The sequence below is a fragment of the Rhipicephalus microplus genome, chromosome 8 (genome assembly GCF_043290135.1).
Source record: "Rhipicephalus microplus isolate Deutch F79 chromosome 8, USDA_Rmic, whole genome shotgun sequence".
Taxonomy (NCBI): Eukaryota; Metazoa; Arthropoda; class Arachnida; order Ixodida; family Ixodidae; genus Rhipicephalus; species Rhipicephalus microplus.
This window is the reverse complement of record NC_134707.1, coordinates 96,194,643-96,338,821: the sequence shown is the minus strand read 5'-3', so window position 1 is coordinate 96,338,821 and position 144,179 is coordinate 96,194,643. Positions and strand designations below refer to the sequence as shown.

Genomic DNA, 144,179 nt, shown 5'->3' with positions numbered 1-144,179 from the left:
AAGAACAATCAAGCTTGAAGTCATAATTATTTATATGGCTACTATGACAATAACCAAGAAATCGACCTCAACATGACTATTGTTAGTTTTAAGGCCTATGTTCACTAGACAATGAACTATACCACAAAAAGCACAGCATTCAGGCAAAGCACCACACAAAAAAAGAAAGCAGTCCTTTTTGTTATTACCTACAATGCCTTTAAAATGGTATTTTTACCTCTACTTTCCGCTTTTTATCTAAGTAACTGGTGTGAAACAAGTTAGCTGAAAATGCACTGTGCCTCCAAAACCTGTTGGTTGAATCTGAATTTTTAAAAAATGGTGAAGCTTGCACTAAATTAGGCTCCACAAGCCTTGGAACAGTGAGACTACATGACTGTTAGGACTACTTTAGTTACTTGTGTTTTGTTTCTGGGCCTAAGCATAAAGACAAGGGCTTAACTGAATTGCTGCTATCAAACAAATGCTTTCGAAATTGCCCGAGCGTCAAAGGATGCTCAGCCATTTGTTGTTTTTCGCACTGGGCTATTCTATACCAAACATACAAACCATACTGCCTGGCGACCATCACAGATGTATAGTTTAAAAAATGATGGTAATTTATTCTTCTGAAAATAGGTATTTGCAGAAATGTTTTGAAGAGAAAAGAGTAGTGGTCACGTGGGTACCTTTAGAATTTCGCAGAATGTCGTGCGGGTGTTATTTGTGAGAAAAATTTCAAAGTACCGCTTTTTCTTGCCATATCAAATTTGATATACATATTAGGTAAAGATGCTTCTTAAAGTATTTGAAGTCAAGTAACATTAGTGCAATTTTTCTGCTACATAGGCTTTGAAGAATTGAGCCAAACTGTTTATTGTTTGCATTTCTTGTATGGCAATACTGCATTTTGTATGAATATTTGAGCCACAAATACTCACTGCACAGAAGTTATAATTTACGAAAAAAAATAATGTTAGGTCCAGATTACAAATATCACTATATAATAGTTTTTGTCCACATTGAGATGCAATTTGAGCTGTGTGTTTATCTAATTGAAAATTACTTTTATATGTAAGTTGAAAGCAAATAAACAGTTCTGGTTACATGGCAAGTGTTATCATTACAATTTTTATTTAAATGAGGAAAATGATTTTTGAAGTCTCCTATTGAGGGCCATGGGGAACTTCGGAACGGAAGCTGTCGTACATCAAATGCAGAAAACAGCCATCATAAGAAAACTTCAAAATTCATTTCTACTTTAAGACAAAGTGTAATCATATAACCTGCCATATAAAGAGAACTGCTTCCTTGCTTTTGATGTGGCGAAAAAATTGCACTAATATTACTGAGCTTCATGCACTATACACAATCACCTTTACTTAATACCAAGACCGAATTTGGTGTAGAAGAGGCAGCATTTTTGAAACACTTTACTTTTTACAAACAACACCCAGACGACATCCTGGGAAGTCCAGAAGGCACCAACGTGGCCTAATATTTTGTTCTCTGCGATATACTTTAGCATTTTGCTGTTTTCAGAAAAATACAGTAAACGAGCACAATATTTTTTTTCAAAACACATTTAGGACGGTTGGCAAAATGGCTGGGATGTTTGATGCGTAATTGCCTCACTGCCAGCATTTATTCTTCCGAAGCTCAAGCTATCACCTCTCTGTTACTGCCTCCCTCACATACAATGGCTGCATAGGAAAGAAAAAGAAAGGCAGGTCCGACAAAGTTCACAAGGCAAGATATTTTCATGTTGGATAAATTCATTACCATAAACAGCAGCAAAATACCATTCATTTTGAGTAGTCCAAGACACAAGCTATATACCAGCATACTAAGAGCTAAGCACAAACTTTTCAATTGAACATGTGTGGTGATAGACAGGAAGCACTTATTGCAAGACTGATCAGTCTGTAATTAACTAAATGAAGTACAATGCACTGTTCAATCCAACACCACATAGGCATCTTTGCTATAGCAAAGCCATGTGTCATTGATTCATGCACTAGATGGGACAATGCGAATGTAACAAAAAAGGTGAAAAAAGAAAACAAGAGAAAAAAAAGAAAAGGGGGATGCAAAGTAGGAGCAGTGTAGCACTACTTTTACTTTGCATTCCCCTTTTCTTTCTTATTTTTTCTTCTTTTCTATCATTTATCTTTTTTTTTGCTTCCCTTACCCCCAACCTCTGACAGGAGAACACTTTGTATCAGCGCAACCTAACTTGAAAAGAAGCAAGGGCTGCACTCTTCTGCGTTATAGGTTTTTTTTTCAGACAAACATTTCCAACAGGCACACACGCCTATACCAAAAGATGATGTCATTACTGACCCCATTTAAACTAGCACGCCAAGGATGACAAAGTGACTTCTAAAAAATAGGTCCTCCTATCGCAACATTGGCCAGCCTGTCTGAAGCACTTCTACTGTTCACCCTGATTACCCCACTAGATGTTTCCATCTGTCGACTCACATCTTCATTTTGGATAACACTAAGACGAGCTTACATTGATGAATACGCACGAAAGTTTAGTGATGTATCATGTATCAGATTAAGCAACTCTGTTAAAAAATTATTGATAGCTTATTTCTAGGCTTTTTATACTGTAGCCTGAAACTTCGTAATGTCTTCTATGCACATGAACCAGATTGACAACGTAATGCACAACATGCTTAAGAATACTGCGAGGAACAAGATAACGACAAAACGACCAGCCACCCAAAATTTTCGCTGTACATGTTTATAAAATGTTCATGTACCCCAAACGAGGTGCTTATGATACAAGCCGAAAAAACCTACAAGTAGGGCCTTGGAGTCTTCTGGAAGTAGACGTGTTGCATTTTTTCTGTAGACGGCTTTACACCCATAAGTGAGGAACAAAACTCCTGTATAATGAAGAATGTTGGCAGCTATCAGTTATAGAAAAACCTAATGCAGCAAATCTTCCCCGACACATCTGTACATTTAGAGAGATGACGTAGCTTCTGTGATTGTGGCAGTGACTCCAACAGGACCAGTGCGAAAATTGGCACTACTTGGCTAGACAAATGTCCAAACATGCCTGCCCGACTCCCTCTAGCCATCCTGGCTAAATCTGACACATGATTTCTTAACTGCTGGCTGGACAAAAACAAAACCACTGAAGCACTCACAATACACAGCGTGAAGTTCCTCTGGAGTGGTCAACTTCGTCTTCTGCGATGAAAGAGCAGCACCGTGTACTGATAAGGCACTCCTTGCAATGGTTTTCAATGCCACACAGTGACCTTGCTGTTCCTGTCGAAGAGAGCTTCGGGAACTTGGAGGGTGCTTGCTCTTTTCTGGGGGCTGCTGCCGCTCCTCGTTTTCTGCTCAAGGTCAACCTGCGTAAAGTTGTAGACGAGGCTTTAAGAGTTGTATATAATGATATACAAATTTTCGCTGAACACACATTTCCTCGTGGCACACTGAGGAATTTCTTATAAAACTTAAGGCCTCGCCTATGCAAACATTTACAATCGATCCGAAGATGCACTCGACACTAAAGAAGCAAGTTTGTTATGTTGTGTATATAAAGAAAGGTCATTCAGCACAACCACAACTACAGTTGCACACGAAAACGACATTTTACACAATCCTGTTTATTTACATGGTCCACTTTATTTTATTTACACGGTCCACTTTACACGGTCCTGTTTTACACGATCTGGTCAGCATGAACTCTTCAACCGGGAACCATATAGGTTGAAAGACACACACAGACTTTGAGACAAACCTAGTTTCCCGTGGAGCATCCTCTTGCACTATAACAACACATCTCAATCTAGTTAGTGGGTCAGAACGAGGTGAAAACAGCTCGCTTTGAAAAGCACGGGCAGAAGGAATGACGCCTGCGCCCTGTGCTTTCTGTACATTTTCGTTGAGGGTGCAGTTTTCACCTTATCCTTATGCAATTTCGCATTTATAACATTGTTCGCTGCATAATCTTTGTGGCATCAAAGTGTGTGATACCGTCATGTGTATCCCATGTAATTTATAAAAATAGAATACAAGATAGCTTGATTCGAAAATAACAAAGTGCATCCAGCCCCATGTCCTGTAGCCATTCTTTAGGCAAGTGGCAGAATGATTTATTCTTCAAAACATACCTTACTTGTAACCACTACAAGAGCTAACTCGTACACTGGCACATTCTGTTTGCCTCTTCAGATTATAAGGTACCTTTTTTACACCAGAAAATCTTCAAGAAGAATAGAAGTGTTGTAATTGTGAACAAAGAAAAGTAGAAGGAAAAAAAGATATTGATTGATTTGTGGGGTTTAACGTTCCAAAACCACCATATGATTATGAGAGACGCCGTAGTGGAGGGCTCCGGAAATTTTGACCACCTGGGGTTCTTTAACGTGCACCCAAATCTGAGTACACGGGCCTACAACATTTCCGCCTCCATCGGAAATGCAGCCGCCACAGCCGAGATTCGAACCCGCGACCTGCGGGTCAGCAGCCGAGTACCTTAGCCACTAGACCACCGTGGCGGGGCAGAAAAAAAAACAACCTGCCCTGTACCGGGACCAAGCCTGCGAACTTAGAATAACATGTCCGATGCTCTATCAACTGAGCTACCATGGCGGCTATCCCTCTTCCATTTTGTACGGTATATATGTGCATTTATACATGGAAGAGTCAGTAAGCGCTGCCTGTTACCATTATGGCGAGTGTGGGACACCTTTTTTTTGCCTACTGGCAATTACATTACGATTGCAATTACGTTATGATTACTTCCAATATCCCTATACTTCTTTGGCAGCATTATGCATCTGTCCGTTCTCAGAAAATCTGCTAGTCACAGGAGGAGGCAATAGTTCGCCCTTCCACCTAAATGCATGTACTTGAACACATGAACAACTGATCAAAAAAAAAACAAGTCACACACCGCTAAGATTACTGAGATTCACTGTTTCAGATTCAAGGGTAAAGGAAAGAACTATAAATTTAAGGGTTTGTTGTCTTTGTTGAACACATTATAATGAGAACTAGCAGAAAATGATGCCAAAAAAAACTATAGGGGATGTTATCAAAAGTAACTTTAACAAAATCGTGAAAAGTAAAGTGAACAAAAACGTAACTTGGCAACGTTTTTTGACAATTGAATTGACATTACTTTTTATAACATCCCTTTATTTTACTGGGTAATGTTGTCGGGTAATTCTCATTATTAGAGTGGTGAGTAGGCTGACAAAGAAAGTATATGGCATTGATATTTCTTTTGAACAACTAAAAGTTTGAGGAACTTAAAAGAGTGGAAGCTACTTTGAGTAGACCAGAATATTTAGTTGGAGCGAAAAAAAAAACATACACACATTTTTACCAGGCTTTTTAACCTACTGTATTTACTCGATTCTACCGCGCCCTCGATTGTAACGCGCACCTGATTTCCACCGCGAAAAAAAAAAAAACTTAAGACATCAATTGCAACGCGCACCCATTTCTGTCGCTGGCCCGCACGATCACACCACTCGAAAAAACGACTCCTTTCGGGAGCGTCTTCCATTTAAATATAATGTACGGGCGAAGCTTGTGCCCATCTGACGTGTAACAGACCATTGCCGTCACTGTAGTTTTACCGTGGACCGATGTCAGCACGCGAACTTGCTTCACCCCCTTCTTCTCGACGGTTGTGGTGCCAGGCATGTTGAAGTAAAGAGGCGTCTGATCGGCATTCCCGATTTGCCCAAGCAGGTAGCCGTTGTTGCGCCGCAAGTTTCGGACGAACCTCTGAAAACTGTGAAGCTTTTCATCGTACTCCTCCGCAAAACTTTTCGCATATGCATGTTCCCCTTCGGAGGAAAACGCCTTTCCTCTTCATAAAGTTAGTTAGCCAGCACATGCTCGCTTTAAACTGGCTCCGCATTAGACCTTTTTCTAAGACTAATTGCATAGCCCGCACTTGGAGCAGTTCTGTCGTCACGGGCCGCTGTGCGACTCGCTGCTCAAGCACATACTCGCCGAGCAGCTCTTTAATTTGCGGAAATCGACCCCGGTGTGGTCCATAGAAGCCTTTGCGTGAAGTTTTGCTGTCGACAATCTTCTGCTTTTGTTTCCGCCGGTCCCGCACGCACGTTTCGGGAACTCCGAACGACCGCGATGCGACCCGATTTCCGTCCGTTTCTGCACACGCGATGACTTTTCTTTTAAAAGCGGCATCGTGGTGCACTCGAGTTTTGGTAGTCGGCCCATCCACGCCGTCGATTCAAATGCACTACTAGATGACGAACTCCTCAGCACACGTACAAAGTGCCGCACATGGGAAACACATAGGCAAAAATGGCCGACGCGCTATGCCGTTCCTCCGTGCCGATGCACGTAGGGGGCGGCCATTTTAGATTTGCCGATGGCAATAGATTGACCGTAATTTTTTTGTTCGTACTCGATTCTAACGCGCATGCGATTTATGAACTCGCTTAACCGGAAAAAGGTGCGCGTTAGATTCGAGTAATTACGGTATTTTGAGACATAAAAGTGTATGCTGCCAGTAATGTTAAGTACCATTACTTTTGTCACACTATGCACTGTAGCAGGTGTAGTTAGAGTGGTGATAGTGAAGGATTAATCAAGCACGCCACCAACTGCGTTCACATCATTGGTCGCGTATTTTAAAAATAAACCTGCTGTATAGTAAAAAAATTTTAGAGCATTTATGATTTTATCCAAATCAAGTTAAACCGACTGGGTAAGCAAACCATTTGCATAAAATCAAAAGGCATAAAGTGATTAATGTATTATAACTATGTGAACAATTTCAGCAATGCAGGGCAAAGTGACAACAGTTCTATAAAAAACTCCTCTCATTATAACATGCATGAAAAGCACCACACCAGAATATTTTATAGTGCATGTAATATCGAGACTACTAGACTGTCTATTGACCTTTTAGAAGAAGGGTATCTCCTTCACATTCAAGGGGCAACCACTTAGCCTTTTCCTGAGCTTTTCTGTGAATATTTCCTGAATTTCAGATATCATTAGGATTGATTTAGAGTAAACAGATTTTGCTTACGCATTGAAACTTAGTTCTGTATGTAACTGCAATTATGGGTGCCAAACCATCTCCAATTAATTTTTAACATTTACCTTTTTTTTTAACTGCAGCAGCACAACTAGCTATGGGTGCCCAAAAAGTAGCTAGAAACAATACCTTTACCTCTTTGAGCCTTTTGGAAGTGCTCAGCTTCTCAAGGCTCACCTTACAACATTTTTTTAAATACGTGTTTGTATGCCCACTGCTCTTGCTCCTTGTACAGTGAGGAGGAGCCCATGGCAAGAAGAGACAAGAAAGAAGCATAGCGAAAAAAAGCGAAATAAGCGAGGACCTCTTTTGTATCGTACAATGTGTGTAACATTACTATTGCGACAACATATAGACAAATTATCACGGCTATGTATTTATTGTAGAGTCATACACAGCTGCAACACCACGACTAAATTTCAACCTTGTGTTGGTTTAGGATCCCTTTATAGTGGCAAGCTAATGATATCTGCACTTGTTTGGCACATACTAAGATGCAGCGAAATGTGATATGGTAATCTCATTTAGAATGCACGTCATGTGGCTTCATTGTATATGTGGCCACAATTAACTCTGGTTGCAAAACAATATGGCAGAGCCTAAACAGACGTCACCGACCACTCCAATCTGAACTTGCCTTTGCTACTTGCCCATTATCATCCCAGCAAAAAATGAATAATTGAATCTGCTACAGATAAGTGCTAGCTTATGCTAAGGACTAAGTATGAAGGGTGTTTTGTCATTATTGAGATCAGTTATTTGTTCAAGAACACTTGCTGTCAAACACAAATACATTGCTGTCGAAGCATCAAGACTCAAATATAAAGCAAAAAGAAGTGTCTCTTTAAAAATTACAGGCCACAAGGCAAGATAAATATTTGATATACTTGGGATGTAAGGCACGCACAAGAGGTGCTGCCATACTACACTTTTCCTTGTGTTGAAACCTGCTTGCTTTACTCACCCAACACATCTGTAAAGATGCCGTGAAAACACCAAGGAGATGATGCAGCAAGGTTGAACACATGTCCAGGGATTCCACCATTCCTAAGCAGCCCTACAGCCTCCACAAACCTGCAACCATTTGTAAGATAAATACAGTTCTACCCAAAGTTCTTGGTTTACAGACACACATGCAATATGCATAACCACTAGGAAGTTTGCTTGATAATGCGCTGGGTAGCAAAACGGATGCCAATATCAAGTATCCCGGCCTGCCGCTTCTTTCTTTCCGTTCTTAATTAATCAATCCATGGTTATTAAATGTTCCCCCAGTGTGAAAAGTACTGGCAGTCCGGTGAAGAATTGCAATGTATTTAGAACACAGTCCAATTCATGGCAAGTAAGCATGCAATAGCGTTTTGTCAGCTCTTCGAGAAAGGAGCATGAAGTTTAGCTAAAACCCATGTTTTTTATAAACACCATTCAATTTGATATAAAAGTTGTGAGCATTATGTAAAGGAACACGGATTCATGTTTAATCAATGATTTTTTATAATGTACAGATATGAATGCAACTAACTGAATATGAAACGATAAATTTTGCTCGAGAATTTAGAGTTATGAACACTATCGCACTTGCCTGCTGCATCTTGTCCAAAACAGCGGCAAGATAGGCTAGTTTGTGTAGGTGAGTAGTAATGAGCAGTGCAAAGTAACAACAAGAAACACCAGTAACAACAGTATGGGGCAAGCACAGACTGCCAACTGTATAATTTATTACACAAAAGTTTGCCTGAATATCAGTCAGATAACTTGTTCAAATGAAGGTCCAGTTGGGCATTAACAAGTTACGAAATCAACAATGCCTGCTTTCACTAACAGGACCCTCATTCACATAAAGTATGTAGCGATAGGCCCCTACCGAGGTACGTCACAGCATGATGTCACTGGCACATGTAAAAGGTGTGGCTGGAAAAACACTCCCGCTGGTGGCTCAGCCCGGTACAGTCGTGCGGTGTTTGGGGCAAGTTTTAATTTTTCAAAGCTTACACTTCACGTTACAATGTCGACATTAGCTGTAGTATGTGTCAGTAAACATCCAGCTGTGTGGTAAACTGTGTAGTAAAATATTTGCCACGCTGTCTGTTTATCTTGAAGAAGTGAACACACGTGGTGGCCTGTGCGAGCAACAGCGGCATAGTCTTCAAAAATGTGCACTGTTGATTGCGGCATGTAGTGTGCATTGAAAGGTATTGAGAATATCGGTTCAACTGAGAATACTAAGTGTGGTGTGTGCAGTGTCAATAATAATGTGTCTTGTTTGCGAAGACTAGCACTCATGGCAGGGACCGGTCAATGAAAAAACTTGATTCGACATTTTAGTCAAGGTAAATATGCACTTGACGGGACCATCTGCGAGTGGGTACATCTTGGTGTTTGCGCTGTGTGCAGAAAAAAATTGCAAGGTCACCGGGCTGGAAGATACCATTTGCTGAAGCTGCATGTATGAATCGCCCCGACGAGTACGCAAGCTCAATAAAGGTATAACTCGTTCTATCGAAGGCCTCACATTTCTTCATGTAATAAGCAGAGATTCTTGTTTCACATATACTCAGTACCTTTACCGCTCGATATTCATGAAGTGACAATGCAAACAACAAGTTTGTGTGTTAGGTCCTAAGGGAGCAAATAAATATGCAAATAAGTTGTAGGTGCCAGATGCAGCGATGTAACTGCACAAAAGATTACGTATATATTAGGCTACAGGTTCAGAATCGCATACATCTCAGTGGTCTTCTCAGGAACGTCACAAACAACTTCCTTGCCAACCAGCCCTTGTACAGAGGGAGGGAATGGCTGGCACGGTGTTCGAAGTGACGTCACACTATTTGCAAACATAGAGAGGTTTCTTACTTAGGCAACATTTTGCACAATATATTTTTTAGATGCAAGACTGTACTCATCCACATTGATCATACTGATGTCTTTTGTTGTTACTTTGTGCGGTGAGTTACTAGGCATTTAGTCACCATGATCTTTAGAAGCTAATTTCAGTGTTCTCTCTCATATTGCTGACAACTGTGTTGTTGCATAAATTGGGCAAAAAAGCAACACAGAAAGGCTGTCACAATAAATACACCAACATGGGCATTCTCCTGCAAACAAAAGTCGGCGCTGGTCCTGTCATTACCCGTCTTCCTTCTCTCTTTGCCTTGTTTGTGCTTAAACAGCCAAACACCTGATGAGTTAGATGAGAAATATTAACGCATCAAAACTATAAGTGCTTGCATCAGCAACTACACAACAGCGTGATAACCGCACCCCTGCCACACAGCAGCGAAACATATTTTGAACATGCTGGCAGTGTATTATTTTATAAAAAGCAACTCTGGCAGATTACAAAATCTCACATTGTGCATGCAAGTTTTCTTCAAATTCAGGCGTACAATGTAGGTGCTGGCCGGTACATTATTAGTTACAAGCAAAGGCGTCTTGCAGGTACACATGCAGATTGCACGAACACCTCTCTCTCTCTCTACACTAGGCACACACATTATATCTTTCAACAAGCACACGCCACTGTTTAGGGGCATAATAACGCTCTACCGTGAACGTATGCTAATCAACCCACTTAGGCGGTTGGCTAGGTGAATCGAGCCAAGTTACAAATTGTATCGCCCACAAACGTAAACAAAATGCTGCTTTGCATCAAATGGCACTGCGGGCTTCGTTTAATCAACAACGTAGCAAGCGCCGTGTGCGCCTTCCTCAATACATCGCACATATGAAAAAATCGATCACCATACACATGCATGTTGCCGCAGTTGTCTCGAATTAGCTCCAGTAAGGCCGCGCCGATGCGCCATGGCTCTGCTGGCGTTAGCGTTGTCAAAGCGAATCGGCAACCGCACTCGCAAAGGCGCGTAAGGTTGCCGTTTCACGACGCCTCGTTCGAGTGCAGCAACACACACTTGCACTGAGTGGCATACTTGGTCTACATAAAAAAGTGTCCCCATTACCTTTAGTTTCTTTCACACTGTCCTGAAGGAAGCGACCACAGGCGTCAGCCGTCACCTCGGAGTCCTTCGAGCGCCCGCCCAACCCGCCGATTCCTTGGACGACTCGCACTTGATCCGCACTCGGACAACCGCGGGAATAGGGCGCAATCTTAGCACATCACACGAACGAGGAACGGCACTTCCTTGCGTAAATTTAACATTTCGTGCTCTCAAGTGTAGCAGCGCGAACACATGAGAGACGCACCCACACGGTATGCCCACAGAAACAAAGAAGACAAACAACATGTGGCTTTAGCTGTGAATGGATTTGACTTGGATATCTGTGTGAGAAAAAATTAAAAAAACATCTGTCGCTGCTATAAACTGAAAAAAAATGTATGTTATCTGGCAAACTAACTTTAAAAGTGATAAACGGTTATTCAAAAAACAAGTTACAACTTATGAATATTTTCGCAGGTCTTTGTTTTGTTTTTGTTCTAGCAGACGACAGCCTCCTACTGCTTCTACGACAGACGTAGTGCGGTTTCACGTACGGTGCGTGTCGCCGACGCAAAGCTCTACAGTAGTGATATCAGAGTTATCAATTCTCAATTAATCATAGGATGGCTACTAAGCAGTAACATTTTGACATAGTGCAGTACGCAATCTTTCAAGGTATGACATTTCTTTGCTCTGAAGCAAATCGAAGCAAGCCGGCCGGCGCAATCAGCTGATGTCGCCGCTACGCGAGGCATGGTCGTGCGCAATAGCGTCGCGCCCCGCGCTCGATTTGTCATCAAGCGATGGAGCTGCTAAGTGGAATACAGCTAGATGCAGGGATTAATGGCGTATCACTCTAATTCCCTGTGGTGGCCGACTCAATCGCAAGAGAGCCCCGGGAAACAACCTTCAACTGCTCAAGCTTGTGTGTGGGTGTAAAAGTACTTGTTTTCATCCGCGGCGGTGCAGCAATCTATAGTTGAAAGACATGCGAAAAGCATGTGACGTATATACAATTCCAAAACATATGCACACAACAATTGATACGACCGCATATCGTACATAAATATGCCAACACATAGCGTGTAAAAAGCAAATTTATATACATAACTTAAACTCACGTGCCACCTTCAGCGCGAATAGCTTAGCAAGCTAACGCACTCAGTTCACGTACGCGAGCACAACTAAGTGGCGCAGGTTTGAGTCCCGCCAAGTTTAATTTTTTTTGTTTTTTTTTCAACGTTTTTAATGTACTGCTATCTTTTCTAATGCCTTAGGTTCTAAAACAAAATAAAAGCAATATTGCGTTCAAGTACGTATGTGGGACTGTGTTTTTTGCGCAAGAGTTATTAGTATTTTTATTTTCATTATTAATTTTTTTATTTATTTCATAATATAACAAAATTAAGGACTAAGGGGAACAATGGGTCTGCTTGATTGTGAAGGGACTCGAGAAGTGAGAAAACTCAAACCAAAAAATTTATTTGAGAAAAAACTGAGCATTTCACAGCCGGACCAGTTTCTTCAAGGGTAGGCCCTAGGCATGCGCGAGACTTGCTATATGACTCATCTCAAGCTGTGGCAGTTGAGGGAAGGCAATATCACCGAGAAGCAGTTCCAAAATATATTTTGGTTGATGTTTTTTGATTCCTCCAAAATAAGGGCTGCACAATTGTGATCGAGCCAAACCAAGAATTGCGGGCATGAAGTCATCAGACAGAAAATGAATAATGTTGATTGTTTGAAAAATTGCCCTTATTAAAAGGAAGAGTTATGGAGTGCTACGTAGCTTAACTCGCAGTAGGGATTTTATATATACATATAGATAGTTTAAAATGGACAATGTTGCACACACAGACATTGGTTAAATTTCTTTGCAGCACAGTTGAAGCATCTATGTAGAACTGAAGCATCAAGAGAAGGTCATGCGTCCTTACTTTATTGCGCTTTACATAGCTTGTATGCGTCCATGCAGCCATGATATGATATATTTTAAAGCATTTCTTTAACCTATAATCTTCCTATTTATTAAAGCTGGCCCATAAGTTGTGTCTTATGTAGCACTACAATTGAAGCGTAATCTGCATGGTGGTCTGAAAAAATGCTTTTGAAAATCTCAAAACGACCCAGCTCTATACACGACCATCCGTGCATAAGTGATAAGCACCATTATGTGTTTGTACATATCAGTTGTGCTCTCATACTTAATTATTTTTCTGACCACTCCCTCTGCCCCTACCTCGTTTCCGTCGTGAAGCTGTGGCAAGTTGTGTATAGCTGTATTTATATTGTAGGAGCACATACTATCAATAAAAAATTATATTTAGGCTACATGCAATTAGTTTTCATAGATTTTCATTTCTTTTGTCGGTGCTCAGGAGAGCTAAGCTCATGGTCGATATTTTAAAATGAGATTTCTCTTTGCCAATGTTAATGAGAACAGTTTCATTAATATTGACAAGTTCATTCACATTGAATTTAGTTCTCGGTATTATTGTTTCTACCAAAAAACGAGCCCTTGAAGTTATGCTTTTTTTGCTTGATTTGTTTTCGTGTGACAGCATGCAAGTAAAATGGCAGTTATTGTCATTCCTTGTGAATGACACAATTTCCGTGTGACAGACTTTAGCACCTGGTCATCTGCAGAACTTGTATTCATTCTGGAAAAGGGCGAACAGCGGTGACTGACAACACAGACTAGCCTGCGTTATTGTTTTGTACTATATATGTCACTGTGCATTCATTTATAACTTTATAGAGCTCGGATTTCCTGCTTAAAATGTGACAACAACTGTAGAGTTTCCACATTTTTGCAACAATCCACATGCCTTTCATACACTATTGCACATTTTCGTAAGCACCTTACAAAATCTGTATATTTCCGTAAGACCTTACATTCTGCATTTTCCTTATGAAAGCTTCTGTACACTCCATACACTTTCCTTATCCTTCCATATCTTCCATCATGAACTCTCCGTATGCTCCATAAGTTTCCTTAACTTTCCTTATCCTTCCATATACTACATAACACTTTCCATATATGCCATACATTTTCCTTATCTTTCCGTATACTCCATAAAATGCTTTCCGTATACGCCATACAATTTCCTTATCGTTCCTTATACTCCATAAGAAGCTTTCCGTAAATGCCATACAACTTCCGTATATTTCCATAAAACTCCATATATTTTCTGTATGTAGCATAAGGAAATGTTACGGAGTCCATATATTTTCCGTAAGAATTCATACGGAACGTTTCAGTAGGGACCAGCGGATGCTGAATAAGGCAGCGTGATTTTCAAAGCTAAAACCAGAAGCAATTTAATATTCCTTAGCCTGTTTGTTTAAAATAAACACAAGCTCTCCTATAAAAGTTGATCTTAATACGGATGGCTTCAAAGACACAGTGTGCTGTATAAAATAAAAATTTTAGCAGAATTGCAGGTGTAACATAGAATGTTTATTCTAACTACCTCATATTCTGAGTACCACGCAAAAAACTACGCGCAAGGCAACCACATTTACAAGGACAACTGAGAAGACACTGACATGTCGGTGTACTGGTAAGTAGACCTAATGGTTTAAAAATGCACATTGAAGGTTAAAATTTACAGTCAATGTTCAGTTACAGGATCCACACCTATTTATTTATTTATTTATTCACAATACTGTAAGCGCTGTCGGGATGTTACAGAGTGGGAACTACATCATACAATCCCAATTCTTATTTACCAACAAAAGATTCAACTGTGTCTACATTCTCAAAGAAATCGGCGGCAAGGCAGTTCCAGTCGACAATCGTTCTGACAAGAAAAGTGTTTTTAAATGTGTCAATTCTCGGTGTGTAGGGCATAATTACGTGTGGGTGATTGGTTCTTGATGAGACTCTTTTTGGGGGACTCAAATAGAGAGAAGGGTTTAAATTGAGCCTATTGTTGTAAAGCTGATATAAAAACTTTAGTCGAGTGATTTTTCGGCAAATGGCAAGTTGAGGAAGTTTAACCTCAGTGAGCAGGGTTGTTATTGATTGCCTCCTCTCATAAACGGAAAAAATAAATCGCGCTGCTAGCCTCTGAACACGCTCCAGTTTATCTATTTGATATTGGTGATGCGGGTCTCAGATCATACTAGCGTATTCTAAGGTAGGCCGAACAATAGTTTTGTACGCCTGAAGTTTAACCTCAGAAGGAGCACCTCTTAATTTACGTCTCAGTAGTCCAAGTTTCCGCTGCGCTGATCCGCAGATATTGTCAATATGTGCATTCCAATTTAGTGTATCTGTAATTGTCATACCAAGATATTTAATTTGGGTGGATCTTTTTATTTGGTTAGTATTCACTGTATAGTCAAACATTAAAGGCGTTTTCTTGTTTGAGACTGTCATGCAGGCAGACTTCTTAGGGTTGATTTCCATATCCAATTTTGCACACCAATTGTGAATAATGTTTAAGGCATCATTTAAACAAGTTTGGTCAGAGACAGTCTTGACGCGTGTAAACAAAAGACAATCGTCGGCAAACAATCGCACTTCAATGTTGGGATGTACACCACTTGCAATGTCATTAATGTACAGCAGAAACAAAATTTGGCCTAAAACTGACCCTTGCGGCACACCAGAAGGAATGGGCAAAAAAGATGAATGTTCGCCGGCTATTTCCACATAATGTTGACGATTCGTCAGGTAAGCGTGAATCCACCTAATTATTTGTAAATTAACACCGTAACCATGTAATTTATTTAGAAGTTTCGCATGACATACCCTGTCGAAAGCCTTTGATAAATCTAATGAAATAACATCTATTTGTTCTTTCGAATTCATAGCTGCAGCAAAGTGATGAATGGTTTCAAATAACTGTGTCACAGTTGAAAGGCGTCGGCGAAAACCATGTTGTTTGTTGTAAAAGAGGTTGTTATTTTCAAAGTACGCAACAAGATGTTTACCAATTATATGCTCTAAAAGTTTACACACTGTACATGTAATGGAAATGGGGCAATAGTTTTCAACCATCAGCTTGTCTCCAACTTTGGGCACAGGCACAACCCTTGCTAGCAGCCAATCACTCGGTACAACACCAGTTTCCAATGAGGAGGCAAAAATTGTGACTAAAAATAATGCAACCCATTCGCAATAGCGCTTTAAAAACTCGTTCGGTACTTTATCAGGCCCTGAAGACTTCTTGACATCTAGTTTTAAAAGCAATTCAATTATACCTTCCTTAGAGATAACAATGTCATCTTCACAATGGCTACCATGTTCTTGACTTATCGAGGCCATGTCCGTCGGATATATGTACTGTTAAAGAAATTGTTAAAAGCTTCAGCAACTGAAACTGGATCACTACAAATGTTTCCATTTAAAATTACACTGGTTGTAGCCGGCTTTGACCCAACCAAGTATCTCCAGAACTTCTGAGGTGAATTTTTCAAATAATCAGCCAACGTTGTTGAAACAAAATGCTTTTTAGCAGTTTTTAACTCCTTCCGTACGTCGGTACTAAGCGTAGCGATGGCAACGGGGTTTCTCGGTCTTTTTTGTCGTGCCCGGCGCAGTCTTCGTTTCATATGAATTATATGTCGATTAGCCCACGGGTTTGTTTTTTGTAAGCATTTCTTTCTTTTCGGCACAAAACGAGATAAGCATTCACTCACAGTAAGTGTAAAGTATTCCCAAAGTTCATGAACGTTATTTCCTTTGGGCATCTTATCAAGAGCAGTTTCTAGTAGATCAAGAATGGATGTGTCATCAGCGCGTTTGAAATTGTAAACCTTCACGATCGGATTCTTTACTACGCCCTTATTCGCAATTTGAACCGTGGCCACGACAATCTTATGGTCAGAGATCCCTTCCTCAATTTCGACTGTGTAATGAAACGTTTCCTCTGACAAAAATACGAGGTCCAGCAAACTCTGGCACTGTCCTTGTATTCGCGTGGGGCTGTCAAATACCTGAATAAGACTGTGTGTTGCCATAGTTTCCAATATGCATTCCGCGTGAAGCTTCTCTAAGGGCCCAGGAATGCGCGCCTCCCAATCTATTCCAGCCAAGTTGAAATCCCCAACCATAATTATCCGGCTTTTGGTACTAGTTAGGGCTGTTAAGTGATCATCTATTTTTTGAATGAATTCGACCGGGCTTCCCGGGGGTCTATAAATAACGCCAATTAATACAGCTATTTCGTCAAGAAATATCTTGCACCAAACACTTTCTTGGTCATCTAAAAGGGGTAACTGCTCATACTTGATAGAACCTTTATTCAGCAATGCCACACCACCCCCTCTCGTTGCCCTATCTTTACGGATTACGCTGTATGAACTGGGAAATACTTCGTCATTCATAATGTCTTCGTACAACCATGTCTCAGTTATGGCAAATAAATGTGGATCATGCTGTAACGATACGCACTCCAATTCTTCAAGCTTGTTTACGACACTTTGGGCGTTTATGTTTAGTAGCTTAATTCCATTGCTCGCCTGCTGTCAGTCCCAATCCCGCGAAGCAGTTCCATTATTACTGCGAATTCTGGCCCGAGCATTCGACTGCTTGTTCCACGTGTACATTGTACCATTATTATTGAGCTTGTCGTGCACAAGCTTCACTTTCGCTCCCTCTTTCTTGTCTTTTTGGGCTTATTGCCAAAGTAACCTCCGTTTTTCAAGAGTTTCCTGTGAGTAATCATGGGATATACTGATCTCTGATCCTTTCAATTTTTTACACTGGTTTAATATCGCAATTTTTTCGTTGCAGTCATATAGCCTCATAATAATAGGTCTGTCTTTATTGGCCTTTTTTTCGCCCAAGTCTATGGATTCGCTCTACGGACGACACAGTGACACCAAGACATTTAGTGAATACGCTTTTTAGCACCTTATCCTGTATATCTTTTCGGGTTTCGTTCTCAGCTTCCAGAATACCGAATACAATCAAATTGTTCTGTCGGGCTTTATCTTCCATTGTAGTTATTCTTTGCTGTTGGTACTGGATAGTTCGCTCTAGGTTGCGGACGGTTTCTTCGAGGCCAAGGAGCCTCCCACACTGGTCCACCAGAGATTGAATTTTGCCCTCAATATTAGCAAGCCTGGCCTCCATTTGATTTTGGTTGTCTAAAATTTTTTGAAGGAGTTACTGAGTGGTTGGGCCCGGATCTGTTACAACATCACCAGAAAATAACACTTCTAGATACGACCACAAAGAGCACAGAATTTCACAACACCTCAGTGGGAGCGGCAGCACAACAAGAAAAATGCAGTTAGAACGATAACTTGTTTTTGAGTAATAACTAACCTGCAAAGAGAGCCATACGTGCGTGAGCGACATGGTCGCGAGCGTACTGCCGCCCCCACTGAAGTCCGGCGGGCTCGGTGACGGCTTTATATCCACGCTGCGGCTGGCTTCCGACGTTGTCCCACTAGGCTGGTCCCACTGGGTGTTCCAAGTGACGTCATATGCTTGCAGACACGGCAGATCCGGAAAAGTTGGTAGTTCCAAGCTTGATAACGTTTGGTCGACGATAAGTGGCATCAACTGCAAAGAGAGCCATGCGTGCGTGAGCGACATGGTCGCGAGCGTACTGCCGCCCCCACTGAAGTCCGGCGGGCTTGGTGACGGCTTTATATCCACGCTGCGGCTGGCTTCCGACGTTGTCCCACTAGGCTGGTCCCACTGGGTGTTCCAAGTGACGTCATATGCTTGCAGACACGGCAGATCCGGAAAAGCTGGTAGTTCCAAGCTTGCTAACGTTAGGTAGACGATAAGCGGCATCAACTGCAAAGAGAGCCATGCGTGCGTGAGCGACATGGTCGCGAGCGTACTGCCGCCCCCACTGAAGTCCGGCGGGCTCGGTGTCTAAACTCTGAAACAAAAAAAAGCTTGTAGTAAATATTGCATAATGATGAAAAATGAGCCTGACACCAGTCGAAGAAGTTTTGTTTATTTGAGTGTATCATAACCATCGCAGCTACGCAGGTGAACATGACGCTGAGGAGGCTCGTTTTGGCTTATACACTTGCAGCTGCTCCTGTCATCTTAGAAGCTGCAGTGCAGACAGAGGGTGGTGCTTCTTCACAGGAAAGAACAGTAGCAGCTGCAGTCGTTGTTGCTTCAGCGCAGCAGCTCCCAGCAGGTTTCAGGTCTGTCGGTGGCTGAACACCTGTCCCATCGGGTGATTCATTTTCCACTGAGATAAAAATCCAGATGCTGAAAAGTCTGTCCGAATGGGTAAATCTTTCCCTGCCGAAGGAGGAGACCCAACTCCTGAAATGGACATTGCGTTCTTGCCCTCATTCAACGAGAGTTTCCGCAGGTATTACAAGCATTAGCTTTTGGTGGACGAACAACAAAGTTTACCTCGGTGAAAATATCAGATACTTTGCAATTCAGTGATCTTTTTACATGTTTTGGCCCCGGGCATGTAGTCACAAATTAGTTAACGTAATGAAAGCATCACTTCAGACAGTTATTCTGTGGGGTTGTGCTTGTCTTTTCATGTCTTTACCAAAGAAAGTTAAGCCCCATACTTCCCTGAAATATTTTACCTCAGAGTAGAAGTTTATGACAGTTTACTTATTTCTGCCTAAACACAAATGGTTCATTCTGCAGCGCATGCTCATTTTTACTACCTCTGTGTTCGAAAACTAAGTGAATGTTAATAAACAGTTACATTCCTCTGAGAAGCCTCCCGAGACACTTCAATGTATTACAGTAAAACCTGCGGATTTTACGGAAGTAGTACATAAGAGCTTGTACAATTGAATGCAGGCCTGTAGCCAGGATTTGTTTCTGGGGTGGTCCATCTGTTGATCACCAAGGAAAACCCATATTTTGATTATTCATTTTTGGTAGAAAGCATCCCTCCATTGAAATTTCAAGGAAGGTGGGAAAGGCTCCTAGGGCACTCTTCTGGTAATGGGCCTCGTTGAATACCTGCGTAAGACACATGCACTAAGTAGCAATTGCAGAACCATGCGAGTTCTCTTATCACCACTATTTCAAAGTAGCGAAAGTGGCTTCGATTATGCCACTTTGTCTTTTATATGTAAGAATCTTATAAAGGAGTTCATCTCTTTAAGCAGCATTTACAAAACCTCTTCATTGACCTCAGCTAAAGAAGAGATTTTTTATGACAAAAGCAGCAAAGAATGTTGGTGCTCGTTTGCAATCACGATGCTCTATATACAGCACCGTTTTTAGATGTTGCCACAACCTCTACCTAGATAATCACGAGCATAAGATGCCGTGATCTCTGAAGTGAGTACGCTTAGGCCCAGCTCCAAGACTAGCACAGCAATTATGCTGAATCCTATGCGTGACTAGAATGCAGCCCTGCCGAAAGGCTTGGCCAAAACCACTAAGACTTTCTGAAGTAGCAAAGTTAGGTACTCTCTGCTAGTGTTAAGTGTTCTCTAAAAAAACATCACCGCTTGAATAAAATGCATGTGAACAGTCCATCGAGTTGTGCCCTGCTTTTCTTTCTTTTGCATGGCTAGAACAGAATTTCTAAAAGAAATGCTAATGAGGGGACGTTCTCAATGCATTTTTATACATGTTGTGGTTTTCCAGAATTCTAAAAGGTTGGTATAAAACGCAATGTCTCTTTAGGAAAGCAAATGATCTTCTATAAAAAGCAGTTGTCAAGAAATGAAGTTCGCTGGCACTAAATTGTCCATTTACACACCATATGTCATTAGCCGCGCCTAAAACATTTCGACTGCTTAAATCTCAATGGCAGTAGTCCTCACAACGGACGAATCATGCTTTGTGTGAATCTCCATTGGCAAACATACCGTGTCAAGATGCCTTCACTGGTGTGAAGAGTTTCCACTACTTCCTGTTTTTTTAAGTGCCAAGCATTTGTTAGCAAACTTCGGCAACCTTGAGCGTATCTATCTATCTATCTATCTATCTATCTATCTATCTATCTATCTATCTATCTATCTATCTAGCCGCCTATGACTTTTAGCTCTCCTGGCCGTTTCGATAATGGTATCTATACCAAACTTGGTATGGTATAACATGACTGTGTGAAGCACATATATGACTCGTCATAACATGAAAATCATGATATAGATGCCATGAATGTAATGATTTACATTTCATGGCCCTGCAGTTCTTGCGGTGGTTTCGTTCACATGGCATGTTGCTAAACTAGTATGGTATGACAGGACTGTATAGCAAACACAAGTGACACACCCTAACATTAAAATCGTTACCTGCGTGTCATGTAACAACATAACTACATGCCTAGCTCATGATGCGCTCGCCGCTGTTTTGGTAGCCTCATATCTTCGCAATTTGGTAATAAGGTACGTGAATGATTGACGAAGGTATGTGACCAGTGCAAACATGATAGTCATAAGATGCGTGTCATGTAACATGACTACATTCCACGCTAATGATGCGCTGGCGCCGTTTCGCTAGCTTCACTTATACCACATTTGGTATTACGGGACATGAATGAACGACGAAGGTATGATACTGGTGCAAACATGATAAACTGCGGTGCCTGTCATGTAACAATGTGACTACATGATGCGCTCAGGATGCGCTCGCGGCCGTTTCGCTAGCTTCACATCTACCAAATTCGGTAGTACGTGACGCTAACGGACGACATAGTTACTGACAAATAAAATCTAGATAATCATGACATGGGTGTTATATACCAACATGACTACAGGCCACACTCATGATGCGCTCGTGGCCGTTCCGCTGGCTTTCCACATGCAAAATTTGGTTTGACGTTACATCAATGGATGACGAAGGTATGTGTTTGTGCAAACATGATCATCATGAGTTGTGTGTCATGTAAGAACATAACTACATGCCACAGTAAAGGCACCATTATATTATGACGTGACGTGCGGCGTGTGCTCGCAAGCGTTGCGACGCCAGGTGCTGGTCCTGCCTTATACTGGCAGGTGCGCACTGCGCTGCGTTGCTTTGACGCATGCGTGTTTCAGCATGTCCCTCCATCACGAAAATAGGGAAAGGCAGTGTTGTCTGGGTAACGCATCGGCGTTTAATGCAGCATGTCGCATTTCGCACCGGTTGCCGTCAGGGCGCGCCGACGGGTGCTGGTTACACTGGTCGCACCTGGCGTCAGACGATAGAGTGCTCGGGTTTTGCTAACGTAGCGTTGCTGTGTCCAGCGCGCGCACGCGTCAACGCTGCATTGCAGTATATTGGACCCGTTATGATGCGCTCTCGGCTACTTTGCTAGCTCCACATATACCAAATTTAGTATTTACTGACGTCGATGGATGACGAAACTATATGACTGATGCAACCATGATAATCCCGACACGCGTGTCATGTAAAAACATAGCAGCATACTACGCTCATAGCGTGCCCATGGTCTTTTCGCTAGCTCCACCAACGCCTCCTAAAAAATTGTGCCTGGAACTTGAGCCGCGAACGTGCTGCCGTACCCTCTGATTTTACCCTTCTCTTTCGGTACGAATGCTAGCATCTCCGACGGCCGTCCACAACAATGCTCTAACAGTTGCCTTCGAGCAGCCGTAATGTCACGCGACAGAGTGGTACGGTTATGTCACGTGACCGAGCGGTATAGAGGCAAGCGGTCTCATGCGGCGGCCGGTCGCATTACAAGGCAGGAGGCAAGGCCTCCGAGATTGCGTGCTGGCAGGAGGCTCCCACTTGAAAGGGCAGCGACGTTTCATGCATAGTTTTTCTAGGAGGTGTTGGCTCCACATATACTAACTTTGGTATCACGTGACGTGATTACATGACGAAGGTAAACAACACATTCAAACATGATAATCATGACATGAAAGTCACTTACACCGTCATTTACCTTTACCTTCTAACGTTGTGCTGATTTTAAAGCGACATATCAACATTTCTCATTCGTGCTTCGCAAATCATCGATTCGCACTCTACGTGAGATCTGCCATTTTTTTTTAGCTGCAATGATCAAAATGATCCATAAGGCACGAAACATTCAGTACTCAGTTGAAGAAGGCTTTTTTAGATTTTTTATTTCATTTGAGAAGGCTCTGGAATCTGCAGCACAAGTAAATGATATAATTGGCCGAATTATTGACGAATCCAGCTAGAAGGCGATTCTACAACTTTTTTGTATGTAACGTGATGCCGTTCGCGTCACTTGAAGGAAGGAAACCCAGTTGCTTACATGTTTTCAAGGAGATAAAATCTACATCGTAGGCAGCCAGAGCAAAGTTTAGAATAAAGTTAGCCTGCTTTGCAGAATATGCCTGCAAAACTAAGAAACGCAATCCACGTGTCAAAAGGTAGTCCAATAAATTTTGAAAAAAATGGTCTCAAAAAGCAATTAAGAGAACATTGAAATGATCGAAGATTGCGTTGAGCGCACCTCCGAAGCCTTCACCCGTTTGCACCGTAGCCGAAACCAAGTGAAACAGCGTAATTTATAATGGGTGTATTCAAAATATCCTTGACTTGTGATTTACTCAAGCGTTTTACGCCTATACTCGCGGTATTTCTTTATGACAGACGCCGTGCAAGAATATTCACAAGAATATATTGTAGTGGGGAATTACCGTACAACGTACCACCCGAAGTTCACGAAGGCGATGCGCAAACTGCTTCCGGCGCCCGAACATTCGCTCCTAGACGTTCTGCTTCCCGCTTGCCTTCACCTTCAACAAGTCGTCGTTCTGTATCGCCTATGCGTCGACGACCCACCTCCATTGAGACGGAAAACTAACTGCCGCAGCTGCGGATGCACGAGCTGCGTCATCGTCTAATTTTTCAAGTCCTCGCCTGTCTCCCGCCAATCTTATCGATGTAATCGTCGAAGGTGTACGAACACTCGCACTCATCAATACAGGTGCCGCGATATCTGTGATTAGTCGAAGACTCTGCCGCTCTCTTTGTAAAGTGACGATGCTTTCTCCCGTGGTTTCTCTTAGTACTGCGAGCGCCCAACAAATTGAGCCCGTCGTGGCATGTACAGCAAAAGTGGTTATTCGAGACGTGTTGTATATCGTTGAATTTCACGTGTTGGCTTCATGTTCCCACGATGTCATCCTAGGCTGGGATTTCTTATCACGTCATCACGACGTCGTGGACTGCGCTCGGGGCCGAAGTGGAGCTGTTACCGTTTCGTGACGCGCCTTCTGTTGATGCGGCCGTAACTAGTGTGGCTAACCTTTTCGTCACGACGGACATAGACCTTCCTCCTTTCAGCGCCCAGTTTGTCCCGGCCTGCTGGTGCTTCACTTTCTGACGCTACCGTCATATTCACGCCATCTGACATCTACAGTAGCCGCCACCACACATCGCTGCCATTCGCTGTTCTTGAGCTTTGTAAAGACACTACCGGGATATTTATTTCCAATACCAACTCGTGCCCCCTCAATTTGTGCCGCAACGAGACGCTCGGCCACATTCAGCTTATCGATGAAGGTACTATCGTGCCTGCCGATTTCTTCGACACCAACTTGAATATGGAACTGAACGCAGTGGTTCCTCACTTTGCCTCGAACAGCGTGTCTACCGATGAATTTCACCGTTCTATTGAGAGCCATCTCGCCCCGGCTCAACGAGAGTAGCTTGTTACCCTGTTGCACGAATTCAAGCGTTCGTTTGACTTTCCCCAAGCGGTGCTAGGAAGAACGAACACCGTTGTGCACACAATTGACACAGGAAAGAGTACTCCTTTGCGCCAGCGCCCTTATTGTGTGTCACCGGCAGAGCGTCGGGTAATTGCAGAACAAGTAGACGACATGCTACAGCGTGGAGTCATCAAGCCTTCTTGTAGTCCTTGGTCTTTTCAGTTGTACTCGTCAAAAAGTAAAGGATGGTTCAATCCGGTTCTGCGTAGACTGCAGGAGCCTAAACAACATTACGAGGAAAGATGTTTACCCTCTTCCCCGCATAGACGACGCTCTCGATTGTCTCCAAGGTGCAGAATTCTTTTCCTCACTTGACCTTCGCTCGGGTTATTGGCAGGTCCCAATGGCTGAGTCTGATCATCCAAAAACGGCGTTTCTCACACCGGATGGCCTCAATGAATTTACCGTAATGCCATTCGGACTCTGCGATGCGCCTGCTACATTTGACCGAATGATGAACAGCATATAACGCGGTCTCAAACGGAACATATGCTTGTGCTATCTTGATGACGTTGTGGATTTTTCACCCGATTTCACTTCGCATCTCACTCATCTGCGTAAGATTCTACACTGCCTTACAAACGCCAGGCTTCAGCTTAACCTGAAGAAGTGTCACTTCGGGGCTAAACAACTCATCATATTTGGTCATGTCGTCTCGAAAGCCGGCATCCTTCCCGACCCTGACAAGCTTCGCGCTGTTGCTGAATTTCCTAAGCCGACTACAGTTGAACAACTACGGCGCCTTGTGGGCCTGTACTCCTATTTTCGTCTGTTTGTCCGAAACTTTGCCTCCATCAACGCTCCACTCACCAAACTCCTTGCTGGTCCTGCAGATCTTTCGAATTGGACAGCAGCCTGTGACGAATCCTTCGCAACACTGCGCGAAATCCTTACCTCACCACCCGTACTGCGCCATTACGACCCTACTGCGCCAACCGAAGTACACACGAATGAAATTGGCGTCGGCCTTGGTGCAGTACTCGCGCAACGCAAACCAGGTTTTACGGAGTTTGTGGTCGCCCATGCCAGCTGCGCCCTCACTAAGGCAGATGCCAACTATTTTGTTGCGGAAAAAGAGTGCCTCGCGATTGTGTGGGCGTTAAACAAGTTTCGCCCCTATTTGTACGGCCAAACTTTTGATGTGGTAACTGACCATCACGCACTCTGTTGGTTGGCTTCACTGAAAAATCCTTTCGGCCGCCTCGGACGTTGGGCACTACGCCTCCAGGAATTCGACATACGCGTCGTCTACCGATCGGGGCGAAAGTGCTCTGACGCAGATGCGCTTTCACGATCACCCGTGAAATCTGATGATACGGATGTATCAGCCCTGGACCTTCCCCTCTCTGCCGTCGGCGTCACAGACATGCCATCCGAACAGCAGAAGGACCCTTGGATTGCCTCGCTCTTGATTATGCTTTCTGACGCATCAACTTCCGGTTACCCGCGTGCTCTTCGCCGCCAAGCAACGCATTTCGCCATACGGGATGGCCTGTTATACCGTCGCAATTATCAAGTGGCGGGTCGTAAATGGCTCCTAGTCATACCCAGCCATATGCGGTCTGATATCTGCAAATATTTTTATGCTGAACCGCAACACGCACACGCCGGTGCGCTAAAGACGTATGAGTGGATCCGCCAACGTTACTAGTGGCGGGGTATGTACACGTTTGTACGCAAACACATTCGCTCATGTTCCCAGTATCAGCAGCGCAAGACATTCCCTCAATCACCTTGTCCACTGCAGCCTTCGCCATTCTTGCACGCCCATTTGACCGTGTTGGGATTGACCTATACGGCCCGCTACCGTGCTCTGTTGGTGGTAATCGATGGGTGATTGTGGCTGCCGACCATTTGACAAGATACGCCAAAGCGGCAGCGCTACCTACCTTCGGCTGGCGCTCGTGACGTTGCAACCTTCCTCTTGCACCGGTTTGTTCTTCGTCATGGTGCACCACGAGAGCTCCTGAGTGACAGAGGTCGCGTATTTTAGTCCGAAGTTCTGCTGCAGCTCCTACATTCATGCCGTACGGTACACCGCACATACAGCCTACCACCCTCAGACAAACAGCCTAACGGAACGTTTCAACAGAACCCTCGGAGACATGCTCGCTATGTATATGAATTCCGACCACTCCAACTGGGACGTTGTTCTTCCTTTCGTGACGTACGCCTACAATACGGCGATTCAATCAACAAGCTTTTCTTCATTTTTTCTTCTATATGGTCGTGACCCATGCAACACACTCGACACAATTCTGCCATACAATCCTGATGCCGAGTTCAGCCCAGTTTCTGAAATGGCCGAACATGCCAAAGAATGTCGTCAGCTTGCACGGTCCTTCACAGCCGATAACTGAGCCCTACGAAAAGATCGCCACGACCATAATCTTGTTCAGAATACCTTCGCCTCCGGTTCTCTCGTGTTGCTCCGACTGCCTTTCCACTCTCCTGGACTGACTCCCAAGTTTGCACCGAAGTATACAGGCCCTTACCGCGTCTTACAGCAACCTTCTTCTGTCACCTATGTGATTGAACCGCTCAAGCCGTCCACGGACAAGCGCTGCCTTGGTTGTAAGACGGTCCACGTCAGTCGCCTCAAGCCCTGTTACAACCCTCCTGTTCTCTCGTCCCCTTGAGTCGCCAGGATGGCTCGTCTTCGTCGCCGGGGCATTGTAGTGGGGAATTCGCAAGGCAATGACTAGTGGAACCATCACAGAGTGCGAAGCACGTGCGGGTGCACGAGCCGTAGACGCTGGGCTGCCCGAGCATTTGTTTCCGGACCGGCTGTCTGCCTATTACCTGGCGTCGCTATTAAACCCCCTTGCAATATTTTGAACCTACATAGCCCTAAAATCACCACTTTGGTCATGTTTTTTTTTATTCTTCTGCATGATGCCGTGCTAAAAGTGCATGCTTTGTTCGGCTGTCAAGCTGCTTACATGTAGCCCTTGTAGTCCCAGTGGAGATACACGCAGAGAGTTAAGACGGTGCACCTGTCAGAGCGCTGGACCTGTTGCGCTTGTTTTACAACTCGGGGAGAGCGCCCTTAAACTGCGCATTCCCGGAGGTAATTGACGAGACAACGGCTCCGGCGAATGTGCTCGCGTTCACGTTGTGTGCGAGTGCTGCTCTAATAGGACGCATAGGAGAGCTGCTACTGCAGACAGCGAGAAACCAATGTGGCGTAGCGAGTTTATGCTGGTGAAATATCGAAGTTGAAGGCAGGCGCATACAACCAAAACGCAAGTAAAGGCAGCCAAAGTGGAACCCTGAAAAGGTGAAAGGTCTGCTGAAATACTCCCTTCAGTTAGTGGGCCGCAATGACGCGGTTTCTTTTCCGCGAGTTACAGGAAAACGTAAACGCGGGAGGGGGTGGGGGGTAGGTAGCTGCTCTGCCAATAGGGCATCTGACTCAGAGAAGCCCACAACTAGGTTGAGGCAGCTTCGAGCATTTACGTGGTGACCCGACTGGGCTGGGACTCACATCAGTTGAATTTGGTGTGGCTCGTCTCGCAGGAAAACCATGTGAAGGAGCCGCAGGTTGGTAAGCGAGACAATGCCTCAGGCGAAGTTAGAGATCGCTGGATAGGAATCGCCGAGCACTACAGAGGCTTCGGTAGTCATGGCAATTAAGGCGATGGCAACCTCCTCCACCCCAATGTGGCTGGTTGTGTGGACGGTGATGGCTGTGACACAAGATTTCGCGGGCACGCACAAGGAGGGCGAGATGGCGACGATGGCGAATGCCTCGTTGGGTGCGGTGGAACCTGCGATTCACAGAAACGAAGAATGTATGGGTGTTGTATTTGTTACAAACCACGGCCACGAGCTTTAATGGGGGGCGTATGCTGACGATAAAGCATGCACCTGGGTAGCGGATAGACGTAAATGATCACCAGAGGGGCATGCAGTAGTGGGAAATGGTTATGTGAACAACAGAAAAATTAGTGCTGACGAGAGTATACCTTCCTTCTAGTTCCACTTCTAGTTCACATTACACCAATTCAAAACAACTATTCTACAGCTACAACATCCTTACAGTGCGCGATATGGTTAAGTATAATCTAGTCAGATGTTTATCCAAGCATATCAATGAGCTATTTCCCATTTCCATCATTCCATCCTCCTCACTTCTCAATACCAACAACACTAGATTTGCTTACCACAAAAACTTCATCTTACCGAAAGCCCGGACTAACTATGGCAAACAAACCGCTCATTTTAGCTCACTTTCCATAATGAATTCACTTCCATCCATCCTAAAAGTAATGAATCCACACTCGTTTGTAAAAGAATTAAAAAAGCTCTTTGTCAACCAATACAACACGTAGCACTTCATTCTCATAGCCCCTAAAGCATGCTCTCACACATGTATGTATGTGTGTATATATATGTGTGTATATATATATGTTTATATATATGTGTGTATATATGTATGTGTGTATATATGTGTGTGTATAAATATATATATTTTTTTCTTTTTTCTTTTTACATTTCGTGTTTACATGGTTTCTTTATATTATGAAATGTGCTTGATCACCCATATCATTATGATTATTGGAATTTTTTCCTTCCTGTCGAAGCTATGTTTTATTTGTTTTTATGTTCATCATGCACAGGATGTCCCAATTCAGTCTCCGACTACGGGACCTCCTTCTGTATACTGTCTGTAATGACTTTACTTCATAGTAACAATAAAATTTGATTCTGATTCTGATTCTGATTCCAAGACATCTGCACAACCTAGAATTTTTTTTGGAGGCGTGATTGCACTAATTGTTGGTCATAGCACGAAGCTCTAGTGTACAGCGGTAGAAAAATTTGTTTATTTCGAAGCAACGCTAGCGTGCGGTAGTGAAAAAGGGATGTGTGGATAACAAACATATGTGTGCTGACAAGAGCAGGTTACTTTCAAGACATCTGCACAACGCCATTTTTTTTTTTTTGGGGGGGGGGGTCGGAATTGCACTATTGGTTAGTCATAGCACGAAGCTCTTCTAGTTCACAGCGGTGGAGAAATTTGTATATTTTGATGTAATGCTGTCTGTGGGGCAGCCTGTTTGAGCGGTTATTGTTACAAAGGTGCAATCAGGACAAAACCTATCTTACAACAACACACGGTGTCAAATACAATAAATGGGTATATCTTCTGAATTAACTGCTATTTTTTGGATATTCCTGCGATAGGAAGAAATCATGTGTCTTAATGTCCTGGCGCACCGAATATTACGCTGTAGTTAAAATGTATGTTTGGAATATGAGCATCTGCATAGCTGAAAAAAAAGTAATTCAGTTTGAATGAATGAAACAACTTCATTTCGAGATCCAGCTTGTTGCTGGCACAAGCTACACCGCTCACATGGAGTATAGAAGAGCCTGTCTCCCAACAAACTTCCTGGCCTGCTGGATGGCGCAGGTTTGGTCTTCTAAACTTCAACTGAGCAGCATTGTACGCCATCACTCTCGGAGAGGTTCTGCGGAGTCTGTTTGCGTCTTGCGACCGCTCCAAATAAAGCGGCGTAGGGAGGCCACTTCTACTTTACTGGATTTACATATAGGCTTTGGGTAAATTGCTGGAAGCGTTTTGTGTAGCTGAGTAGATCTGGGAAAAGAATAAGTTTGTAATTTGCACCAGTCTGTCGCCGTTTTTGATTTAATTTTGCGTGAGGGGGAGGACGGAGGGAAAATTCGCCTCAAGTTACGATGATACTTGGTGTGTTCTGCATAGCTGTACATTCTGTATATTAATATCCGATCAATTTCCGCAGCACTCTCCCGATGAGGGTACTCCTTGGGCTGGGTAGTAGGTTAAATTTTTCGACAGCGCATGGAGTGTTTCGTTTGAGTTGTATAGGTGATGGTGTTCGTCTGTGCCGGGAACCATATTAGATGTATATCGCCCCGCCGCGGTGGTCTAGTGGCTAAGGTACTCGGCTGCTGACCCGCAGGTCGCGGGTTCAAATCCCGGCTGCGGCGGCTGCATTTCCGATGGAGGCGGAAATGTCGAGGCCCGTGTGCTCAGATTTGGGTGCACGTTAAAGAACCCCAGGTGGTCAAAATTTCCGGAGCCCTCCACTACGGCGTCTTTCATAATCATATGGTGGTTTTGGGACGTTAAACCCCACAAATCAATCAATCATATTAGATGTATACGTTCCTCCGAACTAATGAGTTTCTTGCTTTTCGCTAGAATATATAGGACATTTAGTGATATGCGTCCTCACGTAAAATTCCTAATCGTAGCCTGTGAGTCACTCAGAATTAAGCTAGATTTGTGGAAGTGAGCGCAATGGCAATGGCCACCTCTTAAGCTTCCTCAATTTGTGTCGTAAAGACAGTGCAAGCGTTAACGCAGTGTGCAATAATGTCTACAGCCACTGCAACGTCCGCTCCCTTCTTGGAGTGCAGGCTCCCTTCTACAGACTTTACTCTAGTGTCATGTGTCTTGAGCAGTGCTTTAGCTCTGTGGTTTCTGAGTTCTGCATTCGAGGTGTGGTTCACGTTAAGTGTGAAGCATTTGTTAGCGAACTTCGGCGACATTTAGCGTATCTATCTATCTATCTATCTATCTATCTATCTATCTATCTATCTACTATCTATCTATCTATCTATCTATCTATCTATCTATCTATCTGTCTGTCTGTCTGGCTGTCTGTCTGTCTGTCTGTCTATCTGTCTGTCTGTCTGTCTGTCTGTTTGTCTGTCTGTCTCTCTGTCTAGCCACCCGTGACATTTAGCTCTACTGGCCGTCTCTATAATGGTATCAAAACCAAAATTAGTATGATATAACATGACTGTATGGCGAGCCTATATAACTAGTCCTAACAAGAAAACCTAGATCTGTAAGTCACGAATGGCATGAAATACATGTTAAGGTCTTGTCTTTGGCGTTGTTTTCATTCCTATGACATATTGCAAAGTGAGTATGGTATTACATGACTGCACAGCGAACATGATTGACATAACCTAACGTAAAAATCAGGACATGCATATCATGATTATCTTTTTATGACTAGTCCTGACTACACACTACGTTTCGGTGCGCTCATGATCGTTTCGCCAGCTTCACGTATCCCAAATTCGGTATTACGAGACGTGAGTGGATGACAAAGATCGATGACTGGCGCCAACATGATAGTCATTAGATGCTTGTCATGTGAGAAAATGACTACATGCCACGCTCTTGATACGCTCATGGCCATTTGACTAGCTTCACGTATACAAAATTTGGTGATTCATGGTAACAATATATAAAAAATGCATATGACTGGGCAAACATTTTAACCATGACACGCATATCACAAAAAAGCATGACTACATGTTACGCTAATTGCACACTCGCAGCCGTTTTGCTAGCTCTACTTATACCAAATTTGATATCATGTGATGGACAACAAAGAGAAATGACGCGTCAAAAAATAACAGTAACGATATGTATGTCATGTAAACATGACTACATCCTAAGCTCATAGCGTGCTCGCGGCCGTTTCGCTAGCTCCACATATACAAAATTCGGTATTCGGTACGTGACGTGACTGAACGAAGGTAAATGACATGTCCAAACATGATAATCTAGACATGCGTGTCATGCGGAACATGATTAGGTGCTACGCTCATAACGTGCTTGTGGCCATATCGCTAGATCCACATATATGAAATTTCCCATCACGTTACATGAATACACGACGAATTCAAATGACACGCCTAAAAGGGATAATCTCAATATGCGTCTCATTTGAAACATAATTATATGCTGCGCTCATAGCGTGCTCGTGGCGGTTTCACTAGCTCCACATATACTAAGTTTGGTATTACGTGACGTGAACACACGGCGAAGGTAACTGACGCATTCAATCATGACAACCACAGCATGGAATTCATGCACGGCATAATTTACGTCCACCTCATAACGTTGTATCATTTTAAAGTGACGTATCAACCTTGCTTATTCGTGCTTCGCATGTCATCGATTCCCGCAGTACGTGGGATGTGCCAGTTGTTTCTAGGCAGCAGGTTTATCACATTTTTGGAGCGGATGTAGGTAGGAATTTCACAATGGTCGCCGTGCTGAACGTGGTATGTGATACTGAATTTCGCTAATTTGCTAATTACAAAGGTCTGTGTTAGGCGCATGAGGCTGCCCTCGCCCATAACTCGGTATCTGTTTCCAACCCTGTGCACTAACGTCATAGTGTTTGCGACCTTGGTTTGTATCTTGTGGACGGTTTTTTTATTGGACTAAATAATCAATACAAGGGCTCGTGTAAGCGTCAAAAAAATAAAGCCACGTTGCTCCCCAGGCGTTTTTAGTCATAGTGAGACCCGGCGTCCTGTCCGTTTGGGCACTCGTACCTATGAACGTGTGTGCACTGGGCTCGGTGATTAAAGTTCAGTTCTCGTTTTGTAAGCTATGCCCTAGATATGAGTATAGGTTTACTATCATCCGTTCTGGCGACTACTTGAATAGAATTTCGGTGGCCTACTTCTAACCGCGGTTTTATAGAGAAGGAGCTTTGATTTTTCTGATGAACATCATGAGATCCGGCTTTCAAGGTGTCTCTCCAACGTGGCTAAGGCTTCTTGAAGCCTCTGCCCCTTGTAGCCGTCACTAGCACTGGCTATTCAGATGGTAATATTATCTTCATAGATGGAGTGGTGAAGTCCTGGAATGTTATCAAACTCCTTCGGTAGACCTATCATTAGCAAACTAAAAAGCATTGGCGAAATCACGGAGCCCTGTGGCATTCAGGTGCTGCCGAACTCGTAGAGGTCTGTTTTAAGGTCATTTATGGTGACCATCGTGTTGCTGATGAACCGGTAGTTTTTGACATAGTTCTACGCTATCTCTCCCTTGTATAGACTACACAATCGAGCTATAATCGCCCTATGTGCTGGGTTATGAAAGGCGTTTTTGAGATCCAGTCCAAGAATAGCCTGAGTGGATATGCATTTATGTTCGAGTACTTGGTGCTTACGTGTCAAAATGGCATGCTGAATAGGCAAGTGCCATTTAATGTCCAGCATTATGTCTGAGTAGTTACCTCCGTCTTCTAGGTAGTCGTTTACAGAGAAAGGTGTGCTTCATTATGTTTCCCACGCACATGGGCGAGATTGGCCTGAAGTTTATTTCATTGGTTGGTTTTCCTGGTTTACAAATTTGGATTACCGCGGCGTCTTTTCATGACGCGAGAATTTCGCCGCTATTCCAGAGCTCAATTATAAGCTCGGTTAGGAATTTTGTGGAGTCCTCGTCTAGGTTTAGGAGCATGCGGTTTGTAACACTATCCGGCCCCTGTGCCAATTTCGAATTTGTGCAATACCACATATATCTTCGCCATGATGAGTTTGTAGTCTAGTGTTGTGGTCTAGGCGTCTCCCGAGTAATTTTGGTGTCACACAGGTGAGGCCTGTGCAACGTATAAAGCCTTTAGATCCTTGATTAACAGCTCCTTGCTTCTCTTGGGATTGTGCGTTATTTCTGAATGATGTGCCTTTTTAAATTTTGGCTTTTGACGGGTCTAAAGGTAACCGAAGTTGCTTCCACGTTTGAGAAGCTCCGAGCTGCCTGCCCATGTCTCCACACATCTTTCAATTGTTGCTCGTTTAGTTGCCTGCAATAGGCCTCGATGTCCCTGTTTGCGAGATCATTGCGAGATCTCTTTTTGTAACCCTCTTTGGAATCTCTGCTTTCTCCATGTCGCTTAAAGTAATTCTTTCGTCTGCCATAGGTGCACAAGCTTACTGTCTAGCCTGTCAATAGGAAGGTCCGTCTGCACTTTCTGCGTGGCTTGCCGGGCGTTCCTTAGTACATTTTCATACCAGCTATATACAACCAATGTGGGTGAGAAAGACGACTTTGGTCTTATCCCTCTGAATGTGTCTCAGTCAACAAGTTTTTTCGTTCGAGTGAATGATCGAGTTTCGCTGTTCGCGTTCGGTATCAAGAGAACTCTGTGGTTCCTACCCAGGTCGTCAAAAAAGTTATGCCGCGTCGCTCCCAAGGCGTTTTTAGTCGTAGTGAGGCGTCATGTCCCTTTGGGCACTCGTACATATGCACAAGTGTGCACCGGGCTCAGTGATTAACGTTCAGTTCTCGTTTTGTAAGCTATGCCTAGATATTTGCCCCGGGGGGTGTGAAGCCGTAGGTAGCTCAAGCTTCGTGTGGAACATTGTGGTCTCCACCCACCAAACGTGGAGCGTATCCTGCACCCGCAACCGCTTTGTTGAAGAGATTATTTTTGTCACTGATTTGAGGAGTTGCTACAATATCTTTGGTATAGAAATACTTGTCACCCTTGAACTTAGAGGAATGAATACTGTCATTATGTGATTGTGTTCTGCACCGAGGTCATGCATTTTCACCGCTAGTTCTCTGCTAACTAGTGTCGGGAAATTTCTTTCAATGTCGCCCCATCCGGTGCCTATGAATTGGTGACCTGCCAGTTTGGCAAGGCCATGCGTTTTATGGAGCAAAAGGACGTCCGGTTTACTGCTGTGCCTAATATATTGTTGGAGAACGTAAGTTTTGGTCCCGTGTCCCCTACACTTCCATTGGCAGATTTTTAATACTTCAAGTCGCGTGTGACGGAGGGATAAAACAAGTTTATCGCAGAATAGCAATCGGTGTGGCAGCGGTTGGAGTTTTGAGGAGTGTTGGGGCTGTGGCTGCAAAATGGCTTCTGCAGGTACGATAGGCGGTGTTGTCATTGTGCTATTTTTACATCGTTCCATTGTTTCGATTACGGTAACGGGTGCTATAATATCACTGGACGCATTCATCGTGGCCTCGACTAACGATTGAATCCTGGCTATTATTTCATCTACCTTTCTCTCGATAGTATATAACCTTTGCTGTTCGGCGAGATCCTGCCTGGAGACTTGCGATTCCATGGTCTTTTAACTTTTGGTCTTCCGTTTTAGCGTGAGGTGGGGTCGTTACCTCCATGCGATCCCCACCTATTGAAGTTTCGCTATTTGTTACAGTGGTAGGAGTAGACTGTTTGAGTTTCCTGGTTCTAAACTCTCGCGAAAGTTTTTCAATTTTGGCATTCAACTGTGCTATAAGGTCTCTTAATTGGGTATTTTCTGCTTTTAGCTTACCGAGTTTCTTGTTAGTTTGTTGAACTGCCTTCCCCGTCTCAGGTGGTCGCGACGTGCATACTTTGTCTGCCCAGGTCACCATGTATGGTAAATCCTATGGCTGTGATTCAGACCTAAACCGCGACTTGGCAAGGGTGGAGCTTCTAGAGGGGAAACCCGTCCCTCATCGTCCTCTTGATCTCGACTTCATGCGGATTTTTTTTTCTTTCTAGAGGACTCGGCTGTCTCAGGTTTTCTTGTACCTCTGTCCACTGTATTTTCTTGACGACAAAAGGCTGATTATACTTGGCTTTGCAGTTTGTCGGCGGTGGCGTGATCCTTGCCGCGCATCCGGCTTTTGAGTTTGCACGTGTGGTCTCTGTGTGGATTGAAGACACTGCACCCAGGGCACAGTCTATTCGTCGGATACGGCGCACATCGCTCCTGCGGCCGATCTTGTTACACTGTGTGAATGAAGCACACAGCGTGTGACGACCCCTGCGTAGCACACGGTAATGGGAACCCTGTTTCCGCTCAAGAGCACTTCAACAATCGTGGTGTTTCCCAGCCTCTTTGCAGTGAAGACCATGGGGTTTCTAGCCGTAATTAACAAGATATGATATAATATTTCCTGGTGTTTCCTTCAGATAAATCCCTCCGATAATTTCCTCAGATGTATCCTCAGGCGCTGTCTCGTACGCAGCCACTTCGTGTTTATTGCCTCTGGTGTTGATCTGCTCGATTTATCTGTACTGGTCAGCCCGATCAGCTTAAGGAATGCTCACCACTAAAATGTCCTGAATCTTGTTGGGACAGGTGACGTCGTACTCTCTGTCCTCGAACGATGTGCCAGCTGCTTCGTAGATGCAACTGCTGATTTCTGTTGGGCTTAGCTTAGCTACCCATAGTCTTCTTCTGGGTGTAATCACCTCCTTACAGTCACCACCAGGTAGCCTAAGCATCCTGCTTTTCTTCTCGATTCGGCCGAGCAGTATATTATGGGTTTTGGTTTGCGTGTTGCCCGTAATCAACGGATCAGCGTTGGTGCCATCACCTTTGTAATCGCCACTGCAATCCTTGTCTTCACCTTGACTGCGTCGCCTTTTGACCGTGTGTCATCTCTTTTGATCTGCCGATTCATCATGTATTTCTTAATTTCTTTCTTTAAAATCCCTATTGTTTGTCTTGATGTCATCGCAAGATGCTCCGACTGCCAGCAAGACCAGCTGCTTAGCGTCTAGTGCCACCTTGTGCATTGGGAAGCACGTTCGCGCCTCTTCGTGTTGCACCACGAGCAAGAAAGTGGCCATAAAGTTGTGAAAGAAAGGTCGAATCATCTTAATTTTGGTATGCACTGATTTCTGGTATAGAGGTGGTTTTGTTGAGGCCTAATTTGTGTGGTTGCGCGGTGATTATCGCTGCCGAAGCATACGTAGACGCAGGAGCCCACTTGAAGTGCGTCCGTACCGTAAGGCTACCACAGGGTATCTCTAATTCAGGGTGTCCATTCGTATTGGTCCACTGCTGCATTTGTATACCGCAACTTTTTGATGCGGCAGGGTTGAAGAACTTATTTTGCAGAAATTCCTGCGTTGGAATTTGCGTCGTTGGTGTTGTGAGCGAAAAATAATCTTATGCGTTACCGCCAGATTGAGATCAATGCAAACAAAAGAATAGAAAAAATTTCCCGATCAGAATGGGCCCCGACCAGGGTTGTTTGAGTCGCAGTGGTGATCGAAACTGGCATATGCATGGCAAGCGGATGTTCTGCCACACGGCCACACGTCTGCAGTGATCTAGCTTGAATATTTTACGACCACGCGCGTACTGCATACATGCTTCACCATGCTACAAAAATATTGCAGTGATAATGCGTAGTACAAGCGCTCATTGCCAGGGCGTGTCATAACGTGAGATTATCATAAAGCTTAATGATTTTAAGCCGCTAAACTACTACAATAGGCACTCACGCTGCTGCACATATACCCTTAACGTCACGTACATGGGCGCATAGCTTGAAAGAAGTGTTTCATGCTCTGATTGAAGTACGCACTAAGTACAACATATTGCGATAGCGTTGAACTCTTAAAGGCGAAGCTTAAGGGTTCCCCAATTTTCGCAATTAATTACAAAGTTATCTTGCCACAATGCCCCATTATGGCAGCGTAAATGTATCGGTATCCTATCTCAAGCTTCAACACGTGTATTTCAATTTCTGTATTATGGAGCTTTTTTCCGAGTTCCTTGGCCCATCCTCTGCAGTGTTACCAGCACAGCAGCGCAGGGGCAGAGGAATTCTGTTTGCGGCAAGCAGCGGACTTCACATTGCACACCGAGAAATAAACGCGCCATGCAGAACGCGATTCAAAGACAAAAATATTTGATGCGTTTTTTAAAGCTGCATTGGACAAAAATGGTGCAAGAGGCATGAAACATTCAGTGCTCTATTGAAGAAGGTATTTTTATTTTGTATTTCATCCGTGAAGGTTCAGGAATCTTCAGCGCAATTGAATGATATTATTGACATAATTATTGCTGAATGCAGTAAGCAAGCGATTCGACAACGGCCTCGCATTTACGTGATGCTAAACGCGCCGCTATATATTTCGGAGCATTTTCCCGGGTACCTCGGCACATCGCTTGCAGTGTGACCAGCACAGCATCGCCGGGGCAGATGAAAATTGTTTGCTGCAGGCAACGAACTGCACTCTGCACACCAAGAAATAAATGCGCCATGCAGAACGCTAGTCAAAGACAAAAATATTGAGTGCGTTTTTTAGTTGCATTGGACAAAGATGATGCAAGAAGTATGAAACAATCAGTACTCAGTTGAAAAAGGTTTTTTATTTTTTAGTTCATACTCTAAAGTTTGAGAATCTGCAGGTCAACAAAAACTTATTATCGGGCAAAGTATAGCCGAATTTAGCCAGCAACTTATTCGACAACTTCTTCGTATGTCGCGTGAGGGGATACGTGCCGTCAAGAGGTAAGAAACCCAGTTCCGTACATGTTCCCAAGGAGTCGAAATCCACAACGTAGGCAGCCAGAACAAAATTTAAGTCAAAGTTAGACTGCTTTGCAACACATGCCTGAAACAGAAAGAAAAATCATGTCAGGTGTCACAATAATGGTGAAAAGACCTTGAAAAGAAAAACATTCAAAAAGGAACAAAGAAAACATTGACATGTTCGAAGATTGCGTTGAGCTCTATTCCGAAGCCTAAACTTGTTTGCAATGTAGCGGAAAGCGTAACAACGTAGTGTAGAGAGTGTGTGTTGAAATTCTTTACCGGTGAATTGCAATTCACGTTGGTACTCACGGTATCCTATTGCAGCAAGACAGAAGCCGCGCGTAAATACTCACAAGAAAGTATTTAGAAGCTACATGACCCTAAAATATACACTTTGTTCATGTGTCCCTCTTTGCTCTTCTGCATGATGCTGTGCTAAAAGTGCTCGTGTTGTTCGGCTGCGAAGCTGCTTACATGTAGATCATATAGTCCCAGTGTGAATAAATGCAGAAAGTAAAGACGGCGCACCAGTCTGAGCGCTGGACTAGCTGCGCTTGTTTTTCAACTCAGATGATGGCTCAGGCAAATGTGCTTGCATCCACGTTGTGTGAGGGTGCTGCTACAATAGCACAAAGAGAAATTCGTGGCACCACAGACAACGAGAAACCCATGTAGCCTATTGGGTTCGTGCTGGAGAAAAATCTCGAAGAAGGAGGCCGGCGCCCACAGCAGAAACGCGAGTGACAGCATAAGCGGAACCCTGAGAAGGTGAACAGTCGCCCTGAAGACTCACTTAAGCTAGCGGGCCGCAGTGACGCAGTTTTCGCCCGCATGGTACGGGAAAACAGGTAAATGTGGGAGGTGGTTTGGTGTGGTCAGGTGCTCCGGCACTGGTGCGTACGACTCAGAGAAGCCCTCTGCTAGGTTGGGGAAGCCTTGAGCATTGCATCTCGAAGGAAGCTCAAGCCAAGGAACCGCAGGGGGGTAAGCGAGACAAGGCCTCGTGCAAAGCTCCAGATCATGAGATGAGAACCGCTGAGCGCTACGGAGGCTTCGGTAGACGTAGCAGTTGGGGCGACGGCAACCTCCTCTACCTCAATGTAGCAGGTTATGTGGACAGTGATGGCTATGACACTTGGCTTCGCGGGTAGTCGCAAGGAGGGCAACGTGGCGGTGATGCCACGTGCACTGCCGGGCGTGGTGCAACCAACCGCGTCGACAAAAATGACGGATGGGTGGTAATATTTCTTACGAATTAAGGCCACAAGCATTGACGTTGGCAGTATGCTAGCCCGGTAGCCTGTACCTGGGTAGCGGATATATTTAAACAACTGCCAGAGGGGCGTGCGGTAATGAAAATTTGTTCGGTCAATAACAGAGGTATTATTGTGGTCGATGGAAGAACAATCGACGAACGAAAAAGGTGTTGTCATGAGAGCTGCTATCAGGTTCAACCAAACCGCGCCTTTGTATACCCCTAGGTGGAAGAGGCGTTTCGTTGACGTGTTGGAGGATATCCTAGGGGCAGTCTTGTATGACCGACGGGTATGAGCTCGTCAATCATGTCTCGTTCAGATTTGACATAAGCGTAGGCAAGCTGGAGGTAAGACTTCAATTGACTAAAGCGTCGATTCGGCTGAGGAGATCGCGATCACGCATATCCGCGCACCACGCTCCAACGCAAGCTAGCAAGCTAGTCCGCTCAACCCAAACCGAAAGCTCGTCGATAGTGTACGTTCCAATAATTGCAGTGGTAGACCAACCCCAACGCCCCGCCGCGGTGGTCTAGTGGCTAAGGTACTCGGCTGCTGACCCGCAGGGCGCGGGTTCGAATCCCGGCTGCGGCGGCTGCATTTCCGATGGAGGCGGAAATGTTGTAGGCCCGTGTGCTCAGATTTGGGCGCACGTTAAAGAACCCCAGGTGGTCTAAATTTCCGGAGCCCTCCACTACGGCGTCTCTCATAATCATATAGTGGTTTTGGGACGTTAAACCCCACATATCAATCAAGACCAACCCCAACTCGTGGAGATGCGAGACGACGGGAACGGGTTTGAGCTGAATAAGACCACAAAAGTGGGGTGAGGTTTCTTGTGGCGGGCCCTTTGGCCGATGAAGAGAACGACTGATTAGGCCACCGAGCCGAAGACACTGGCCGCCTTCACGTGGGCTACGCTGTGAGGTATGCTCAATGGTGCTTTGCTACCTCACGTGACCCCAAAAAAAGTTATCCGCAAACAAAGCTTCTTTTAGGCTAGAGATGTTTTCTACCATTTCGGCAAACCAGTGGAGAATGAGTTTCAAAACAAAGAAATTAACAATACTGCACCTTAGAGTGTATCACCACAGCCGAGAGAGTATGATGAAGGATTGCCAACAATGAGCTCGGCGGTATCTTCTGTAAGGATGAAGAGACCATATTTTAAGAGTTGAGACCGGGAATAAGGCCCGTAAGTTAAGTGAGAACAGCCGAATGAGAGACCTGAAGAAAGGGCTTATGAGATTGTGACTCTGGAGAGCCTTCGCGTCTGAGAAAGTGAATGAGTTGTGGCTGTCTTGCATTGTGAGGCTAGGGCAGAAACCGAGCACAGTATAAGGAAGGAGGCTTATGGTGTTCATGTGAGTTTGCAAGCGACAAGAACGACGTGTTGCTTAAGCGTTACGGTGGTGACGAAGTGGCGAAGCACTGTCTACTTCTGTTGTGGTGAATTTGGTAGCAGGTGAAGTCACATGCAGGTAAGCGTAGCTTTGGTCACAGCGGCGCGGCTTAATGCCACGTGGTGGTGCTTCCGGTCGTGGAAGCGTGCTGTGTGCTACGAATCATTCCATAATTCTTTGGTAGACACTTCCAGTCTCTCCGCAGGGTACTTCAATGCACTGGCCAGCCAGGAGATGCACTGCGGTGAAGCGGTGGGCTTCGACGTCACACTCTAGCTAGGCTTGAGTAGGCTTACCTCAACGCTTGGCGGTGTCAAGAATACTGAAGTCTTTCCTTTGCCACCACCTAAATTGTTAAGCATGAAATTGGTGCCAAAATAGCTTTGAATATTCACTATAGCTCTGCCCACTCCTGAGAAAATAGTCGGGGTAGGGCCTCCAGAATCAGCATGAAAGCTAAAGGTTTCCGTTGTCAAGGTGAGGTGCAGCGACAGTAAGAAACACCCCCTACTGCCCCATCGGGGTCAATAGAAGCGCCGAAGTCCATCCTTGAAAGTTGCCAGTGGAACAAAGAGTGCTAGCCCAGGCCTTGTGCGTTGCGCTTCCTGCGAATGAATGTGTGTACAGTGGGTATTTCTTTGGAAAATATCGTGTTGGAGGGGCATTGCTTGACTTTCACTGCGGGGATATTTGAACGCTGGTAGAACATGGCATCATTTTTCGAAGAACAAGAACAGCGAACTGAAGGCTCGTTTTGCCTATTCTCTATAGTGAGTTTGTGTGGCAGCGTTCAGTGCAAATTTGCCTGGCTGTTTTAATACCTCGTCTCTTTTACAAGGCCTTCAATATACAACATAGTAAGCATCGTATGCTGGACCATATTTCATATACTAACTTTTGTAGAGCTCGGTCCACGCAAGTGCAGTATGTGGTGTTTGCCGAGATAGCTGTGCGATACTCCCTTGCGAAAATATTTGTGAAGACCAAAAGTATTTCCTAGGAAAAAAAGAGGTTAGTCTACCTGGTTCAGGGTTAGAACAAGACCGATGCGTTGAATCGGATAACAGAAAACCTTCATGATTATTGGAGTCCATTTTATGTATCTTCACTTTTGACCCCTTTGTACACTTATTGTTTTAACGGTAAGTCTGAATTTGCTACCTTTAATATTTCCTCAGAAGAAGAGCCGAAAAAGCACTTCGCAAAATTTTTGGTGCGCACGTGTTGGTTCTCCAGGTGAATGCACCAGTTGAGCGACCGCACGTGGGCAGGAGAAACAACTTCACACCTACAATGCGGAATCTGAGGACTTGCGTAGTGTGCTGCTTGCGTGTGTGTGAAATTTCATACTAATTGCGCAATAATAATAATGCCTAATTGTCGATACCTTCTGCCCATGTACGTATGACGCAACCTGTGTGCTCGCAATAGTGGAAATGACGTGAATATAACTACCCAGAACGCAAATTTCATGAAGTCAATATACCGTGTTCCAACATCCACATATGAAGTTGATAATAACTTCGAGCATTCAATAGTATACGAAAGAGTAAAGTAGGAAAAAATTAAGAGCATTTGTACATTGTTCTTTACGTTGATGCGGCCACGGCGCAACGTTCTTTGCACACCTCATCCAAGTATACCGCCACTAATACTACAGACTCCTCACATCTGTGTCTAGTACACGAAAACATACATTCGAAAAGGGGTTACACCGATTGAAACACTTACACAATTATGGCAATGAAGTGTAGATACTAATGTGCATTTTCATTAAATTTGTGTGTAATCTTCCACGCAGAAGTCTTTCTGATGCAGTCTAAGCGAGATTGTGCTGCCACATATAAACTCAAAAGCACGCATATTGAATACACTCAACACAATATGATATTCGCTTTCATTAGTTTTATCATGCAATTGAGTCGAGCCCTGTGCAAAACAAGGCAATGTAATATGGTAAATATTATTGCGCTTGACGTGAACCCATATGTGCCTGATGCAAGATTATTGCAAACTGTCGTTAATCTTTTTATGATTATGACGACACATTTGTTCACGCTAAAGTATTAGGTGCTATGACGTATATTATTTATATAACAAAAATGAGCTCGTTTTTTCAGACACTTGCACAAGTATGATGACAAGGTGTGGATATTATTGTACATTTTGATCATTTTCATGTGCTATCTTTTATGCAGAAGTCTTTTTAATGCAGTCTCAGCGATATTTTGCTTACACATATCAATTTATTGAAATGAAAATAAGTTCATATTTTTAAAACTTGAAAACCCACGTATTCCATACAGTCGACAAGGGATATTCGCTTTCATTTGTGTTTTATTGCGCAACAGAAGCAACCGCAGGACCATGGAGGGCAGACACGCATGTCGTGTCAGCTCCACAGGGCTTGAGCGATTCACAGCGTGATTTTAATTATTGAAGTACGCCTATTTACAGAGATGAAATAGAAGTTTCATGAAACCCCGTGATACCGCTTCCAAGAAGGTGGCTGGTTAATTTTCGGCAAATTGATCACTTAGGTGTAACACCGCCGAACGCACGACGCCGTTGCCTTCTGCTGATGTGCATGATGCACTTGGCCTAGCCCACCGACGATGGCGACTTGAGCCCCTCTAAGGCGACGTCTTCTCGGATTATTGCCACAGGATGGCTACGATGAGCGTGGACGACAAGGATAACACGCAACAAGAGTATGAGAATAAAGCAGGTTGCGCGTTGTAAACGCAAGAGGAGGATCCAACAAATAAGCAACAATGCATGAAGCCAAGGACCAACAAATGCAGTTCTCAAGCGAGAACGTGGTCAGTATTTGGTGGAGGAAAGGGCAGAGAGCAAGAGAAATTGAGGGTACGAGCAGGATGCCCGTCTGCCAAAAGAAGAGTACAAGATAATTGTGCACCCACGTGACAGCCTCAAGGTCACTGACTACGGGATCAATCATCTAGATTGCTGCATCGCCAACGCCGCCGAAGTACTCATGAAAGAATCGGAAGAAGACGCAGTGTGTGCCAGCTATAAACAGAGCATTCTAGTGATCAGCAGGCCATCGAAAGAGCACGCCGAAAAATACAGAAACATCGCTCAACTGAAGACTGTAGACAAGGAATTCAAAGCCAACGCATACGAGTCAGCTCCGGAAGATCTAAGCGGTGATCCGAGGAGTAACGCTGGACGTGTCTTCAAGAGAGGCTGCTGAAATCCTAGTAACACCGAAAAATCCGACAGTCCTCATGGCCAAAAGGATGGGAAGCACGACGAAGGTCATCGTCCTTTTTGACGGGCGTCGCGTTTTATGTTATATGATATACGGAAGAGCACTGGCCAAGTGCTCACTATACCGCAAGAAAATAGACGTGTGCTACCAATGTGCACGCCTTGGTCACGGAGATAACATCTGCGCGAGCCCGAATAGCAGATTATGCAGAAAATGCGGGTCTGAAAACTCACCGCAACACCACGAGCTCGAAGTGAAGTGCCAGCTGTGCGGCAAAGACAACCCGACAGTGCATCACTATTGCAAAGCCCACTATTGCAATGCAAGATACCATACCTGGTGAAACGATGCTGTTGGGAACGAGCCCAACGAGAGGAAGAAGAAGCGATGCGCTATGAGACGGAAGCGAAAGCACTGCGCAGGCAAGTAGGGGGCGACTCGAGTCAACGTTCGGAAAATCGTACGCGGGACTCATCTGGACCGGAAGCCTTCGCCAAGCTTCAAGCACAAAACAAAAGCCGCTCTACGTCCTCTACCATCACATTTAAGTCGAGATCCAGATTGAGGTCCAGATCGAGGTCCAGACCCAAGACCAGCAATATCGCGTCTCCCCCAGCACAGGCTGTAGGAGGATCCCAAAGCTCAAAAGGACCGAGTGGCATACGTGGCACCGCGGTATCCTTCCAGGTGAGCTTGGCTGGAGGTGGTTGGACGCGAAGGAGGAGGGCCTGATACTTCTGACCGATTTATCGATTCCTACGAATACAGGTACTAGCATTTGCGTGGATACCACGCCAAATTTGACGTTTGCCAAAAACATACTGGAGACGCAGTGAACCAACACGCAACATGACTTGGGACGTGACCATTTATACTTAAAATTACGGTGAAGGTAGGGCCACGGAAGAAAAAAGGCCGACAACTCAAACTTGTCGACTGGGACAAGTTCAGGAACGTGAGAGACGAGCCCTACGAAATAATAACGATTATCGAGGAAAAGACCGAAAAGTCAAAACGACACGTGGAGGCAGCTACGCAAACGGTGCCACCGGAAGCGCAGTTAGAGTCTGTAGATAATAAGCTTCTCCACAAGTGGATAGCTAAGGAAGGGTTACAATGGAGGTTAAAAAAAATTGGCAGATTCCAAATATAGTGGGAATCGATCATATGCGAAGCATAAATGAGAAATGTCGATATGTCACTTTAAAATCCGCACAATGGTAAGAGGTGGAGGTAAATGATGCCGTACATGGGCTCTATGATGATAGTAAGGTTTTAATTTTTCGTTTACCTTCGTCATCTATTCACGTCACGTGATACCAAATGTAGTACAGGTGGAGCTAGCGAAGCAGACGCGAGCACGCTATAAACGTGGTATGCTGAGATGTTCTTACATAACATGCGTGTCAGAATAATGATGTTTGCACCAGTCATACATTCCGTTATTTATTGATGTCACGAAACACCATATTTGGTTTATGTGGAGCTAGCGAACCGGCCACGAGCGTATCAAGAAGTGCCCAATATACACCTACGTAGCGTCGACGTGCGCGCAATCTGGGCACAGCCACGCTACCTTAGCGAAACACGAGCACTCTACAGTCTGACGCCAGGCGCCACCAGCGTCCGTCGGCGCGGCCTGTCGGCAGCCGGTGCAAAATGCGACATGCTGAATTTTTGTGTGGATGCCTTTACCCAGACAACCCTGCGTCTCTCTCTTTTTGTGACGGAGGAACGCCGGACGCGCTGAAACGCGCATGCGTCAAAGCAACGCAGCGCGGTGCGCTCCTGCGAGTAAATCGCAGGGCCGGCTCCTGACGTGGCAACGCCAGCGTGACGCAACGAAATGAACGCTGGCAAACACGCGCACCGCGTCAGGTCAAAATGTCATGGCGCCTTGACTGTGGTGTGTAATCATGTTCTCACATGACACGTATCGCATTATTATCTTGTTTGCACCAGCCACATACCTTATTCATTCACTGATTTCACGTTATACCAAATTTGGAATATGTGAAGCTAGCGAAGCTGCCACGAGTACATCGTCAGTGTGGCTTGTAGTCATGCTGTTACATAACACGCATGTCGTTATTATCATGTTTCGTTGTGTCATTTACTTATGTCGTCCGTTTGCGTCGCGTAATAGTGAGTTTGGTACTTGTTAAACTAGCGAAATGGCCGCGAGCGCCTCATGAGCGTAGCACGTAGTCAAGTTGTCGAATGACACGCCTCTCATGATTATCATGTTTGCACCAGTACCATGCCTTCGTCAGCCATTCACGTACAGTAATACCAAATTTTGTATATGTGACGCTAGCGAAACGGCCACGAGCGCATCATGAGCGTGGCATGTAGTCATGTTGTTCCATGACAGGCGTGTCATGATTTTAATGTTAGTCTTTCACTTGCGTTCACCATGCAATCATGTCATACCATAGCAGTTTGGCATTTTTTGTGAACACAACCACCGCAAGAGCGGCAGTGCCATGAAATGAAAATCATGACAATCGTGACTTATATCATGAGTTTTATGTTATGACTAGTCAAATGTCTTCTGCATACAGTCATGGTATGCCATACCAAGTTTGGTGCCGATACCTTTATCAAAACGGCCAGGAGAGCTAAAAGTCGTTGGCGGCTAGATAGATAGATAGATAGATAGATAGATAGATAGATAGATAGATAGATAGACAGACAGACAGACAGACAGACAGACAGACAGACAGACAGACAGACAGACAGACAGACAGACAGACAGACAGGCAGACAGACAGACAGACAGACAGATAGATAGATAGATAGATAGATAGATAGATAGATAGATAGATAGATAGATAGATAGATAGATAGATAGATAGATAGATAGATAGATAGATAGATAGATAAGCCCACAGTCGCTGAAGTTCGCTTAGAAATGCTTCACAATTAGAACAGAAACGCAACCTGAATCTTCGTAGAAAAATAGGTAAATTGAATAGGGATATAGAGCAATACGCCCAGCAGCTGTACAGACAACAGTAATAGGAAAAATGGCATGACATCGACAACTAGATAGGAATTGTGAAAACGTGGGACATCCTTAGACCTTTGTTAAACCCGGAAGGGAGCAAGTTGACCGTAAAGCACAATATAATCAGTAATAGAAACGTATCAAGGTAAAGCACAAGATTTTCTCAATAAAATCAATAAAACATACATCTCTCAAGCGCTTCCAGTTCCACACCCTGATTACAAGGGTTGGTATATGATGGTTTAGACAACGAGATCGGTGAGGGAGAAGTGAGGGCCACAACGCCAAAACTCAATACTACATCAGCACCTGTACTAGATGGCATAGCTAACAAAACGCTTGATGATTTGAATGATGAGTCCAAAGCTAAGTAAATGAATTCATTGATAAATCATGGAAGGCAGAACAGATTCCACAACAACGAAAGACGGCAAAAATCATGTTTATACCCAAGGCAAGTAAACGACTGGAGGTAGCGAAATTGAGACCCATATCTTTCACATATGACGTGGGGAAACTCATGGAGCACGTAATTCTGGAGGGGATAACTACCTATCTCGGGGACCGGGACGTGCTCCCACTCACAATGGTAGGATTCAAAAGGATTCTCTCAACGCAGGACGCATTGCTACAGATCTGGGAACAGCGACAAAGGCCATTCTAGGGTTAAACCTCGAGAGGTCATTTGATAATGTAACACATGCAACGGTGCTAAAAAGGGTAAACAATTATAACTGGTACAACAGACGTACAATGACGTGAGTAATTTCCTAACGAGAAGGAAGGCAAAGGTCATGATAGGGGGCCTAGTTTCGGAGAAAATTGAGATGGTTAGTGAAGGTACGCCACAAGGCTCGGTAATATAGCTTATGTTATTCAATCTGGCCCTAGTTTAACTGCTGAGCAAGCTCAAAGCAATTGAATAACTCAATCATACAAAAACTGGAGGATCCCGCGTACAGTTGCAATGCATTATATGCGAAGCATGAATGAGAAATGTTGATATGTCCCTGTATTATCGGCACAACGTTACGAGGTGGATGTTAATGATACCATACATGGATTTCGCTCATGATTACCATGTTTGGATATGTCGTTTACTTTCGCCATCTATTCACGTCACATGATACCAAATTTAGTATAGGTAGAGCTAGCAAAACGGCCGCGAACATGCTATTAGCGTGGTATCAAGGGCTGCAGCCTGAGCACAAATGTGCTAGAAGAAACAGACGAAAGTCGAGGCATGGAAGGCAAAGAGGACAACATGAGCGCTGTCTCAGTTGCTAACTCAGACTGGTAGTACCACTGTCGGTACGCTCTCTCCCTGTGACGACCAGTGAGGAACCGGCCGCATGAAACTCGGAGGCAATCTCTGTAGAAGCGCACTTGTCTCTAGCACTCAGACCGGATGATCATGCACATTCTTTTTGCGTGTCCTCTGGATGGAGCTTAAATCCCGCACAAATTGCGAACTTCTTCCGGACATGTCCCTTACCGAATATTCCGCGACGCTGCACTCGCGTTCTCAGCACTCGTGTTGTCCTCTTTGCCTTCTGTGCCTCGACGTTCATCTGTTTCTTCTAGCACATTCGTGCTCGCGCTGCAGCGCTTATTACCATGAATTCAAACCAACTAGCCCAAATTGCCATTTTTCTTTAGCGTGGTATTACGGGTGTCAGAATTATCACGTTTGCACCAGTCAATTATATCATCATTCATAGACGTCACGTAACAACAAGTTAGGTATATGTGGAGCGAGCAAAACCACCGTGAGCTCATCTTAAATGGCCCAATATACTCCAATGGGCGCGCACGCTGGCCCAGCGACGCTACGTTAGCAATGAATGATAAAACTTTATTTCGTCAGAAAGCAACTGCGGATGATTCCGTGTTAGATGGCCATCAACCCAAGGTTGGCGGCGACCTGTGTGGCCTACTCCACGACCCTTAACTGTGCGACTGGGTCTGAGCTGGTCAACACGGCCTCCCAGTGCTCAAGAGAGGGATCACGCATAATATCCACCGGCCACGGCACTATGCTACATTCGTAAAGTATGTGATCATTAGTTGCCACAGCCTAACACCATTTGCATTGCGGCTTTATCTCCTCCGGGTACAGTTTATTCAACACGTAAGGGTTGGAGAAAGATCACGTCTGTAGTTTTCTCCAGACGCATTCCTGCGCCATAGTCAACCGCTTGTGTGGGGGCGGATGAAACCTCCGCTCTAGTTTATAACGATTCGTTATGTCGTGAAAGGACATTAGCCCATCTCTCGCGGACCTCCCCGGAACTGGCGGCTCACCTACCCGGCTGACGAAACCTCGAGCATTCAGGTGAGCCGCCTCGTTCCCAGGGTTCCCAGAGTGTGCTGGTACCCAGACAATTTCTAGTTCTCTAATTTCTCGTCCCGTGGCCACATGCAGAAATCATGCGGCTGTCGCCGATATTCTGCCCCTCGCCAGATTTTGGATGGCTAACTATGAATCACTGAAAATCATATCTGAGTGCGAATTAGTTATAGCTAGCGCTATTGCCGCTTCTTCTGCAGTTTCTGGGGAGTGGGTTTTGACCGATCCAGGGGCAACCAAGCGTCCCCGCCTGTCCACCACCACAATCACAAAAGCGTCTTTGTCTTTATATTCCGCAACATCTGTATAGACTGCCGCTTTGTACACGCCGTACTGAACGTGTAAAGCTCTGGCTCTTGCTTGCCTGCGCGGCGTATGGTGTATCGGATGCATATTTTTAGGCAAAGGTTTTATGTACAGGGCATTTTGTAACTCACGCCGCACCTGAATTTAAGTGTCCCCAATGGGAGCCTCTGCTCCAATGCCAATCATTCCCAATATGATCCTGCCCTATTTAGTTGTCGAAAGCATAGCGTGCTGCATCACCAGATGCACCTCCCATAATTCATCCAGAGTGTTGTGTACCCCTAGTATTAACAGCCTTTCTGTAGGCGCGTTGTTAGGCAACCCAAGTGCTGCCTTGTAAGCTAGCCGGATTATAGCCTCAGCCTTGCCTTTTTCTGCAGCATCCAACTTCATATAAGTTGTCGCGTAAGTAATCCTGCTGAGCACAAACGCCTGTACCAGCTTACAGAGTTCTTTTTCCTAAACCCCGCTCTTACGGTTAGCAATTCTTCTGATAAGCCTGACAGTAGCATTAACCGTGGTCTTACGTTTTTCAAGGGCCACCCTATTCGTCCTGTTAGTTTGCAGATAGAGGCCAAGAATTCTAATCGTTTGAGCTTCAGCTACCAGCCTACCCCCTACCTTTACCTCGAAAGGCGGTGGCGGAATATAGTGTCTTGCATGTAGCCCTCTGGGTTTGTTCCGAACCACAAAGAGCTCGGACTTGGGCTGAGAGCATGAAAGTCCCGCCTCCCCTGCCACCTCTTTGACAATATTACCTGCCTGTTGTATTGTTTCTTCGAGATGCGCGTCACTACCCCTGGTTACCCATAGAATATTATCATCTGCATAAAATGTGTGTTTGAGTCCCGGTATCTCATCCAGCCTCGGTGGTATTTTAATTAAGGCGAGGTTAAACAGGAACGGCAACAAAACTGAACCCTGAGGCGTCCCTTTGCCTCCCAACGCGAATGAGTCCGATTTGATATCTCCTATTGAAATTTCTGCGGTTTTGCCCTTCAAGAATGATCTGATGTAGCGGAATGTCCTGACCCCTGAGCCAATTTCTGATAGGTTATTCAATAATGCCTCATGCGAAACATTGTTGAAAGCTTTATTCAGGTCAAGCCCCAGTAGAGTTTGGTGCCCGTGCCATGCCCGGGATCGACTACATCATCTTTCAACTTTATCATGACATCCTGTGTGGACAAATTGGCCCTAAAACCTATCATAGTTGGGGGAAAAATGGCCTTGTCTTCTGTATAATTCTGAAGCCTGTTGAGAACCACGTGTTTCATCAATTTGCCAACGCATGATGTCAACGATATAGGGCGCAGGTTTTCCAAGCAGAGTTTCTTGCCAGGCTAAGGAATAAATATAATAATAGCATGCTTCCACTGTTCTGGTATCTCCCCGGCCACCCAATACTCATTTATCAAGTCAGTGATCGCCCCGACCGATTTGAAATCTAGGTTTCTCAGCATTTTATTAGTAACCCTATCCGGACCTGCGGCAGACGTAGTACGCAGCTGCCCCATGGCAAACTGCACCTCCGCAATTGTGTACTCTTCAACTAGTTCTGAGTTTTCCACCCCCAAGCAGTGTGGTAAGCAACCGTCTACTCCATCAGTTATGTACTGATTCCGGAGTTCCTGCATAAACTCTTCAATTGTGCCTTCATATTGATGCAATAACCGAGTATTTTGTCCCCGTTGCGCCGATTTTGTTGCTGCCGGATCCAAAGGATGCCTTAACAGCTGCCATGTCTTTTTGCATCCAAACTGTCCATTCATGCGATCACAAATCTGGCCCCACTGCTTGGCTTGCAACTCAATTGTATAATTTTCGATTTTACGTTCTAACTTGGCAGTCCTTCTGTGGAGGACGCCATTATGTTTTTGCTTCTTCCACCTTCTCAAGAGACTTGCGTGCGCTGCCCACATGTGTAATAGTCTAGAGTCAGTGGTAAACTCCTCTTGCTCGACTGGCACTTCTACCGTGGTATTATATACATCATCCTTGAGCGTCTCTACCCTTGCGTCCAGGTCATTAATTTTCCCGTTCCCAGTGTCTGCTCTGTTTTTCCTTAATCTGTTATTATCTGTAATTCTATGCCCCCTCACTTTGTCTTTATGCTTCGCAGTGCTGAACGTCGTGGAAAAGATATAAAGATCACTTCCTATTGCTTGTCCCGTGTTAATCCAAATTGCATTACTGATGCCTCTGAAAAGCGTTAGGTCTGAAGAGGTATCCATGCTTATGCTGTTGCCTATCCTCGTATGATCTTGTGGATTGTTTAACAACGTCCATCGCAGATCCCGGGCAACTTGCCAAAGCCGATCGCCCTTTGGGCTGGCTCGAATATAACCCCACTTCGGGTGAGGCGCATTGAAATCTTTAACCACTATAAGTGGAGCGCGAGCTGCTAACCGTTGAGTTTGAATCAGGAGTTGTGGCAAGCTCAATCGTTTATCTATTGGAGAACTATACACATTAGGTAAAAACAGACCCTTCTCGTACTTTAATTAGGCAAAATCTCTAGCAGGACATAGTCTTCTCTGCTGCTATCTACGGAATGCTGAATGGCAGTGTTGTTGCGATGGACTAGCACGGCTGGGAAGACGCGTGATACACCCCTTGAGTCAATTCCTGGCGTTGTAATTGCCTTAAATCCCGGTAGTTTTACAGAACCACTACCCTTGTGTAAGGCTAATATGTCTGGTTTACGGTCCAGATTTTGATTGATTTGTGGTGTTTAACGTCCCAAAACCACCATATGATTATGAGAGACGCCGTAGTGGAGGGCTCCGGAAATTTTGACCACCTGGGGTTCTTTAACGTGCACCCAAATCTGAGTACACGGGCCTACGACATTTCCGCCTCCATCGGAAATGCAGCCGCCGCAGCCGGGATTTGAATGCGGTCCAGATTTTGTACGTGCAACTGCAGGTTACGTCGCTTTTGACGTAAGCCCCTGCAGTTCCACTGCCAAACCTCAATTTGCTGGCGAGACACCATGATGAGGTACAAGGTTGACTGATGGAACTTGGCCGCCCACGGGAGGCAGTCTTGCCTCCTATAAAGTATGAAGCTGCTGAAACGTGCCGATGACCTGGGTTTCGGGATCCCTAAATTCACTGGAGAACATGCCGAGACGCTCCTCTGTTGTGTCTAATCTGGCTTCGATCTTTTCGACTCGAGTCTCCAACCTATTCTGTCTTTTTCTTTGTTTGCCTACTTTATCCGCAAGTGTAGTTACATCCGACCTAAGACTATTGACCTTAAACACAGGCTGTGGCATGTCTAGTGGTGATCTTTCGGCTAATTGTTTTACGTTAGCTTCTTCATCCCTCGGCAGTGGTCTCTTCACTGTCCCCCGATTCTCCACTTCCATAGCTGCACTCTCCTGTACGCGAGGAGACGCCTCTTGCGTCACTTTCCCTAGGCCCTGCACTGCTGGTGCCTGTATCCCCTGCCACTGGTCGTTTCTAAGTGCGCGCTCCATCTCTGCAATTCTGTTTTCCGTTCTTTTAATCAGATCTTTCTGTCGCTGAACCAACGCTGCTAACTCCCTCTCTCGAGCAGTTTCGTTCTGGGAGGCCCTGCCTGACAAGCTCACCTTCTTGTTGGTGTCGCGTGCGTAGCTGTTGGGACTGAATACTTGTCCGCCATCTTGGCTGCCCCTGCGCCCTGGCGATGGCGGGAAGGAACTCGACCTGTCCCTGCTTTTGCTTGTGCCTTCTTTACCCCTCGATGACCACTCCATGGCCTTCGAGGACCGTCCATCGTTGCCAGCTTCGTTCTCTCTTTCGTTGCTCTGCTGACGGCCTGTCGGTGGCTTGCGAGTCAGGCGAAACTTGCAGTTCCTGCTCCCTGTGTAATGCGCACCATGGCACACGATGCAGTCTGGCGTGAACGTGAGTGCGTCTCCTTCTAGCGGGGCAGGATGGTCCTTTCCGCAACGGTGACATAGGTTACTCTTCAGACAATAGCAAACGTCCGCTCGATGTCCAACTCGTCTGCAGTTGTAGCAGGTCTCGACTAAATTTCTATACGGGATCACAGCAAACAGACAGTTCCAGTAAGTAACCTGTCGGGGTATGCGTTTTCCCCCGAACGTAATCTGAACCGCCTTTGACTTTTCCAGAGGTCTCGCCTCCAGAATGTCTATGCCTTCATTCTTCTTCAGGAATACCGCCCGAACTTCTTCCACTGGACATCCATCATAAGCATTATAAATCACTCCCCGCACAGAGTTCTCCAACGGCACCGCGAACGCCAAAACCGGCAGGTCACGATCACCTATCGTCTTCACAATCGCATATGCCCCACTGCGATTTATGCATGGTGTGCTCACCGTCAACGTGTTGTTTCTGCCATCAACCCGCACAATGTCTTCTTTCGCGGCAATTGCACTCGTTAGACGCGCTGCTGCTCTCAGTGCACATCCGAGCTCTCTAGCTGTCACAACACTCAGGTCCCAGTTCTGGGGCCTGTACACAACCTTGAAATCCGTGGCTGGCAACTAGAGAAACGGTCCGCGTTTCTTCCATGCCGGCGCTTTCCCCCGCTTGACTTGCTGCGTTCCGTGCGTCTTGCGCCCGTCGCTGCCGGCCTTCATCTCGCAAGGCTTACTCTTGGCGTTGTCGCCATGCAGAGTCTTTTTGAATCGGAGCTGTGCCTTCAGCACTGGAGCCCACTCTCCCGCTTCAAAACCATCGGGCGTTATAGTCTCTCCTTCGACGTAGTATTCCATCTCCAGCCTAACAAGGCGCACGGTCACCAGGCGCAAACCAGACGCCTGGCAAGGCGTCCCAGGCTTGGCCTAGGAGATAGGCCTAGCCTTGCCACCAAGGGGTTGATAGGAAAATCTCGGAAACTCTGAAAACGAGGACAAACTTGCCTATACGAGTGGCGTCCGTAGGTACAGGGCAATCTTCTCCAGACCAGCTCACTGACAGCAAGTCCAGAACAAAGCGCGTCCCGCTACGTTAGCGAAACGCGAGCACTCTATAATAGGACGCCAGGCGCGACCAGCGTCCGTTAGCGCGGCCCGATGGCAAAGGTCGCAAAATGCGACATGCAGCAATTCGCGCCCATTTGTTACCCAGACAACACTGCGTTTCGCTTTTTTCACGACTCATGACGCAGGGATGCCAGACGCGCTGAAACGTGCATGCGTCAAAGCAACGCAGCGTGGCGCGCGCCTACGAGTAAATGGCAAGGCCGGCGCCTGGCGTGGCAATGCCAGCGGTACGCGACAAAATGAATGCTGGAGAGCACGCGCACCGCGTCATGTCGAAATGTTTTAGCGCCTTGACTTTGGAATGTAGTCATGTTCTCACATGACACGCATCTCACAATTATCATGTTTGCACCACACACCTTCGTCATTCATTAGTGTCACATATTACCAAATTTTGCGTATGTGAAGCAAGCGAAACGGCTACGAGTGCTTCATGAGTCTGGCATGTAGTCATGTTGTTACATGACACGCATGTTGCGATTATCATGTTTGGACGTCTCATTAATCTACGTCTTTCGTTCGCGTCGCGTAATACCGATTTTGGTACTTGTGAAGCTAATGAAACGGCCGCGAGCGCATCATGAGCGTGGCATGTAGTCAGGTTGTTACATGACAGACAAGTCATATTTTTTATTTTATGGTCTGTCGCTTCTGTTCGCCATGCGATCATGCCTTATCATACCAGTTTTGCGACATGCCAGGTGAACGAAACGACCGCAAGACCTGCAGGACCATGAATAGTAAATTATGACATTCATGACATCCCTACTGAAACGTTCTGTATGAAATCTTACGGAAAATATATGGACTCAGTAACATTTCCTTATGCTACATACGGAAAAAATATGGAGTTTTATGGAAATATACGGAAGTTGTATGGCATTTACGGAAGGCTTCTTATGGAGTATAAGGAAGGATAAGGAAATTGTATGGCGTATACGGAACGCTTTTTATGGAGTATAGGGAAAGATAAGGAAAATGTATGGCATATATATGGAATGCTTTTTATGGAGTATATGGAAGGATAAAGAAAGATAAGGAAACCTATGGAGCATACGGAGAGTTCATGATGGAAGATATGGAAGGATAAGGAAAGTGTATGGAGTGTACAGAAGCTTTCATAAGGAAAATGCAGAATGTAAGGTCTTACGGAAATATACAGATTTTGTAAGATGCTTACGAAAATGTGCAATAGCGTATGAAAGGCATGTGCATTGTTGCAAAAATGTGGAAACTCTACAGTTGTTGTCACAATTTAGGCAGGAAAACCGAGCTCTATAAAGTTATAAATAAATGCACAGTGACATATATAGTACAAAAGAATAATGCAGGCTAGTCTTTGTTGTCAGTCACCGCTGTTGGCCTTTTCCAGAATGAATACAACTTCTGCAGATGACCAGGTGCTAAAGTCTGTCACACGGAAAATGTGTCATTCACAAGAAATGACAATAACTGTCATTTTACTTGCATGCTGTCACACGAAAACAAATCAAGCAAAAAAAGCATAACTTCAAGAGCTCGTTTTTGGTAGAAACAATAATAATGAGAACTAAATTCAATGTGAATGAACTTGTCAATATTAATGAAACTGTTCTCATTAACATTGGCAAAGAGAAATGTCATTTTAAAATATCGACCATGAGCTTAGCTCTCCTGAGCAGCGATAAAAGAAATGAAAATCTATGAAAACTAATTGCATGTAGCCTAAAAATAATTTTTTATTGATAGTATGTGCTCCTACAATATAAATACAGCTCTACACAACTTGCCACAGCTTCACGACAGAAACGTGGTAGGGGCAGAGGGAGTGGTCTGAAAAATAATTAGGTTTGAGAGCACAACTGATATGTACAAACACATAATGTTGCTTATCACTGATGCACGGATGGTCGTGTATAGAGCTGGGTCGTTTTGAGATTTTCAAAAGCATTGTTTCAGACCATCATGCAGATTACGCTTCAATTGTAGTGCTACATAAGACACAACTTATGGGCCAGCTTTAATGAATATGAAGATTGTAGGTTAAAGAAATGCTTTAAAATATATCATATCATGGCTGCATGGACGCATACAAGCTATGTGAAGCGCAATAAAGTGTGGACGCATGAGCTTCTCTTGATGCTTCAGTTCTACATAGATGCTTCAACTGTGCTGCAAAGAAACTTAACCAATGTCTGTGTGTGCAATTGTCCATTTTAAACTATCTATATGTATATATAAAATTCCTACTGCGAGTTAAGCTACGTAGCACTTCATAACTCTTCTTTTTATTAAGGGCAATTTTTCAAACAATCAACATTATTCATTTTCTGTCTGATGACTTCGTGCCCGCAATTCTTGGTTTGGCTCAATCACAATTGTGCAGCCCTTATTTTGGAGGAATCAAAAAACATCAACCAAAATATATTTTGGAACTGCTTCTCGGTGATATTGCCTTCCCTCAACTGCCACAGCTTGAGATGAGTCATATAGCAAGTCTCGCGCATACCTAGGGCCTACCCTTGAAGAAACTGGTCCGGCTGTGAAATGCTCAGTTTTTTCTCAAATAAATTTTTTGGTTTGAGTTTTCTCACTTCTCGAGTCCCTTCACAATCAAGCAGACCCATTGTTCCCTTAGTCCTTAATTTTGTTACATTATGAAATAAATAAAAAAATTAATAATGAAAATAAAAATACTAATAACTCTTGCGCAAAAAACACAGTCCCACATACTTGAACGCAATATTGCTTTTATTTTGTTTAAGAACCTAAGGCATTAGAAAAGATAGCAGTACAATAAAAACGTTGAAAAAAACAAAAAAAATTAAACTTGGCGGGACTCGAGCCTGCGCCACTTAGTTGTGCTCGCGTACGTGAACTGAGTGCGTTAGCTTGCTAAGCTATACGCGCTGAAGGTAGCACGTGAGTTTAAGTTATATATATAAATTTTCTTTTTACACGCTATGTGTTGGCATATTTTTGTACAATATGCGATCGTATCTATTGTTGTGTGCATATGTTTTGGGATTGTATATACGTCACATGCTTTTCGCATGTCTTTCAACTATAGATTGCTGCCCCGCCGCGGATGAAAACAAGTATTTTTACACCCACACACAAGCTTGAGCAGTTGAAGGTTGTTTCCCGGGGCTCTCTTGCGATTGAGTCGGCCACCACAGGGAATTAGAGTGATACGCCATTAATCCCTGCATCTAGCTGTATTCTACTTAGTAGCTCTATCGCTTGATGACAAATCGAGCGCGGGGCACGACGCTATTGCGCACGACCATGCCTCGCGCAGCGGCGAAATCAGCTGATTGCGCCGGCAGGCTTGCTTCGATTTGCTTCAGAGCAAAGAAATGTCGTACCTTGAAAGATTGCGTACTGCACTATGTCAAAATGTTACTGCTTTGTAGCCATCCTATGATTCATTGAGAATTGATAACTCTGATATCACTACTGTAGAGCTTTGCGTCGGCGACACGCACCGAACGTGAAACCGCACTACGTCTGTCGTAGAAGCAGTAGGAGGCTGTCGTCTGCTAGAATAAAAACAAAACAAAGACCTGCGAAAATATTCATAAGTTGCAACTTGTTTTTTGAATAACCGTTTATCACTTTTAAAGTTATTTTGCCAGATAACATACATTTTTTTCAGTTTATAGCAGCGACAGATGTTTTTTTTTATTTTTCTCACACAGATATCCAAGTCAAATCTATTCACAGCTAAAGCCACATGTTGTTTGTCTTCTTTGTTTCTGTGGGCATGCCGTTTCGGTGCGTGTCTCATGTGTTCGCGCTGCTACACACGAGAGCACGAAATGTTAAATTTACGCAAGGAAGCGCCGTTCCTCGTTCGTGTGATGTGTTAAGATTGCGCCCTGTTCCCGCGGTTGTCCGAGTGCGGATCAAGTGCGAGTCGTCCAAGGAATCGGCGGGTTGGGCGGGCGCTCGAAGGACTCTGAGGTGACGGCTGACGCCTGTGGTCGCTTCCCTCAGGACAGTGTGAAAGAAACTAAAGGTAAGGGAGACACTTTTTTATGTAGACCAAGTATGCCACTCAGTGCAAGTGTGTGTTGCTGCACTCGAACGAGGCGTCGTGAAACGGCAACCTTACGCGCCTTTGCGAGTGCGGTTGCCGATTCGCTTTGACAACGCTAAAGCCGACACAGCCATGGCGCATCGGCGCGGCCTTACTGGAGCTAATTCGAGACAACTGCGGCAACATGCATGTGTATGGTGATCGATTTTTTCATATGTGCAATGTAGTGAGGAAGACGCACACGGCGCTTGCTACGTTGTTGATTGAACAAAGCCTGCAGTGCCATTTGATGCAAAGCAGCATTTTGTTTACGTTCGCGGGCGATACAATTTGTAACTTGGCTCGATTCACCTAGCCAACCGCCTAAGTGGGTTGATTAGCATACGTTCACGGTAGAGCGTTATTATGCCCCTAAACAGTGGCGTGTGCTTCTTGAAAGATATATGTGTGTGCCTAGTGTAGAGGGAGAGAGAGGTGTTCGTGCAATCTGCATGTGTACCTGCAAGACGCCTTTGCTTGTAACTAATAATGTACCGGCCAGCACCTACATTGTACGCCTGACTTTGAAAAAAACTTGCATGCACATTGTGAGATTTTGTAATCTGCCAGAGTTGCTTTTTATAAAATAATACAATGCCAGCATGTTCAAAATATGTTTGGCTGCTGTGTGGCAGGGGTGCGGTTATCACGCTGTTGTGTAGTTGCTGATGCAAGCAGTTATAGTTTTTATGCGTTAATATTTCTCATCTAACTCATCAGGTGTTTGGCTGTTTCAGCACAAACAAGGCAAAGAGAGAAGGAAGACGGGTAATGACAGGACCAGTGCCGACTTTTGTTTGCAGGGCAATACCCATGTTGGTGTATTTATTGTGACAGCCTTTCTGTGTTGCTTTTTTGCCCAATTTATGCAACAACACAGTTGTCAGCAATATGAGAGAGAACACTGAAATTAGCTTTTAAAGATCATGGTGACTAAATGCGTAGTAACTCACAGCACAAAGTAACAACAAAAGACATCAGTATGATCAATGTAGATGAGTACAGTCTTGCATCTAAAAAATATATTGTGCAAAATGTTGCCTAAGTAAGAAACCTCTCTATGTTTGCAAATAGTGTGTCGTCACTTCGAGCACCGTGCCAGCCATTCCCTCCCTCTGTGCAAGGGCTGGTTGGCAAGGAAGTTGTTTGTGACGTTCCTGATAGACCACAGAGATGTATGCGATTCTAAACCTGTAGCCTAATATATACGTAATCTTTTGTGCAGTTACATCGCTGCATCTGACACGTACAACTTATTTGCATATTTACATTGCTCCCTTAGGACCTAACACACGAACTTGTTGTTTGCATTGTCGCTTCATGAATATCGAGCGGTAAAGGTACTGAGTATATGTGAAACAAGAATCTCTGCTTATTACATGAAGAAATATGAGGCCTTCGATAAAACTAGTTATACCTTTATTGAGCTTGCGTACTCGTCAGGGCGATTCATACATGCAGCTTCAGCAAATGGTATCTTCCAGCCCGGTGACCTTGCAATTTTTTTCTGCACACAGCGCATACACCGAGATGTACCCACTCGCGGATGGTCACGTCAAGTGGATATTTACCTTGACTAAAATGTCGAATCGAGTTTTTTCATCGACCGGTCCCTGCCATGAGTGCTAGTCTTCACAAACAAGACACATTGTTATTGACATTGCACACACCACACTCAGTATTCTCAGTTGAACCGATATTCTCAATACCTTTCAATGCACACTACATGCCGCAATCAACAGTGCACATTTTTGAAGACTATGCCGCTGTTGCTCGCACAGGCCACCACGTGTGTTCACTTCTTCAAGATAAACAGACATCGTGGCAAATATTTTACCACACAGTTTACCACACAGCTGGATGTTTGCTGACACATACTACAGCTAATGATGACATTGTAACGTGAAGTGTAAACTTTGAAAAATTCAAACTTGTCCCAAACACCGCACGACTGTACCGGGCTGAGCCACCAGCGGGAGTGTTTTTCCAGCCACACCTTTTACATGTGCCAGTGACATCATGCTTTGACGTACCTCGGTAGGGGCCTATCGCTGCATACTTTATGTGAATCAGGGTCCTGTTAGTGAAAGCAGGCATTGTTGATTTCGTAACTTGTTCATGCTCAACTGGACCTTCATTTGCACAAGTTGTCTGACTGATATTCAGGCGAACTTTTGTGTAATAAGTTATACAGTTGCAGTCTGTGCTTGGCCCATACTGTTGTTACTGGTGTTTCTTGTTGTTACTTTGCACTGCTCATTACTACTCACCTACACAAACTAGCCTATCTTGCCGCTGTTTTGGACAAGATGCAGCAGGCAAGTGCGATAGTGTTCATAACTCTAAATTCTCGAGCAAAATTTATCGTTTCATATTCAGTTAGTTGCATTCATATCAGTACATTATAAGAAATCATTGATTAAACATGAATCCGTGTTCCTTTACATAATGCTCACAACTTTTATATCAAATTGAATGGTGTTTATAAAAAACATGGGTTTTAGCTAAACTTCATGCTCTTTTCTCGAAGAGCTGACAAAACGCTATTGCATGCTTACTTGCCATGAATTGGACTGTGTTCTAAATACATTGCAATTCTTCACCGGACTGCCAGTACACTTCACATTGGGGGAACATTTAATAACCATAGATTGATTAATTAAGAACGGAAAGAAAGAAGCGGCAGGCCGGGATACTTGATATTGGCATCCGTTTTGCTACCCAGCGCATTATCATGCAAACTTCCTATAGAGTGGTTATGTGTCTTGCATGTGTGTCTGTAAACTAAGAACTTGGGTAGAACTATATTTATCTTACAAATGGTTGCAGGACTGTGGAGGCTGTAGGGCTGCTTAGGAACTGTGGAATCCCTGGACATGTGTTCAATCTTGCTGCATCAGCTCCTTGGTGTTTTCACGGCATCTTTACAGATGTGTTGGGTGAGTAAAGCAAGCAGGTTTCAACACAAGGAAAAGTGTAGTATTGCAGCACCTCTTGTGCGTGCCTTACATCCCAATTATATCAAATATTTATCTTGCCTTGTGGCCTGTAATTTTTAAAGAGACACTTCTTTTTGCTTTATATTTGAGTCTTGATGCTTCGACAGCAATGTATTTGTGTTTGACAGCAAGTGTTCTTGAACAAATAACTGATCTCAATAATGACAAAACACCCTTCATACTTGGTCCTTAGCATAAGCTAGCACTTATCTGTAGCAGATTCAATTATTCATTTTTTGCTGGGATGATAATGGGCAAGCAGCAAAGGCAAGTTCAGATTGGAGTGGTCGGTGACGTCTGTTTAGGCTCTGCCATATTGTTTTGCAACCAGAGGTAATTGTGGCCACATATACAATGAAGCCACATGACGTGCATTCTAAATGAGATTACCATATCACATTTCGCTGCATCTTAGTATGTGCCAAACAAATGCAGATATCATTAGCTTGCCACAATAAAAGGATCCTAAACCAACACAAGGTTGAAATTTAGTCGTGGTGTTGCAGCTGTGTATGACTCTACAATGTATACATAGCCGTGATAATTTGTCTATATGTTGTCGCAATAGTAATGTTACACACATTGTACGATACAAAAGAGGTCCTCGCTTATTTCGCTTTTTTTCGCTATGCTTCTTTCTTGTCTCTTCTTGCCATGTGCTCCTCCTCACTGTACAAGGAGCAAGAGCAGTGGGCATACAAACACGTATTTAAAAAAAATGTTGTAAGGTGAGCACTGAAAAGCTGAACACTTCCAAAAGGCTCAAAGAGGTAAAGGTATTGTTTCTAGCTAGTTTTTGGGCACCCATAGCTAGTTGTGCTGCTGCAGTTAAAAAATAGGTCAAATGTTAAAAATTAATTGGAGATGGTTTGGCACCCATAATTGCAGTTACATACAGAACTAGGTTTCAATGCGTAAGCAAAATCTGTTTACTCTAAATCAATCCTAATGATATCTGAAATTCAGCAAATATTCACAGAAAAGCTCAGGAAAAGGCTAAGTGGTTGCCCCTTGAATGTGAAGGAGATACCCTTCTTCTAAAAGATCAATAGACAGTCTAGTAGTCTCGATATTACATGCACTATAAAATATTCTGGTGTGGTGCTTTTCATGCATGTTATAATGAGAGGGGTTTTTAATAGAAATGTTGTCACTTTGCCCTGCATTGCTGAAATTGTTCACATAGTTATAATACATGAATCACTTTATGCCTTTTGATTTTATGCAAATGGTTTGCTTACCCAGTCGGTTTAACTTGATTTGGATAAAATCATAAATGCTCTAAATTTTTTTTTATCATACAGCAGGTTTATTTTTAAAATACGCGACCATTGATGTGAACGCAGTTGGTGGCGTGCGTGCTTGATTAATCCTTCACTATCACCGCTCTAGCTACACCTGCTACAGTGCATAGTGTGACAAAAGTAATGGTACTTAACATTACTGGCAGCATACACTTTCATGTCTCAAAATAGGTTAAAAAGCCTGGTAAAAATGTGTGTACTTTTTTTTTCGCTCCAACTAAATATTCTGGTCTACTCAAAGTAGCTTCCACTCTTTTAAGTTACAAAAACTTTTAGGTGTTCAAAAGAAGTATCAATGCCATATACTTTCTTTGTCAGCCTACTCACCACTCTAATAATGAGAATTACCCGACAACATTACCCAGTAAAATAAAGGGATGTTATAAAAAGTAATGTCAATTCAATTGTCAAAAAACGTTGCCAAGTTACGTTTTTGTTCACTTTTCTTTTCACAATTTTGTTAAAGTTACTTTTGATAACATCCCCTATAGTTTGTTTGGCATCATTTTCTTCTAGTTGTCATTATAATGTGTTCAACAAAGACAACAAACCCTTAAATTTATAGTTCTTTCCTTTACTCATGAATCTGAAACAGTGAATCTCAGTAATCTTAGCGGTGTGTGACTTGTTTTTTTTTTGATCAGTTGTGCATGTGTTCAAGTACATGCATTTAGGTGTGAGAGGAACTATTGCCTCCTCCTGTGACTAGCAGATTTTCTGAGAACGGACAGATGCATAATGCTGCCAAAGAAGTATAGGGATATTGGAAGTAATCGTAACGTAATTGCAATCGTAATGTAATTGCCAGTAGGCAAAAAAAGGTGTCCCACACTCGCCATAATGGTAACAGGCAGCGCTGACCGACTCTTCCATGTATAAATGCACATATATACCGTACAAAATGGAAGAGGGATAGCCGCCATGGTAGCTCAGTTGATAGAGCATCGGACATGTTATTCGAAGTTCGCAGGCTCGGTCCCTGTACAGGGCAGGTTATCTTTTTTTAGGGGCGAAGCTGCTTAGGGCGTGGGCTGTGCGTCCCCTGTATGTAGCCACCTCTAGTTTAGTTCTTGCAGTGTTCACTAGATGGCGGTACCGTCCCCTGTATGTAGCCACCTCTAGTTTAGTTCTTGGAGTGTTCACTAAATGGCGGTACCGTCCCCTGTATGTAGCCCCCTCTAGTTTAGTTCTTGCAGTGTTTACTAGATGGTGGTACTTGTAGCTGATGATGAAAAGATGCAAGATGTTATAAAATAGAAAGCGGTACTTCTAGTTGATGAAAGACGCGAGATCTTATAAAATAGGAATGATGTCACATATGGCGCGTGTCATTGGTTGAAGGCAATCGTTCGATTTAGTACGGCGACGTACGCTAGGGGGAGCGATCTAATAAAATCGAGTGGGCAAAATGTACAGGGGATTCATGGTTTACCAGGTTTACCTCCGGAGCTTTGCCCACTCATCATCATTCACTTCGTGGATATGGCGGCACTTTTTTTTTTCTGCCCCGCCACGGTGGTCTAGTGGCTAAGGTACTCGGCTGCTGACCTGCAGGTCGCGGATTCGAATCCCGGCTGTGGCGGCTGCATTTCCGATGGAGGCGGAAATGTTGTAGGCCCGTGTACTCAGATTTGGGTGCACGTTAAAGAACCCCAGGTGGTCAAAATTTCCGGAGCCCTCCACTACGGCGTCTCTCATAATCATATGGTGGTTTTGGGACGTTAAACCCCACAAATCAATCAATATCTTTTTTTCCTTCTACTTTTCTTTCTTCACAATTACAACACTTCTATTCTTCTTGAAAATTTTCTGGTGTAAAAAAGGTACCTTATAATCTGAAGAGGCAAACAGAATGTGCCAGTGTACGAGTTAACTCTTGTAGTGGTTACAAGTAAGATATGTTTTGAAGAATAAATCATTCTGCCACTTGCTTAAAGAATGGCTACAGGACATGGCGCTGGATGCACTTTGTTATTTTTGAATCAAGCTATCTTGTAATCTAATTTTATAAATTACATGGGATACACATGACGGTATCACACACTTTAACGCCACAAAGATTATGCAGCGAACAATGTTATAAATGCAAAATTGCATAAGGATAAAGTGAAAACTGCACCCTCAACGAGAATGTACGGAAAGCACAGGGTGCAGGCGTTTCCTTCTGCCCGTGCTTTTCAAATGCGAGCTGTTTTCACCTCGTTCTGACCAACTAACTAGATTGAGATGTGTTGTTATAGTGCAAGAGGATGCTCCACGGGAAACTAGGTTTGTCTCAAAGTCTGTGTGTGTCTTTCAACCTATATGGTTCCCGGTTCAAGACTTCATGCAGACCAGATCGTGTAAAACAGGACCGTGTAAATAAAATAAAATAGACCATGTAAATAAACAGGATCGTGTAAAATGTCGTTTTCGTGTGCAACTGTAGTTGTGGTTGTGCTGAATGACCTTTCTTTATATACACTACATAACAAACTTGCTTCTTTAGAGTCGAGTGCATCTTCGGATCGATTGTAATTGTTTGCATATGCGAGGCCTTAAGTTTCATAAGAAATTCCTCATTGTGCCACGAGGAAATGTGTGTTCAGCGAAAATTTGTATACCAATATATACAACTCCTAAAGCCTCGTCTACAACTTTGTGCAGGTTGACCTTGAGCAGAAAACTAGGAGCGGCAGCAGCCCCCAGAAAAGAGCAAGCACCCTCCAAGCTCCCGAAGCTCTCTTCGACAGGAACAGCAAGGTCACTGTGTGGCATTGAAAACCATTGCAAGGAGTGCCTTATCAGTACACTGTGCCGCTCTTTCATCGCAGAAGACGAAGTTGACCACTCCAGAGGAACTTCATGCTGTGTATTGTGAATGCTTCATTGGTTTAGTTTTTGTCCAGCCAGCAGTTAAGAAATCATGTGCCGGATTCAGCAAGGATGGCTAGAGGGAGTCGGGCAGGCATGTTCGGACATTTGTCTAGCCAAGTAGTGCCAATTTTTGCACTGGTCTTGTTGGAGTTACTGCCACAATCACAGAAGCTACGTCACCTCTCTAAATGTACAGATGTGTCGGGGAAGATTAGCTGCATTAGGTTTTTCTATAACTGATAGCTGCCAACATTCTTCATTATACAGGAGTTTTGTTCCTCACTTATGTGTCTAAAGCCCTCTACAGAAAAAAATGCAACACATCTACTTCCAGAAGACTCCAAGGCCCTACTTGTAGGTTTTTTCGGCTTGTATCATAAGCACCTCGTTTGGGGTACATGAACATTTTATAAACATGTACAGCAAAAATTTTGGGTGGCTAGTCGTTTTGTCGTTATCTTGTTCCTCGCAGTATTCTTAAGCATGCTGTGCATTACGTTGTCAATCTGGTTCATGTGCATAGAAGACATTACGAAGTTTCAGGCTACAGTATAAAAAGCCTGGAAGCAAGCTATCAATAATTTTTTAACAGAGTTGCTTAATCTGATACATGATACATCACTAAACTTTCGTGCGTATTCATCAATGTAAGCTCGTCTTAGTGTTATCCAAAATGAAGATGTGAGTCGACAGATGGAAACATCTAGTGGGGTAATCAGGGTGAACAGTAGAAGTGCTTCAGACAGGCTTGCCGATGTTGCGATAGGAGGACCTATTTTTTAGAAGTCACCTTGTCATCCTTGGCATGTTAGTTTAAATGGGGTCAGTAATGACATCATCTTTTGTTAGAGGCGTGTGTGCCTGTTGGAAATGTTTGTCTGAAAAAAAAAACCTATAACGCAGAAGAGTGCAGCCCTTGCTTCTTTTCAAGTTAGGTTGCGCTGATACAAAGTGTTCTCCTGTCGGAGGTTGGGGGTAAGGGAAGCAAAAAAAAAGATAAAAGATAGAAAAGAAGAAAAAAGAAGAAAAGGGGAATGCAAAGTAAAAGTAGTGCTACACTGCTCCTACTTTGCATCCCCCCTTTTCTTCTTTTTTTCCCTTGTTTTCTTTTTTCACCTTTTTTGTTACATTTGCATTGTCCCATCTAGTGCATGAATCAATGACACATGGCTTTGCTATAGCAAAGATGCCTATGTGGTGTTAGATTGAACAGTGCATTGTACTTCATTTAGTTAATTACAGACTGATCAGTCTTGCAATAAGTGCTTCCTGTCTATCACCACACATATTCAATTGAAAAGTTCGTGCTTGGCTCTTAGTATGCTGGTATATAGCTTGTGTCTTGGACTACTCAAAATGAATGTTGTTTCGCTGCTGTTTTTGGTAATGAATTTATCCAACATGAAAATATCTTGCCTTGTGAACTTTGTCGTACCTGCGTTTCTTTTTCTTTCCTATGCAGGCATTGTATGTGAGGGAGGCAGTAACAGAGAGGTGATAGCTTGAGCTTCGGAAGAATAAATGCTTGCAGTGAGGCAATTACGCATCAAACATCGCAGCCATTTTGCCAACCGTCCTAAATTTGTTTTGAAAAAAAGATATTGTGCTCGTTTACTGTATTTTTCTGAAAACAGCAAAATGCTAAAGTATATCGCAGAGAACAAAATATTAGGCCACGTTGGTGCCTTCTGGACTTTCCAGGATGTCGTCTGCGTGTTGTTTGTAAAAAGTAAAGTGTTTCAAAAATACTGCCTCTTCTACACCAAATTCGGTCTTGGTATTAAGTGAAGGTGATTGTGTGTAGTGCATGAAGCTCAGTAATATTAGTGCAATTTTTTCGCCACATCAAAAGCAAGGAAGCACTTCTCTTTATATGGCAAGTTATATGATTACACTTTGTCTTAAAGTAGAAATGAATTATTGAAGTTTTTTATGATGGCTGTTTTTCTGCATTTGATGTACGACTGCTTCCGTTCCGAAGTTCCCCATGGCCCTCAATAGGAGACTTCAAAAATCATTTTCCTCATTTAAACGAAAATTGTAATGATAACACTTGCCATGTAACAAGACTGTTTATTTGCTTTCAACTTACATATAAAAGTAATTTTCAATTAGACAAACACACAGCTCAGATTGCATCTCAATGTGGACAAAAACGATTATATAGTGATATTTGTAATCTGGACCTAACATTATTTTTTTTCGTAAAAAAAAAACTTCTGTGCAGTGAGTATTTGTGGCTCAAATATTCATACAAAATGCAGTATTGCCATACAAGAAATGCAAACGATAAACAGTTTGACTGAATTCTTCAAAGCCTATGTAGCAAAAAAATTGCACTAATGTTACTTGACTTCAAATACTTTTAGAAGCATCTTTACTTAATATGTAGATCAAATTTCATATGGCAAGAAAAAGCGGTACTGGCAAGAAAAAGCGGAATGAGCATGCTGTATGTGGTAAGGTGTAAGCACTTACAGATAGCACATGCACCCAACTTTTCTGTTGGCAGTTTATTTCTGTTATTCTTGATTTATATGTGGGGTTTCACGTCCGATAACCACTATATGATTATGAGAGACGCCGTAGTGGAAGGCACTGGAAACTTCGACCACTTGGGGTTCTTTAACGTACACCCAAATCTGAGCACACGTGCCTACAGCATTTCTGCCTCCATCGGAAATGGAGCCGGGGTTTGATACCACGACATGCGGGTCAGCAGCCAAATTTCTGTTACTCTTGCTCCCCTATATGTGTGCAGTTCGGTTATAGTTATCTGGCTTGCACAGATTTTTAATGGCACCTGCCTGGTCCTGCTTGCTTTCATGGTGATTTTAACCTTCATAAGTTGCATAGGTTTAACTCTGAAAATTGTTAAAGATGCCAATTTTGTGCACGAACTGTATAGTATAAAGGCAGCAGATGTACATGCACACACAATTAAATGAACATTGAGAGCTTTCACTTGCAGTTCTTAAAGTTTTACTGTGCAGGAAGCGTTTCAATCATAATTTCATAAGGACATATTAATCGATTATCTCTACCATTGAAAATCGTGACAACCTAGTTATTTTCACTGTGATAAGCATGCTGTTTTTTTTTGATGTGGCAGAACTAATTTATACAATCATTTCTTCTATTATTCACATATGCATACCATGAAGGATAGTGTGCCTTAAATTTTCCGTTTCATTCTGTGTGTTATATTTCTTGTGCATGTAAACTATTGTGCTAACTTGTGTCTGACATTATTTGTGCCAATTCTTTTCAATTCCAGGTGTCTATGAAGGACACATAAGTTGTATCGCAGTGACCTGCGAAATTTACAGTGGTGCCGGAGCCTCAAGCAGCCTTTCGCCGATCTCCACAAGGCATTCATGAGATAAACACAGCGCCACACTTTCACAGTGCTATGATTATTATTTATGTTTAAACATTTCGTTCTAAAATTGCTGTTACATTGTGCCACCATCCTGTGGCTTAGGTGGAGCTCGTGAAATTGCGGTGCAGTCACCTCATTTGTGTACGATCAACACTGCAATGTCACTATTCACAGCTGGAGCATACAGACAAATAAAAAAACATATTGATTGTAGTAGGGCTGATGTGTATATTAATGCTTCTCTATTGATAATAATAACTTTATAAGTTCTTTAAGTCTTGCATAGAACACTGCATTAATGTGTTGCAATGTAACCACCATTTATGATCGCTAGCATGTTTAGTAGTTTTGTAATGTATTTTATTTAAAAGGTAATTTTGCTTCCGCATCACGACAATAAGTAAGGTGCCGATGATTCAATCCCTCATCATGCACATTTAAGAAATATTGTGATTTGTACACAGTATTGCATGTACTCACGATGTGGACGTCTATTCAATTTACACATTATATTGCTTTGCACTGGATTCAGACGTAACATGCACACATTTCAGTAATTTCCGCATGATACGTCTTTCCATAAGATGCGGAGTCCGCATCATACGTCTTATGCGGAGTCCGCATCATATGTCTTATGCGGAGTCCGCATCATACGTCTTCCATATTCGAATAATTCCGTATGTGAGGTCTCCGCATCTTACGGAACGTTTCAGTAGGGATACATGTGACGATATTCACGTTATAACTAGTCAAATATTTTATCCATACAGTCTTGTTTGCCATACCCAGTTTGGTATCGTTAACATTATCGAAACGGCCAGGAGAGCTAAAAGTCATAGGTGGCTAGATAGACAGACAGACAGACACAGACAGACAGACAGACAGACAGACAGACAGACAGACGGACGTACGGACGGACAGGCTCAAAGACACCGAAATTCGCTAAGAAATGCTTCGCATTTAATATATGCAGGCGACATCACCCTATGGCTGAGAAATGGGAGTGATTGGCAGATGTAAGAACCGCTTTAAACAGCAGTCAAAACAGTCAAGCGATATCTGAAAGGTACTTGGCTAGCCTGTGCTGCGGAAAAATTGGAGCTGTTTCCGTACAGACCAACTCGTAGAGGTCGCAAACCAAGCAACTGCCTGAAAGCTCTCGCTCACAGAGAAGAAATACAGCTAAAAATAGCCGATGTAAAAACCATACTGAAATCCTCAGACAGCTGGATGCAACTGTAACCTGAATAATAAGACTTATAAGAAGAATAGCAACTAAGCACAGTGGCATGAAGAAATAAAACACGATAACGTTCATACAGGCATTCGTGATAAGCAGAATAGTATATGCTGCACCGTACTTGAAATGACAAGTCGCGGAAAAGACCAAGTTAAGTTGCCTCATTCGAAAAATATTCACACTAGCCATTGGACTACCGATCAGCAAAACACGGTCAATCTTCAACTCGGCCTGCACTATACCATATATGAGCTCATTGCGGCTACCGTATGGCACATTGGGGACGTCTTTCTAACACACGAGCTGAAATACATATCTTAGAGCGACTAGGCGTAACGTATCACTTAAAACACGCCGTCAAGGTAGACATCCCAAGAGAGACCAGAAAAACATTGATGATAGACCCCTTGCCAAAAAAATGCACCCCGAACACAATAAGGCCAGACGAGAGACTGTAGTAATGCAAATACAAAAAAAGTTTGGTAATGACAAGGACGCAGTTTTTGTTGACGCTGCTCCATACAAGTGCAGACCGGGGTATACGGCAGCATTCGACAGCAAGAAACGCTGTACGGCGTGCGCGACGAAACGCACCACAAGTACCGAGACAAAGAAAGAGGTAGCCATAGCGCTCGCAGTAGCTCCGACAGATGCAACCGTGATAGTCAGTGACTCGCAAACGGCAGTGAAAAACTTTGCCCATGGCCGCATTTCACCAGAGGCACTACTTGGAAGGGATCAAACAAGCAACACAAATACATTATATGGACACCTGCTAACGCCAGCACAGGAGACTACAACAACAAGGCTGTACATGTTGCAGCCCGAGGGCTCACCGACCGATCTGCCCTCTCAAGTGCCGTCCCAGCATCCTCCACTGTTGACGGCGCGGCTTACGAGTGCGTGTGGGAAGACATAATTACCTGAAACGATGACATAACTAAATATTATATATTACAGAGGGGCATATTATCACCCCCTCACCCAAAATTAACAAAAATACAGCCTGTAGAATGGCGGCAGTTACAAACTAGGACAGATCGCAACACTGCACTCCCACGCATTTACCCCGCACCTTCACCACTTGCGACGGAGTCCTTTACACGCCCTTATCAGGCCTAGAAGATGTTGCCAAAAACATTCACCTCCGAGGCGCAGAACCGACTCAAGAGCCATATCCACTAACAATGAATATGGAGAACACTAGTTGATGATGGTTTTGTGCAGGTGATGAAGAAGCGTGCTCTAAATGCCCACAATATCCCGATATTTACAAAACGAACAGGTGCAAGTTTTGTGTCTTCAGAGCCACTTGAGAGCATATATATGTTCTGGGAATGTGGAGGGATTAGTGCCCATAACGAGTATGCGGCCTCTGGTGGCAGCCTTTGCGCGTGCTGGGAAGCCGCAATGCTCAGCCCCGTCCTCGAAAATTATATTTGGGCGGGCTGTCCAGGAGGCTGAGGAAGCCGCCAGGGTTAAAGGATTTCTGGCCGCAACCCAGGCGAACCATATGCCCACCCCACAAACTCACCAGACTCTGAATAAAATTCTTTCCTCCTCCTCATGCAACGGAATCTAGCACTGTGCATAAACAGGTAATGTAATACGGTAAACAGTATTGCGTTCAACGTGCAGTCATATGTGCTGGACGTACGGCTATTACGATCGGTCCTTTATCTTTTCATGGTTATGACGACGCATTTGTTAACGCTAAAATGTTAGGGTTTTTTTATTTTGTTTGGTCTCACATGGCACAAGCCTTCTCTACTTTCCTGGATTCGTAGGTTGTAGCTTTTCGATGACCAACGTCATCTTCTCCACTGCATGTGAGAAGGCCATGGGGCGCCCACCTGCTCGATAACTTCGTTGTCATTTTCATCATAACCACATTCTCTTGCCACTACAGAACAAACGCTTCTGCCTACAATGTTGAATTTCACCTGCGCTGCGCGACATGATCCCAATTTATGCATGATAATTTTACGGCTAACTACATCCCAGAGCATCTCTTGTCCCCGATAATGGTTCCCCTTTCTATGAGAGCTTCGCATTGCTTTAAATGACACCAATTATTTGATGCTCAGTATTGCGATAACTCCTAAAAAGTAATAGAAAGTTGAAGGAAGCTTGAGCTTCGCCTTCAAGAGTTGAACACGATAATGCAGTCAAGACCCGTTTGCGTGGCTCTCTCAAACGCTAGCCTAGCTTGGTTTATCAGTCGACATGTTTACACTAACAAAAAAATAATGTCTTTGTATGCAACTTGAGAAGCCTAAGCCTATCCTTTAGTGAGTTTTGTAAGCGCAGTGGCGATGTGGCCGCTTCGTCATTATGTGAATCAGCCAAATACGCACAACGAGTCTGCAAGCCAGCAAATCGGACTACTCGACAGCTGCCTCAGCGCTTTGCACTCGTACGGCTTTCGCAGCCACCACTCAAGGCGCGATTCACATGTAAAGAGCAGACGCGATTCCGAACTTCTTTAGCGCAACATTACAGAAAGTAGGTAGACTCATAGCACTGGATATCAATCGTAAACGGTGTTTCAGCAGGACTTCTTAGCATTGCAATGGCTCTGTCTTAGAGGACCTGCTTGCCACGCAGCATGCATGAGTTCAATAGAGGTTTCGCTGAATGACAACACTCATTTTTCCGTCACCACCAATGATGTTGACGCCGATAACAGGTTATATGCGAAGCGCACTATTGCGCCATTGTATGGATAACAGTGTGGATTACTCACCAACTTTTGTAAAATCTGGTCGGTGACGAAGGTGATTGCCCTCTTCTCATTGGAGTTAGAGGCGAATCCCTCCACTTTAGAACGGGTATAATAAACGTAGCCGCCACAGTACTATGAAATTAAACCAAGCATCATTAGAACGGACACAGAGACGAAGACAATACTAAAATGTATGTTAAATTACAAATCAAACGGAAACTTCTCATAAAGTAAACAGCATAACCACAAGTTGTGCAGCGTGAACCAACCTTGGAATTGTTGGCCCCACCTTATTTTGCGGTGTCAACGTGTTGCTAAATCAACCTTATGTTAAGAGCTGCTCTATTGAACCACTCGAACCAGCTGAAAGTGTGTGTATTCGAGTGGGTGGTCAGTCTGACAAGGTGCCGTTGATGTATTTCACGTGACCCTAAAGGCAATGCAGTAGGATACGTCATTGATGTCGCTTAGATTGAGAGACGCTTTATTAGAAGACATTGAGTGCTTTCGAATTTCATTCTGGTGGCTATTAAATTGCAGCGAGCCGGGGGTAGTAAAAAATCACCCCGCATGTTCAGAATGGCGAAATCGTCACGCTAGTGGCACTCTTATGTGCAGGAAGGAGTACAGTTTTAAAACGTTCATAATGACGTAAATTGAGACACCACTATTAACGCACATACACATCGTGTGCAAATTATCAATGAATGATACAAAAGTGGACGCATGTTTAAACCAATTTTAAAAAATGTTTACTGTGGAATTCAGAGCAGAACAGATCACTTCGTGACATGAACAAATACCCCGTTTTATAGATAACACAACACATCTACAACACCTAAATTGGGCTGCCGTTCTTACATAGACTCTCTACCACAATTTTCACGGTGGTTTTCAAATGCACGTGGGTTCGTGCGCAGAGCTTACGGCACGTGCGTTACTGTTTTGAGTGCTCGCGTACATGGCTCTCTTTGCAACAATACTTCCATTACTGCCTCTTATGAGTTCCTCGAAACCAAAACCATAACTGACAGCTACAAAAATTTTGAAGTAAAAACCTATCACTCGCCAAAGACTGAACAGGCTTTCCTGGATGACCTTGCCGTCATGCAACGAAGTGTGTCGGGAATACATGCTCGTAGTGGTATAATGAAGTCTGAACCTAATTCACGCCACAATGAACTGTACTGCAAAGTATAATATGTTAACGTGTACTTTCTTGATCTGTTAGACAAATTAGTATTAGTTACACAACCAGTGCTTAGATTAAGCTGCAGCGTCATCATCATCATCATTCATTATCATCATATTTTCTTAGCCACTGTGTCATACCTCTCGTTGGGGAGGTCACTCATAGTGGGGCTCCACAATCATCCCCAAAGCTTCTAACGCTGCATGAGAATCCCGTGACGCGTGTCCACAACGCAGGTCTCGATGGTCACAACAGCGACGACGCCCAATCCTACTGTTTCATTACCACCTGTTGCACCAAGTCGATGAACTAATCGCACTTAGCATAAAACAGACTGGCCCTTTTTCGGCCGTCCAGCTACGCACCCACGCGTTGCAGTCATGCCGTTCAAGACAGCGCAAGTGTCTACTAGGTTTGGTCGACGCAATTGCTTATCACTTACAGGGCACCTGACTACCCACAGTGCACGTGGTGCCCTTATACGGGCACGTTTCCTCATTTGTCAGCTCGCGTAACCACGCAAGCAGACCGGACGAAACTCTGAGATCCGTGCTGCGTGGACACCGACATCTACATCACCACAGCCGACCCACTGCCAACGTTAGCAGCCAAGCCTCGCGACACATGTTCCGCTCTCGATCTATTCGAATAGGTCATTGTGGGACACGCTGATGCATGACCACGATGCTCCAACATTTACTTCTTCGTATGTTGCGGTTCTCCCACTGTCGACCATGAGAACATTCATGTAGACCTTGCGCCACAATATGTTGACGACCTGTACTATCCCCAATACCTTTTATCTCGTGTCACCACCCTTCTTGTATATAAGTCCCCATATAGTTTTTCATTTCGGTTTAATGTCTGCCGGGAGGAGTAATCTGCAGTGTTGTAATCATCGCCATTTCATTATAATTTCTCAGCCACCACGCCGTGCCATTCGAGTGAGCAACACAACGACTTCACGCACCTGGCGTATCTGACGCTGGCAGCCACTGCCACTCCGCTCCTGCTCTTCGAATAAAGTGGCAACATTGGCACTGCCGCATCAACCACTTTTACAACGCTGTCTCTGGTCTCTCTCCCGCTAAAAACTTCTTTTGGTAAAGGGTCGCCCTATTGAAAAAACGTCCACCATGGGAATGAAGGATTCCACCACCCACCAATTCGGTAAATTATGGTGCCGCAAGTGTTGGTGGCACACGGTGTATGGTGGCGTATGGTGGAGCGGATGATAAATGAAGTGCTCCAGCTGGCAATTCTGGCGCGCGAAGCAGTGTCAAAACAACCAAGACGAGCTGCCACTAATGAAATAGTAAAAATAATTGTATAAAGAACATTGTAGAAACCACTCGTAAAAAAGGGTGCGACAGCGCGCAACCGATCCTGCCACCTTCGGATTCCCAAATTAGACTAACCACTGCGCTACGCCGACAGATGGCAACTTTGTTGGTAAAGAAGTAGTCAGCTCACAAAGTCACTGTTTAATTTCATTTCTGTCTCAGCTTACCTGAGATGGACGGGATGTGCACCTGCTACTAAAATGTTCACATTCTATAAACCCAAACAACTGCTGCTTGTAACAAATGCCACTGTGATTATGGCAACAGCACTATGTTTTTGTTCCAGTTTACAACCGCAAGAAAAAAAAACTCAGTGAACTGAAAAGCAGGTAGAGTTTATCGGCAGTTACTGCGAAGTTTCTTGCTCCTCCTAACGGGCGATATCTGTTCAGGCTTTATAACGCTTTTATGCTCATTCGATAGATACGCCCACACAATTGATTGTGATGTATTTCGCGCAACGCACAGCGCAGTCGTGCCAGCGCACTGCTGTTGCTCTGTCGTTAGGAACAACTACATAATGACTTGGCCAAAACGAATGCAGTGCGCCAGAAACACTATATATGCTATCATATTGGTTCAGTGAGCATACGAATTGACGAGTCTGTGTTCTCGCATAAGAGGCAGTAAAGTTCCGGTGAATGCGACCTGCGGCTGTCGGTGAAGGGAGAAGTAAATTTGGTGGAAGTGCTGCAAGCGCGTCACATCGATGTTGGTTGCTTCTTGCGCGGACACCGTACACAATAAAAAGGCTACATTTAGAATATATGATGCCACAGCTCTGCTGAATTGTCATTTATATTTGTCAAAATCACGTATTCTTAAACCCAGAAGCACCGATAACACTTGTACGGGCTCGGTCGGTATGACTAACCTTAGGTGGAAATCGTGGTGGTAGGGTGGAAGTCAAATTCACTGGAGCTCGTCTCGACGCATGTTGAAAGTGAACGTTTATGCATATTTGCATGCACTTTGTTAACTTAAAAGTACGGCTCAAGCAATAGAGTGTACAAGAATTGCCAGAGTTGCGTTTATAGCGTGGCGACATCAAGTGATCGCTATGTTCTGCTTTAACATTGAAAGGGGCAATTGCTAACTGGAGCTCATTTATTTGTAGACAATTGCGCGCCAATGTAAAGTATTTACTGTCACTGTTCACAGTGATACCTCTTGTCTTCTAAACACCATAAGAAAGAAACACATCGCGGATGTCAAACTGCTGTTTGTACGTGCGCGAAATCTAAACATATTCATGGCCACATATTCTACGCTCTACAAAAGTTTAAGCGTTGTTCACACCACATGAATAAAAAAAATAACGGGCTAGAAAGCGTGATGAACAGGATTAGTTTCTTTTGACAGGGAACAAATATCTCTGCCTATTCCAAAATGAAACACTACAACTGAGAAATTTCACATACTGTCATGTACTTTTTCATTCTGCTACCATCATCCACCAAGCTTCCATCACGCCACTGTCACCCTATTTGCTCACCAAGCCTTCCACCAAACACGTTTTGCCTCGCCCCCATTAGCCGGCATTTTGCACTGTCGTCACCATTTGCTCGCCACCACCACGATCATCTTCCACCATTTTTTACACTCTCGCCGTCATCAGCCATTATGCCTACTACAGTTTCCACCATATCCACTAATATTTCCACCATATCCACTAATAGTTCCACCATATCCACTATTATTTCCACCATATCCGCTATTCTTTCCACCTGTCGCACCGCGATGACAGTCACGGTCACCATTACCCGTCCTTCCACATCAACGCACCGCGCCCGACCCGCCTTTGAGTTCCATGTTGTCAGTGGCACAAGCCCGCACCGGGGAAACTGTAAACGGCAACCTCCGGAGGTGAGGCCCCTTTCACGCGAACCGACAAATACTTTCCACCGCTGCCTTACGACGTACCGTTAAAGCGTGTTTCTGAAACCGCCAATGGAATGTCTGCTGCCATTACCGTATCCGTCAACTGTTATACGGTGACTGCACTTGTCGACAAGGGAGCTGATTACTCGGTAATGAGTGCTTCATTAGCCATCCGTTTACCCAAGGTGTTTAGAACGTGGGACGGCCGTCAACTAATTACAACTGGAGGACATCTCGTATCACCGATAGGGAAATGCACCGCCAGCCTTGAGGTTTGTGCGTCGGCTTTTGTAGGGTCATTCCTTGTACTGCCCAAACGTTCTCGGCTGGTCATTTTGGCCATAAATTTTCTGCAAGAGTATGGAGCGAAAATTAATCTGCGTGATGTGTTCGTGCGTTTTGCCAACTGTGTTTCTCAAGATTCCGACATTGAGAACGAACGTCGTGGTGCGGCTTTACGCGGAGTTGATTGCGTCAAGTTGCACCTCGCAGTAGTATCTTCGTGCTTGTTGAGTGTCCACGGGAGCCGTCAATTACCGGCATCACCGAAAGTAACTTGACATTATAGCTTGATCGGGAATTCACCATTGCTTGAAGTCTCGTTCAAGTCCGAAATGGCTAGGCTACGTTTTTAGTAACGAACTTCAGAGGCAAATACATGCATTGTGCGAAGCGCGCAACCATAGCTTACTCGGAGGCATTGGATGATTTGGACGCCTTTCCTTTGATTACGACGATCTCGACTGAGAACAGCTGTTATACTGGCGTGACTAGTCGCTGCAACATCCATCGTCGGGTAGAACAGCCTTAGAGGGCAACGCTCCTCAGTCTCCTGTCATCCTTTGTTGACCGCTTTCCCATTACGTCAAAAGTCCGGCAGACCCCTCTAATGAAGCACGGAATTATCACTGAGCCGAACGTCCAACCCGTGCGCCAACACGTTTAGCGCATGTCGCAGAAGGAGCAGGATGGCTTCCGTCATCCAGTGAAACAAATGCTTGACGATGACGTAATTAAACCATCGACTAGTCCATGGGCGTCACCAGTTGTTCTGGTTAAAGAGAAATATGGTTCACTACAACTCTGCGTCGACTACCGCAAACTGAACAAAATAACGAAAAAAAGACGTTTCTATATCATCTTTTCCACACTGATGACTCCTTGAATCACCTGCGGCACGCCCGTTATTTCTCTTCTATGGATCTGCGTAGCGGATATTGGCAGATTGATGTATATGAAGGGGAACGAGAAAAAACAGCGTTTATTACACCTGACGGTCTTTATGAATTTAAAGTTCTCCCTTTTGGCCTGTGCTCCGCTCTAGCCAGATTCCAATGAAAGATGGACACAGTTTCATGTGACCTGAAGTGGCACTCTTGTTTAGTGTACTCTGGCGACATAGTTGTTTTTTCTGCGACTTCTTGACAGCACATTGAGCGGCTTGGGGCAGTACTTCTGACTAATCGCACTGCCGGCCTCTTTCTCAAACCGGAAAAGTGTTATGCTTGAAGTGAGGAACTGAAATTTCTTGGCCACATTGTCAGTAGCAGTGGCGTTCGCCCCGACCCTGAAAAGGCTATGGCAGTTGCTTTGTTCCTGATACCGAGAACAAAACATGATGTATGCCGCTTTCTGGACACTTGTGGTTGTTACCGCTGCTTCGTGGCCAATTTTTTGCAAATCACTGACCCTCTACAACAAATCGTCAAGGATGACGTCGCCTTCGTCTGTCGGTCCGAGCAGGTGTATGAGAAAAATGTGCCGTCGACGGCGCAGAGACGCCTAGGGCATCCACGTAGAAAAGCGTCGGAGGTTCAACTTGCGATGGTGGTGAGGAATGAACGAACTGCCTGATTTCGTTACGAACGACGTCCGTAAGAGCAGCGATACTCGGAGGGAACACTGCATGAGGTTTCCGAAGGTCTTCGCGTACAACCTACCGTATGAGTTCTGTGAGGACCTCCCTGTTATCACCTCCTGGTACAAGCGAGCACGCAGTGGACATGGCGCTCATACTGCGACAACCACTGCCGAAGCATGCGCTCCATAATCGTGACCTCACGTATGAAATCCGGCACAGTACTTGGAAGGTTGCGCAAAAGCCCCGCGAAAAGCTGCTTCTTTGCGACGCGCATTAGCACGTGCACTTTTGTCTTCCAGCATGCGGGGGTCAGCCCGTCACAAGAATCGCGACATCTTTTTGACAAACGTGGTGACGCTCTTGTTCGGCATTTGAAACTACGAAGAAAGTGCCTGCTCCGCTCTATCTTTCCGTTCGGGGCTTTTGAACGCCTCGCGAAGCTGCCGACGGAATTCCTGCCAACTTGTGAATTAAGATTCGTGGTTCTGGTACCACACTCTTGCCGCATCTAAGAGCGAGATGTACACGTTCTTCAACTTACGGCGATTGTCCCAGTCGTTGATGGCAGCGACCCGGTCAAAATGGTCGAGTCAGTCATCGACTTCCTCACCGGCGTCGCGCAGAATGAGTTGGGTGTGCGAGGCGTGTTGATGACACAGGGTACGCTAGCGAATGGGTCATGCTCGGTTTGGGTTGTGGATGTGGCAAACATTGTCCTCATGGAACTTGCCAAGGGGCCGTACTGTGGTGGTAGTCCTTCAAGGCGGCGGCTGCTTCGATGGATATCAGCAAATCCTGGTGCACTGGTGGTGGTTGCTTCTGTTTCAGGACCAGCAGGCGTGAGACGTTGTAGTAGAGTATCCAGCACTTCCACTGGTCTGTCGCGAGAGGAAACGATAGACAGGAACTCGAAGTGGACGACTGTTTACTCAGCCACAGCAGCCATTCACTTCTTCGCTCTCTTCTTTCTCCACGTAGGTAACGTGGCAATATACACCAACCCAGGCTTTTCAATAGGGCGGATACACTTTCCTATCAACTTTCACGAACATCAACGTTGTAAACCACGTGCCTTACCCTCATGCTTTCCACTTGCAATAAAGCAAAAAGATATACGAGTGAACCATTGAGATTGACCAGCTGCATTAATGTATTATGGCATGAATCTTCACGAGCCCTCTCACCAGTATTGAAGAGTAGAAATTATAAAGTGCAACTTGCAGGCTGCGAAGGGACCATAAAAAGTGTGGCGAGGTTATCTTTTCACTCAGCATGTCACGGCTACTATAGATGAAAAAACTGGAGAGTTGAGCTCAATTCTATGTGAGGCGTGACCACCTTTTATTGCGCATGCACGCACTCGTCCACTGCTCTCTCTCTGCTCTCCCATGCTCCCTCTTCCCTCGTAATGCAACGCAGATGCAGTGAGAGTCTGATATCCTGCGCTAGCACCCCCCTCTCTCTCTCCTGCACTAGCACCCCCTCTTTCTCTTACACCACCCTCTCTCTCGTACAGGTGGCGGGGAGGCTTTCCTACCCGCTGCCTGTACAACCCCGCACTGCGACTGAGCTTCGCGTCTCTTTGCTCTATGCTTTCCTCCCCGCGGCGTTCACACTCCTCCCACTACGCAGGTGCGTCCCCTCCCTCACCTCGCAACGCCGATGCAGGCAGCGTCTGCTAACGAGTTCCTGGCTTAAAAAAATTGCCCGCAGCTTCCCTCGGGGGAACACTGAGGAGGATGCGGAGCATATAATTGGTTAACGGGGTGTTAAAGTGCGACTTACTTGGGTCGATGGCTAAATTGGTTAACGTGGTTGTGAAATGGGGTGTTAAATTGCGACTTACTTGGGTCGATGGACTAATTGGTTAACGTGGTTGTAGGAGGGGGTGTTAAATGAGTGAACACGTACACACGTATGCGAAAGGGCGGCGCTGGTCGAAGGGACGTCGATCATTGTGTTTGTGGATTCGTTGGAATTCATTTCACCGCGACCTTGGACGTCGACGCGCCGTACAAACCAACCGACGAGCGGCAACTGAGCGAGCGAGCGCCGACCTTGAGTATATATACAGCTCGACGGCGCATGCACTGTCAGCTGTTGAATGTTCTCGAAGCGCGACGCCACATGCGCGTCCACTGGAGAATCAGGAAGGAGAATTGTAGATGTCGAACGCGGTGTGTAGAGGAGGAAGGGTGCACAGATGGTGGAGGAGTGAAGCACGCGCGGTGTGTAGAGGAGGAAGGGATGCACAGATGGTGGAAGAGTGGGCGACGGCGCGACGGCGCATGCGCGCGCGTCAGCTGTCGAATGTTCGAGAAGCGGTGCGGACGGCGCGGATGGCGCGGACGGCGCACTACAAGGCGCGAGTATAAGATGCTCCGCATCTAAAAAACTTCGCCGGCCACGTCATTCCAAGTGGGAACTCGAGAAAGTACGTCTCAGAGAAAGGGGGGATATTGCATAAATGCTGCGTAGTTGGGTTTAGTTTGAGAATTATTATCTCTTACGTCGTCTGTTATTATTATTCATTGAAAGGAGAAGAAGCATTGCTTCAAACGTCAAGCGAAAGTAACGAAAAATGGCAGATTCCACGTACAGTGAGAATCGATGATATGCGAAGTACGAATGAGGTAGGTTGATATGGTATAACTGTCAGTTCAAGCGCACGAATAAACAGAAAGGAAGAGAGGACAAGTGCTTGTCCTCTGTGACTTTCTGTTTATTCGTGCGCTTGAACTGACAGTGATACCATGCATATCCAACTAGCCCAACTTTCGATTCTGTAGGTTGATGTGTCACTTTATTATCAGTACAACGTTGCTAGGCGGAGGTAAATTATGTCTTACATGACTTCCATCTAATAATTATCATGTTTGGAGCTGTCATTTACCTTCTTCATGTATTCACGTCACGCGAAACCAAATTTGGAATATGTGAAGCTAGCGAAACGGCTTCGAGCGCATCATGAAAGGGCCCAATATACTCCAACGTAATGTTGACGCGCGCGCACGCTGGGCGCAGTGACGCTACGCTAGGAAAACGCGAGCACTGATGCCAGGTGCGTCCGGTGTCTGTCGAGGCGGCCCGCTGGCAACCGGTGCGTAACGCTACATACTGCATTTGGAGCCGACGACGTTACGCAGAGAGCAGTGCATCTGCCTGTCTTCGTGACGGAGAGACACCGGGCTTGCTCAAACGCGCACGCGTCAAAGCAACGCAGCCCTGCGCGCGCCTGCGAATGTATGGCGGGCAAATCGGTGCCTGGCGTGGCATTGCCGGCGTGACGCGAGAAAACGAGCACTGCTGTGCACGCACGCCGGGTCATGTGCATTGTCGCTCAGTGTATTGGCATCATGAGTGTGGCATATAGTCATGTTCTAATATGACACGCATCTCATGATTATCATGGTTGCGCCAGTCACATACCTTCGTCATCCACTCACGTGACGTAGTCCACGTTTGGCATACGTGAAGCTTGCGAAACGGCCGCGAGCGCATCTTGAGTGTGACATTTAGTAACGTTGTTACATAACACTCATGCCATGATTATCACGTTTGGACATGTCATTTGCGTATGTCATCCGTTCCTGTCACGTAATACCAAATTTAGTACATGTGAAGCTAGCGAGACGGCCGTGAGCGCATCATAGGTATGTTGTCATGTTCTTACATGACAACATATGAGCATGTGCAACTATCTGAGGATTGTTAGGTACTGTGTAGGCACGTCAACCTTTTATTATAAAACTACATGACATGCAACACCGTTTCCAATATTAAATTCCAATTATCAGCTGGTATTCGGTCATATCTGTTCAATGCAGTGAAGCCACTTGTGCCCAAGCAAGAGAGTTTTACTTGACATGTTCTTACAAGATATGCATCTCATGATTATTTTGTTTGCGCCAGTAATATCCCTTCGTCATCCATTCACGTCCCGTAATACCAAACTTGGTATTTGTGAAGCTATCGAAACGCCCGCGAGCAGGTCATGAGCGTGGCATGTAGTCATGTTGTTACATAACACGCATGTCAAGATTTTTATGTTAGGGTCTGCCGCTTGTGTTTGCAATGCAGTCATGTCGTCCCAAACCAGTTTTTCAACATATCAAAAACGAAACCACCTCAAGAGTATCAAGACCATCAAATTTATATCATGACATTCATGACATGCATGTCATGCTTTTCATGTTATGACTAGTCACTTATGTTCTTCATATAGTAATGATGTGCCATAGCGATTTCGGTATCGATAACATTATCGAGACGGCCAGGAGAAATAAAAGTCGTAGGCGGCTAGATAGATAAATAGATAGATAGATAGATAGATAGATAGATAGATAGATAGATAGATAGATAAATAGATACATACATAGATAGATAGATAGATAGATAGATAGATAGATAGATAGATAGATAGATAGATAGATAGATAGATAGATAGATACGCTGAAAGTTGTCGAAGTTTGCTAAAAATGCTTTATTAAAAAAACTTCCAAGCATTTCCCCGACGGTGAACATGGTCAAGTGCGAATGCACGGGGGATGCTATGAGGGGGAGTAAAGTTAAAATCCGTTGACATTCGCCAGTGAGTTAACGTAAACTCCCCCGTGTGATCACATTGCGACACCCAGGAAACATTAGACCCTCTCGGGAAATCTTGGTGAGTTTATGAGTATACGTGACAATAAATTCGCCCAATAATGATGTTTATGTCCACGGCCCGCTTCGCCCGCTTGCGCTCGGCATCACGGGCCCTTCGCCGCGCTGCCTTATTCTCAACTGGCGCGACATGTTCAACGACGCGTGCAATGCTCGCATTCGATTGCGTTGTACTGGTTGTTGGAGGTATCGCAGTCGAGGTTCATGCCTGCGATGGATTCATACCTATGACGACTTGCCGATCTCGAACAAGTCGTCTCGAGCAAGTCGCTCTCGAACAAGTCGTCTCGAACAAGTCGTCTCGAGCAAGTCGCTCTCGAGCAAGTCGCTCGAGACGACTGGCTCGAGATTGCGCTCCGTGACTGCGCGCGCCCGCGCAGCCACGGAGCGGAGCGGAGCGCGCGCAATCACGTGGTGTGTGACGTCATTGCGCCGTTGCCACAGATGCTCCTCTCCGCTCCTCGCGCCGTTGCTAGGGGAGAGGATGAGGCGCTCCGCAGATGGCAGATTCGGGGTCGCTTATAAAGCGCATTCGCACTTAAAAGACGCTCTTGGCTGAAACCTTAAGGCGTGGTGAATGGTTGCGCTGCGCTAGCAGTCGTTTTCCAGCGAACACTAATGAGATCAGAACTCGTGTCACTCACGGCGCCGTAGTATCCACCACCGCCACTGCTGCCACTGCCGCTGCTGCCACTGGTGTCCGTAACCACATCGCACGAAATTATAAAAAAAACCTAATAATACTGAAACAGTAGGGCTTGTACCCGTTTTCATAAATTGCCAGCCCAACACTTTACTACTGAGCCACACTGGTAATTTTTTCTTTATTTCCGGTTACTCTTCGCACGTGGGTGATAAAATATTGCTACGTGCCAGTGCATGGAGCTGAAGAAGACGAAGCAGATAGACTGGCACGAGCTAATCTGTTTGGCTGGCGCTGCTCGCCTAACCGTCTGTAAATACATCGGTGACTACCCCTCTGAGTCAGTCTCCTTCACGTAACATATTTGGTGGAGTTGTGCGATCCCCGTCCTCGCCACGGAACTCCGAAGCGGACGCTCACTCGCGGCTTACAACATGACCACCCAAGACTCGGCTACATCCTCTCCGGTCGCTCCCCCTTCTGCCCGACCTGTCAACCCAGCGCCCGCAACAACATTCGTGACGCTTCCCGCGCTCAAAGACCCCGGCGTGTTCTCGGGCAGCGAGGGTTCCGACGTCGACCAGTGGCTACGCCTCTACGAACGCGTCAGCGCCACTTACAGGTGGGATCCCACTCTTATGCTGGCAAACGTCATCTTTTATCTCGACGGAACACCTCGTGTTTGGTTTGATAACCACGAGCATGACATAACAAGCTGGGACAGCTTCAAGGCAAAGATACGTGAGCTTTTTGGCAACATCTCTGGTCGTCGTGAAGCTGCGAAAAATGAGTTGTCGACTCGCGCACAATCTTCCACGGAGCCCTACATCGGTTATATTCAGGCTGTCCTTTCACTATGCCGCCAAGCTGACGAAAATATGTCTGAACCTGAAAAAGTTGCCCATATCCTAAAGGGTATCGCCGATGATGCGTTCAACTTGTTGGTATTCAACAATGTGTCGTCTGTTGATGCCATCATTCAAGAATGCCGCCGGTTCCAACAAGCTAAAAGCAGACGCATCTCCCATCAGTTCCAGCGCCTCCCGAACACCACTGCGACGTCCTCATGTCTCGACACATATCATCCACCAGACAACTGTGACAACTTGACGCGAATCGTCAGGCGGGAGCTTGAAGCGGCTGCTCCAGCTAAGGTGGGAACAACGTCCCCTGACCCCTCTCCGCCAATTCGTTGCCTCTCATTCAAGCAGTCGTCCGGCAGGAAATCGCCAGCTTGGGAATTCACTCTATCTCACCGCCTACCCGCACCGACTACCAGCCCCGATACACGCCTGCACGTCCCTTCCCGACCGGCTCTCCCTCAACGTTCCGTAATCCGTCCGCATGGCGAACACACGATGACAAGCCGATATGCTTCTCGTGTCACAGAATCGGGCACATTTCTCGCCATTGCAGAAGTCGCTGGGGTCCTCCTGCACAACCGTCCTCTCGTCCCTTATATGCACGTCCTGCCTATCGCCATGAGACCAACCGCGACCATTTTGCCCAGGAACCTGCTTCTGAACGCCGCTACTCCCGCTCTCCAACTCCCCAACGTCGCCAGTCTCGTTCTCCACAGCCCCGCCGACCATCTTCCCCCGCCTTCCCACGAGGTTCTCCGACGGAAAACTAAGCGTTGCAGCCCCCGGAGGTGGCGCTGCGTCGCTCGGACTGACCGAAAATCCTCTTTTGACGATACCGACAAAACGGAACCTCATAGACGTACAAGTAGACGGCCTACATGTCACTGCTCTTGTCGACACCGGCGCCCAACTTTCCGTGATGACGAGTGATTTTCGCCGCAAGCTCAAGAAGGTTCTCACACCTGCGACCACCCAGTTCGTCCGTGTTGCGGATGGTGGCATAGCATCGATCGTTGGAATGTGCTCCGCTCGTGTGAGCATTGCGGATCGACACACAGTTGTTCTCTTCACCGTCCTTGATAAATGCCCCCACGACGTAATCTTAGGCCTCGACTTCCTATCCGCGCATTCTGCCCTCATAGACTGTTCGACCAGTACGCTCCGTCTACACTTGCCCGCAACAGAACCTCTTACACAACGGCCGAGTCGCCTCTGCACAACGGGACACGCGCGCCTCCCTCCACAGACACTGACCTACATAGAGCTCGTCTCAATACCACCAGTTCCCGACGGTGACTATGTTCTGACCCCTATCACCGATGTTCTCATAAGCCGTGGCATTACATTACCGCACACCATTCTGTCCGTCGCAGGAAATTCTACGTGCCTCCAAGTTGTCAACTTTAGCTTGACACCTCAAGTTTTGCCGCAAGGGATGTCTTTAGCGTTGCTCTGCACCTTAGAAGACAATGCGGTAGATGTTTTCGCGATGGCCGCCCCTTCTGAACCCCACGCTCAACATCAGTCTGTCACTTGCTCCGACAGCGCTATTACTTCGATGATCGCTTCCAACTTAACACCGCAGCAGACTGATGAGCTCCACCGGGTTCTGCTGTCCTACATCGACGTATTTGACATCAGCGGCCGTCCGTTGGGGAAAGCTACCGGTATGAGCCACCGCATAAACACTGGTAATGAGCATCCTATTCATAGGCGCCCATATCGGGTGTCGGCGGCCGAGCGTCACATCATCCAAAGTGAGGTCCACAAAATGCTCGCCAAGGACATCATTGAGCCATCTTGCAGTCCTTGGGCTTCTCCTGTAGTGCTAGTCCGCAAGAAAGACGGTGCATGGCGTTTCTGTGTGGATTATCGACACCTAAACAAAATTACCAAAAAAGACGTCTACCCTCTGCCACGAATAGATGATGCGCTTGATTGCCTCTATGGGTCCCACTATTTTTCCTCCATAGACCTTCGTTCCGGCTACTGGTAGATAGAGGTAGATGAAATGGACCGTGAAAAGACGGCATTCATCACCCCCGATGGCCTATATCAGTTCAAGGTCATGCCCTTCGGCCTTTGTAACGCTCCAGCCACCTTCGAACGAATGATGGACTCCCTGCTCAGAGGATTCAAATGGTCCACATGTTTGTGCTACTTGGACGACGTCATCGTCTTTTCACCAACGTTTGAAACTCACATAGAGCGCCTCTCAGCCATCCTGGGAATCTTCCGTCGCGCTGGCCTGCAGCTCAACTCGTCCAAATGTCACTTTGGACGCCATCAAATCACAGTGCTTGGCCATTTAGTAGACGCCAACGGTGTACAACCAGACCCGGCAAAAATCAGCGCCATCAAAAACTTTCCTGTACCACGATCTGCGAAGGATGTACGCAGCTTTATCGGACTATGCTCCTACTTCCGACACTTCGTGAAAAAGTTTGCGCACATAGCGAGGCCGCCTACGCAGCTCCTCAAGAAAGAAGTCCCGTTTTCATGGGGCTCCGAAGAGGCTTCTGCGTTCTCGACTCTCGTCGCTCTTCTCACTACCCCTCCGATTCTGGCACACTTCAACCCTGCTACCCCTACGGAAATCCGTACAGATGCAAGTGGGCATGGCATTGGTGAAGTGCTGGCTCAGAAACAACATGGCCATGATTGCGTTATTGCATATGCCAGCCGCCTCCTATCCGCCCCTGAACGTAACTATTCGATAACAGAGCGTGAGTGCTTGGCTCTTGTATGGGCGGTAGCGAAATTTCGACCTTATCTATACGGACGCCCATTTTCGGTAGTTACCGACCACCACGCACTCTGCTGGCTGAACTCTCTGAAAGATCCATCAGGCCGCCTTGGTCGCTGGGCTTTGCGCCTGCAAGAGTTTTCCTATTCGGTGGTCTACAAATCTGGCCACCTACACCGTGATGCCGATTGCCTCTCCCGGTACCCTGTCGACGATCCTGAGGACACTGACGAGCCCACGGAGAACTCTATCTTGTCAGTGTCCGACTTCCTTAATATTGGGGAAGAACAGAAGCGTGATCCAGAGCTGCTGGACATCATCAGCCGTATGGAATCCTCCACAAATGATGCTTCCGTCCGCTACTTTGTCATTCAAAAGGGTGTGCTATACCGTCGCAATTTCCGACTAGACGGGCCCGACCTTCTCATTGTTGTGCCTAAGCATTTGCGCCGCTGTGTTCTCACCGAACTTCACGACGCTCCCACGGCTGGACACCTTGGCGTATCCCGCACGTACGAGCGCGTCCGGCGCCGTTTTTTCTGGCCAGGCCTTGCTCGTTCGGTACGCCGATACGTCGCCACATGTGACCTATGCCAACGTCGTAAGACACCATCGCTGCTACCCGCTGGCCATCTTCAACCAATTGACATACCCGCGGAACCATTTTACCGTGTTGGGTTAGACCTGCTTGGTCCTTTTCCCACATCAACATTGGGAAACAAATGGATAGCCGTTATCACAGACTACGCTACACGCTACGCTATTACGCGAGCTCTACCGACCAGCTGTGCAACCGACGTCGCTGACTTCTTGTTACGGGACGTTATATTGATTCACGGTGCGCCGAGAGAGCTTCTCACAGACCGTGGCCGTACATTTTTATCCCAAGTCATCGCCGACATTCTGCGTTCTTGTTCGACGCAACACACACTGACAACCGCTTACCACCCTCAAACAAACGGCCTTACGGAACGATTTAACCGCACTTTAACAAATATGCTCGCTATGTACGTGTCGCCCGACCACCGAGACTGGGACCTTGCCTTACCCTACGCAACTTTCGCGTATAATTCATCCCGTCACGACACAGCGGGCTTTTCGCCGTTCTACTTATTGTACGGAAGAGAGCCGACTTTACCACTGGACACAGTCATCTCAGCTCACACCTCGTCCACCAGCGAGTATGCCCGCGACGCGATTGCGCGAGCCGATCATGCCCGTCAGCTCGCTCGCGCTCGGCTGATGGCGTCGCAAACCAACCAATGCCGTCGGTACGATGCGGAACATAGAGACGTACATTTCGCTCCCGGTACCCTCGTTTTACTCTGGTCCCCTCATCGTCGGCTGGGCCTATCCGAAAAACTTCTGTCTCATTACACGGGACCCTATCGTATATTGCGTCAAGTAACACCTGTCACCTATGAGATCAGCCCCATCTGCCCATCATCATCTACTATGCGGCCCAGTGATATCGTACACGTCTCGCGGATCAAGCCCTACAATAATGCGTCAGATAACGACCTTTAAAGCACCGGGACGGTGCCTCCGCTGCCGGGGGTCATGCTACGTGCCAGTGCATGGAGCTGAAGAAGACGAAGCAGATAGACTGGCACGAGCTAATCTGTTTGGCTGGCGCTGCTCGCCTAACCGTCTGTAAATACATCGGTGACTACCCCTCTGAGTCAGTCTCCTTCACGTAACAATATATAAAGATAAACAACAAACCTAACAAAAATAACTACAGCCATCAAGCATCACTACAACACATCACGTCCTAGCATTCGTTCATGGTCAGTAGGGCTTCCACCCTTTCTGACCATAAAGGGACACATTCATCTGTTCTTACTGCCTCGAAAAACCTTGAGGTACTTTCTTTGAAATACTCTTCTGCTGGTTTCCTGTCAGGATGACAATGAAAACCAGCCATTCCTGAGCACCAAAGGCTGTGCAAGGGATTCATCATGATGAAATCGAAAGGTAATCCATCATCATTCCCTATTGCCAAATAGCTAATTCCATGAGAGTTTAACGGAGACTTTTTTTAATTGTCCAATGTAATACGTCCCAAAAGTATACTCCTTCCCATTAGTGCAGGAAAACAATAGTTTCCAGTTTGTTATAGATTAAACAGTGAGATCACCAAGGTATATAAAACCTACGTTCCTCTAGGAAGGTTCTGACAGGAAGTGTTCCAGTGAATAATTAAAAAAAAGAACGTTTCTGCACTTGGAGCTGCCGGCATTTTTTAAACTCGTTTAAGTGAATTCTTACCCATGCGTGCTGTATATACAGCTCTGTACAGCGGTATGGTGAGCCTAGTGTCACATAAATCTTTGTACAGTTTTCTCTTTTCAACAGACCACAGGTAGTCAGTTAAAAAACGAACAAACAAAAAGCGCACGCTGGAAACAACTTTCTTTGTGTATCCATGCACAGCCCCTGTAGTAACATGAGTGCTTACAACAAACTCGGGAAACAGTCTACTTAGTCTTGTTTGACACACTGTTAGTAAAAAAGGATCTGTTGTCTCGCGGAAAATGAAAAACCTAATTATCAACTGTTTGATAAACGAATTTCCTAGCCCAAGACCTCCACACTTCACCTGTCAAAAGAAATTCGTGCGGCCACACTTTTCCCAGTTAGACCCCCACACAAGTATTGCATACACCTCATGTAGTCTTTGCACGTTGAGTGGGGAACAGTAAAACACTTGCATCACATACCGTAGCTTAGACACAAAAAACAGTTGCGTGCAGCAGCCCTTGCAAACTTGGACAGATAAGTTGCAGTCCACCTATGCGCTTTCTCTTACATTTCTTTTGTTTGGCCTGTGTAATAATCGTCAGTCTATTTGTATGACTCGAGCGAAAAACGCGAGATTCAAAAGGCGTTTTCGCCGATTGAATGGCAGCAAAAAATTATGGGGTGAAAGCCCCATATCTATGCCAAAACCGAGGCATTTACCCCAGTTTATGTGGCTTCGTTGAACTTCAGCTGAAGATTTATAAACTCTGATTGATTCCTAAATACCGCCTCAGAAAGTACTTCTAAACCCACTATTGATGTCATTGTGCAGTATCAACCGCCATAATGTTTCAATGTGGACGCACAACAAGGGACTAACACGGCGACATTGACGCTCTGGGCGCTCAATTCTGATGGGGGGGAGGCACCCTGTCATGTTGAATATTAGTTTTGTACTACGATTTCGATATGTCATGGCTACACTGTCCATAAATATTTTACCAACAACGACGTGCTCCATACTGCAAACAAAACAGCGTTGGCGACGCATTCAACTTCTTTAGAGATCCAATTGGAGTGCTGCGACATGAGCCAGATTGATGTTAACACATTTGAGAACAGACCGCATTCTATGAACAGTTGTTACTTTGGAACGACCTCTAATTTCACGTGTTTGGGCTGGCCCGACGATATGTTTTGTTACTCACTGAAGTCTAGCAGCCAAAATTTTCATTATATTTTTTAGTCTACGATTGTCAGTGCGATTGGCCTGTATGCTGTGACATGCCTCAGCTTTTCAACCTCATATGTCTCTTGAATCACAATGGTACTTGATTCATGAAACGACGGCGGCAAATTCTTTTATTTATATGCCTTATTGAAGACGCCTGCACGTCTAGGAGACAATTTACTTTAAAGCACTTGTGCCACTTGGCACAAAGACATTCTGGTCCCCGAGACTCGCGGGAATTTAACTGATCAATCACCCGTTCAAGTTCAGATGCAGACATGCTTTTTACTTCCTCACTCACTTGTGGCATGCGTCCTAAATATTCTGCTTTAAATCTTCCTCGGTGTACCTTTCTACCAGCAAAAAGGCTTTAATAATGCCTTCAAAATATGCTTGAAACGCTGTTGATATTAATTACTTCGTGACCAACCTTCTCTATTTTTTTTCTTTGTGATTTCGTCGAGAGTTCGTTTTTTCCACCGCCAACGCTATTTTGGATGGCGTCTTTCCATCAGCTAAAGCCTCAGCTCTACGCACAAATGAGTGCACCGTGGTTAATGCACAAAAACGATCAATGACTGTTATTTTTATTCGCTGCTTGAACTCTTCCCATGGTCTTGCAAGTTTACATTCATCATCCATTTTTATTTCATTGAAGAAGTTGATTACCTGATCTTAACAAATATTCGTCTGTGATCAAAGTGGAATTCACCACAGCTTCCATGACAAAATTCCACCTTTTGTTTTCTCTCCCATATCACATTTAACTAAACAGTGGTCACTGAAGTGTATTGGGTAGGCACCATATGTCTTACAGGGGGTTATTATTTCAAGCGACACGTAAATGCGATCAAGGCGTGCTTGGCTGTTCCAGTGAAAATGTGTGAAACGTGCTTCCCGCCTTCCGTCCATACAGCCACTCACGTCTTCTAACTTGAGTTCGGTATTGTGTCTGCTAGCGTCTTACTGCTTTTGTCGTACATGACGTGCCCGTTTGATCGATCTCGCCCGTTAAGGACACAGTTAATATCACCAAGTTATACAGATTACCTTTTCAAACTTAAGTTAGCTTTTAGCTTTTAAAAATGTCATTGTTCTTCGCAAATAATTGGTGCATAAATAAACACAATACGCCACTGGCATTTATTAAACACAATAACACAGGAAACCAATCTACCGGACTGGCAAGAGAAAATAGCTTGCACTACCAGGCCCAGTAACTTCTTAATGAACAAGACACAGCCTGCAGACGTGCTTATTGCATGACTTACAATTGCGCAGTAACGCACCGCAAACATCAGCATCTTGAGCCGGGTCTCTTCATCACCGTCTACTTTCGTTTCTCGTACAGCTAATACATCCACACCATAATCACGAGCAGCCTATAGACTTGGCTCTGTTTCCGCTTGATGGCGAGACCTCGAACATTTAACGTTGCCAGTCTAAATTTTGTGGCAAAAGCCATGTATACACACTGAAGAAGTTAGCCTGGGGCATGATGCTTACCTTCAGTGCATTGCACGGAGCTAGACATCCTCAGAGCCTCCAGGTGGACCTGTGCCACTGGAGGGCAATGGTGACCAGTGTTTGTCCGGAATCAGGTTGGGACGCAGCCTTGTGCTACTACATCGGAACGACGTCGCTTTCGCAGATGGCCCATCTTCATGCTTTCCACTGGGCACCCCACTCCTTCCTGCAGACTGTTCGTAAAGTCTTTTGCTCGGTGACCCACAACTGGTACTCTCGTTCCACACTGAAAGTTGTTCGGTTAATTCCACCGGATCGGGTTCCTTCAAGGGGTACTTGTGTAGCCTTCCTCGGTTTGGCCGGCTGGCTTTTGAGTAACCTCCTCAGGTGCCTTGTCAGCATATACTGTTAAGCCATCACCACCAATCGGTGTAGGTGTACCTGTTGAAGCATGTGGGTTCACTACGTCACTGTCGCTTTCACCACGCCCTCAGCCTTGGTCGCATCCATCACCAACTCTGCTGTGTCTTCATCTTCAGCTGGTACGATAGCTGATGCGTACGTGCGCATGCACTCATCTTCGCTGCAGCCGAGCCACCGGCAGCGCTACCGTCGGGGAACCTTACACTCTCTTTTAACTTGGCAGGTACTTTGGCAGTGCAAACACTCCATTGACTGACCAGGTGCAACCACACATGCCAGTTCACCAGCCACCCTGATTTGATGTGGGGGTTCTTTAACCTTAGCGCCACTCTTACGCTTAAGAACACAGACCATGTAGTTAACCCCTTGTCGCTGATTTCTTAAACGCGAAGTGCGGCAGCTTGGGCTAGTTGGTATGGCATGGCGGTAGTTATAGCGCGAGAACAAAACGTCGACAAAGAGGCAAGAAGGACACGAACGACACAGAGACAAGAAGGACAAAGCGACAACACAGAGACAAGCCAATGTTACGGGGTGACTTGTATGACCTTCCGAAAAACTGCCAACGCTGTTCGGAAGTCTTAATCGTTGACGCCATGAAACAACCAATGAAGGTGCAGCCGCGCCTGCTATACTGGGGGTCTACGGTAATGCAGCGTCGGCCTCTGACTTCCAGCTCCTTCACGACCAGCAAGTGTTTCGTAGCATCCGTTGTGACAGCGCAGACATAATTTATCTGGTAGGCGCCCAGTGCCAACACCTCCGGCAGCAGAACCGTGCAAGTAAGTGCGCCTCGTAAATCTAGTTGATACGGTCTGCCTCGCACATCACCGTGTAAAAACAAGGTGTTTTGTGACATGCGTCTGTAAGGCAGTGGTGGCAAAATATTATGGCATCCTGCGTCTTGATCTTCCGCTATCCTGTTACCGTGGCTAGTCTGTGCCGCAAACGCCGCTTCTACGGAGCACAAGATCTTTGCGCCGGACGTGCGTCAGTGCCAACGAAAGAAAGAATGAGCAACGCCAGTGCTTGGGGCTTCTTTGATAACTTGCCTCAGGCAGGCTTGATGTCGGGAAAACAATTGCATAATTATACGATTTATAAAGCATTATGAAACAGCGAATGAATAAACAGTCGTCGCACAATACGAATAGCGTATTAAGTGGGTTCTATAATGCTGCAACCCCTTACGAAATTTTGTTCTTGTCCACTTATAAACTGTGGTGTATACCCACATCAAGCATAATTCTTCATCGTTGTCAATCACTGAATAAACAATTGCTACGAAATTCATTGCAAATGCTTAGCGGATACTACGCTTCTCAGAAGAATGACAAAAATAGCATAGCGAATGCCAGCCTACTACTAAATATTTATAATAGCAATGCCGTAGTAGATATCAAGCCAGTATGCTTCCAGCAACTACCCATGAGTGTTTGATATGTGGGGTTTAACGTCCCAAAACCACCATATAAGCCCAATGAGTGTTTAGAAAAGCGCCTGAAAGTCCTCTCTTCGAGCTTTTGCTGTGACTGTGCTGCGCCTGTTACGCAGGCCTGGCGTTTGTTTTTTTACTAGCAGACGCTGCCTGCGTTGCCTTGAGAGGCTAGAAAGGGGGGGGGGGACGCAACAATTTCACGGGTGTCTTTCTGGGTAAGCCCAAGCAAGCATGCGTAGGGGGGGTGTGAACGGCGCCAGCGCCTACGTTGAAGCGCAACATATTGTGTGACTAAGAAATGTCCCGCATTTACCAAAATTAACTTCCTTCTGGAAAACCGTCGAGTAGCCACTGGATCTAGACCTCCAAGGTAATGCTGGTGGAGTATTTCTCCAGTGCGTTGTTTCACAATGTAAATTTGCACCGTGCACGTTAACTAAAAGCGGACTATCGGGCTTTCCCTTCAATCAGAGTCTTCTGAGTCTGATCGCCCATTAACAGCGATTGGCGTTTTCCAGTACGGAAACATTCGTCCATCTCTGCGTGCTTTGAACTTTCTCTGGTTTTTCTCCTGCGTAACGTCGCGCTGAGTGGGAGCATCGACGTCGCCACCAGTGTAAGTGTTAGCACCCGCTGCTTCACATATAAACAAAGTTTACCTCAGCGGGAGATAACGTATTTGTTAGAGCCAAGCTCCTTAACCCGTACGCTGAGCGCTTCGTCGTACTCGTATGTAGCCACCTCTCGTTAGTTCTTGAACCAGCCGTAGAGGGTGGTACTTGTACATATTGATACGTAAAAATGACACGAGGCGTGTCTTTTTAGAATCTATATTGAAACATTGATTGATTGATATGTGGGGTTTAACGTCCCAAAACCACCATATGATTATGAGAGACGCCGTAGTGGAGGGCTCCGGAAAGTTTGACCACCTGGAGTTCTTTAACGTGCACCCAAATCTGAGCACACGGGCCTACAACATTTCCGCCTCCATCGTATATTGAAACATGCGTATGGCATCGACTAAGATGGAAGACAGCACGCAGAACTGACAGACATCTTCCTCGTTGTCGTCTTCTGACCACTGATATGTCAGCTACGTAGCATTACCCGCCCCCCCCCCCCCGTTGGTAAAAGCTCCGCCTCGGTGAGCATTTACTACGTTCTTCAAGAGTGAGGTGGTAAAGTTTTAGCCTGCTGACGTGCAGAACATCACTGGGTGTGGTTGCAGGCAGGCTTGTGGTCTCAGATGCAGGAACGATCTCACAGGTGACGTCGGTTGCCTGGCGGCTGATACGGTAAGGACCCATGTAGCGAAACAACAACTTCTTTGATAAGCCAACTCGACAAACTGGGAACGACAGGAGAACGTGAAAACCGGGTGAGAAGCGAACTTCAACATGCGGGCTGTCGTAGATGGATTTCTGGGTGGCTTGCGAAGCCGAAAGTCTAGAGCGGGTGATCTGACGTGCGTAGTCGGCACGAGCAATAGCGTCGCGTGCATATTCGGTTGACGGAGTTGTAGTGGTTGGAAGTAGGGTGTCGAGTGGTAACGTCGAATCACGGCCATGGAGCAAATAAAAGGGCGAATAACCAGTGGTGTCGTGGCGCGAAGAATTCTACCCGAAGGTCACGTGAGGTAGCACCAGGTCCCAGTCATGGTGGTCGGAGGACACATACATCGCGAGCATGTCCGTGAGGGTGCGATTTAGCCGTTTGTTGAAGCGAATTGTTTGGGGATGGTAGGAAGTGGTTAATTTGTGCTGCATCGAGAAAAGCGCAGATCATCGATTACGCGAGACAAAAATGCGCAGCAGTGATCCGCGAGTAAATGGTGAAGAGCGCCATGGTGTAGGATGACATCGTGGAGCAAAAAGTCTGCAACGTCAGTAGCGGTGCTGGTGGGGAGCGCTCGAGTTATGGCATACCTAGTCGCGTAGTGTATATCAACGGCGACCCACTTGTTGCCCGATTTCGACTCGGGAAAAGGACCAAGAAGATCTATACCAACACGGAAGAAAGGTTCGGTTTGGATAGAGATTGGTCGAAGAAGTCCAGCCGGGGGCGCAGTAGGTCGCTTCCTACGTTGGCATTTATCGCAGGGGGACACGTAACGGCGAAGGCGAGATCGCGCAAAAGGAGGCGGCGAGATACACCCAGATGACCAGCAGCTTGTTCATCGTGAAGCTCGTGCAGCAGGGTTGAACGCAAATGTTTCGGCACGACAAGAGGGAGCTCAAGGCCATCTGGCTGGTGGCTACGACGGTACAGCGTGCCATTCAGGTGGACGTACACGCGAAGCGATGCGTCGTTCGGAGCATATTCTACACGGTCAATAATTTGTCGCAGAGAATCATCATGACGTTGTTCCTCACCAATCTGAAGAAACTGGGACACTGACATGACGCTGAGGCTAGGCTCGATGTCCGATTCGTCGGGCTGATCAACAGGGTAGCTGGATAAGCAATCGGCATCGATATGGAGACCTCCAGACTTATAAGCAACCGAGTAGAAATACTCTTGTAGGCGTCTTGCCCAACGGCCAAGTCATCCAGTGGGGTCCTTCAGAGAAGAAAGCCAACACAGCGCGTGATGATCATTGATGACACAGAAAGGCGTTGTTGAACAATAAAAAATTCGCAGCATGCGCGTTACCTGCAAGACGAATTCTCCCGTCTCTCATTCCCCCTTAGCAGCCATTGTCATGTACATTGAGCACTCTCTGACAAAAAAAGGTTGCTACGTTATACTCGCTGGGCATAACCTCCTTGGTTTTAGAAAGGTTTAGCGAGCGTTGGGCCGCAGTGCCCTGAATACAGTGAACTATTATATACAATGATCTCGAGGTGGTTAAAAGTGGGAAGTAAACACGAAGCGCAAGCCGTAAGAAAGTGTTCGTGTGTCACCTCTCGTTTAGTCCTTGGAAACAAGGAATGTCTACTGGATTGCGGTGCAGATGCGGAATATGTGATGACATATGCGAGATTGTGGTACTTGGAGTGTTGAATAGATGGACGAACGGACACACAGACAGATGCATAAACGGACTCACGGGTGGCTGCACCGACGGATGAACGCATGGACGGACGCAGGGGCGGATGCATGGACAAACGCAGGAATGGACGCACAGATGAACGTGCGGACGCACGACCAGACGCACGCACGGACGGGCGAATGAACGCACGGATGGTCTGGACGGAAGCAAGAACGAATGGACGGACGGATGCTTCGCCCCGCTCTCCATCATTCACTCCGTGGATATGCTGCCATTTTTTTTCGTTCTCTACGATATGCATCTAGTAGTAAGAATAAAAATGGCTAGAGAATGTATTTATTTACTTTATCAATTTATTTATTTAGTCACACTTACGTCGCCATAATATTTCCTAGAGACTGAAGGACACAGGTGGCCACATAGAACAATTAGAAGTGCATAGAACAATACAAAAGGATACTATAGAGGGAAAAAACGCTCCATACATATAGATTTTAGGAGTTGCGAAAGGTGACGGTATGACCATATATTTTGCACATCACTATGCTTTCGGATGATGAACCATTATTATTCAAAGTAATGTTGTGAGCATTTTTCCAGAGCGGAAAAAAAGTCATCCTTAGTTTCAAAGGCGATATAACTTTGGACTCGGTGCAAATGATGTCTCAATTTAGGAAAGATAATCTTGAAATGAGTAATGTAATAAATGTGCCTTATACAGTTAGTCGGTGCGCTGAAAAATTTGCACATGCTTCTTCAGCACTTCCACCAGAAAATGGCCAATGTAGGCTGATTCTTGACAAAACTTGGAAAGTGTGAGTACCGACTGACAAAACTCCGTAAGCCTCTTGTGAAATATCGCACCAAGAACCTCTGCTGACTCGAATATAGTCGTTACGATCTGGTTTTATGCCTAGAGCACTGTCTATATGGCCAGTCACAGTAATTTGAATGGCGGCTGTTCGGAACAGGTGGCGCTGAATGACGCTCTCATGTTTAGGTGCACATATACTCCATATAGTGGACGGGCAGTGACCACCACCGTAACTCAGTGGTAGAAAATCGGACGCCTTGTTTGAAGGTTCAAGGTGTCGAGCCTGTCGGCGGCAAGTGATCTTTTCTTGGTCTTCACCTTTTTCAGCTTCTCATTCAAGTTACTTCTAAATGTTTGCAGTCAATAGTTTTGTTAGCTGTAACACGGTGTCTAACACAGAAAACAAACCATTAACTTTACTCTCTCCTTAAGAATATCCTAGTGTCTTTTATACCTTCAGTTTTTCTCACCAAGGTATAAGTATACGCAAGTATATCAATTTAAAAATTTAGGTTGAATAGAACAGCATTTGTTTTAGCTGCGTTTATAACAACCAAATTCACCTCATCTCAATTCGTAGTTGTTCTACCGCGTCTGGAACTAGTGTACTTAGATGAAACGAGTGGCCGTATTCAAGAACCAAGCTTTGTCGGAACGAGCAGTTTCGTGATTATCCGCCTAATAATTCATTCGTAAAACACAACTGTTGAGTGCGAGGCATTTATTAGCGAAGTGTGGTGACTTTAAGCGTATCTATCTATCTATCTATCTATCTATCTATCTATCTATCTATCTATCTATCTATCTATCTATCTATCTATCTGGCCACCTACGACGTTTAGCTCTCCTGGCTCTTTCAACAACGGTTTCGATACCAAACTTGGTATGGCATTACGTGCCTGTATGAACAACATACTTTATTATTCAAAACATGAAAATGATTACATGTATGTCACGAAAGTCTTGATTAACATTTCATGGCCCTGAAGATTTTGCGGTGGTTTCGTTCACATGGGTTGTTTGAAAAACTGGTATGGTATGACACGATTGGCAAACACAAGCTTGCGACAAACCCTAACATGAAAATCATGACATGCGTGTCATCTAATAAGACTGCATGCCACGCACCTGAGGCGTTCATGGCCGTATTGTTAGCGTCACTTATACCAAATTTGATAATACGTTATGTGAAGAGATGACAACAGTATGTGACTTGTGCAAACATGATAATCATGAGATGCTGTGTCATGTTACAACATTACTACATGCCACGCTCATGATGCGCTGGCGGCCGTTTCGCTAGCTTCACATATGCAAAATTTGGTATTACGTGGCGCCAATGGATGACGAAGGTATGTGACTTGTGCAAACATGATAATCATGAAATACGTGCGATGTGATAACATGACTACATTCCATTGTCAAGGTGCCAATACGTGACGCGGTGTGCGTGCTTTTTCGTTGCGTCACGCAGGCGTTTTCACGCCAGGCACCGGTCCTGTCATGTACTCGCAGGCGCGCACTGCGTTGCGTTGTCGCATGCGCGTTTCAGTGTGTCCGGCGTCCCTCCGTCACGAAAAGAGGGACACGCAGTGTTGTCTGGGTAACGCATCGGCACGAAATGCAGCATGTCGCATTTCGCGCTGGTTGCCGTTGGGCCGTGCCGACGGTCACTGGTCGCTCCGGTCGCGCCTAGCTTCAGACTATGGAGTGCTCGCATTTTGCTTACGTAGCGTCGCTGTGCCTAAAGTTCGCGTGCAACAACGCTGCATTGGAGTACATTGGGTCATTCATGATGCGCCCGCGGCCGTTTTGCTAGCCCCACATACCAGATTTGGCGTTAAGTGACGTCAACGGATGACACTGATGCAATCATGATAATCCAGACACGCGTGTCATGTAGGACGATGACAACATACCACGCTCAAAGCGTGCTCGCGGGTGTTTCGCTAGCTCCACGTATAGGCACCGCACACTAACCAAAGGGATCTGCGTTGTTCACACTGCCCCATCTCAAAGTTTCTGACATTCATCGTTAGGGGCACGCAGAAAGGAGACGCGTGCTCGCGTGCCCAGTGTATCCCGAACACAATCCGCCGGCAGAGTCCGGGTGTGAGACGCGCGTGTCACTTTCCATTTTCACCGATGCCGTCTCAAGGTTTCTTTTTTTATCCGCTAGGTTATGTATTCTGGCGCTGCAGTCAGACTGGAAAACTCTACGGAACGGTGCCTATACTAAATTTGGTATCGCGTGACGGGAACAGATAACAAAAGTAAACGACACATCCACACGTGATAATTATGACGCGGAAGTCATTTAGTAACGTTGCGCTGATTTTAAAGTGACATATGAACCTTTCTTATTAGTGCTTCGCATGTCATCGATTTCCTCTGTACATGAGACTGGCAATTTTTTATGGGCTAATTTGTAACGAACCAAAAAAATTTTGCATCTATATGAATCGGCGCATTTCATTCTTTTAAGTGCTTATTTTTACTTGGTGATAACAATCTTGCTCCTTTACTTGTTATTTTGGAAACGAGAAAAATTTCTATTGAGTTTCGAAAATGGTCAGTGTATATTTTTATCTGCCTCCTCCTGGAGGCCCATGCTGTTAGCATTGCCATATATAGAAAATATAAATAATAGTTGACTTCTCTCACCTCCTTTGGATCGACATAGTACGGCGGCGGGTGGTCTGTGCAAGGCATGAAATACTCGTAGTAAGTGCTGTCCGTCGGTATTGCATAACTTTGGGGGACGTAGTATATTCCTTTATAGCTGAATGAGATGGCAAGTGGAATTGAGAGATTCAGATTATAGACCTCCTGAACAACCGCCATGGTCTCGTTCTGCAATCATACGTGAAAAATAGAGATACAGTCTGTTTGGCTAACATATGTGTAGATGATTATGCTGTGTGCAAAAATGAAATAAACCAGTGCACTACTGATCGCTATAAGGCATGCTGTCTAGCAACTGCATCGCATCTTCGGAGTCAAAACTCACCCTGTGCGAACATTATGCAGGTGTGTGAGTTCATCGCGTTTACTTGTTCCTCTCTTTGTTTCAATCTTTTCTCTTAGTTTCTTTTTTTTTCTTTCATCTTTTTACTTGCAAATCACGATGCCAACTCACCCTACCCAGTCGGCATTGTAGGCACTGACTACCTTTTCGCTGCCCTTGTCGTAACGTTAGACGAAACCTTCATATTTAGGGGTCAATGCATTGTTGTAACGTGAAACGGGAAGGTACCTCGATATCACATGGTATTTCACTAGCCGGAAATGCTGTCCGCTGAGAAGTGCGCTACTGGAAGAGAATGAATCAATGGAAAACAGCGTCTACAAATAGGCGTGCACAAGTAGTCTAATAGTTGAAACATATATAAGACCAGCACAGCTTCATGGGATGCCATCTTGTGCGCTCAGAAAATTGGCTGGTTTCGCCACAGAGCCCGTATTTTCGTGCGAACGACCACGCTGTCCCTAGAACCTAGTCCATAAGCCTCGATAGAGTGTTTCCCAAGTCGAAATTTACGGCAGCAATAGTGTTGTAGGTTCCAAGGACAGCACGTCTGCGAACTACATTTCGAACTAAATTCCTTCAGCCTCGCAATAAAAATACTGGCAAGCGATTTCTACGCGTGGACACCAATGTCTCTTGGCAGCTGCGCTATATTGCATGACGAGTGGAGTCCATACACGTAAATATGAAAACTGTTAGGCAGTAATAAAGTAGAAGAGCTAATTAATGCAAAATGCCTCGTTAATTGCTCACTCTTTCCTCCCATAGTGAAAGTATGCACTCCAGCTCTTAGGGATACCTCCAGAAGATTTGGGGCAGTGCAAAAAGAATCATTTACGTACGCTTGAAGGGGGTATCTCAAGAACAAGGAAAGCGTCATAATACTGAACAATGTCGTTTAGATTGTATGGCTTATTTCGGATGTGCTATAGTGTTTTGTTTCTGAATAGCCTCTGGAGCCTTTCGTTCATAAATATCTGCCGGTATACCTCGTCGCTGGGCCTACAAAGCCGACGCCGACGGCGTAGGCTCTGACCAAAAACCAAATTGCTCTGGCACACGCAGTGCGTTTATCGCAGAAAGACATAGTTTACTTACAAATAACCCTTCAAGCTCTTCAAAAGTAACGTGCATTATCGTGATTGTTTGGTAATTTTAGAAATCATTCATATATCCTGATTTATGCATCATTTAAACAATGCGTGGTGCATTTTTAAAAGAAAAAAAACGCTATGGTTTGACTCAAGCTGATCACATAAATGAAGTGGATGTACTTAAAGGTCAAATAAATACGTACGAACGGTCAAGTACGTACCTATGTATTGCCAAGCACATACAATGCACTAAAATGTCAAGTACACCACAGTGCCCATTCACCATCATCATCATAAGAAGCAGCAGCAGCCTGACTACGCCCACAACAGGGCGAAACCGTCTCCTTTTATTCACTAATCAACCCTGTCTTGTGCTTACTGCTACCATGGTATGCCTGCGAACTTTGTATTTGCTTCAGCCCACCTAACTTTCTGTCCTTCGTGAGTTCGGATTCTCTGAGAATCCCTTAATGACCAGCGGTTATCCTGCCTACGCGCTTCGTGAACGGCCCATATTCATTGCTTCTTCTTGATGTCAACTATGTTATCCTTAACCCCTGTATCTTCCCGGGCCCACTCGCTATTTTCTTGACTCTTAGAGGGGCTTTGGCACAAAATTTCGTGGCCGAGATAGCCTGTGGGGTTCATTCTCAACCACTTTCGTCTATCATCTGCAAAATATCAACAGCGAATATAGCTGGTAATGTATATTAAAGACTTCTAAAGTTTGCAAGAGCTGTCGACTCCATCGCGCTATTGACACCCTCGAAGGGCACCCTGAGGTGACCACCTACTTCCATCGAGTTACCGTGCTGCAGTCAACAAAACCAAATATGAAGACGCCATAGCCGCCATATTTTTCACCGTGTTTGTTCCCGCAGTCGATACATTTTGGCGGCTGGTTGCGAGTGCGTGGCCGTGGCGCACACTTACAAAGGTTTGCGTTTGGCGACACTGCAGTCCCATTTTCTATACGAAATTAATTCATGATGCGGATCGTGTGGAAGTGTGCCACAGTTCTGTGTGGTGGTGTGATCAAGATCTGCACACGCTAGGTGACGACAGTTGCGCCCAGTTTTTTTAGCTCTCTCAAACCGAATCTGAAACTGATCGATAATGAGAGACCTGTAGTTATTTTTGTCGCGTGCTGTAGTAAAACAATGTGTCATGTCATGACTAACAGGTCCCAGCAACGCATTGCAGCAGAAAAACGCGAGGCCAATGCTTTCTTGTCAGTGCCCCTTTAAGGTTACACCTATCATATTCTTTTCTATCTCTCGCGGCGCCATCCTCACTGTATTGTGAACCTCTTTTTAAGCCTCCACGTTTCTGCTCCGTAGGTAAGTACCGGCAAGATGCAGCAGTTATATGCCTTCAATATCAGGGTTGCTTGCATATTACCGTACATGATTTGAGAATGCTTGCCAAGTTTGATCCACCCCATCCTTATTCTTCTAGTTATTTCATTCTATTGGTCCGGCTCATCAGTTACCACTTGTTCTTAGTACACCTATTTCATTACAACTTGTAGCGTCTCTCTACCTATCGCCGTGTGCTGTTGCACGGTAGCTTAGTATTGTGCATCATAAGTTCAGACCTACTCTTCTGCTTTCTATGTCTGGTTTAGTAATCATGAGCTGCAATTCGTCCCGTGAAATACTCGTCAAGGCAATGTCGTCAATTATTACAGATTACTAAGACACCTTCGAATACCTATTATCGCTCACTACTCCCAATCTAGGGCCCTGAAAACTTTGTGTAAACACGTGGTGAATAGTATTGAAAAAATCTTGTGTACTGCCTTGAACCCTTCTTCATAGGGATTCTTTTGCTTTTTTTATGGAGAACTATGTCAGCTGAAAATTCACTGTAGATTTCTTTCAGTATGTTTATGAAGAGTTTCCAAATGCCCTGACTGCGTTGTGCTTGCAATACTACTGTTGCCTCGACTGAGTTGAACACCTTCTTGTAATCTATGAAAGGTATGTATAGGGTTTGGTTGTATTATGAGCATTTCACTCTTACCTAGTTATAAGTATGATAATGGTGTATTTTTGAGTAGCCAGTATAAAATCTTGCTTGGTACTTTGGTCAATTGAACTGTAATGTCGCCCTCAATTTAGTAGATAATATAGTAGATAATAAGTAAGCTGATCGGCCTGTAAGTTTTCAAGTCATTGACGTCTCCTTTCTTATGAATTAAGATGATTTTCGCGTTCTTGCGAGATTCCAGTTCCCTTTTTGCCAAGCACCACTTCGTATAGAAGGTGGCCTAGTTTTCTAAAACAATTTCTCCGCCATCTTTTAGATGGTCCATTGTTACCTTATCCTCACCAGCGTATTTGCCGCGCTGCATTTTTTCTAGGCATTTCCTTACTTCCCCTGTCGTCACTGGTAGGAAGTAGAATTCCTCTGGGCTGATTGTCGCTTATTACGATATCACCCTGGTTGTTTCGGCTTCTGTAGAGCTCTCGTTAGAACTCTTGCCCCACCTTAACTACCGTATCAATTTTGGTTATGACATTGCTTTGCTTGTTTCGGAATGCATACACCTGAATTTCGCCTATGCACAAGTTTTTTTTGGCAGCTCTTATACCGGCGTCACATGGACACTCAATCGCCATAAGGGTGAGCCGGATCGGTTTTCTTCATCGCGATCAACTTTATGACCACTGCTACACGGCACAAGCTAATCTTGTTCGAGCTTGAGTCAGACGAAATGCAAGAGGCGGTGCTTGCATTCCGTTAAGCATGTCCCTGAGAAAACCTTGGCAACCAAGATTGCTATAGAGCCCTTTATCATCAATGTTTTATTCATGTGAGAACCGCCCAAATGTCAAAAACTTTCCGTTCCACAACAAAATTAGTTTCATAAATGCATTATTCAATAGAAAATTTTTCGCCATTTCCTGTATTACCGTGCGAGAGTTCTAATATGTTTTTGCTGTTTCTGATGGCTCCCACTTGTAGCCGTTCAGTCGCAGCGAATCGTCAACATCGTTGTACGCACCAGAGTTTCACTTCTCAAGTCTTCCAGCCACTCCCGCCAGCGGTAAATTACTGTAAAGATCTCTTCATTCGACCACGAAGTGCGGATACGATGCGACGTAGTCGAAAAGCTCGTGACACTCACAATCAGTTTGCTTCGAGGTGCTCCGACTGCTCCGACGGTGCGAGAGTTAAGCTAAGCGCAGAAGGCAACGGTCATCTGCTTATCGTCTTCTTCTCCCATAATTACATGCGGTCAATACGAATCCTAAAATATGTCACATTTCAGACATAGTTCTAATTTAAAGAGTTTGGAATTGACTTTTTATGATCATCTTGTTGTTTTAATGTTTCTTTATTGAACTAAGCTCGATTTTTCTGTTTATTGCGCTTTCAACTAGAGTGGCCATGGGGTGCAGATGACCGTGGAACCTCGATCTCCCTGCCAGATCGCGATGCGCGGATCGCAATAGTCTTGATCTTGATCGCACCTGATCGAGATTTAAAGTTACAGTGGAGCAGCATCTAATTCCGATCGTTCTCAATTCGGATCGACATTGATCGCGATAAAAAATGCCCATGTAACACCGGTATCAGGCTTCTTCCTCTTTTGCAGCCTGCTCAATTCAGAAGACTTTATCTGCCAACCTTCGCTTTTATGTACAATTGAATATGCTTAGTAGTTTTTCGAAAAGGAGCGAAAATATGAGAAAATACAAGTTCGAAAGGTGAAAAATTCATGAAGCAAAGTATGAAGAGAGCGGCGTTTCTATAGGCAAGCTTGCCTTGCCCAAGGCTGGGAGCTCCAGAATAATAATTCTGCTTGAGCTGATGTTTATTCTAGTAATACTCCATGTTCACAAATATTTCCCCAACAGGTTTTTTTTCTGTTATGAGCAATATGTCACAATGAAATGTATCCAGAGGCCTGTCTGCACTTTAGTTAGTGATGCCAGTGAATACGTACGAATGTGTGTCCATAAGTGTAATCTTTGCCACGGGTGAGGTTTGTAGGTAGACTGTCCACGACCACCGGGAATATTCGACAGTCTTTGAACTTCCTCACTGGGTAGCTAAGGTGTGCAATGGCGACGAACATTGATGGAGTGAACACGGTTCTGAAAACAAGCAATCAATAGAGCGACAATCATTGGCTAAACGCAAACTACGTTCTAGATTTATCCACTTAAATCTAGAGTGCACGTCTTTGGTGGGCATACATACTCACCGGTAAAGCCTGGTGTACTTATACAGGCAAATATCACTATAGCGAAGTAGCACCCTTACTGAGTTCTACTATCAGGCAATTTAGACGTGTAGCCTGTCCAAGAATTTATTGAGGTAACTTCACGGTGCGACACATGATTGTTCCCTATAAGTGAATGCATGAACGTCCTCTTTGCCTAGATATAAATTACCGGTATGGAAGAAAGAAAAATTTGGAGAGAGTATTGTGCAACGCAATGAAATAGAAAGTGACGAAAGTTGTATATGTGACAAAACATGTAATTCCCTTGGGGGTTTCCGTTATTCAATTAGGTGATGGGCTCCTGAGTTCGTTTGCGTGCTTTTCATGAGTGAGACCGGAGTGACTCTGTCAATTTTATTCCTGCAGCCTTTACATGAATTATGAATGTTTGCAGAAGCAATAAGTGGATGCGAAAATCAGCTGCCATCTTCGGGACTGAATAAATATTGCGACATATACAGGTAACAAAAATGCCATATATTCTTTCCTCATCTCCGCTAAAGAGAGCTCAAGTGGTTTCTAGCCCAAAGATACAATTTTAATATGCGTGGATTAAGCTGAAGTAAAGCTGCTCAGCGGTACGTGCGTGTCAAATATTCACTCTCGTAATTCTTAACGTCCTTCGGTAAAATAGGTCTGGTTTGTCAAAATCACACAATCCAGCGTAGTTGCTTCTGGACCATTATCAACCACATACCATAGAATACTTGCTGTAAAGTGCTAAGATATGCAAATCATATTGTCGAGGACTCACTTCATCAATTTCAAGACCGGGTAGCCGGCTGGATCATCCAGAGACATGCCAACAACATAGAATAAAGTCCTCGTGCTTGTAAATCTCGGCTTCAGGTAGAGATACAGCGCCTGGAAACAAGGAATATAGTGAGCAAAACTTGTTCTCGTTTCGCCAGTCGTGCTGACTTACAGTAACTTAATAATGACGTCTCCGCTAGCTTACAATTTGCAAATGTTAGAAAAAAAATACGACAGTGGAACTAGCGCGAGCAGCGACCAGCCCGTGACTAGCGCTTGACTGTTTAGGGCTAATAAGAGCGAAGTTGAATCTTAATACTTGTGAGACTACTCAATATATGTAACAATGTGTGTGTCTGAAACCAGTCTTCTGACAAATTATCTTGTCAAGGCAGGGTGTGCTTCTGCAAAAAACCAGATGGCAAGCCATCCTATCTTTAACGCAGCAAAAAGTTACATCTTCATCACAGGGTGTCTGAGGAAGATGCCACTATTGTTGCATTAGAGAAGACGAATTGTCGAAAGGTAGGCTTCAGTACACGCCGTATTCAAGATTTTTTACCTAGGCCTCAAGCTTCAATCTTTTTCTCATTCGGTATCTTACATGAGTAAAACGGCACATGGGCATTTTCATGGTGGGAATGGTATTACAAAAAAAAACATTCTTCGTGGTGCGTTATCCGAAGAGTGGAACTAAGAGCGAGCTTGAGGAAACGGGCATGAAGTTGAACGTGACGATAAAATTGAGATCACAGAAAACGTTCAATTATTAGCAGTACTCATTTAGCAAGAGCTCCGAGTGTTCATAGAGTCATAAAGTGTGATGAAAAATGAGTCCTATGAAGGAGAAGCACAGAGTTCCTTGTTGTTCTATCGAGGGAGGTGAAGTGGGACATTGAGGTCAACAACTAGGTTGCAGTTGATGTGGAAGATGAATCGCAGAACCATGTAATGGGTTTATTGAAAGGCTTGGAATGAACATGGCCACATTAGGTGTCTGCAATAAACCCTTGCACTATCACTAATGCTACCCAAACAGCAACTCATACAACAGCCGCTCGAAAAACGTCTGAGAGAACAGATATTTTATCTGTCGATGGAAGTCTTCATGGATCTTTTGGCGTAGCGTCAAACTGTACCCAGAAAGAATTGTGCTATGGTGATATAGATGAATCGCAGGATCTGGAAACGCGCTAACTGAAGTCTCAAGCAGCCACGCAAAACGCGCGAAGTTCATCGAAACCCCGATATCACTGCATCAGCAAACAGATTTTAGTTGAAAAGGCAGTTGAGCCCTGACAAAAATGTCAAAATATGATGAACGGCATTTGCTAAAGCGTTTTACGCGTAATACAGGTGTCACGCGTATTACCCGTGATGCCGCTAGTCGTCGTGGTTTTCAGTTTGGAAGAACTACCAAACAAATACATCTATCGCCGCCGGCTTAACCCCAACAGCCCAGCACAGACAAGGAAAACTATGTTTGCGAAGACTGGTCAACAAACTACTCCTGCGGAAGCTCTATAAATGTGGTTGTTGAACTCCCTTTTTTCTAAAAACCCAACAGAGCTGAAATACCTTGTTGTATAAAGAGCAATGCCACCTCATCCTGCTACAATACTCTAGTGACCTTATCTGGTTTTGACATTTTAATTGAACCTCAGGTGGTCTGAATTTCTATAGGCTTTTGCAGCGTGCCTAATAAGCATGACTTACTTCCAACATGGGTATTTGTAGAAGTAAAAAGACGGCCCCATCACTTCATAAAATTTCGCTGAAGAGCTTTTAACCCTCGCACACCTTTCTGAAAGTGCTTCATGAGCCAAATGAAGATTCAGACATTTCGACATAATACAGAAACCGACGATTCAGAGAGAAGTGAGGTCCGTGATGATTTCTACCGAAAGTAGTAAACTTTTATTGCATTCTACTTTATAAGAAAACCAAGTAATAATGAAAATATAGACAAAGTTTGAAAAGTTTCTCAACTTAAAAATGAACTCTTTCACGTCGCATATATTGTATAACAGTAATAAATGCAATGCTGATTCAAAAAAGAAAGTCTGATGTTTATACAGGGTTGGTAAGCTTCAAGTAACAAAAAGTCACTGTCATAAGACAGAACCTTCTAACAAATTACGACAGTTACAAGAAGGTATCTTGGCTTCAGTGTCCACTCTCTGCTCAACTATATCTCGCCGAGCGTTAAAGCTATGATATCTCTGTCAGACCCTGGATGATTTAGATTATGATTCTCTAACATCGTGTAAGATTACGTGTGCTATCTTCGTTCTTTTTCATTGGAGAGCTAAACAACATCTTATTGGTAGCTACACTGTTGATAAATCATTATAAATTGCATATATTGCTGTTTTCTGAAATCGTAGCGAGACTAATACCATTATACGTTACGAGAAAACACACGCACGTTCTGGCACAGTGGGTGCGCGAAGAAAAGCCGTAGCTGCAAATATAATTGATAATTAGAACACCTTGATAACTCAGAATACCTTTTCTGACTTTATAAATGAAACGTGGCAGTCGAACAGGAATACAGGAACACAATAGGTGCTGAGCTACATTAACTCATAGAACGAGTTCAAAACGTGAGGGTACAGCAGCTGTTTTTTTACGTATCTTACCATCTTCAATAACTCTGAGGAATATGGGATGCTCTGAAAACGGAAGCAACTACATAAAATAAATAAGCTAAATGACTTGTTGGCCGATAAGCTCTTATTTCATGGGACGTTATGCGATATACCACAGAAGATGACAACTATATTTTGGCACATTTCGAGCAATACACGAGATTATGTCTATTAATGATAGCCCATAGACGCGATTCACCCCAAGAGACACTAATAACTTCGAACGGAACTGTCCATATCCAAAAAGTAGAAAGTACTTGTCTTCGTTTTACAGAAGAGCCCCAGAGATGAAACACCAATTATTCACATGCATTGTAGGAGTCAATTTCACTCGATGGCGTCAGCCGTTTCTAGCTTTCATACATTGTTTAAGACGTGGTAAGTTCACTTGTGTATACTGACAAGTTTCGTACAGTCTTGCGACACACGTCATAAACAGTGAGGCTTATAGAGTAGCTTATAGTCCAAGGATCATTTCACCCACGGCAGCAGCCAGGTTTTCGCACGCTGTGATATTTACGCCAGATAAAATACTATAGGAGTCAGCTGCATGGTAGACCTAATTTCTAAAGTATAAAACTTTTCTGCTATCGTATTTAGCGCCCAGCCCTATCAACATGATTGTTTTAAGGGGTGATGGCTAGGTAGGCCGACCAAAACGCAATTTTCATTTTTTATAGCAAAAAAATATTACCAACTCTGAGGGGCAAAACCATCCATGGGCCAGAGCGTTTGTGTGCTCCAAGTCTTTGAAAGATGGGGCCTGTTACCACAATTTCTGAAAAGTACGCTGCCTTTTTTCCGTCATTGTTTCAGTGTATAAGCTCCTTTTCCACACTTATTCCCTTATCGGTTGAATATACTCACCTGTTATCATTTGCAATCTTCTTCATAAGAAAATTTATCACCAAAATTCATTTTTGAAATTCCTAAAAAGTACACTGGCGTTATTCCCATCATCTTTTTGGCACACATGCTCCTTTTCAACAAATCTTTCCTGATGGGTTTATTACACGCTTTGGTTATGATTTTCACTGTTTTTTATGTGGAAATTTATCCCCATAATTAATTTTGTGCAATTTCTAAAAAGTACGCTGCCTTTTTCCATCATCGTTCTGGTGCACATGCTTCTTTTCCATAATTATTACCTTATTGGTTGTTAATACTCACCTGTTATCATTCTCATTCTTTTTCATAAGAAACTTTATTATCAAAATTCAATTTTGCAATTTCTTAAAAGTACGCTGGCAATTTTTCATCATCGTTTTGGTGCATATGCTCATTTTCCACAAGTATTTCCTGATTGGCTGAATATACGCACTTGTTATCATTTTCATTTTTTTCATAAAAAACTTTATCACCAACAACTATTTTAGTGAAATTGTCGCTGTATGATGTGAGCAGATTGCACGAGTGTTTTTAACAATGAAGGCGTGGTTTCTTCAAGATAAGTTTTTTTTAAATCTTTGGATACCTGATATACCTTTTTTTGAAAATTATACGACCAATCTGACTCAGACTTTTTCATAATATACCTATAAACACCTTTCAAATAGCCTGAAGAAAATGAACAGTACAAGTAGGGACTCGTTTTTATTTTCGTTGTACACAATGATAATAATCAGTTCTTTTAAACAATCATGCCAAGATGGTTCATGCCATATAACGATGTTATTAGAAAGAGCTGCAATGTAAGCGTGCCCCGCCACGGTGGTCTAATGACTAAAGTACTCGACAGCTGGCCCGCAGGTCACGGGATGGAATCCCAGCTGCGGCGGCTGCATTTCCGATGGAGGCGGAAATGTTATAGGCCCGTGTGCTCAGATTTAGGTGCACGTTAATGAACCCCAGGTGGTCTAAACTTCCGGAGCCCTCTACTACGGCGTCTCTCATAATCATATGGTGGTTTTGGTACGTTAACTCCCAGATAATAATCAATAAAGCGATGTAAGCGTAAAGAAGCAAAAGCGGAAGAAAAGGTACCATGCGATGGGCGGGGACGGAAGCTATACCATTCGAATAGCGCGTCCAACGCTTTACTAACTGAACTACCACGGTTACTAAACCGCCATCCCCTTTATCTAGTATATATGTGCACCAATCGTGGGAGCATCCGTGCGCGCCACCAGGAGCCACGACAACGAGTGTAGACCACGTTTTCCGCCTGTTCGACGTCATGCAGCATGCGGGCTTTTTACGAGATGGCAGCTGAATAATTTTTTCTCGCATACTACCCCAAAGCAGTAAGTTTGGTAGGAGACCCTCGATTTGAAGGGAAAATAAAGAAGAGTGCGGTTGAAAGTACATTTATTTGTTGGAATCACAATAGTGAGATCTTGCAGACAATCGTGCCAAGGAAAGTGTAAGCGATGTTGTTAGAAGTGATTACAACGCAAGTGTAAAGAGAAAATAAAGTCTCTATATATACTATAGTAGCTCTATAGTATATATAGGTATATATAGTAGCTCTATATATACCGTAACATGTTACGTATGACAGGAATTTAATGAACGACAAGTAGTACATAAAGATCAATGCATGCATGCAAAGTATGACAATTTTTACGCCACTCTCACTATGTGCTATCAGCTGTTAAGATAGCCTGACATATTTTCCGAATGTTATATCGCGGCATGCCTCTAAACGAGCATACATGAAACGTTGGAGCATTCAAATGGTATATGCATAATAATCACAGCACAATTCACACGCTATGCTCCTGATCTGATCGTGGACATTATGGTAGCTTGACACACAGAAAACCTCGTCTGGCGTGATATAACAATGATGAACAAATGACAGGTGCGAACATGAATGTCACTATAAGTATTTAACGTGCGGCATCTTTTTCGCGTCCCACTTATGATTTGCGGGTGGCCGTTATGGGCCCTTGCCCAATATCAAAATTGCTAAGTGACACGGTTATGACGAAGACAAATGAGAAATAGGAACACTAGAAATCAGAAATTCGTGTCATGTATGATGAACATAAAAAAGCATGTCGTTACGCAAAGAATCATGGCAGGCATGTCATGTGCAGAACGTGTCCCACGACAGTGCTATGAGCAGTTCCGCTTGTTTGACCTGCTGCGAAAGGCGCATGGAGCGACGTGAATCTAAGATGAAAATAAACGACAAGTATTAACACGAAAAACATAACACGCATTTCTTGCGTGGCATATTTCACACGCCACGTTGTTTATCTGTTGGTGCTAGTTTTATAGCCGATGCAATGCGAAACTTCTACAATGAGTGCTAACCCATTCACCTAATATGACATGGCGTAGCTTATTAATTGAGAAATTGATGTCATGTACGAAATACATACATTACAAGTCGTTTTGCTAGTGCGATATATAGCAAAATCTGTATGGCTTGGCACAGCTACATGGTGAACATATCTGAAGTTCACAGAACTAAAATAGTGGCATGCATGTCACGTTCTCAATAACTTGGACGGCACGTTCAATCATAGTCTTTCTTGGTGCTTTCATGCACTTGTTAAAAACCAAACTTTGTATCGAGCGAAATAAGTCCAATACAGAACCTGTGCAAGTAGCAGCATGAAAATTATGACATCCGTGTCATGTGGAACACTATTTACATGCTGCGTTCACCGTGCGCTCGTGGTCATACTGTAAATGTGGTATCACAACATATCAATATTTTTTGTGTTATGTCAAATCTGTGCAAAACAGCAATTGGCGTGGATAATAGTAAAATCCAGATATTCATGTCACCTAGAGCATGAGTTCAGCAAGTAATTTGTTGTTCTCTTGGTTGTATTGTTAGTTTTATACACACCCAAATGCATGGGGATTGTCAAAAGTGTTTCAATAATATGAGTGACAAGTAGTAGGATCATAACGACTACATTTATGGGATGTAAGACTTTAGTTGCCTCGAAAAGTCTAGGAGAATTTGCAGTCGTTTTTTTACAGCAGATATCTAGAATTGAAATATGGTGGAATAACAGTCTGATGAACACAAACTGAAGGTCTAGCATGACATGCATAAAAAGCATGGGAAGCACGCCATTTTTCACGTGTAATCTTAGTGACGTTCGTACGGTGAGGGTGTCTTGCTTTGGTCAGAATAAGAACCCATGTGGTGTATGCAGTTCCTCCCTGACCGTTCTGCATTGCATTGGTTATCGAAATACGCAGGCTGCTCCGATCTCTTCAGGGCTCTATTGCAATATGAAAATTCACTTTGTTTCAAATCGCCTAGTGCACAAATAAAATTGACTGCGAAAAAAACTTCACCTTTAGTACGTTGAAGACTTGAGTCATTACAGCAGCATCCGTGTACTCTCTGTAGATGTTCAGCAACCCAAAGTGGGTGATATTATCATTCCAAAAGGTGACTATACGCCCGAAAAATGCAGGGTACTTGGACTCTCGCAGGAAGTTGGGCCTGTAGAGAGGATGGTCACAACAAATTTGTTCGCTGAGACAGAAGGCACGAGTACACGTTGCACTGCACAATACTTGCTCAGGAAGTCGTCACCACTATTTCTTTTTCGCCAATGTGCGAGACTGCTCAGAAGGCGAAAATATCGAATGCCTAATCTAACGAGAAAAGTAACCGTCTGCTTCAGTGCCGACACACACAGTCCGAATGTTCATAACATAATGACGTAAATAACTTGACTGAACAGATCGCCTAAATTAGCGCCGTCCTCATGACATCGCCTACGCTGGCTTCACATCCTATTAGTCACGCGGATTCTCAGTGGTTAGGTGGTCACGGATGCAGTGCCAAAACATGTGACGCACCGAAGGCTTGCTAATACTTGTGCTCCCAGAGGTGGCAGGTAATCATATCATGTTTGAAAAGCTTTCACAGGTGCAGTGAGTAAAGGGTGGGGTGCTGATGGCATCGAATGACGCGTTCACAGTAAAAAAATCTCTTGATGGTCCAAAATTTTAATAACAACTTGAACAATGCGCACACATTAGAACGCGAAACCATGAATTAATGAAATGACTGTAGGGCTTGGGTTGATTATTGTCAGGTAGAGCGCACAGAGAAGTGCGCCGGGTTTGCTTCGCGCTATGATATTGAAAGAACCCATCTCGCTATCAAAACGCTATGGTGGTCTAGTGCTTATGCTACTCGACTGCTGGCCCGCAGGGTTGGGGCACAAATACCGGCGGTGGCGGCCACAAGCTAGAGAACAAATACTGCTGGATACCTGCGTACTTGTTGAAGCAATACTTCTTTGCAGATTAGTTGATTCATACTTGAAAAATAAATTTGCTGCGCAAACTTGAAGGAAAGCGAGAAGGGGGACAGTTGGTAGACTGCGCTCTTTTCTGTCTCCCTTTTTGTTTTCCTTTAGGTTGCGCAGCAAGTCGATTTTGCTGTATACATAGTTCACTTTCTTTTCTGCTTTCCCGCGAAATCTATTTGTGTTAGGGCCAAGTGTACCATGCACATGGCACACGCTACATGCGCACACGCTACGTGGGCCTTGGGGATCATATTTTCTACATACCTTCACTACTATGGCTTTCCTAATTGTATCGTGCTTTTCGGAAGTTGAACTGTTACAATGGTGTCTGCTTCCTGCGTTTCATTATCCTAAATGTGTAACATGTACACTATACATTATAGGTCACTCGCAGAAGTGCTCTTTAGAGGGCTGTTAAGTTCCTTGAAATAATAAGGCTTTGCCCAAGAAGAACAGGAGAGCATGAAAATAGTGGGAACCTAGTATATATATATATATATATATATATATATATATATATATATATATATATATATATATATATATTTATATATATATATATACTCAGGCATTAAAAATTAAAAGCCGTAGAGACAAGACAGGAACAGTGGCGCAGAAAGACACGAGCGTGTATCTTCAAACGGAGCGCTAACACACACTTCTTAATTTTGTTTGCCCTTTTCGGCTGGCTAGGACTTGCCGGTTCAGAACTCTAGGTGACGTTATTACCCCTCCCATTAGAATATAGACTCGATGCTGATACACAATGGGACAGCAGGGGCCATAAGGAAAACAAATGGAAGAAACTATACTTATGGTCCAGAGAGAGAGAGAGAATTAACTTTAATAAAGGTCCTGAAGGGGCCTGGGCACCCCTTACGGGGGCCAGCCCGGTGGCTCCGCCCATGTGGGGACTGGGAGTCGGAGCTCGCCAGCCACCTTTTGGGCCTTCTGGACGGCCTGGTGTTGAAGGGCCCTGTCGGGGCTCCTGAGGTGGTTGAACCAGTCGTCCTCGGTGGCAGGGGACCCGAAGCTAGCGTTTAGCACGGGACACTGCCACAGCATGTGACTTAAATCGCACCTTGAATTTTGGCATTTGGGGCATTCTGGCCTTATATCTGGTAGGTATTTGCTGCAGATATAGGGGCTGGGGTAACTGTGCGTTTGCAGCAGTCGAAGCGTTAATTGTTGGGCTTTATTTAGTGCTGAGTGAGGTGAGGGGAATTCTTTTCTAAATAACTTATAGTGCGAGCAAATTTCATGATATGATAGGAGCGGCTCCCGGTGCGTGTTGGTGTCCCCGGCCAGTGAGCCAGACCGCGACCCCCCGCGGCACGTAAGATCACGCGCGAGGTTATGGGCCAGCTCATTACCGTTGGGGACCCCTGGTTGAACGTTGATCCCTTCATGCCCAGGGAACCAGTGGATATGCTTGTCTACAGTTATCGGAACAGATGTTAGAACTCTTAATGCCGACTGGCAAAGTGTACCGCGGCGGTATGCCAGTGCAGCGGGTTTAGAGTCGGTAAATATTGTGTCGCGCTGAGGGAGTGCTAGAGCAAGGGCAATGGCCACTTGTTCAGCCTCGCAGGCTTTCTGAGTTTTTACGGTAAGAGCATTAAGAGCTTTTCCGTCTGGGGCGACCGCTACAGCTGCAAAGTAGGGTTTGTCCACGTATTTAGCGGCGTCTACGAAAACCACGTCTGTCGCGTGTAGGTTGGCCGCTTTTAGTAAGGATTGAGCTCGTGCCCTTCTTCGAGCCTGATTGTGCACCGGGTGCATGTTCCTGGGGAAGGGTAGCACTGTGATTTTAGCGTGAAGGTGTTGCGGTAATGATTCTGCTTCGTTCACTTGAGTTGGGATAGGAAGACCTATGTGTGAGAGGAGTTCCTGACCCGCAGCTGTCGAAGACAGGCGCATGATTAGGGACATTCTTTGTGCTTCGATGATTTCTTGGAACGTGTTATGTATCCCAAGGGATAGCAGGCGCTGCGTGCTTGTGGACATGGGTAGACCAAGTACTCGTTTTGTGCATTTTCGGATGAGGTTGTCTACTTTAGTTTCATCGCCTTTGCTCCACGGGTGAGCGCAGGCAACGTAGTGAACGTGGCACATTAAGAACGCATGAAAGATGCGTAGTAAGCTTTCTTCTGTGAGTCTTGCGTGTCTATTAGCGACGCGTCGGACGAGGTGCATGACTGCCTCAGCTTTTTTGGTGAGATGTGTGATGGTTAAGTCGTTTTTGCCATTCTCCTGTAGGGTAACGCCCAGAATTCGAACCGACGACACTATCGGGATAACCGAGCCATCCATTGTGGAGAGGTGTATGGTAGGTTCGGCTTTGGTGCTGCCGTACTGTGGTGGCAGAAGCAGCAACTCGGACTTAGATGCCGATAGTCTGAGGCCCGTGGGCTTTAAAAATGTTTGTACTGCAGTGACTGCTTCCTGAAGGCTCACTTCGATTTGTCCATCGCTCCCTCCAGTACGCCAAATAGTAATATCGTCGGCGTAGAGCGCGTGTTCTATACCTTCGATGTGTCGAAGCTTTTGCGAAAGTTGCCTGAGGGCTAAATTGAAAAGAAACGGTGAGAGCACCGACCCTTGCGGGGTGCCGCGCGGGCCTAGGTTGTAGGTGTGTGACTTGAGATCCCCAACTTTAAGTGTGGCCGTTCTGGCTCTTAGGAAAGAGCGGACGTATTCGTAGAAACGGCGGCCTAAGCCTGCCTCCTGAATCTCGTGTAGTATATGAGCGTGGCTTATGGTATCAAAAGCTTTTTCTAAGTCAAGAGCTAGGATTGCTCGGAGGTCTTTGCTCCTTACTTTAAGTAACGTCTCCTGCAGCATGAGAAGTACATCCTGCGTGGCCATAGCCGGCCTGAACCCTACTTGATTGAATGGGAAGAGGTGTTTTCGCTCTGAATATTGTGTGACTCGACGGAGAATGACGTGCTCCATGACCTTACCCACACAGGATGTGAGGGAGATGGGTCGTAGAGAGTCGAGTTCCAGGGGTTTGTTCGGCTTGGGAATGAGTATGACGGTCGCGGCCCTCCATTCTGGCGGGACGCTCCCTTGCTCCCAAACCTCATTCATGTAGGTGGCTAGTGATTCAATGTCATGGTCAGCCAGGTTGCGGAGTAGCTTGTTGGTGACTCCGTCAGGACCCGGGGCTGACTTAGTATTGAGCTCTGCTATTACCGCGCGTATTTCAGCGCTAGTTATAGCATGCTCAAATGGGTCGTCTGCGGCCCCCGCGTAAGGTGGATAGTCTTCATGTGAGGTAGGTTCTGTGCATAGATACCGGGCTGCTGTAGCATCTAAAATCTGCGCGTCGGTAAGTTGCTGTCCTCGCGCTTTGTGTAACAGTCTAGCTAGAGTTAGTCGTTGCTCTGACTTGGTGGGCTTGTCGCCGAGCAGATGCCTGAGAAGGTCCTATTTTAGACCCTTTCTCATGCGTGCGTCAAGCGAATTACACACCTCATTCCACTGATTGCGTGCTAGTGTGTGACTGTACTCTTCGATTTGTCGGTTGAGCAATGCAATTCTTTTTCGTAGCCTACGATTGAGTTTATGCATTCTCCATCTTTCTTGAAGACTTTTGTGAGCCTCCAGGAGATGTGCGAGGTGGCTGTCCATGTGGTCTATGTTGCGTGTTGTAGAAATATTTTTGGTAGCTTGTTTTACGTCCCGCTGTAGCCTCGCAAAGAGTTCAGAGAGTGAAGAGTAATGGTTGGTGTCTTGTTTGCGTATTTGCCTAAAAAAGTTCCAGTCTACTACTTTAAAGTCTCTGGGCTCGAGGCTGCCTATATTGACTGTTGTGCTACAGATAAAGTGATCGCTACCGAGGTTAGCTTGCAGATTAACCCATGTGGGGTTCGAAACGTTGCGTACTAGGGTCAGGTCAGGGGATGAGTCCCGTGACACTGAGTTACCTAAGTGTGTGGGGGTAGAGAGGTCGTTAAGTAACATGAGATTGTGTTGAGTGATGTGTGTTTGTAAGTGGCGTCCTTTCTGTGTTGTGCGATTGTAACCCCATTGTACATGGGGGGCGTTGAAGTCCCCCGCGATGATGAGGGGATGGTTGCCTGCTATCTGCGTCGCTTTAGTTAGATGTGTGGTGAATGTTTCTGTGCTGTGTGAAGGTGAACTATACACGTTAAGGATAAATACCGATTGCTTAATCTGAGCGCTGGGGATAATCTCTATCATCTGATGCTCTATTTTGAGGTCTGGGCGTACTGCATGTGTCGTGTAAGCATAAGGCTTAGCCACACAAGTGGCTATTCCTCGAGCTTTGTTACCACAGACGGCCTCGACTCTGTATCCGCGAAGAGCGAATCGGTCGATACGCGTTTCCTGCAGGAGAATGACGGCCGGTCGTTGGGTCATAGAGCCAATGAATTGTTGTAACGTTTCTCTCCGCGTACGGAGGGTACTTGCGTTCCATTGCCAAATTGTGAATGATTGTGACGACGCCATTTTAGGGTCTAGGTATTTGCCCAGCACGCTTACTGCGTGCCAGGTCCTCCTCCAACACCTTAGTCCTCGCGTCTATTTGTGCTGGCCATGTAGCCAACTCGATAAGTTGTTTCTGCATGCTCTCTAGTTTAGCGTTGAAAGCGCTATACTCGGCCGTGGTCTCTGCGCGGTACTGCTCTAGTATCGCGTATATATTGGCTGTAAACCGGTCAAAATCGGATTGCTCTTCGGCCTGGAGCGTCGGGCCTGCCCGTTTCTTAGCGCCGCGTATCGAGACGGGGCCGCTGATAATGCTACCCTCGCGCGATTCGGGGGCCTGTTGTTTTGCTAGCTCTTCTTTAAGCGATTGGATTTTTTTAGCCTGCTCCGCATACATGCGTTTTAACTGTGCTAGTTCTGGGTCAGGTTGCTGTGGCGAGTGTCCCTGACGCTGCGCTGCGTGGGCCTCACCTTTGCATGCCACCTTGTCGGCCCAGGTAGGCTGGTCAGTGGGAGTAGGATTTCGTGGGTCTAGAGGAGGTCCTTGCGGTTTGGTGGTCTTGGCAGCAACCGGGCTGGTTGCTGGGGTGGGTGCTTGCTGCTGGGCTTGCTTTCGTCGGCGACGGCGCTGACGACGACGGCGCACCAGGTAAGGCAGCTGGTAGCGATGTCGGCATTCGCGGTCGCCCGTGAAGTGTGCTTCACCACATAAGGCACACACTGGCTGGTTGCACACGTGTGGATTGTCCGTTGTTAAGTGACCGCAGTGGTCGCAGACCTTGGTTGAAGGAGTGGGGCACACGTCTTGGCGATGGCCCACTTGGCCGCAGGTACGGCAGGTGTCTATTTGGCGCTTATACAACGTGCAGCGGTAGATGACCTGGCCGCAGTAGACGTAGTTGGGCACTTTGAGCCCGTTGAAGATCAGAATCACAGTTCCAGTGTTCTTGATGCGACGCGCTCCCAGTAGGCTTGAGTTGCGCGGTTGGATTAGCATGCGGTTGAGTGCTGCGTCGTCAAAGTCAGTGTCGACGCCGCGAATCACGCCTCGGCTCGTGATACCGGCAGGTGAGAGGTAGGCCGTGACCGGGTGTCTCTGGTCGGTGAGGATGATCTCTGTTACTCGGCTGTACGCTGCTGCATTAGTAGCGCTGGGCGTACTGACGACAAAAATGTTTTGCATCAAGTTGGGACAAATAATGTCCTCCTCCGTTACCGACGGCGCTAGCTGAGCTGCCATGGTTAGTGCGGCGAGAATCCTGTGCGGGCTGCAGGCTTGCACGTTGAGGCCGCCTCCCGGTCGCACGATGACTCGATTGTGACTACGTGGCATCGCCGGCAGTCGGCTCGCAGCTGCGACGCGTCGTAGAGTAGCGTTCGGCGTCGCTGTCGCGCCTCGTTGCGTTCCAGACTGGCGGGCTGCATGTGACTTCGCTCGCGATTCTTGCCGTCTTTTTAGAACGGAGAACCATCCGTTTCCTTGTAATTCCTCAGGGGTGACGTCGTCCCCTTCCATGGCAATCTGCTGCGGCATATCGCAGCTGACGTGCGAGCGCCGTAGGCGGGGAGGCTGGCCTAACCTCGCCTAGGCTTAGCTCGCTGGTGCAGCGAAAAGGCCTCTAAAATGATGAAAAACGAGCCCACCTTGGTGAACTAGGTGTCGAAATGTTCAGGTGAACTTCGCGGAAGAGGGTCCGTGCAGCTCAGGAAGATTCGAGGCCGTTGACTGGTCAGAATCGGCATTAGCAGCGGAGCGCGATAGGTGTGCGTCCGCACACCAGTCTGAGAGCTGCTCAGAAGCTATGGTCCAGAGGGCATATGGGGGTGTAAAAAAATGTCTCTGGTTGGTCATAAGAAAAACAAACATTAACACAGTTCACAGTTCGTTGGAGACCCAACGGACAACATAAAAAAAGAAAATGTTTGCTGCCAGGGCACAATAAGGCAATTTTCACCGCGTAAGGTAAGGTTTTAAGCGGACGACATGCACAATCTCTGTTTGTGATGAGTGGCGCTGGGTAGTTGCCGAGACTCCGTCTGGAATAACTTCATAGTTGGCCTCGTTTAACCACCGAAACACTGTGTAGGGTCCGAAGTACTTGCTCAGGTTTTTCTCGCTGAGACCTCGCCGTCTAACAGGAGGTAAACCCACACTTGGTCGTCAGGTTGATAGGTGACTCGTCGATGGTGGATATTTATTTATTTATTTATTTATTTATTTGCAAAATACTGCTAGCCTAAAAAAGGCTGTAAGCAGGAGTGGGAATACAAAGATGATATATATACATACTGCGCAAAAGAAAGCGATAACGGCATGCTTCACACTAGGTACTCTTCTACAGCAATAATATCATCAGTTATATCGATCATCACAGCAGTAGGTAACTACACTGTAACCATTATATTCTAAATGCCAGTAATACATACATGGAATAAAAGAATATATGTATTTCCTTACATATAAGGTGACGATACATAAAAGTAGAAACACACAAGTGAACATATACAAAGAAGATTAGTAAACTCGTACATTTACACAGTCGTCAAATGAGCCTGAAGTGTTGAAATGAAATCTGCTGTGGTCATGCGTTCCACGACATCGGCTGGGAGCTCGTTCCATTCCCTTACTGTTCGTGGGAAAAATGTGTTGTGAAATACATCTGTTCGGCAGTTATAGTCTCGTAGTTTTTTTGAGTGATGAGAACGTGTGATTCGCTTACTTACAGGTTGAATGAAATGATCCCTTTCTATTCCTATTTTATTATGATAAATTTTGTATAGGTACCCTAGTCTTTCCGTGTGGCGTCGTAATTCCAGGGGTTCCAATTCAGCCCTTTCCACTAACGTACTTGCCGATGTCCGCCAGCTGTACATATTAAAAATAAAGCGTACCGATTTTCTTTGAACACTTTCCAAGTGGACAATGTTCCTTTTCGTGTGAGGGTCCCATACTATCGATGCGTATTCGATTATTGGTCGGATAAACGTTTTATAGCCTAATAGCTTCATATCTTGAGGAGCTTGGCGCAAAGTTCGTCTTAAGTATCCTAGTTTAGTTACTGCTTTTTTCTTTATGTAAGAAATGTGCTCATTCCACCGAAGATCCGATGTGAGTATGACACCTAGGTATTTAAAAGATTTTACTTTGGATAATACGCTTCCATTTAAGCTGTAGCTAAGCTGTAGCGGTGAATTCTTTCTAGTTATCCTCATGAGAACGGTCTTTTGGGGGTTAATTTTCATTTGCCAGGTTTCACACCATTTCTCAACGTGCTGAAGAGCTTCTTTTAGTTGGACGTGGTCATGAAGGTTGTCAATTCTGTGATAAATTACGCAGTCATCTGCGAATAGTTTAATTTTGACCGGTACCTGGTCAACTATGTCATTTATAAATATTAGGAAGAATAACGGCCCCAACACCGACCCTTGTGGAACGCCCGACCCGACAGCTGCAGGAGTTGAGCAAACATTATCAATTGAAACACATTGCTGTCTGTGGCGCAAGTAGGCCTCTATCCACGATACTAATGCAGTATTCTTTAGAATTGCCCTAACCTTTATTATTAGTTTTGAATGCGAAACACAATCAAAAGCTTTTTGGAAATCCAAAAAAATCACGTCTATTTGAGATTGAGCATCAATAGCAGCAGCAAAATCATGCACGGTTTCAAGGAGTGCCGTCACTGTAGATTTACCTTTGCGAAAACCATGTTGCCTATTATCAATAAGGTTGTTCTTTTCCAGAAACGACGATATGTGCGCGAAAATTATGTGCTCTAGCGTCTTTGAGCAGGAGCACAGTAGGGAGATTGGCCTGTAACAAGTTACTTGGCGCGAGTCCCCACCTTTCGGTATCGGAATAATTTTACTGTACTTCCATTCTGTTGGTAGTTGAGCTTCTGAGAGCGATTTTTTAAATATTAAACATAAGTACTTGGAGCACCATTCAGCGTACCTGACTAAAAAGGTGTTGGGTATGCCGTCAATTCCAGGAGTTTTCTTTGTGTCCAATTTTAACAACAGTGACAGCACACCTTCTTCGGACACAAAAATATCACTTATAGACGGAGCATCTTTTGCAGGAATGAAAGATGGGTCACTAGCATCATCCTGTACAAATACGGAGCAGAAAAAGCGGTTAAAAGTCGATGCTAATTGTAGTTTATCCGACACGTTGCCACCGTTCACAGTAAGGTTTAACTGCGATTTTTGCTTTGAGGAAAAATGTCTCCAGAATTTAGCCGGAGCCGTGTAGAGAAAGTTTTTTAATGTCACGTTGAAGTAGTAATTTTTAGCTTCAGCGATACTGTCCCTAAGAGCCAAGCGTATGGCACACAGTTTCGATACATTCGCAGGAGAGGGGCGTTGCCGGCACGTTTTTCTTATCCTTTTCGCTTTGCGCTCAAGGCGAACAACTTCCTTAGTAAGCCATGGTTTTGAAAATTTTTTTATGCTTTTACTTTTCATAGGGACAAAATCTTTGATACACTTAAGAACGAGATTTTTGAAAAATAGCCATAACTCATCGATACTGCAATCACTTGATTGATAGAAAGAAAGAAAATTTGAGAACGATTCATCCATTGCATCCAAAATGCCCACGTCATTTGCACGTGCGAAAACCGGGACAACACGCACTTCGTTTTTCTTTTTAGGCACATGGCCAAGATTCAGTGTCAATGTAATCAACTTATGATCCGATATTTCATCGAGAACGGCAACTACGGGTTCTTTACTAAGCAGGTTTCTGCTAACGAGAAAAAGGTCTAGGATAGAATTCGCTGAGTTGCTGATGCGAGTTGGCTCTTTGACTAACTGAGAAAGGTTATGAAAGAAAACTAGATCAGTTAACTGTTCTGCAACAGTGCTAAGAGGCTCCGGAATTTCGTTACTCCAATCAATGGATGGCAGATTGAAGTCACCAGCTATCAAAAAATTATTGATGTGGACGACGTTGTCACATAAGAATTGGTTTAGTTTCTCGAAGAATGTACTGTTGTCATTTGGGGGGCGGTAAAATCCACCTACTACTAAGCTGCATTCATTCAGGCATATTTTAGCGATGACACATTCAACACCAGCTATAGGGGAAAGTCTGTTTATATGTAACGTATCTTGGTAAAGAATGGCAACTCCTCCCCCTCGGGAGCTTCTATCATTACGAAGGATAGCGTAGCCTGGCGGGACGATTTCAGAATCGGATATGTCATTGTGCAACCAAGTTTCCGTAATTACGACTACCTGAGGTTTATACGAGAGAATAACACTTTCCAGCACATCAACTTTATTCACAATACTGCGAGCATTAAACTGGAGGCAAAGGAATGGTTTATTAACGACCGCTGGTCACTGTTCGTTTCTAGTATTCTTGCGCTGAACAAGAACTCTCATTTTTTGGCTGTCATCCCATTCAAAAAGATTGTTTTCAATTTTAATTTTATCGTGAATCAGCTTAACTTTTTTACCAGACTTTCTGATGTCAGTTGTGCTCTCCCACAGGTTTCTTCTTTTCTGTCTAGTGCACGCGGAAAAATCCTCTGCTATAGAAGTTCGCTGTCCTTTTAACTTATAGCCGTTTTTCAAAACATTAATCTTTTCGCGGTAGTCAAATAACTTTAGGATTACAGGCCGAGGTTTGCGACTATGACTACGGCCTATCCTATGAATCCTTTCGATAGACGTTATTTTTGTGCCTAGTACCTCTTCGAAAATACCTTTCACAACACTTTGCTCAAGGTCTGCTTGTGTTTCATTCTGTTTTTCTGGAACGCCGAACACCAAAAGGTTGTTTCTTCTCCCGCGGTCCTCAAGGTCGACTAACTTTTTTTCCATGTCCTTCACTTTCTTGTCCAGAAGGTGGGTGACTGAGGAGACCTCTTTAATAAGAGAGGCTGTCGAGTCGACAACCTTAAATTTCTGTTCAATTTCATCGAGCCTTTTCTGTATCACCTTTTGCCCCGCTAGAATCTCAGTGAGCAATTCTTCGGTGGTAGGACCTGGGTTTGATTCTATATCACCGCAAAGAATCAACAAAGCACATGCGAAATCCTGCACAAACATAGCTATAGCACTGAAACACTCTGGGCATGTCAGCTGGATAAAACAGCGGTTACTGGATTTACAGGAAGACGCAGTGTTACAGACCTGCATGTAGAACAGGAACGGATTAGTTGCCATGTTGACCGTTGGCCAGCTGACACACCCACTGAAGGAAGCCGTGCGACGAGGTACATTTAAAGCCGGGTCCGGTGACGTAGACCGCGCTGCACGTGACTTGATCCCATCTTCAGTGTAGTTTAGCGAAAACCATACGCTGTCGCAGCATGCCGCCGTGGTTTCATCGGTAATGTTCGTTGTTGCTTGAGATGCGCTGGCTTTGGTCACTCCAGCAAAAAGTAGAATCTGCATGTAGAACAGGAACGGATTAGTTGCCATGTTGACCGTTGGCCAGCTGACACACCCACTGAAGGAAGCCGTGCGACGAGGTACATTTAAAGCCGGGTCCGGTGACGTAGACCGCGCTGCACGTGACTTGATCCCATCTTCAGTGTAGTTTAGCGAAAACCATACGCTGTCGCAGCATGCCGCCGTGGTTTCATCGGTAATGTTCGTTGTTGCTTGAGATGCGCTGGCTTTGGTCACTCCAGCAAAAAGTAGAATCTGCATGTAGAACAGGAACGGATTAGTTGCCATGTTGACCGTTGGCCAGCTGACACACCCACTGAAGGAAGCCGTGCGACGAGGTACATTTAAAGCCGGGTCCGGTGACGTAGACCGCGCTGCACGTGACTTGATCCCATCTTCAGTGTAGTTTAGCGAAAACCATACGCTGTCGCAGCATGCCGCCGTGGTTTCATCGGTAATGTTCGTTGTTGCTTGAGATGCGCTGGCTTTGGTCACTCCAGCAAAAAGTAGAATCTGCATGTAGAACAGGAACGGATTAGTTGCCATGTTGACCGTTGGCCAGCTGACACACCCTTCGGGCGTGTCATTGCATATTGCACCTTCGGGCGCCTGCACATTGCTGCGATCTTATTGGCACATGAGCTAGTTGATGTCCTTTTTCTGAACGATGAATGTAATCCTCGACATCAGTAGTTAACAGCTCGTGTTGGTCGATGTCACAAGGAATCATGGCAGCTAACACGGTTTGCACGTCTCGACCGTAAACGAGGCGGAAGGGTGCGAACTTTGTTGTTTCCTGGGTTGCGGTGTTGTACGCAAACGTTACATACGGGAGGATCTCGTCACGCGTTTTATGCTGCACATCCGCGTCGATGGAAATCATGTCCACCAGCGTTTTGGTTAGCCTTTCTGGCAGGCCGTTACTCTGGTGTGTTATGCGGTTATCTTACGGTGGTTCGTGTAATTGAGCTTGAATTTGTCATAAAACAGTTGTGCCACAAACGCTGTTCCTCGGTCAATGATGATGCATGATGGGGTGCCGTGACAAAGCACAATGTGGTGAATGAAAACTGGGTGACTTCAGATGCTGTGCCGCGTGGCAGTGGCTTCGTCTCAGCGTACCGCGTCAAGTAATCAGTTGCGACGATAATACACTTGTTTCCGGAGTGAGACAAAGGAAACGGTTCAAAGAAGTCTATCCCAACCTGTTCAAACGGCATATGCGGTGGGTCGATGGGTTGTAGGAGGTCTGCGGGCTTCACAGGTGGTGACTTGCTATGCTGACATTCGCGGCATCCTTTCACGTAGCGTTTGACACATGCTCGGACTTTAAGACAGAAATATAGCTGTCGTACCCGGTCGAGCGTCTGTGAGTATCCCAGGTGGCCGTATGTTGGCTCTTTGTGGCAGGCTATTATGATGTTATCACGAAGGTCTTGAGGAACGGCTAGAAGATAGGATCTGCTGCCGACACCAGTGTTTTTTTTTGTATAATATGTTGTGTCACAAGCGAAATGACGGCAATGTACGGGGAAGTGGAAGAGGAATAGATGTGGTGCTGGCTTCTAAATGATCGATGATGGGTCTTAACTCGGGGTCCGCTAGTTGCTTACTGAGGACGTGGGCGCACATAGAGATAAAGCCTGAACATTGTAATTGCCATTATACCGCTAGAAATTCATTGTCTGACGTTGAATAGTTGGTCTCGCCACGTGATAAAATGCGGCTCGCGTAGGCAATCACACGTTTGGTCCCATCTTGTGTTTGCAGCAAGATAGCTCCGAGACCAATGTTGCTTGCATCAGTGTGCACCTCTGTGTCGGCGTCCTAACCAAAATGACCAAGTACAGGGGGAAGACAATCGATGCTGCAGTTCCGCAAAAGGAGTCGCTTGTTCGTCAGTTCACAGAAATAGAGTGTCGTCACGCGTAAGCCTAATGAGCGGCTCCACAATCTTTAGAAGTTTTCATTAAAGCAGCGATAGTATGCGCAGAGCCCCAGAAATTGTCGAAGACTTTTCTTGTCTGTCGGAGCCTGAAAGCAGCCACAGCGGCAGTCTTCTCGGAATCGGGCTGAACGCCTGCAGCGCTCACAACGTGACCCAGGAACTTCAGTTCATTGTAGCCTAATTGGCACTTCTCACGTTTGAGCGTAAAGTCAGCAGATCGTATAGTTTCAATAACACTCCGAAGGCGACGAAGGTGCTCGTCAAACGTTTTTGAAAAGACGATGACATCACCTAGACAGACACGGCAACTTTTTCACTTGAGGTCAGCGAGAACGGTATCTATCATTCGTTGGAAAGTGACCGGAGCGGAACAGAGGCCGAATGGGAGCACTCTGAATTCATGCAGACCGTCAGGAGTTACGAAAGCCGCGTTTTCGCAGTCACGTTCATAAACTTGCATTTGCCAATAACCAATTCAGAAGTTCATTGTGGAAAAGTACTTTGCTCGGCTCAGATCGTCAAGAGAATCGTCCACTCGAGGCAACTTGTACACGTCTTTTTTGTGACTTTATTCAGTTTCCATAATCGACAGAAAAAGCAAAGTGTACCATCCTGCCCCAAAAAAGGGTCACTGGCGATGACCATGGGCTGCTTGATGGCTGTGTAACACCGTCTTGAAGCATTTCCTTCACATCCTTTGAATCGGTCGTCGTTCGGTTGGTAAAACGCGGTAAGGCTGTTCCGTATGCGGTGCGCGTCGCCGTAGGTGATAATACGGCGTTTGGTAATCGATGACTGACAGATTCTCGCTGAACAAGCAAAACAGGCGTGGAATTCTATCGACAGGTTGTTCAGCCTTCGTTTGTTTTCGTCAGAAAGCGTTGGATTTATGTAGACGTCCTGGAGAGGTGCTTTGGCCATATCGGTTGCCTCGGAAGCAAAACACTCAGTCACATTGGTTACTCGGTAGGCATAGGCGACGGAAGTACCAGGGAAAAGGTGTCAGTGCTCAAAGCTTAAGTCTGTAACAAAAACCTCGCAGTGGCCAGCCTGGAGGTGTACTATAAGCTTCGCGCTACGCAGACACCTTGGAAAAAGTTTTCAGTAGGGATTGATTGCTCTCCACCACCATTTCGCTATGTGCTGATTCGTTACATGCCACTTGATATATAACACTTGAGCACGGTGGTATCACCGCAGTATCGTCAACTAACTGCATGCAGACATACTCGATCGTGCCTGGGATCATGCTCTGGTGTGGCGCTTTTTGTCGAGAACGTGACGAGCCGTTGCCGAATATCGATGATAGCACTGTGCTTCCTCAGGAAGTCCATGCCAATGATCAGGTTTCGCGAACACCGACGGAGAACGCTCATGCTGACAACAAAGGTAGAACTGCGATGCTGTACTCGTGCTGTGCAAACGCCGAGTGGCATGATGATGTGCCCGCCAGCAGTACGAAATGGCCTGAAGTTCCAAGGCATCGTCATTTTCTTCAGAAGAGCAGCCTGTTTTTCACTTATTATAGAAAAATTCGCACCAGCGTCAACTAAAGCACTGGCTTTGAGACCATCGAGCATCACTGACACGTCTAATGAAATCATTGCAGAATCAGCTGGTGTCGTCGTCATCGGGGAATCGTCAGTTTGCGGAAGTGCCGGTAGGAGGACAGAAGCTTGTCTAGTATGAGCGGCCTCGCCCTCGAAGGTTGCTTTGGTTAGTTTTCTCGGCATGGACTGGGTGACCGACCCTGCACCACGCTGGAATAGGCACGGGGATTAGGAGAAAATCGCCGCGGTGACGGAAAGCGTCACTGGTGCAAGGATGATGAAGTTCCATGCTGCTGAGCCCCATACTCATTTTCAGCGGGCCGCTGACCAAGCCTGAGTGGTGGTGAGTTTGTCAAAAATCCGCGTAGTCAAAGTTGTCGGTAAGAACACTATCGGTACAGATGCCCAGCTTCGCCACAGTTGAAGCATAGAGGACGTCGATACGGCGCATGTCAGATGTCTGATTTCCGGGAGATAAGGTGAGGTGTGGTGTAATATGGCGCCGCTTGGAACGTCTGCACATGACTGGGGCAGAATTGCAGAATTGCGAGCGTAAAAGGTTACCGCAAAGCTTGAGCATACGACATTCGGGGGAAGTCACTGGGTGGTTGATAATTTCGCATGCTAGACTTAAGGCATGCTAGACTTCATCTCGAACAACGCTGGAAAACAAGGAGATAGTGGGGTACGAGGGCACTGACAGCTTTTGGAAGTCTTCGCGGATGACGTAACGTATGATGGCTCGGAAGAAATTGATTTGGCCACCAATATCTCCCAAATAGTCCATAGTTGAAGCGTTAACGTGCCGTTCGTCCGACGGGGCCCAGTGCCTAAAAGTGCTTCTTTCGGTGGTGACAGTTCTGTGAGCAATTCTGACACAGTCTTGGATGGACTGTGCACAAGTCCACCGAAAAGATGCTCTTTCACCCTGCGCATGAGGTACCATACCTTCTTTGCTTCTAGCATGCCGGGGTCTGCTCGGTGGAAAAGACGCGGGATGTCCTCGACATACATCGCAACCCCTTCGTTCGGCATTTGTATGCGGGACTGCAGGTCGGGCTCAGCTCTGTTCTGAAGGTGAAGGCCGGCAAATGTCCCAAGAAGTCGGCGTTTCAAGTCTTCCCATGAAGTAAGAATACCTGTTTGGTTCTCATTCCATACACATGCGCCGTACAAAAGACTGAAATTGACGTGCCACTGTTTGTCTGTGTCATCCCACTGCTTGTGCAAGGCAACAAAGTCCTATGGAACAAGGCAATCTTTGATATCCTCAAGTGCAAAGCCATGAAAGAGCTGTGGTGTTCGCGGAGTGAGTAAGGTGCAATGAAGCGGCGTTGTGCCGTTCGTACTGATTGGGTTGGTGTCGGTAGGGCTCGTCGTAGCTGCCATGTTGTTTGCAAGGAGTCCAAACACAGGGGATTGCCCTAGAATTTTTCTGCTGGCGCAGTGCGCAGGAGTGACCACCGGTACGACGCTTGAGTTCATGCTATGTGGAGGGGTACGGTGCATAGATAACTTTGCAGCTCCCCTTTGTTTGTCACACAGCAAGAGCTATAGAGGCGAGACAGGAACACTGGGGCAGAAAGACACGTGCGCGTATCTTCAAACGAAATGCTAACACACACTTCTTCTTTGTTCTCTTTGCCTAGTCTTCGTGCAGGTATGGGATATGGAGCAATGGGAGCGTTGTTAACAAGGATAAATATATTTACTTCCTAACAGTTCCGAAAGGGTTCCTCCCTTCATCAGGATATGAGTATATATTTCATCCCCAGACAAAGAGAGGACCCCATTTGAAAATGTTGGGAAATAAATATATTTATCCTTGTTGACAACTTTTCCGTTGTGCCATATATAAATAAATATATATATATATATTTATATATATCCACATGTGATTGTGGATATGCGAAATTCGAAAAAGCGCCCATCCGTTTAGGTAGTGGTTGGGGCTTCGGAACATGTCACGCGTGGCAGGAACACAAGCAGTGACCAGGGTGACAGTTGCGAGTTTGCACTAGCAATATGTTTACCTGTGCGTTCTTTTTGTTTGTGTTTGGTAGAACCCCGCCAGGGGTGTCGAGTTGCGGAGGTTTTCACTTGTGGTGTGTGTTTTCTTTCTGCGCGTCCTTCAGGAATCAACAGCGTTTGCCGTTCTTGATGAAGCATCGCAATTGCTGCGACCACGTTTATTGCTTCTCCCTTACAATGAATCAGACATTTTTTTTACTACATGAACTCTCACAAATCAACGTGACAAGTTTAGACATTCGTAGTATTTATACATCAGAGTGGCTGGGTCGTGCGTGTACTATATGAAATTGTTATTTTTGTTCTTTTTAATGACTTCAAGCAAAGAGGCAAAGTCTCACAATGATGCATCAACAATACGTTCCAGCGGTGTAGACAAATTCAGAGCTGAAGAATAACGTGATTGCTTCTGCGTACACTTCTACTTTGCCATATGTAGTGCAAACTTTCACTACGCCAAAATGTGCGTGATGTGCAAGAGAACATCTCGTGCTGTTTCGTTCGTGCGGAAAAAAAATGCTGATAGTGCTTCTAAGCACGGTGCATTCGTTGTAAATGTTTACTCACTCTGGCGCAAAGGAAAAGCCGATCGCGGTCTGGCTGAACTTGGACGCCTCATCAAGGAAGGTCCTCGGAGCCAAGTCCCAGCTGCTGGGACCAGCACTAATGGTGTTCCTACCATCCTTGTAGAGAGAGTCGTAAAACATGACGTCGCATAGTCCATCTGGAGGCAGGTAGAGCACACTTTTGCCTTTCGTATTGCGGACCGGCTCGCTTACCGTGCACAGGAAAGTGGAGTTGGACATAACCGGGAGCTCTGAAAAGAAGATCCGATAATGAATCGAACATTACCATTCACACCCCACACGCCGGAAGGCAAACTTTTTCTCGAAGTGGAGATAAGGGAGCAGGGTGCCTAATGCACACGTTGCTGTGCCTGTAGAAATAGGAACAGTTGAATTTGTACTAACGCGTATGCCACCTTCTGCAAATTGAGCCGGCCGAGCTGAACACGTTCGCCACGCGAAACTGGCCGTGCTCTCTGTGTACGCATACGTTTTTCGTCATGATATTTTAGAGAGCGGGAGGACACGAGGAAAGTAGTCACTTTAAGAAATCCTACTTTCCAAATTTTATGTTTCAAAACACACGTATATATTATTCACCGTCAATGACGCCACGTATATTATGCAAGCTTGACGTTAAAAGCATTAACACGAGTGTTCAAGCACGGGTACTGGTGTTTGGTATTTGTGAATTCGCAAGATAACTTGCTCGCGATACTTTATACGAAAAAGGGTGGCCCGAGGCACGGTTCGAGGTAGATGCACGTACCATTTCTGTTGATTGCTGCCTGATTCGTACTTTTCAAAACTACCAGAACTCTATCGCTAGCCGGGGGCGGTTAGCTAGGATGGTGGTTGGTGGAGTAGAAAGCTTTGTTCATTCGCACTTCTATGCACTGCAGGAAAAAAGGGGTCATTGGTATTTTGTTTTTAAAGTAATGGGCAAAGACCTCTGAGAATATTTGAACACGACGTGATTTGGAATGTCTTCTCACCGAATAAACCATTATCTGGGAAGTACAAAGAACATCAATTTTCGCTCGCAGTGATGTGACATCACGGTATTCATTATCACTAATAGAACCCTGCCTACTTTAGCATATTGCTTTTTAAAGTGATATTTGATTGCTATCCAGGAAGTCTTGCTCCATTAGGCTAAAAAGGCCGTGAGACCAACTGAGAAATAAAATGCCGAAAGCTGCCACCGAGAATTTATTACGGCAGGTCACTGCATCCTCAAGACAAAGCTGTGCATAGTTAGAACGTTCGGTTCTCGAGACAAGAAAAGTACTGCAGGCTTCTGCCTATCGAAAATGTTACCAATATTCGGATAACAGAGAAATTTCCAATATAGCTTTAGGATGCAAGCGATGTGTTAAATAGACAACGAAAGTCAGAAATTGCACTGCTGGTTCATGACTCTACGGAACCCCACACAGCGTCGACCCTTCGGAGGCAAAGCGAAACCCCTGCAAAACAGCACCGCTCCCTCTCCTCTGACAGCGTAGCTGCTGCAGCTTGAGGTAGGGTTGTATCTGGTGGCAACGCAACACTCTTCCTAACTCTGCACTGTGAACCGGGTGCATCGCACAGCCAAGTATAGTAGAATAGAGCGAGACGGCAATGAAAAAGCGAGGTTGACGATGATGAAAAAAATTCAGAAAGTAAAGCATGGCATAGTTTTGTATAATATATTATAACAGAGGGGTGATCATAGGCTTTGTGTGTCGGTAAGTGACAAAAGGGAGAGGAGACGGCTAAGTATAGGACGCCCTCGCATAACACTGTATACTATAGCAAGGCGGTGAAAAGTAGTGATCCGCGGGTACGGATGACAGAAAAAAAGAACCGATGCGTTTTCTTTAGTGTCTCATATTTGCAATTGAGTAGCACATTTAGGTACCGCGCCGTGTCCTAATATCCCGCCCTAATATAATTTTTTGTTCTTGGTCTACCCGCCTCTTGCACTGCAGTGAATGGAATTCGGTCTGTGATCTATACAAACGCATGGGGCACAAATAAATTTAATGCACTGAAGAAGGAAAGGCCACTTGTCGAAACATTGCTTTCAGCAGCCGCTCTGCGACAACTTTTCATTTATTCCTGGAATACGTAATACTCTCGACATCAGTTTGACGCTCCCAATTTCATACTCTTTACACTGTAGCTCCTGATTGGCGTTGCACTCTTGCACTCGGAGGAATTTGGAGTAGAAAACAAACTATAAAAACTTCAGGTCCCAGATTAAATTTGAGACAAGAGAGTACTGTTTTGAAATTTCTTACTTAGACGTTTCAATGTGTGACAGTTAGCATAAATTTGAAAAAACTGGCTAGGGATGGTGCTGACTTACGTAAAAATGGCGGCAGTGTGGTTGTCTTCCGGGTTCCTGTAAACAAACAAAAGACAAATTTAACGACTTGCAGAAACAAAAGGCTGCTTCAAACTTTTTCCTAGCCCTCACTGAATGGCCTTAGTACGTGTGTTTATTGCTCCGGCAATCTATTCCCGCAAAATGTTTTTCTCGGATGCTCTGAGCTCATAATTCCGTTTAGTGTCAACGACAGCGCTGAAACCTACACACCAGCCATCATGAAGGGCTATTATCTCCATCAGTGTAAGCCACTATCTTGAACACATTGCGTTTTTCTTTGCACTCGTTCCTTCAATTTTTTTGTGAGCCAATGTATCCCTTATTTTATCGAAACTTACCCCCACGCACCGCCGAGTGACTCTGTGCTGATTGATTTCTGCATAACCCAGTTATGCGTGGGTGCATTCATGCACTCTAACTGCGGTCCCGCTTGAAGCCATGAAAGAATTAAAAAAATGTTTCATCTGGTTTTCTGGATTTAGCCACATATAACCATGCCCTCATTAGGAGTTCATGAAATATTTTGCTTCCCTGAAATAAATAGGTTGCCAGTAATGCAACCATCATATCATGTCGTCCTTGTCCTCTTTATTATCATACAAAGTGCTTCACTTTATTATGCTGTATATTAATCATTTCTAGATCATACAAAGGCTTCTACAGAGGCTTTATCTTTTAATCTAGTCTCACTAAAAGTATCCCGATATTTTCTCCCGCCATGCATGTCATACAGAAAGAAGGTTTCATTTAGGTTGAGCAATGCTGCAGCTGTGCCGCATGACGATAGTTAAAGCGCGAGAACAAAACGACGACACAGAGGCAAGAAGGACACTGGTCTCTGTGTCGTCGTTTTGTTCTCGCGCCATGCCATACCAACTAGCCCAAACTGCCACACTTCTAATGTGCCGCATAATCATTCATAGCGGTCGGGATTCTGCTTGCTGAAACCAAAAAGTGCCAATGATAATATAGGTGGATTCGCGCTTTATGACAGGCCCAACTTTCACCAAAAGTCATACAAGGTGGGTCCTATCTCGGTGCAGACGACTACTCAATCTTGATGGTAATGCGTTCAGGCTTCGTCTATTCGCTTCTCAATTAAAATGCCACTGAGGCAAAAAGAGTGTGCGGCAATAGCGAGACATAAGGTTCTAGGGAGGCCTTAAGTTGTGGTGGCTGTTTTCTCTTCTATGCGTTACATCACACAAATCTAGAGAACTGCGTGGTGGTCTAGCAAATTTACTGTCGGTGTGGATACCAACTTCTAAGCCTCATAATGTAGCAAACATCGCGGGCGTTAAATAGTGTTCCGTAGGTACGAGCTTCGCGCCTTTGAGATTCACTAGTAGTAAGAGATTATTTGACAGTAGATGGATAGAAAACAAAGCATTCTGAACACTGCTATAATCGCCGCTGACTTCGTAGGTGCAAACAACTTTCTGCACTCTTGGTAAAAAAACAATAAAAAGGTCACTATTTTCAAATAAGGTAATTTTGCCACAGCAGTACCGCATACCGTACTGCAGCTCAATACACCCAACATGTTAAGTTAATTCGGGTTTTTCAACAAGCTTGTGATGAAAAACTTCTTGCAGTCACCACCATGAGGCTTCACTTTATAATTTCGTATAGAATGGCCGTTTTGAACAACCAATAAAGCACGCAAACAGAGGCGCCTTTTCCACCGAATTCACTCCTTTCGCCTGCTTAAGGCATTCTGACAACCGCAGTTTCCAGGTTAGTATTATTTACACCACAGGAAGAGCAAGGAAAACCACGTCGCAGGCGTGCTTCCAGCTTAAAGCCAGCGTTGTGTGTGTTCGCGCGCACGCACACATGTTCTACTTGTCCGCGTTCAATCGCTCTGTTCAGACTTAACAGAGAAGAAGCAAGGATGGAGTTAATACGAGGCACCAGTTACCAGCATGTTGGGTGTAGCGCAATCAATGCGGCTGATGTAGAGCGCGTAGCCAGTTCCCGACCCGTCAACTATCGAAACCGATCGGTTCCGCGAAGGTGAACGCGGAAGACCCCAAGCATGGGAAAGAAAGGAGCCTCCTTTGTTCGCACGGTTCATGAGCGGAGCCGTCAAAGTCATCCCCGTTCGGGACTAGAAGGAGAAGGCTTACTCGGAAAAGCGTCTGGCAAGAGGCAAGTCAGGCGCCACCGTCTGAGTTTAAGCCATTGTTGGCATGCACGCGTGCTATTGAGAATGACGTGGGGACGCGACCACTTGACTGACCGAGACATAGTGGCGGCAGGGAGACGAGCATAACCTCCCCTGCTGTACGTCATTACCGAGTGCTGCTAATAGGCAGATTTAGTGCTGGGTACCCATTCTCTTGGGGCCTGGCAGGCTTGGGAGTGCGCGGCGTTGCGTGCCGAACCCATACTCAACCGGAATGCATTTTAGTTGGCGCCACGGTGGCACGCACGCAAACGCAAGCCGCACGAAGTTCACAAGCACTCGCAGAGCCATAGCGTCTTGTCGCGTATTATTTAGGTCTTTTTATGATTTAAAATCTTAAAATAAACATACATAGTGATCAGGACACTTTATTATTTTGTAGAGTAATCTGGTATACGCAAAAAAGTGAAAAATACAAGGTTACTGTAATGACAGTGTCGACATCTTGTAACACTTCGTGCAACCGCAGTCATGAACATGTTAGCTTACGCGTAATGTTTTTGAGGTGAAAATGAATAAAAAGGTTACTCATCTGCAATATTGTCACTGCGCAGTTTTTGCACCAGATGTACAATGCACAATGTTTCTGCAATAACAAACTTGTGGTTGTCTGTTTCACAATGGCCGCGCTAGACTGCGCCACCTATTCAGCTGGTCGGGGGCTGGCATATGCCTTTTAGTTTCTATGTTCCAAGCTATTCTAGCTTTGGAAATCTGACTGAAACCGTGTAATCACTATAAGTGGTCGCACTTTGGCTTATCTTAACTGGACGGCTTGAGTATCCGCAGTGCGGATACCGTGAGTTCTTGTGTTAGGTGGACCGCGCGGACGCATGGCCCCATCGCCCCAGCGATCTTGCGACGCATCTGTTCTGGGTTCGCGCATGCGCAATACCACCGCCCCAATGTCCTGCGTACGCAAGCCGCTTGGGTACCCAGAACTAAAACTCCCTAATATGTCGGGGCGCCTCGCTGTCGCATGCACACCTGTTAAGCGCACGGAGCGCAACGGTGTACCCACCGCTCTTAGGGAGGGTTCTACGAAGCAACAATATTGAGAGAACTGACGGGGCTCGAGCGTAAGAACGGCTGCCGACAGAAGTCGGCGGACGTAGGCAGCACGGCCTGGCAGGGGAAGGAGTGTCACACGCGCAGAACCTATCCCTTTGCGTGTTTTATTTGCTAACATGGTTTTAACCAATGTAGTACCTGTTATGAAGGTGTTTCTGTGATTGGTTGTGATGATGCCAGTCCCAACATGTTATTGGTGTTTGTAAAGACTCTTTGTTCAACCAAGGGCTGAAAAGAGGTTGTTTGAATCTGAAATGAGAGCGGATGTTCGGGCAATAGCCTGAAGCTGCAATAAAGCGTCTCTTCACCGGACTGCGGCTCTTCCTTCGCGCTGCCACTGTGCACTCGAGTCATCGAGGGGACCCATTCGGAACCTGAAACATCTTCCCTCCTAAGCTAGTGTAGAAGCTAGTCGAGGAGGAGGAAATTAACTGATGGGATCTTACATAAAGAGTGGCTCAGTAGGATTCTCCAGCAGATGTGGAACATGAGTTGCCTAAACTGAGAAAAAGTCAGGCTTCATCGTGAGAAGGAAATTGAGAAGTGGCAGTGAGCCGAGGAGAAAGAGGAACAACGAGACGTACGCCTCGAGAAGCGTATGCATGCAGTAACCTTAAAACAGATTTATTTGGGACGGAGCAAAGGCTCTGCGGACGCATCCGGCCATACGTAGGCTGCTGCCATGCAAAGCATGCCATAAGCAAGACGCTGGCTAAGTCTGGAAAGCGGGTTGTGGAAGCTCATTTAAACCTGTCCAATACGATTAACCGTACCTCAGATTATAGAGACCTAGGCAAAAGTGAGTTACGTGAAAGCCAAATTTTTTCCGTCCATGTTGTTTCCTGTTGTATTCAAAAAATAAGCTACTTTGTGACGTTATCCAATAATTTTTGTCGCAATCACTAATACAAAATTTTCAGAAGAGTTAAGCCCGAAAATTCCTAATGGTAGGCTTAATTTCAATATCACTGTAATTCTGCAGTTGCCTGTCTAGTAAATGAGTTAACCAGGAAGATATCGTTGGATAGCGCGAGTATAAAATTTCCGACTGGTCAGAGACACAAAAATTCGCAAATGAGTTCTGTGTAATGCCACTTGGTGACCCACTGATTAAAAAAAAAGTGGTCTTATGCAACAATATGTTGAGGTTTAATTCTTTTCCCTACAACACCGGTTGTCATTTTCGATTTTAAAATAACTTAATTAGGAATAAATTCTGACGATCATGATCGAATTGTCAATAATTTTGCCTCACTTCACAATAACTCGCTTCTTGGTTTGCTAAGTGGATAAAACCTGTAACCGCGCCAACTGGCATGACGTCAGAGGAGGAGCCTGTAAAACCGTTTTGCAGCCTTGTTTCCACTGAAGAGTCGACGCTCTGTGTGTGGGGGCGTGTGGGCGTGCTAGTGTGGGCGTACGTGTGTGGGCGTGCGTGGGCGTACGTGCGTACATGTGATCTGCTCTGTCCGCTCTCAATCGCGCTGTTCAATCTTATGTAAGGCGGACACAGCAGTACATCTTATGTGCGAAAGGGCGGCTCAGTGGGATTCATTGGCAGATATGCAAAGTGAGTAGCACAACCTGAAAGAAACCAGGCTTCGTCGTCGGAAGGAAATAAAAAGTAGGCGGCGATCGAGGAGATGGAGGGAGGAGGAGACTCACGCCTCACGAAGCGCGGCCGCACAGCGAAACCAAGCTAAATAATAGATACATGTTCTTAGGCGTCTACAGATGCTCTTCAGACGCAGCCTGCCAGCCTTTCCCAGGCTGCGCCCGCAAAGCTGTTGCCGACGCTCAACTAAAGCCAGAGTAGTTTTTTCCTGTCACTTTATTCACTCTTTATCTAACACACGTGTTAATATTGTGATGTAATTCACCAAAGATTACGGAATCCATCAACCCAGCATTTTATTAGGATTTATAGAGTGACAGAGAGAAAAAGGAAAAGTAAGGCAGGAAGGTGAACCATAATTGAAGCATACGGTTTGCTACCCTGCATTCAGGGAAGGGGCAATGCTGAAGAAAAATGGGAAAAAAGCAGAGCGAGAAGCACACAAGCAAAAAAGAAAGCTGAAAATAGGGGTGCACAAATTTTCGCTTATTCTCGGATCTACACCGGCGACAGTTCCATTGCACGGTGGTCTACCTAGTTGATGAGTTCACCAGGAAGCTACCGTTTGACAGCGTGAGACAAGAATAGTCGACCAGTCGTAGCACGTGGACATAACATTTTGCAAAGGTGTTCTGCGTAATCTGGCAAGTTGGCAGAATGATTAAGAAACGAAAATTAGCCTTGTGCCACAAAATTCGGTGGTTCGAAACATGCCGGTCACCTTGTGTGATTCTAAGGAACGTCATTTGCAATATTCTGTGACCATGTTTGTGGAGTTGTTGATGATTCAGCGTTTCTTTGAAGTGACTGGCTTCCTGGATAGCTGAGTTGGTAAAACGACCAGACCGTCAGCGTGCCGGTCCTGTGTTCACTGTCCCGACAAGGGCCTACCTGTCTACAACAGCATAGAAGCATTTTTTTCCGACAAGTGCATCCTGAGTTTCTCCTGCCATTTTCCTACAAATACGCAGCCGCGTAATTATCTTGCGCAACCTTTGCGCCACCTACATTATTCCTCAGAGATAATTTGAAAGAACCTATTTTAGGTTGCTGTGATAAAATGTGATCGTAGAAACAGTGAAACAGAATTAACAAGGGGAGGGAATGAACTAGAAAAATTTGGCTGGAGACATACGCAAAATGTACGAATTATCAAGAGCAAATACAAACTCAAGTTTATTTAAAATGAATCCTGATTGCTTGATGGTGTGAAATACAGCGCATAAAGACGACACACATAAAAAAAGTGACGGCGTAGCCCTAACGCTTTGTCTTCTTTTTTGTGCATTGTCTTTATGTGCTGCGTTTTGCACCATGAAGCTACACGAACTCGTCAAATTTTCTACGCTGCTGCAACGTTAAATGAATACCACGCGAGTGACCGTACCTTCGTCCTTCACAAGCTCTCAACCACGTTGCGGGATTCAACAGAACTAATTTCAAATAACCTCCTTTAGACCTTCATAAATTTATGTGAATAAAGAGCACTGATACAAAAATTGAAAGGCAGCATAGGTAATGAGTGAGATCGGAGCCCTTCGCTCTGCTGATGTCGACGTGGCGGCAGTGTTAACTAACCCTACCTCCCGAGTTTGCGTTTGCTTGTTTCGGACAAACTCTTTGCGCTCGCGCGTCCCGCAATTTCTTCATCTGTGCCTGCGGCTTTGCGTGAGCTGTGTATTAGTGCGGCGCCTGCTGGTGCATGCTTTATCGCGCGTTGCCACGTCACATTTGCGCACTCACATGGGTAGTTGTGTTCTCCTTCCTGCTTGAACAGCGACTGCCTATCGCTGAGCGCTTTATGAAACCAAAATTGCGGCTAGGTGCTCTCAAAAGCCCTGTACATAACAAACTGTCCCGCGCGCAAACGAGGGTTCCGGTTGTGATAACTGGGTCATATATATACATGTCAGCAAAAAAAAATGTACGTGTCTGTGCTCTTTTAACGCTAGAAGGCTTCCGTACACCTACCAATATTTCAAACAGTCGCACAAGATATATCCAAAAAGCATATTAGTGAACATATGATTAGCTATGTAAGTGATTCTTAGTATAATCCTGAAAACACTTCCACTTTGTGCAATTGCGCATAACGCAGCTGCGTGTTCGATGGGCGTCATGGTTTTCAAGCTTGCTGTCGTGGACCTATGGGGCTCATTAGTATGCTCTTTCTGCTCGCAGTCACCGTATATCTAGCACGGTGTTTTTCCCACTGTATAAACGTAACACTCTGGAGATTTGTAGACAAGTAGCGCCACCCGTTGGTGCAGTTTAGTGTATTACAAAGCCCGACAACCTTGCGTAGCTTGCTGTGCAACCAGGTGCAACTAGCACGTATGACAGAACGATTGAGCTAAATAGTAGCGGTGCTTGCACATTGGACACTCCGAAGAAGAGCTACGAATTTCTTCCCGCTTTTCGGACGCGACACCAAACTGCCATGACGTGATTGCCGGTTCACTTGCCAGAACTACGGCAAAAATAGGAGCAGACGCAACAGCTCCACGCACTACGAAGGACGACCTCAGTCGACGCTACTACTGCATTGTGAACTGCCACGAACTTAAAGGACTTCAGGTTTACCGATTTCCGTAGCTGCCGCGAAGCAAAACGGCGACAGCGCTGGTCCCGGACCATTGGAAACGTGTTGGGTGAGCGAAATACTCGCGTTCTCTACAACAAGTGGTCGCATGACAACGTGTGATATTGTTAGTCTTCGGTTATTATTTTGAGTAGCCTTGACATAACACGGTGGTAACATTGATTATGAAGCTCACCAGAGCCCCTGACCATGGTGCGCGTGGTGGTGCGCGATAACTATAGCACAGCTTGCCAGATCAAGGATTTTCGAAAAACCATGCTTCAACATCAATGAATGTGAAGTGCTTATGCACGTTCGCTGTGAATGGTTCTGATTGTAGTGCCCAGTTATGGCCAGCGCGGCAACGAGGTCTTACGATTGGCCTGCATGCCTGGCTTGACGCCGCTTTGACGCATTAGACACTGGGGCTTAGCGTGCCCTGATTTTTCCGAGTGTGTGCTCCCAGAGATGACCAAATGCGGCGACAACAGAGAATACGTTCTTCTAGTTATCTCATGTCGTCGGCATCCCTCGTAAAACCCTTTGGACACGCCTGACCAACTGACGGATTAGGAAGAGTTGTTGGCCGTGGAGGCGGCTTGCATTGTCGTCAAGGTGCCCCGGGCAAAGGGCCCAGCGTCACGGAACTATCTGCGTATGCATTTCTCACGTTCTCCATGGCGCCTTGATGCCGCTGTTTCTACAATTTGTGGTCTGCCTGGCGCCACATACCTATCAATGCAACAGACAACAAAGTTGAGATCTACGTAAGACTCAA

General features: G+C 45.1%; 1 protein-coding gene and 1 long non-coding RNA gene across 3 annotated transcripts; both read right to left on the bottom strand.

Annotated features, from left to right (window-relative positions):
• Positions 1-38,500: 38,500 nt before the first annotated feature.
• LOC119165674 (uncharacterized) lies at positions 38,501-115,788 on the bottom strand. Its single transcript, XM_075872370.1, has 6 exons — positions 115,644-115,788; positions 108,728-108,837; positions 107,692-107,842; positions 102,279-102,467; positions 73,830-73,940; positions 38,501-38,759 (listed from the first exon to the last, which is right to left on the bottom strand). Exons 1-6 carry the CDS (start codon positions 115,668-115,670, stop codon positions 38,526-38,528), a joined length of 822 nt encoding a protein of 273 aa, XP_075728485.1. The 5' UTR covers positions 115,671-115,788; the 3' UTR covers positions 38,501-38,525.
• An 11,382-nt stretch (positions 115,789-127,170) lies between these two features.
• Positions 127,171-128,044, bottom strand: LOC142769273 (uncharacterized). 2 transcript variants are annotated; one of them, XR_012885742.1, is made up of 2 exons: positions 127,795-128,044; positions 127,171-127,732 (listed from the first exon to the last, which is right to left on the bottom strand). It is a non-coding gene; the product is annotated as an uncharacterized LOC142769273 (long non-coding RNA). The 2 variants fall into 2 exon arrangements; XR_012885743.1 differs by having other exon boundaries at positions 127,820-128,044.
• Between the last annotated feature and the right edge of the window lie 16,135 nt (positions 128,045-144,179).

Bases quoted from the DNA above. Each gene is read 5' to 3' on its own strand.
- LOC119165674 (XM_075872370.1), bottom strand. From the start codon at position 115,670: ATGACTCAAGTCTTCAACGTACTAAAG. The intron at 102,468-107,691 runs GTACGTATTCAC...GTATGATTGCAG, and splicing joins ACACTTATGGACACACATTC to AACGAGACCATGGCGGTTGT. The intron at 73,941-102,278 runs GTGAGAGAAGTC...TTAATTTCATAG, and splicing joins ACTATGTCGATCCAAAGGAG to TACTGTGGCGGCTACGTTTA.